Genomic DNA, 140,499 nt, shown 5'->3' with positions numbered 1-140,499 from the left:
ATTTATAATGATAAAGTAACTTACAGTTCGTTTCTCTTTCTCTGTTGCAGACTTTCATGTTAAATCAACTGACCAACAGTCAAACACATCAATAATCGGTGTTTTTCCCTCTTCTCCACCCACTGATGTTATTGTTAATAGTAATGCCATAAATACCACTACTATTAATAATAATAATTTGAGTATTATTTATGCTACTCCTCAACCTCAACGAAATCATGTAAGTGTTTTCCCTATAAATTGAATTTTTTATTTAGTATTGCCAGATGTTTTTACTTAGACAAATAAATTCATATTATCTATTCGTCTTTGAATCATCATTCACCCTATCAGAATTGAGTGAAGCTATACTGTGCCAACGACCTAGAACGATTTTTGGAATGACCTCGATAACAGGAAGTTCATAGTTATTCATTCAAGAAGATAAGTATTATGAAAGAATTATTTATAATACAGTGAACTAAACAACTAAGAAGTATTATAAAGAGACGGATTGCAGCAAGCAATAGAATCCAGAAAGCTCGTTTCATCATATTTACCTGCATCGTAGATTTGATGTTCACTCCATTTCTGCTTATAATGCTTTTGACTTGAGGCAATCCGCACAGGATGTACATATGCCAATAAGCGACTGATTATGTCTAGTCCTAAACGTCAATGGAAAGATTCAAACAACCAATATAAAAATAGATTAATTAAGAAATATATGTTTTTTCTATGTTAATAATATATTTCTCTATGATGATTTTTCTCTTCAAAATTCTAGAGTAGCTCAACTAATTTTTCAGCTTTACCTATATTTTCTTCATGTAGCTTGATATGAACTCCAAGTAGTTTTATGAAATGCTTATGGAGAAAATATTTGTAATGATATTCTCTTCTCTTAAAACACTTTCAGATTTACCGATCATTATTATATTCAGTGATATTTAGCTGAATGTACTTTTTCAATATGTCCGAAAACCTAACTAATTAATCGATCAAAATTAAGTCTTCAGTTCACTTCCTAGTTCCTTACATTGTTATCTTTCAATTGAGGACAGACCATATTTCTGATTTCATCTGTCAATTATCTAATATTCTCACTGAAATTCTTCATCATCCAAACGATAGATGTCATTGTATTTTTCAATGATTAACGCGCTGTGACTTTAAAATACTCATCTGAATGCTTATTGATTCGGTAATATAGTATAGTTTTTTTCTGCCCAAATTATGTGGTTAAACCAAATCACGTATGTATACTCTTATATATATCCCTTAAGCGATCTCAGCGTAATGTGTCTTATCCCTCTAAAATGAAAACCAGATCTTGACCAATTACGTGCACTTATCATTTGGGTATTTATGATTGGTTCAATGTATCACTTTGCTTTAGAGAAATAAAATTTCGTTTTCAAATCATAACATCTATACTATTGTACAGACTGTTTAACTTGAAGTTCTCTCAGTCATCATTGCACATAAAACATGAGTTAGACATTTTTTTGTAGATAAAAGCCGTGTAAAGTAATGTAAAATTCAGTAATATTTACTCTTAGTATTCAACGACTGTAAATAATGAAATGCAGTCTTTAAATGCCTACAGGTTTGTGTATGCGATTTATAATCACACACTTCATTTAGAAGCTGAGAATACTACCTGATCGGTTAGTCTTTAGTTGACGAATCGTTGTCGAAATGTTTTAACAACTCAGTCATCTCTTTCGATGTAAACCTCAAATTTGAAAAAATGATATTTCAAGGTAGCTTCAACCGTATCAAAGAAATATTAAACGAATGTGTAGGTGTATAGTGGTAGACCGCTTGAATAAGGATTTAATGTGTTCAAGTTCCAATTATTCCTTGAAAACTAACTGATAACTCAGTGACCCTAAACTACTAGATATCAGAAGGAAGAACAATTAGGCAGCAGAAAATGAATTATGTTATAGTAAAATGACATATTAGTTTACGAAAAAATATTATATAGACAAAATTCACAAGTTGATTCAGGTTGTAAATATAGACTACCTGGTTAGGGACGGTACGATTATCGTAATCATTGAATGACATCGCTGCGAATCGGCCATTTATCATCTCTTAGATGTTAAGTTTCTAAATTATACTAGGATTGTTTTATTGGACAAATATATATTTTCACAAATGATATTTTCTGCTATCACTATCAATACTTCTACTACTCTGGCATCTCTATACTTAGTGTGCCGACTTTAATCGATGCACATGTATGTTAGGTTCTACGTTGCGTAAAAATAACTGACGAGAAATGCAAATCATTGGGTTCTAGCTGGTAAAACCTGAAGAATCTCGTATTAGGACTAAACATCTTGTTAGTACTCTATTTTTTTCTAGGACACCCTGATTGATGTCAGTCTATAACGACTGCCGCATACAAGTCTGTTGCAATCTTATTTTAAAAGATTAATGATAATACTCATTAGTTTCCATTGTTTCAATTCAATCTCTTTTACAGCTTTCTTCCAGAATTGGTTACCATCATCGAAATTCCGGTAGTACAGGAGAAAATAGCATTTCTTCAAGTAGTTCGTCACATATACGTGCACAAACCCCCGATCCATATGTGGATAGGCGTTTAGGCTTAGATAGTCCTAATCATCAATATCATCAGCGTCACTATCAACATTCGTATCAAAATGAACCGTCCGATTTAATTAGTCGGTCAAATTTCGACCAAACAGATTATATTCATCATTCCAATAATAACAATGGCAACATTAATAATAACATGGGTTTATCTGTGATTTCGGATCGACGCCGACGAGTACATCCCGTTGATGATAGCGGTAAATAAAATATTATTACTGTAATCGTGGGTCATTTACGTTTATTCTTAAAATTAAAATTATATAAATGCATTTCAGTAACCATATTACAGGTCTATGTATTCTTATAAGTTCTACCCTATTGATCTATCCCTAACCAAATAAAGGGCCGTTTTAAAATGAAACCTGATGGTTGAAAGCCAAGTTATTTTATGAAAAACTAATCACTTCATAAATGTGAAATCATTTGTACAATGCCCGAGCCTAGATGCTGCCTTTACTTTATGATCGGGCTTGCCATTCATGATGACCTAACCAGGCTATATTGGCTGAAGCAAATGTTCTTTTAGGTCTTACTACTCCAGGCAGGTCGGTTGGAGAACCGTAGAACTAAATGCGGCAGCTTATGGTCCGTGAGCGAAGTCATAATGCTGACTGTAGAGGAGCGTGACAGCAGTATGGCGTTTCCCTCAGATAATCAACTTCTGCAACGATGCTTCCTTCTCACAACGCAAAGAGGTTAAAAAAGGTCAACCCAAAAAATATCACAACTTATCTTACCCTGCGGACTTTCTTCTTCAGTGATAAGGCGTTTTGAATCGTGGGGTTTACAAATCTGAAACCCCCGATAGAAAGGCCGTGCGTTACCGACCTCACACAGTTGTCCCTAGGGCTCTGCGGTTACTCTCCCAGGTCTCTAAGACTATCACTAACATAGCTTCTTATTCAAATCCCTCTAAAGGAAATGTCAATCCACTATGTGAGTAGCCTCATACCTCCGACAGCATGTGTGATCATCTTGTTCACGACATCTTTTTAGTGGGTTTAGGATAATAATTCATTGTGATGTAGTTGAGCGGTTTTTTCAACTAGTCGTACCAACCATGACTAGTAAGAACTATACAGAGCCTATTCCAGCCTACTCCTACACCATCCAGTGCACGAGTTGGTCATACGTTACACAAATAAATGTCGATGAAGATTCACGATCTCATCAAACGTCTAACCCCAGCATTGGTCATTCGGTCATTCCACGATACTCTGGCAACGCTTCAAAGATGCGTATGATCAAAAGCCCGCATCCTGTTTATGTTTTTTTTTGTTTCATGGACCATTTTTCACTACCATAGAGTAATACAGAATGGATCACTACTCAGTTTACTCGTCCTTTATTCGGCAAACAAAAATCTCTTTTATGCTACAGGTGAGGCAAAATGTCCAAATCAGATCAAACTTTCTGAAACCATGCCAAGATTTTGTCTGATATCAAGTCACCCAGTTAAATCAAATAGACAGCGCGCTCAACTTCCTCACTCGGTTATGGTCAGTTTACGAGTTGTGCAGAGCAGCGCTGGAGGAACATTTTGCATTTACAGGGAGAACGAGCCATCCTAAATGCGTGCGCATAATTATTTACGGTTTTCAGTGGACTATTCAGTATCTCAACATCTTCATTAAATAGCACTATGTCGTCCACGCATTCTAAGTTGGAAACTAAATCTCCCTAAAAAGTCAGAGAAAGAAAATGTTATCTTTATATGCATATTTGCGACGAAATTAGATAAAAACAAAAGCACTATCTCGCAAAATGTTTACTACTTAAATTTGAGGGTTTTTTGATTCGTCATATTTACACTTTCTTACATATATTGGTATTTTGATCATTTAAAATTGCATGGAAGATGTAGTTATTGTAAATTAAAACAAAATAGATTAACTTTATTATTGTCCCTTTTTGTTTTCAATAGTTCTCTTTACTAATATTAGTTCTTAATGAAAAGTTATCTACAAATATTATCTTCACATAGCAAAGATACATTTAGACATTTGAATTTTATTTATTAAGTAATTCAACTGTGGTGTGTGCTACTGATGTCTACAGATATAAGTGGTTTATATCACCAATCGAAAGTGAAATGCCTGGCGACAGAAGTTTGGGAGATCGAAGATAAGTGATTGGTATGAAAATGAAGGAACGATAAAGTCTGACACAATTGGTGGACATTTTTCAAATGGAATATTTACTATATGGTTCTCAGATTTTACCAAGATATTCTGTTATGATGTGTTAAATTAATTTAGTTGTCCCCACTTGTGTTCTTGTTCACTACACAACTGTTAACTGTGAGACGAAATAGAACTCTTCTAACTTCCTTTAAATATCATTTATGATAATTGAATAGTACTAGTCTATGTGTTTTGTACACATGTACACCGATTAAAACTGAAATTATGTAGTGTGAAACCGAAATGTTTCATGTATGAAACAACTTCTGAATAGTCTTGAACAAGAATTTAAACAACTATACAGACTTTCTGATTTTCAATAGAGTTCTCTTTGACTTAGTGATTTATACTAGAAGTAGCTTAATTTGTAAATAGTCATCGTTATTCACACTAATATTCGTATGTTTCTGTATTCGTGAATAGTTTCTTCAGCTATTTACCTTCGTTTACTCTAAATCAAAGTGATGACTTTTCATTTGCCATTACTTCACATGTTCTTAGACTAATTGACTGATGATATCAAAACACTGATAGCTAACTATCAATTGTTATTTAGTAATCACTAAATTATAAAATTGTTTTAAAGAAATGAAACCAGTACTTTTGTGTATACATGTATGTGTTTATTTGTTTGCTTGTTTGTATCCATCGACCGCAAGAGTATACGTGTGTGTGTGTGTGTGTGTGTAAAGTTATATCGATTAACATATTGTATTTTACAAAAAGTGGACATACATCCAGACTTAGAGAAATAGCAAGAGATGTCTATGTTTCGTTTTTGCTTCATCACATCAATATATTTGTTTATTTTAATCTGTTGTTTAGGTTACTCAATTTAGTTTGTGATTTTTCAGTAATTCACTGTATTCACTTTTTTCTGTTTGCATAAATTTCTGTGTTTGTGCGTTGTATAGTATGAAGTGTTAAGTTGTGGTTGTGTGTGTGTGTGTTTTTGGCAGTAACATATTTTCATGCAATTTTCACTGCAATAAGCAGATCAATGTAAGTGAATTTTGTTACATCCGAACGAAGAATAAATGAATGGTAACCACTAGGAATTATATATATATTGCTTTTATCATAAGTTTTCATTTAGCCTATTGGCTACTGCAATATTATCTACCATCCTGAACTTATCCCCAATCTATAAGTTACAGTATCCCAATCTCACAGCCACTTTTGGCCGATATTTGTGTTCTAGACTCAACAGATACAGCTAGGAGAAGTCGTACTATATTGAGGACCAATGAGGAATCTGAGTTGACGCAAGGTCATAGCGGTCGATATTCTGATTGGCGATTTTGTTACATGATAGTTGACAGGGCTGAAAGTTATAATAGATTTCAACATATAATTATTTGATTTTTTTTCGTTTGTTTGCTGATCTATTATCTTTAATTCTTATACATAGAAGTGATTATAACTACGAGAATAACAGTTCAAACATATTAAACTAATGAAGTGTTTATATTTCTCTGTTAAATAGCAAATATATTTTGTAACAGTTTTCATTTTACTATTCGGCAGTTAATAAGCATAATTTATGAGGATAGATTATGTTACTTAGTGCAAACCTTTGACTATTGTTTTAGACAATATCATTAGCGTATACTTTAAATAGGAAGTGGAGTTTTTATGTTCTCCATAAACTCCCAAGTTAATCTGTTCTGAATGACTATGCTGAAATGGTCGATCGGCCAAATTCTCAAAATTCAGCTGAATAAAATAATTGCTTTGAATTTAAAAACACATGATCAGTTAGGATAACCAATCACAAATAATGTTATCATAATGAGCTGATTTAGCACTCATAGGATATTTTTCTAGGTTCATTTCTACCTAAATCAGATACTGGTGTTTCCCCAGACAACAATCGATAATTCCTAATTGAAACATCCACTTCTGAGAACAAAACGGAAGTAGTGGCTTGATGGTAATTTACTCAACTTTCGGCCACTAAGTCGTAGATTTGTATCCCACTCCATCTACTTCGGTTTGGACATCTAGGTAATATCTTCGATTTCCACACTTAACGAATTAATGAAAAGCAAGTACACGAGTCGGTATCTCTGGTAACCAAGTTAAAAATAAAAATTGAGGGATCAACACGTTCAAAAAGTTATTCATCTTACCTACAGATCCTTTTCATGATCAGTATATAAGTTGAACAAATTACGTTTAAGTTTCCTCTTGTTTTCTAACCTCTTTTTCAGTTGTTGGTTTAAATAAGGATAACTTTTCACCCGAATCACCTAATTCATCAACAACTTATGGTTCATTACTTCGACCTGGACGTATGCTTCCATTGCGTCATTCACAATCATCCGTATCCAACAGACCAAACAGTAATATTGTCAGATCAGCAACAGCGGTAACGACGTCAGCAATGACATCCTCAACAGCGCCATTGTGTATGCTTCCTGGGGAGTTCCTTGTACATTTAAAGCGTCAGTCAACTGGTTTTGGATTTAACCTAGTCGGTGGAGCTGAAGAAAATACTCAGGTTTGTTTGTTATCGAAAGAAAGTTTTTTGTTTGTCCGCTTATTGTTATTATTATTATTATTATTAATATTAATATTATTATTATCATTATTGTGTATATTGTTGGTTGTTATCACTGGAACGTATTGGATTTTCATAAAATAACTTCTACACCTTTATGTGCAACCGTTCGAGCATGTGTTCGAAATGACTTACTTTGAGTACTGTTTTTTTTCTGATTCTAGTAATTAGCTAATGCTTTCATCCATCATACAATCAGAAAAAAATTTGCGATATGCATTGCCAACTTAATCGGATTTGAGATAATAACCTTTAAGTCTTCATACAAAGTTTAAGAAACCTACTGACTATGTATTACGTAGTATGTGTTATACCTAAGAGGACTCTATTATATTGGGTTTAAAAGACAACGGATTGATGGTAAAGAGTCTTTTAGTTATTTAATTAAACAAATGAACATTAGTTCGAGTGCGTACCAGAATATATATACACCACTTTAATTTTGGTTGAGGGCTGGGATACTGCCTGGTTGCCTAAACCCGAAGCAGGTGGTTCCTTCTAAGAGGTCACTCGCTGACCCTCTGATCTAGAGATCTAATCTATAAGACAATAGAGAGACGTTAGGAGCTGCGGTTCCATGATAATCGGTGACCAACAATAGGTTCATACACCCATGTACACCATTGGTTTGAAATCAGGGTTTTCCAACTCCTCCAGGTGGATCGTCCGTATCCACCACCCCGATTAAAGCGCCGGACATTCGCTTTTCGTCCTCTCAATTTCGTAAACAACAGTAATGCCGCGAGAAGGCATTGTGTAGTACTTCCCTGACAGTGGCTATAATATACGCGTGGCCATATAAGAACATTTCAAGAGAGAGAATTGACCCTCCTCATTCTCGGCCATATTATGGCATTTGGGGGATGGTAAATAGTCCATTGTGATATCATACGAGTAATACTGTTGAGTAGATGTAATATGAAGTAATTTGTTTATAAATGAACACACGAATAATGTTAAAGTTATATGGTGACTCAGCGACTCGATAAATTCATCAACCATGAACAACAATATGCACACAATTTAACTTCAAACACATCTGTTCTGTCTTCCGTGAATATTTAACACAAAACTCTCAAGATCATTTCGATCGTCATTTATTTCGATAACATACTATCGTTTTAGACCTATAATTCATGTTGATGTAACTTGCGTTTTTTTCAAAAAATTTCTTTTTAGGTATCTATCGGTGCTCTGCGTATGGGTGGTTCAGCTCAACTTAGTGAAGTTGTACGTACTGGAGACAAGTTAATATCAATCGATGGTGTACGTGTTATTGGAGCAACACATGCAGAAGTTGTAGAATTATTAGATAGAGCTGCACATACTGTTGGTCAAGTTACATTGGGTTTACAAAGAGGAAAGGTTAGTTCTTGTTTTTTTTCTTAGCTCAGTTCATTTATTTATTTGAACGCATGAACATTGGTACAAGGAGGCACCAAATAGATATACGCCACATAAATCATTCGATTTGTGTCAGGGTTAGAATACTGCCTGTGTGTCCAAACCAAAACAGGTGGTTTTCTTGGAGGCCACACCCGGAGCCTTCTACCTAAAAGTTTGATTCACAAGACAGTATAGCAACGTTAGGATATGAAGCCCCGTGGTAGCCAGTGACCAAAGATTGGTTCTTGGGGCCCATGTGCACCAATGGTTTGGAATCAGGGTTTTCAAACCTCCCCAGGTGGTCCACCAACCCTGTTAAAGCTCCAGACATTCGCACTTCGTCATCTCAATTTCGTAAACAACTCACCTGCCACGAGAAAGCAGTGAGTAGAACTTCCCTGATAGTGACTGTATACGCATGACCATGTGAGAGCATTTAGAGTGGGAGAGCGGACACACAACTCTCGACGGTATCAGGACATTTGAGGGTTATTAGCTCGATGAATTTATTTAATTAGCAACTGGTCAACAGACAAGATTATGTATGCTTTTTTGCTAGATCTGAAAGTCTTGAATTTCATCCAATGTATTGATTTGTAAATAGTATACACTACTGATTCTCATTATTTCTCTAGTTGACACATTTATCTATATTCAGTTGTCCATGATCTCTTTAAATAAAAGTGATTTTCATCATAAAATGACTTGATATTTCATTCTGATTTGGTACTCATTAGCAATAAGCATCCACAATCGCACTCTTGTGATGATGAACCTTGAAAATCAATAAAAAGTCAATGGTATATTCATTGATGAATAGCTAGTTATGAAATAGATTTATCGAAATTCTAGTAGGAAACAGTGATTTATGTACTCGGGAATTGGATAATAATTCATTTATAACTTTGGACAAAAATTCATTTATATCTCGAATTTATTAAGGTTCATCGCATTCTAGCTCTGTGAATAAATAATGTTTTTCTCTTTGTTAAATATAAAATTACAATGTTTTGTCATGTATATTGTCGACAAGTCCCTAGCACTGATGAAACAATCGTGTATTAATTTCTGTTACTGCAATTAATATCAGTTGACGACAAGTAATATCATTAAAATAATCAATCTATGGTACGTGAACACAGGGGATCATCAGGAAACCTTGGATATAGATTTTGTCGTTGTTGAGACATGTCAACGAAATGCAATCCACAATCTCGAAAAAACTAGCGTTTCCTGTTGGATACAAATCCAGTTCATCAAGCTTCACAGTGTGAGACGTTACCACTAATTTATATAGGGTGTGAATATATTATATATACATAATTTGTTGATTGATTGATGAGCAGTGGTCAATGTTAGGTTTATCTAGTCCTTTATTACTGATTGAATTGCATTGATCAAGTAGCAATTTCCCCACTAGTCTTCCTGATGTGTACCGACTGATTCAGATCCTAGTCCCAGAGTTTCCTGCCTACTGTTTTCAGTCAGTTACTATGATATACAGCATCGTTTATGGGGTTTCGAGTTACTTAGATCGATGACCACATTGTAACTTGATCGATAGAATTTGATCAGCACCACTAAAAAACTAGATAAACATTAAGTTATCCATTACTCAACGATTAATCTACAGTGTGATGCATCTATGTTCATCGCATCTAATAGTCATGAACTTTTACTCTCTATCCTATTTTTGCTACAATCATCGTAGTGTTCCTTAAAAGGTATCCTCATTCTTTCTTAAATCATCACTTGTATACCATTAGTGATGGGTGTAGGGATTTGATTGTTACCCAAACTACCTAGGTAGTTGATCAGATTTTTTTTAAAAAGAACACACGACTGTTTACTTACTTACGCCTGTTACTCCTCGTGAAGGAGCATAGGCCGCTCACTAACGACTATTTACTGCTAATATGTATTTCAGTCTATTCAATAAAATATTTATTGGTTGTTTGTGCAAATAACATGAAACGATAATGATTCACGCATATCTTGCATGAAAAGGTAGTTATTTGCATATAGAAATAAATGTATATTATTTATCACAAAAATTGTAATATCATCATATTCGGTGAAAAATAACGTATATTTCCGATAAATAATTCTGGTTGTCTCGATTTGCATATATATATATATATATATATATATATATATATATATATATATATATATATATATATATATATATCGAGAGAGTTTTGGAAAAGAAACTGTAAGCTTTTTGTCGTTACTAAATAAATCAACTTACCACTGATGACATCTTTTACTATTTATTCCCACCCCTTCACCACAGCCATCATCATCCTGCTTCAATTTATCTCTAAGTAACATAACATTTTATGACAGGTTTGTATTCAGTTTATTCCTTTTCTCCAATCTGACATATATATATACATAATCTCTCAGAGCCATTAGTTCAGTAACATGTCTGAATAAAATATATAATACGTAGACAATCTTAATAGACAGGAATCCCATTATCCATCATTGTGACGTTTATTAAGGTCCGAATGAGAAGAATGGATGTGTAAATCTGATTTAATAATATTAATAAATTGTATAATGTACAGGTAAAAAAAAAGATGTTATTATTCCATTTTATTGGATTTCTCTCTCCCTTTTGTTAAGTGGTCACACAGTCCATTATGCTATACATAAAATTGAATCTTAAGTAGATTTTAAACGGATTATCAGACAAAGAAAAATGAATTCATGTCAGTTTATTCCTTTTTATTTTTTGTTAAGTGCTTTATTTCGAAGTATATTTACCGATCACACTTCGGTGCTAATCGATGTTGTGACTTTCAACTCTATAGTTGACCTATGAGAGGAATATGCAAACAATGTTTTCAAGATATACTAAACCGAACGTTGACATCATGCATAGTCTTCTGATCGGCTTAAATGACAACACAAGAACGTTCGAAATGCGTTTCTCTCTCATCTCCTCTCTAAGTGTAAAATTTTGTTTCAGGGCTGGTCTGTGTCAGCCTCTGAAGTTGTGATAGAAAGTGAAGTAGCTAAGTGCTTTCACCGCTTAATTTCTAGACTACTGATTCGACATTCAATTGTGTTACTGTCTAGCTTCAACTAATCCATGACATTGTGCGACCATCTCAACTTCCTAGTTGGGAAACGTGACCTATAAGGATACATGGGAAACTTTTTTTCTAAAGTATTTGTACATTCATCTGATGAGCTCTGAATGAGGTGAAACGCCTGTCTTGAATTCCACTATTAAAAAAACAGTCTATGTATTCCCTACCATTCATGACTGTTCACAGTCATTTCATTTTAAAATTTAAAATTATCTCCAAGATAAATATGTAAAAATCATTTATTTTAATGTTTATTCATATGATTAGGTTGAAATTGACAATCTCAATTCACACTCTTCATCGGAACCAGTTGATGTTGTCATATCACGAAGTGAAAAATCCGATGGATTTGGTTTCTTTTTGACTAATACCAAACCAATTCACAATTCATTAAATGAACATTCAAATGCTATTGTTGTGAATCGTAATAACAGCAATAATAATAATCTTCAGAATACAGAATATATTGGTATGTGTTTTAACATGAAGAGTGAACTTTTTTCAAATCTTCAATACATTATCAATTAATCTGGTGTTTTCTGTCAGCTTACTTTGATTCTCATCAATTTTTTTTCAAAAGATGTATTGAAAATTTGTCTGATACAAAGTTTAATATTGACATTATTACGCATAAAAAGTGTCTGTATACCTGAGAGTTCAATTTTTAACCATGGATAACACAATATTTGTCAAATCAATTAAAGGTATGTGGGCAATTGTCACTTCCCAGTTGCCTACACAGGACAATGGAAGATATTATTTCTCGATGGATGTGGAAACAAAACTTGGTTGGTAGTGGCTATGTCAGCCTGAAAGTGTAACCACTGACCCAAAGGGATAACTGGTTGCGGCCGGATACACTCTATCTTACCAATCTGTTCTTGACGTGTTAACTTCTGTAACGCCTTATACCACAGGCGATAGAAATTCATGGGGCAATTTAAGATGTACTAGTTAATCCTTACCTTCGATCATGAGAATACAAAAATGCTGCTGATGACGGTTGTCCAAGGGGACCACGTTACTGCAATCACACTATTATACACTCGGCAATATGACTTCATCCTGATGGCTTAATTTGCTACATTTAATCTTATCGTTCTCTAGCTGAATTTTCATGTATGGTAGAAACAAGTGTTCTAGCCAGTACAGTTCAATAAAGTGGTCACGATAAGCAGCCCCTGTCATCATGTCATGCTAGCAACTAAGATCAGGTATTGGTTACTATGCAGTGGTCGACTGTTGTTGATATCTCAGTCCTGCAGTTGGTTAGTTACAGCGCAAACTACTCATTAATAATGTACTTGTGACATGGAACAATATCATTTTAAATCTCTCACAGGAATGTAACTGTTTTTTTATTACTACTGATTAGCACGAGATCTAGATTACATGCCATAAGGTGACGGCCTCTAATATTTGAATATCATATTTACTCAAACTATGAATATATTCAAACTGAACATGGAGTTTTATTAATTGCCTCAAGTTTATTAATATATTAGATTGTTTTTCACTACTAGGAAATTATCATATTTTATAATAAAGGAAAAAATAGCCCATTTTGAATGAATTAACTGGAGCTATGGTTTTTCTGTTTAATATGTATAGCTCAAATTGTTCCTGGCAGTCAAGCTGAACGTATGGGTCTGTTGTCTGTTGGCGATCAGATATTAGCTGTAAATGGTATTCCAACATGTGGACTACATCATGATGAAGTAGTTCGTTTGATTCGAGAAAGTGGTAATCACATAGCTTTGAAAATTTTGCCATATTCAGGCAAGTGTTTTCCTATTTTCTGTTATTGTTGTATCCTTTTCACTTCCGAATGCTTTTTCTAATCTATATTTTGCTAATATATTCGTTTGTTTTCGTATGTATGTATCCAGTATTCTCTTGAGTGAATTAGTTGAAAGCCAAATTGACGCTTTGTCCTTCAAAAGGTTCTAAAATGTGATTACTCTATACGAAAACCTGTACATCAATGAGATACGGTTCATATTTGGTTTCTGAAGATTAGTCCCATAAGATTTTCCTATCCACACTGTCAAACGCCTTCTCATAGTCAAGGGAATTGATGTATAGTGACGAATCCCATCCAATTGATTGTTGAACAGTGATCTGTGGTGTCACGATCTGGTCTGTGCACGACCAATCCTTACAGAATCCCATCTGCTGACCTTGAAGCTGGACGTATACTGAGTTTTTCATCCGGTCTTTTCTTAATTCTAATTAACATAACCATCCAACTCAAAAAAAACAAAGTTGCGCCAAAATCACTTCATCATATGGGTAGTGATCTTCTGAAGTATTTTCAAAAAAGTGTCAGCTTTCTTTTAGTTAAGTACTTACAAACTGGTCAAATTTCTCTCGTTTCAATCATACCACTACTACTACTACTACTACTACTACCTAACGTGGTAAAGCCTAAAGAAGATTAATTTTAACAAACACAATACAGGTATAAATACACATACGAAGACCTTAAAATAGGATAAATAATTAATGTTCTAAAACAGCCACTAATCAGTGGAAAAATGATTACTTTAAGTGCAATAAGAATGAAAAATTTCTGTCGTAAGGAGTTTAGACTTTGAAGCAACAGAAATTCAAATTTACAAAAATAAGAATAACCGGTATGTAGTTTTCTGGGAATTTCACCTACCCAGTACCAAGTTCCACGTTTCTATCTTTTCTTTTTTTCTGTTCAATACATTAATACATTGTAATCTTATGTAAAATTTCAAATATGGTCAAGTTACTAGACAATTGTCTCGGCTTATTAACAGACTTCTCTGATATTGACCAGTATCGACTCTATAGTTTAACGTTTAACTGTAGTTTTTGGGTAAAAGATTCTACTGAATAGGAATTCGGTATTGTTACTCTTGTATTTTCAAACTTAATAAGTCTATGATTTAGCAAAACACTTCTGTATTTCCAGAGTAGCTGCATTTTTACCATCTTTCTATTCTTCCGACTTAATAATATATATTCTTGCTGTTTCGTTTCGCAACTGATTATTTTCCAATGTTGTGTAAATTTTTATTAGTTTTATTGTCAATCAGACAATCTCTATCACTGTTAAACACTACCATCCAACCAATCTTATTTTATAGAATGAAATGTTTAGACTGTGATTCTACGGTGAATTATATGTATATGTATATGTATATGTATATGCATCCTTACAATCCAATCTTCTCACATTGTCTTCTCTATCGTATAGGCTCAGCTTCACGTGGACGTAAACATCCTTTGCCAATGAGAGATTCAGTTGAATTTCCGGTTACATTATTTCGTGGAAGTAGAGGTTTTGGTTTCTCCATTCGTGGTGGACAAGAATTTAATCGTATGCCACTAGTTGTATTACGTATTGCAGACGGTGGTGCTGCTCAAATGGATGGTCATTTGAAGGTACATTTTTTTATTGTTTGTCATAAACATCGTTTTTTAGAATTGATTTACAAAAGTCCATAACTCAAAAAGTTTAGATTTGTCCAAAGAAATTAGAATGTAACTATCTCCAATATTAACAAAAGAATTTCTGTTTTGCTTTACATTTTAAATAGCACTGCCAACATAATTTATATCTGAATAAGTAGTTTGTGTCGTTTCATTCGATAAAAATCATTTCTTTCATAGACTCGTTATGTGTCATATCAATTTAGTGTGTATTAAATACTCCAGAATGTTATCCTCCTTGGTATTATCAGTTAGTAAATGACTGGTGATAGTCAATCTCACCTATCTTTTCTTCAATTTCATGTGAAAATTTCAAAGCTTTTATTTTCAAGTTGATTTGTTTCGTAGTAATACTTGTATAACTTCACCGATTTTTGGCCACTTGCTTGAATATCTAGGCTACCTGTTGTTGCCATCTAGATATTTCAAGAAGTTATCTGTTTGTGTTTGTTTTAATACATCATAATGTCTGTCAATCGCATAGCCTATTCAGGCGCGTTTATGAGAAGCGAACAACCTTTCGCCGTACAAAGTACAATCAGAGACATCGCGATAGTTGACAATTTTGCATCGAAATGAATGAACATTTTCGAGATGTCAATTCCTGAACTGCGAACATCTAACTGGTGATCACTCTGTATTTATCTTTAAGATCGTTCAAAAACTAAGAAGAGAAAACTCGTTGAAATACTTTGTACTGAGAATTCTATATTTTACCAAAAGTGTAATATTGAATAAAGTCATTAATAATAAAATTTAAAACGCAATGTCGGTTAGTTAATGTCATATCGAGATATAAGTGAAATCTACCGACATTTATCTGTTAAGACGATTAAAATCGATAAACATTGAAATACTAAAGAATAATAGACCATGATTTATGAATTATCGACAGTAACTTAATGATTCTTGAAGTTCAGATTCAAAGAACTAGTCTCACAAATATTGGTCTTAATTCCTACAGAGTATTTCTTTCATTCAATATCCTAAATATCTACCTTCAGCTAAAATTCATAAATCAAACTCAACGTGTATCCTATTTTTGAATTTTCAAACAATGAATTATTTATACATATACCTGAATTTCGATTAGCTAGAAAAATTTAGGTTCCATTTCTTCACAATCACTATCAAACATCACTGAAAGTTATAGTGAATGGACAGTCATATAGGCGAAACCAATTATTAACTTAACAACCTGTTATATCCGAACGAAGGATAAGTGAATGGAAACTACTAGAATTTATTTACGAACTGTCATTATCTATACTCTTATTGTATAACCACTAAGTAACTATATTATACGTATATTCATATTTGTTTTATTATAAGCTTCCATTTCACCTATTGACTACTATTATACGACTTACTTTACTTAAGTTATTCCTAATTTATTAGTTACAGTCTCTCACAACCACTTTTGCCCGTTCTTGTATAATTTTCATTTTCTACTTTATGGTATGATGTAGTCTCATTTGCTTGTATATAAACTGAGTATATCTGAAATACATTATTCTTATAGTGGAGGCTGATAATTAGTGTTCTGAACTGAATTGGCTGGATTATACGAGAAGCTACTATCTCAGAGGACCAATAAGAACTCAGAGTTGACTATATGCTGCTCGTACTGGTTTATGCATCATTGGTCTGATCAATAAGTTAGTGTACTAATCAGCGATCTTAATACTTGATAATAAACAGTGCTATTAAGAACATAACACAATCACATAGTGATTTAGTAAAATGTAAAAATCATACATCATTTGCACATCTTTGAATTGTCTCTTAAAAGCTTCATTGTTCCTTCATTCCTGTTGTTATTTTGATTGCTTCCAGTTTCATTCAATCTTCTCAACCTTCTGCTCGCAGACATTGCACTTCTGTGTGGTGTTGCATACTCTTTATATCTGCAACATAAGTAACACACACCACAGTCATTAAGGTATACTTTAGCTATTCATAAATTTTGCATACTACTTCCATTACTATTTATATGTAAGTGAATATTTGCTATTTCTGCACACATAAAAAACAACTAAAAATTCCTATTTCATAACATAACTATATCTAGGTTGGTGATGAATTAGTTGAAATCAATGGTTATTCAACTATTGGTATGTCACATGGACAAGCTATTGAAATCATACAACGTGGCGGAAATGCTATGCGTTTAATTGTTCGACGTCGTTCTCCACGTGTTAAACAATCATTAGAACAACAAATGTCAAATGGTTTAACTCGTGTTATTGATAGTCGTACAAATGCAGGTAAATTGATTTTATTATAATTTTGTAACCTGATAAAATTTATTTAATACTGTTTCGGCGATTCATAAATTATACAGTTTCTGTTGTGAAATGTTTTTTTGGTTTATTTTATTCCCATGTATGGACTGTTGCGTACGAGGCATGTAAAATTTCACATTTATATCTATCCAAGACGTCGAATGATTGAAGATCCACAAGAGTGTGGTGTTTGCTACTTACATTTACAAATATAAGTAGTATATAACAACAGTCAGATATGTAATGCCTGCCAGCAGAAGATTGATAAGATTCAATTGAAGAGAACATGAAGAGAAACAGATAGAAATTGTAATAACAACATAATTGAAAGAATCATGAAGCATACAGAGGACAACTGAAGGAGGATATGCAAATACTGTTTTTAATGTACGGTTTTCATATTTTATTAAAGCACTCTATAAGTTTGCATTAAACAATAAATTGTTTCCCCCCACGTAAGCTCTCCTTTACTACTCTAGTTGTATAGAGTTTGTTCATCCTTTATATTTTATTTTAATTATTAATACCTTCAAACTAAGCATATTCAATGAATATGCTTAGTTTGAAGTATATTTCTAATGTATAGTTTATCGCTACTACTAATTGTATTATTTAGATTAGATTAGTTCGATAAAAACTTGGTCTAGTGAATGTAAACGATTCAAAATTAATGGTTTACAATGATCCGAATGCGCTCACTCGTTGTTTTCCTTTAAATCTCGAATATATATTATTTACTTACTTAGCCTTGCTACCCCTCGTGCAGGAGCTTAGTCCGCTCATCATGGTTCTCCACCGACCTCTTCAGCTAAAAGCTGTTTTCTCTCCCACTACATATATATATATGCATTCTGCCTTGTCCCATCATATTTCCAATGCTTAATTCTTCTTATCATTGCTACTTCAATTATTCCAACTTCTTTGTCCGCGATCTTGTGTTCTGGTGTAATTTCTCAAATTGGGTGTGATGTATGAGCGAGAAAGGTAATAAATTGTTGTTTGCCTTTTCACATTGATAGATAATCTGACAGGTATTAGATGTTATATATTTTCCTACCCTGACTATTATTGTTATTGTTGTCGGTTGTTGGCGTGGAAATATACTGACGTTCTAATCAGTCTAGTCACGTGTTCTTGATCCGAGTTGTGTTGAAGTCCTATAGAAAAGACACGGAGAGAGTATCTATTGTTGATATTCATCCGTGAGATAACTGTGTACAGTTTTTTTTTACGCTATACTGTGTTGTAATCAGGGTTCATTTTACAATTCGGTGGGTGTATACTTACTTTAGATTTGCATCTAGTTAAAATCTGTATTTCAACTTCCTAGATTTCATAAATGAAATCATTCGTCCACAAATGTAAGTCGGCCAAACAAAATGCAACCATTTCATGTACAAAATAATTCGGATTATAAAACTTATCATCTATCAGTAAAGAATATAATGCAATCAGTGTTATAGACTTAATGTGTTTGTTCACCATGTTGTCACCGTCCAAGATCTATTAATTCCGTTTGAAAACTATGAATATCTACCTCAATATCACGAAAATTAGACGATCATCATGTTAGATTTTTAAAACGTCATGACAAATTACCCTTAAACTTTGAGATCTGACAACTGACTTCGATGAAGCTATTTGTGTGCTTAATTGGTGAAAAAAAATGAGTATATATTCAAATTCCCCCAGGCTGGCATACTTCCCTAAAATAAATTGAAATTATCTCTAATCTTCACATTTTTGTTCATATGTCTGAGTTGTAGTTGCCTCATTTCTCCTATAGAATATACTAATATAACCAGTTTTTTATTATTTCCCAAATACCACCATATTTTTTCTTTCCTAGATTGACCATAGAATTTAATCCATTCTATTTTTTATCTATGTTCCCTTATTCTTTCAATCTCTTCATTCTCCTATGTAAGCTAACTACTGTTTTAATTGTTATATTTCATTGTAATTAATCTAAAACTGTCAAGGAAAATAGGATTTATATCAGAAGAGTTTTTGTGGATATTATAGTAATTTCAATGGTTGAGATCATGAGTCAATTGAAGCTGGACCACCATGAAAAAAACCTTTCCAATATTAATCAACATATGCTCACTAGTGACGGTCTCCAAAAGATATTTCCTGGAGTTCTAGTGAAAAGCAGTGACCAGCGGAGTTCAACCGGGTCAGTTGTGAGATAGTAGCTCACTGAAGACAATGGTGAATATGTCTTTCTGTTTCGTGAATTTGTTGAAGTTAGACATCAACACCATTAGATGCCGACTCAGTGCTTTAAAGGTTAAGCGTTCGCGCACGAGACTGATAGGCCTTGGGTTCGAATCTCGCGGAGGGAGCGGGATCGTGGACGCGCACTACTGAAGAATCCCACAATAGGACGAAACGGCCATTCAGTACTTCCAGATTTTCCATAGTTGTCTAGCTTCAATTGACGCATGATCTCAACCATTGAAAATAGGATCTATTAATATTTTTAATAAAGTTATATTTCGATAATAATAATAATTAAGTAGTTGTTATGATTTAGGAATAATTTCACGAAAAATATTCATTGCAACCTGATTTCTTATTTGGTTCCTATGTTATTCTTTGTATTGCATAACATTTTGCCAGAAATATGTTATAGCTTAATGATATTATTACTATTATTATTATTATTATTATTATTATTATTATTATATCCACTCTTTACATGGATGCTAATTAATCATTTCTGTATTTTATTTTGGCAATAACAATTTGATTTTGTTTATGCATACATAAAGTCTAACAGATTTATACAATTAAAAGTTGATTGGATTATTATTATTATTTCTTCCATTCGCAAGTATGTTTTTAATTCAATTTATCTACTAAATAATATTATACTTGCTATAAAATAAAACCTCTTAAAGGCTTGTTTTCAGTGTTATGTAAGTGTAGTAGTAGTAGTAGTAGTAGATACACACGAATCGAACAATTCATAAAGTAGAGTTAAACCTACATTGTATGTTTATTCTATAATTTTGTAGTTGAGGATATCTGCAACGTTTTCAATATTGAATAATTGTGTTGTCCTCCCAAATTCTAATCCTCTGAAGTCCTTGTTTTTTCTTCCCAAATTTATTTCACTGGATTATACTCCTTGAATAATATCTTCAAACCCTAATCTTTCCAATTACTGCTTATACTCTTAATACCTTAACCACTACGCGATTTGAATCGACAACTGCATCTCTGTACTAATGTGTTATGGCAACTCGAACTGATATACATACATACGAAGTTCTACGTTGTTACTGACTGACTGACTGTTGTTTCTGGCACTTTCGGTTATTATAACTTTCATTTGATAGGTGAGCACTGCATTCTGGTTAGTGCTTTTTAGCGAGTTGGTTTTCTACGAGATGGGGTCGCTAACCTCATGCCCAACCCTCCTCTTTTATCCGGGATTGAGACCGACAGTAGCCCCTAGAGGGACTCCAGGCGGCGGTGAGCACTGCATATTGGAGTGAAATTTTTTACTGAACATTCTATTTCTATCTATCTGAAGTTATCCATAACTATCTACTATGAACATATCAGTTTAGCTTAACTTAGTATCCAGGTTAGAAAGTGCAAGCATAGTACTACAAATTAAAACTTAAAATAAAATATAACAAAATGACACTTTAATATACAACGCTCATCTATAACATAAAAAGAAAACTAACCATTATTACTGAACACAATACAATTCTTGAATATTGAAAGTGTTCTAGATAACCTAGGTCATATTGTTTATATAAGCTTTGGAGATGTTACTCAATTGATTGTTACAAGTTGGATGCTTCACAGTTATGTAACTGACTTATTAGAAGAAAAATATATATATATCATTATCAATTGATCCAGAGGTGTTCATTACTTACTCCTTTTGTGATCATTTTGAAACTGTATTTTTATTTATACTCTTATTGATAATCTATTGAGTGTATTTTTATTTCATTACTGAAAACTTCATTGATTCTAGAACTATCATAAAGTTTATGCAGGTAATATGTTTATGTTGTTGATTGTTTGTATTCTTATATATATATATATATATATATATATATATATATATATATATATGTTCATGCATGAATATATTTGTAAATTGTCTGTTTATATATAGATGGAATGTGTTTTTGCATTGTTCCCCCAAAAAATGAATACCTGTGTTGTTGTGCATCTTTTTGATTCTTTCAATGAATACTGAAATAAAATTAATTCACATGATGGTTGAATCAGTTCATCGTTACTCATATTCTTCACTGATATATTGTCGTACGTAACACCCGGGAAAAAAAAGTCCATAACGAGAGTTAAACAGCTCTTCCTAGTGTTATCTCACTTTTAAAGTTTACACACAGATCATAAAAATCATTATTGCTTGAAATTATCTTTAAAGATTTGATATGATATTACATAGGAATTAATATAAGTAGTATAGGAACGAACTCGAAAAAAAAATAATAAACACTGGTTATCAAACACAGGAATAATAATGATATCCATTTTTGCAGAACAACTCCACAATCATTGTCAGAATGAAAATCAATTCCTATCTTAGTACATAAATAACATATTGTAACAAATCATTATATACACTAGGTATTATTTGGCTATCAGAACTCAGTAGCTAAGTGGATAACGCGATGGCGTTTGAAGCGAATGGTACTAAGTTCGAGTCCCATAGTGAACATCAACTCTGAGATGCAGGTACATCGAGCTGATGAGTCCCAAATAGGATGAAACGCATGTCCTGGATTCCACTGCTAGCTAAAATCCATCATTGCTTACAAAAAGCATTATATACACTAATTAGTCGAGAATATATTACTGATATAGTTTTGTTTTGTTTTTTTTCTTCAAATCTAATATATCTCGGTTTGTTACTATGTAATCTTCATAGTTCAATATGCTTCCCTCTTACTAAGATTAACAATGATCAGTAAATACGTTTTGTTCTCTTTCTGTTACTATGTGCGTGTGTGTGTGAATGTGATGTGCATGTGTATTTAATAAAACGTCTCTTTTTACCTTGATCCATTTACATATCTATGTATTACCTATTATATATATATATATATATTCTAGATAAACAATCACATCGACTTAGTTTTAACAAACATGATTCTTCATCAAATTGGTTTCAACGTACTATATTAGATAAAAATCATTCCTCATCTCATTTTAATCAATCTCAAAGAAGAAATGAAGTTCTCAGATGGACCATTCGTAAATAATTCATTATTTTTTAAGTTGTTTTTTCTATCCTACCAATGTTTGTTTGTTTTTTCTAAATAAATAAGCAAACAAACAAACTGAACATTGAATATATAAAGTAGCTATTTATTCTTTTATTATATTCATTCTTATTCAGTTTACTTATTCTTGTATCTTTCCCAATGTTTATATTCTATTTTATTTTATAATTGACTCATTGAATAATGATGGATATTTACTTATTTATTTATTTATTGAATATATTTTCATTAGTTTATGGAATCAAATGTTTTCTCTCTTTGTTTTTTCTGCTGACTTTTCTTTCTTTCTTTTGTTTTCTTTTTTTCGTTCTTCTTTTCTTTGGTTTCTTCTCTCATCTTCTATCTCATCGGATGGGTGTGTGAGTGTGTGTGTGTGTATAATGATGATTGTTATCATCAGAATACATTTCAATCATCTATTCATTTATCATTTATGAAATAATACCAGTGATGATACTGATTCATATTGAGTAAAATGGCGGTAAAAAAAAGAAAGCAGTTCTTGTTTTAAACAACAAAGAAATGAATGTTCAATGTTTAATTAGTTAATCAGTAATGTATTTAATGTTTGTTTGTTTGTTCTTTTTTTGTTGTTGTTGACTTTATCAATTGACTTATATATTTTACACCTCATTAATACAGAAAAATTTGTACTTTATTTTATTTACTTACTAATTTATTACAGTAAAAATAATAATAATAATGTAAATAAACATTTGTTTATTTTCTCATATATAATAACCCTGATATGATGGCGAAACTCGGGCAGATGTAGAATCCTTCACATACCTGAGAAGCATCATCGATGAACAGGGAGGTTCAGATGCAGACGTAAAGGCGAGGATTGGCAATGCAAGAGCCGCATTCATACAATTGAAGAACATATGGAACTCAAAACAACTGTCTGTCAACCAATATCAAAGTGAGAATCTTCAATACAAACGTCAAGACAGTGAGTTCTACTGTACGGAGCTGAAACTTGGAGAACTACTACAACCATCATCAAGAAGGTACCAGTATTTATAAATAGCTGTCTACGCAAAATACTCAACATGCATTGGCCGGATACAACCAGCAACAGCCTTTTGTGGGAGAGAACAAACCAGCCTCCAGCTGAAGAGAAAATTCGGAAAAGACGATGGAAATGGATAGGACATACATTAGGAAAATCATCAAACTGCATCACGAGACAAGCCCTAACTTGGAATCCTGAAGGGAAGCGGAAAAGAGGAAGGCCAAAGAACACATTACGTCGTGAAATAGAAACAGATATGAAAATGATGAATAGGAACTGGAAGGAGTTGGAAAAGATTGTCCAGGACAGTGTTGGATGGAGAATGCTGGTGGTGTGCCAGTGTTCCTTCACGATGAGTAACAGGCGTAAGTAAGGAAGGAAGGAGTATATTACAAGTAATGCTCCAAATCAAAACATGTAACAACACTAAAATCATCAGTGAACTTGAAAGTAGTTAGAATCCGGTCACTGATCAGCACTCCTTAACCTTTAAGTTATATTGACCTTTTCCAAAAGTATAGTTTCACTAAATCTTTCTGTGAAGCTAGAACTCTGTAAAATTAAACTATAGATTGCATTTCAATTAGCAGGCATGGATTTACTCTTAATGTAAGATTTTAACGACATTTATTAGTGATAGTTTTAAACAAATACAACTATGTTTTTGTTCTCGTGGGATACTTTTAAGTAAACACTTTTTTGGTCTGTTTAGCACATCAACTGGAAATGTATATAACCAGCAATAAAATAATAACACATAAGTATCAGTGTAGTAGGTAATATTTACACTAACAATGACTAAGTAACCATGCTTTACTGATCGGTAGCTCATACATGTAAATGTGAACACTAGTCATGTGTGTTTGTTCAGATTGTAATTTGACTGATTGAATTGTATTGTTATGACAATATGTAATCAGTAAGCTTGTTTATCAAGTGTATGATAATAAGATGTATTAGTATGTGATATTCTGATTAGTGAGTGATTAGTTAGTGCATTTGATTGTAATAAAAGTGACAGATGACTTGAGATTTTCGCTCATGATCAGCTACTGTTGACTGGGATGTGATATGAATAGCGAAAAAACTTAAATAAAATCGGTTAAAAATGTAAGATTGATTTTTGAAATAATCGATCATTCTACTAAGCGTCTCAGGATTCATGAACGAAATTTGAATCAATTGTTGACTTGACAATAAAGAAGTTCTTGACCAAGATAGATTAATTCCGTACTTTTAAGTCAAGGAACCATATACGCTATGATATAACTCAGGGGGAGACCAAGTTGTGTGACTATAAACGCTTTCTAAACCATTTAAGCAAAAACTAGATATCGATAACACAAGTTGTATTGTCACAATTACAAATCAGAAATGAAGGTCATGTTTAGAATGAAATTGGTCAATCATAACATAAACTGTTTGCATATAAAAAATATGAACTATTAGACTAATTGGACTATTAAAATAAGGAAACAAACATTAGTGAACCATAACACTTAAAACCCGACTAGCGAGACTCATCATAGTATTACTTTCTATGTTAAAACAGAGTACACTGTCTGTGTCTATACTCCGATCATAGATAAAAATTCTATAACGTTAACATAAGTGCCAGTATCTAAGTCAACAAGAAATTTTTTACCTGATGATAAATTCTAAACTTTTGTACATTAGCATACCTACCAAAATATAAATTATCTCATCCGCAGTGTTTATATCCATACTCGAAAGTACCTTCGACTATCTACTTCAACACGCGATATTAGCCAATCTAGAAGTAGGTTACAAAGAAATCGGGATTAGTTAAACCAAAACGTGACATCACATCATAGTATCATTGATCTCTGACCTGAACTATCTTGGTACATCCGGACTACGTGGTTAGAGTTCAGCCAACTCACCTGACCAATTCAGTTAAGACGTATGAAATAACTCAGATGGGTTTAACATTTATCGCTATAAATCTTGAATCTTAAGATTATCTTATAATTTTCATTTGAATATATTCTTTCCTTCTTAATCACATTATTTATGCCTGAGGTGATATAAATTGTCTAACAACTGACTGAAATTTTAAATAACTGTATAACGATACCGAAAACCCGTCTATGGACAAAATACGGTCACATAATACTATTTTGGACTGCGAAATTCTCATTTATTCAAATCAAATCTTATTTTTAAAAGTAACTGATAAGTCTTCTGACTGAATGCTTGAATTAGTTTTCTAAGCTCTCCAAGTAACCCCAGGCTAAATCTACACAACCTCAACGTGAGAGAAAAGGCGCGAAATATGGGAAGAATGCTTTACTCCAATATTAGTTCATGTACAGAAAGGCAATGGTATATATAGCGTTCCAGATGATTTTGGGCTTTTAAAAAGTTCTGGAACCCTACTAAACATATTAGCAGTGTAGGTGATCATCCAATCAGAAATGTAACATGTGACTCCTCAATTTCTAGGTGTTTTTTGCATACTTCTGCCCAGTGCTAATTGGATAAAGTGTCTCCCAGCGTTTATAGAGCGCTTATGAGCATCTTCCGAGAAATACTGTGGATCTCATCAACAGTAACACAATGATAACTTTTTCTTATTACTAACAAATGCCCAACTAATTAGTGTCTAAACCACGAATATTAAAAACTACTTATTATAACGAACGAGTTATTGGCCCAACGTTTGTCATTCATCGTAACCAAACTTTACTCTATTTGGTAACAACAATACAGTGGATAAATTACATTAACAAATGGCAAAATTCTCTCTTGTTAGATCCATACCTCTCTGATTTATGTACCTTAGACTTTTGTGACTATAATTAAAATTATTTTCTGTGTCGAGAAAAATAACTTGAATTAGAAATAAAAAGTATTTTTCTCTGAGAAACAAAATACAAATTGTATTAAATGGGTTATGAATGACGACGTGGTCGTTTTGATTTATTTTGACTCTTAAGTTTCATTTTTCCTCGACTAGACGATTGATGATGATCACGATTTTCTAGTCTCCTTCTTTTCGAAACTCCTTTTTCACGATATTGATGTCGTTTATGATTACTATTACTACTCTGTGAATATAAACGTTTTTGTTCCCAAAATCGTTGTCGTTTTTCTTTTGCAGTTTCTTGTAAATCATATAAATGACCAACTTCTTCAGCACTTGCGAATAAATTATTTAGATTGAATTGACTACAGAAGAGAGAGTTAAAAAAGATAGCAATTTCAGCAATCAGTTAATATAGATTTAAATCTAAAAACATTTCACCAATTATAAACAAAAGCGTTTTGAGTGAGACGATAATTTATGGATGAACCAACGAGATATAGGATAACAGATCTTGAATCTCAACGTGAAATTCATTCATCCATTTAGTTAAATAACGTATTGGCAATTTAACTGATGTTAGTTCGTGTTAAAAACACTAAATCTAGTTCCGAACCCTGACCATCAACTGTAAATCATAATTCTAATTCCTCACATTTCCGTATAAACCTCATTTAGTTCAAGTTAATAGGTGGACATCGTCAAGGTAACTTTAGGGTCGCTTAAAGGTCATCTATAAATTATAGTCTTGTTGAATTTTGGTATGTCAGTTCTGAATTAAGTTTTCTCTAGCTAGACTACTTGTGGCAATGAATGAGTAGTACTGACAGTTCCTTTAAAAAAACGAATAGAACATCTTTTGAAGACGTTAACTTAATTTCAGTAGTTAAGATCATGAATCAATTGAAGCTAGACCACCATGGAAAACCCAGAAGCACTGGACGGCCGTTTCTTCCTAGTATGGGGCTCCTCAACAGTGCACATCCACGTTCCCGCCCCCTACGGAATTTGAAACCAGGACCTACCTGTCTCGCGTATGAGCGCTTAACCATTGGATTACTTAATATTGGGCAGTTTTGGGTGAAAACTCTCGGTTTGGTAATCAAATAGTAAATAGAAATTCAAGAGTGTCGACTAACTTCCCTGTAATATATCTTAAGATAGCGATTTTGAATCCATCCAGAATTGAAAAATGAATCTGGAAATCATCATATACACATAAAAACCTATTCACATCTCAAAAAAAGTATATTAGAATTGAAATCATGAACCGATCAATCTTAGACCACCATTGAAAACTCCGATGTACTGGATTGCTGCTTCATTTACAACCCCATAATGGAAAGATTATTAATTAAGTAGGTCAAGTACTAATGACTTTATAGACATTCATCTCATATTCAAGTGTGCTTTTTTAGCTGTACATATAAGTGAATCTGTGTAAATTGAAAAGTTGAAATCAATCATATGTTGGAAAAAAAAGCATTTCTTTGATATACTGTACTGTAAACAAAGCGTCAATCACAATTTATTTATATATATCCTTTGCAGATTGATTGCACAGTAAACATACATAACAGGAAATGGAAACTTTATATATGAATCATTAGAGTGGAAAGTATTAATTAATGGAAGGGAGCATTGATCGATATAAGTTTTAGAAGTGTAACAACAATCCTTGGAAAATAGGAATTGAAGTTAATCACATAAATGATAATAAAATAAAGAAATAAATAAAATTAATTATTTAATAATACAATGAACTACTTTAATAATTTTCAATACTTACTTACGCCTGTTACTCCTCATGAAGGAGCACAGGCGAACCACCAGCATTCTCCATCCAACACTGTCCTGGACAATCCTTTCCAGCTCCTTCCAGTTCCTATTCATCATTTTCATATCTGCTTCTATTTCACGACGTAATGTGTTCTTTGGCCTTCCTCTTTTCCGCTTCCCTTCAGGATTCCAAGTTAGGGCTTGTCTCGTGATGCAGTTTGATGATTTTCCTAATGTATGTCCTATCCATTTCCATCGTCTTTTCCGAATTTTCTCTTCAGCTGGAGGCTGGTTTGTTCTCTCCCACAAAAGGCTGTTGCTGGTTGTATCCGGCCAATGCATGTTGAGTATTTTGCGTAGACAGCTATTTATAAATACTGGTACCTTCTTGATGATGGTTGTAGTAGTTCTCCAAGTTTCAGCTCCGTACAGTAGAACTCACTGTCTTGACGTTTGTATTGAAGATTCTCACTTTGATATTGGTTGACAGACAGTTGTTTTGAGTTCCATATGTTCTTCAATTGTATGAATGCGGCTCTTGCATTGCCAATCCTCGCCTTTACGTCTGCATCTGAACCTCCCTGTTCATCGATGATGCTTCCCAGGTATGTGAAGGATTCTACATCTTCCAGAGTTTCGCCATCAAGAGTGATTGGATTGCTGTTCTCTGTTTTGAATTTGAGGACCTTGGTTTTCCCCTTGTGTATGTTGAGGCCTACTGAGTTTTCAATAAACTATGTATATATATACATAGAAATATTGATTGCGCAATTAAAATCGAAGAGGTTGTATAACATTCCAACAGGTCAGAAAGCAAGTGTTGTAGCCAACAGTTTAAGTATAAAGTTGTTGTTGACCCTTTAAACTGAAGTATTTAACATTACGTTAAAAAGTGATTAGAGATGGCTGAGAGGAAATTCCGTTTGAGTCAGTTGGCACTCGTCACGTCAGCAGGACAAATCTGCCGTTTTATGAGAATTGATCTTCACTGTGAGATTTGAACCAAATTCACAATTTGACGCTGTGTAGTGTAACACATGGAAATTTGTTACTCAGTTTACTGGCTATATTTCAGTTACACCATCAACTAATAAACATTAATCTACACTAGACAACATGAGTTTTGAGAATTTTAAAAATGAAGTCAAAAATATGTCTTATTAAACAGTATCATCTTTACGAGGATGAACTTACCCTGGTTTATCAGGAATATAGTCATCATCGTCGTCTTCATCATCACTATCGTCTTCAGAATTTTCATCATCATCATCATTAACCGCTCCTTCATCGTCATCTTTAAATTTGTGATACTTGCATTTCGATTCAGTTGGTTTTTTCGTTTTCTTAGACTTTGAATTAGCTGACAAATCGATATTATCCATTTCTTAAGTCAGAAGAATAAAAAGCAACACAAAATGTATCATTTAGGATATTTGGCCAACTAGTCAAGTTTCATGTAAAATGGTTTTAACAGACAAAAACTGACCACTTTATATATTTTAACGTAACTCTCTGTCATCAAGAATCGGTTTATCTGTTCAGTTTTCGGTCAGAATTTATGTATGAAAGGACAGTGAAACTACTTAGTATATCAAACCAAAATAAATGGATTGAATTTTGATCACTTAGATCACGGAGACTAAAAGGTAAGTACTTGAAATATCAAACACTAGTACACACTTGTTAAATATATTGATCAATATCACCAGAATATAAATGCAGTTGGCGTTAACTAAAGTTTAAATAAAAACTTTGATTCGTCTAAAATTCACAAGATCCTATAAATGTTAGTAAAGATCGACATAGATCAAAGCGATAATGAAAGATATTTTTAGCTCAGAATGAGGATTTTGGAAACATTATACCCTCTAACCTAGATAGTTTAATCGCGAAAGCTAATAAGCTCGAGAGAGCTATTCCTTCCTAGTATGCGATTTCATAGCAGTTCGCATCCAAAATACATAATGTAACGCATATACAGCTTATTTTCTCAGTCAGGAACAACTTCCAACCTGGTGCCTATTTTGTAATGACTGATGATCAGAAACCAGCAAAAATCCGTCTATTCCCAGTTTAGCATTAATACTAAGATGCAAGAAAATCCAACGAACAAGTCTCAAATAAGATAAAAACGTGCCTCCTAGATTCTACTATGAATTGCAGTCTACCTATTCTCAAAACAATAGCTTATTTGTTAAGGTAGTTGGATTTTATCGAGTAGATTGTAGCTTCAAAACTCCCCCATCGGATAGTAGGAACACTAATCATAATGATTAAAGCATAACTGGAAGTCAAGCATTAAAAATCAGTCAGTCAGTAACAACGTAGAACTTCGTACGTACGTACATCAGTCCGAGTTGCCACACCACCTTAACACAGAGATGCAGTTGTCGATTCAAATCCCGTAGTGGTACATGTAGCAAGAGTATAAGCAGTAATAGGGAAGATTAGGGTTTGGAGATGTTATTTAACGAGTATAATCCAGTGAAATAAATTTGGAAAGAGGAAAAACGGCACATGAAAAATTCAGAAGATTAGAATTTGGGAGAACACAGAGAGTGGATGCACCTGCGCCATTGCAAACGATTTTGAGCCATGTCATTCAGGGTCTCTAACCATCAGTTGCCATCATCTCGTGGTCCCCAACCAGGTAGTCTACACCTACCAACATGGCTCAGTCCATTTGTCAGTGACTTCATGGATTTGTGCCATGTTTTGGTCTGGCCGCCCCTAGCTTTCTTCCAACCTACTCCTATACCACTGAACATAGCACGTCGAGGCAGTCGGTCTTTGGGCATACGTAACACGTGTCCCAGCCATCTCAACTGATGAAGTTTCACTACTTCATCAATTGACTTGCCATCTTTACCTAGTACCCGTGTCCTAACAACTGTGTTACTTACTCGATGGTCCCATGATATACGAGAAATTTTTCGAAGACACCTATGATCGAATACTAGTAGCCTACGGATATCCTCTACTCTTACCGGCCATGTTTCACTGCCATAAAGTAGGACGGGACGAACTGCTGCGCAGTAAACACGTCCTTTGGTTGATAGACGGATATCTCGCCTACGCCATAAATGACGCAAGTTGGCAAAAGCCAGTCGAGCCTTCTGTATCCGTGCTGAGATTTCGTCACACACCAGACCACAAGGGCTGATGAGACTTCCAAGATAAGTGAAGCGGTCGACACATTTAACTACTTCATTCCCTATCACTAGTTCGGGTGTCGATGTAACCCAATCCTGAAGCAACATTTTGCATTTCGAGGGGGAGAATCGCATCCCGAACATGTTTCAAGCATTAAAAATAGATTGAAAGGAATTCTTCAGTGAATCACACTATATTTCTCTCTTTAGTTTAATGTCTTAATAGGTTTTCTCATTTACCTGAAAGAAAAATTAAAAGTAATTGAATATAATAAACTCAGCCTGTAGCTCCTATAGAGTTACTGCCGGTCCCAAGCCCGGGTAAAGGAGGAGGGTTGGGCATGGGGTGAGCAACCCCATCCCGTAGAAAACTAACTCGCTAAAAAAACGCTAACCAGTAATTAAATATAATATCTTGTCTTATTATCTTTTTTAAAATTATTAAGTACCTGTAAAGTCATATTCATTTGTATCATCTTCATCTGCTGAATTATCCATGAAGTCTTGATCACTAAATTCCGGTTCAGCTGAATATATTCCAAAAAGAGAACCATTCCCAAATGAAGAAAAACAAATTTGCACATCAAATAATCAATGAGTTAAATAGTGAGTAAAGGGAAAAAGGAAACAGTTGATAATGATTAACCTCAACTTCAATAAAAACTGATGATTTGTATAGTAACTCGAATGTAAGGTTAAAACAAGTTTTTTTTTTAAAAGATACAGCAATATTATCAATATAAGTTGGAAAGATTAAATTTTAACGTATTCTCTGCATACTTGGGTATGAGCTATACTTTAAGTGTGAGGGATAATGATACTATCCAGTTTCTCAAACAGAAGTAGGCGAAGCGTAATTTGAATCTGGGTTAAAGTCAAGAGTGTTATATCCTAGTGAAGATTAAATTGCGAGTAACTCCTGAGAACTATTAATGGACTAATATTCTATATATATTCTTATTGTATGGCTGTTCAGTAATTAGACTGTATATATCTATATTCCTCTTATTATAAGCTTCCTTTTGACCTATAGATCATTATTATACGATTTACTGTTCTTAAGTTATACTCAGTTATTTGATTACCATCTCCCACGTTCACAGCCACTTTTGACTGTATTTTGTATAAAAGTTATTTCGTATTTTATGGTGCGTTGCGGTCTATTTGACTAGTACATAAATAAAGGATTCGCATAGCGGAAGCTGTTATTGGTGTTCTGGACTCAGTTGGACAGACTAGGCGAACAAAGTACCAATAAGGACGTTAAGTTGATCAGACCAGTCGAACGTCATTGATTTAGCACAGCACAGGAATGAATAAGTCGTATTTCGATTGGTGAATAAATTACGTGATAACTAGCCAGACTTAAAGTCACAACAAAAAGCATTAACCATTAAATCACTGATACATTTAGGCAGTTGCTCATTTCGAGGGAATTAATTACGAAATGAATGTTCTACTCATTCGTTTAAATCAATTGCCCGTGACATTTTGTCTTGTCGTGCAACAAGGTTGATAATTGCTCTAACACCATACATGTCAAAATAAAATATTGGCTCAAAGTGGAACACATCATAATTACCTCAGTTGATTTTAAGTCTAAAACTTCATAAATCAACTGACTCTTATCATTTTCATTGTTTAACATTTACAATATTCCCCATACATTAGTTGCTCTAACACTGTGTATTTTTCACACCCATTACATTTGACAACTACAATTTACAGCTGTTAATAGCACAAAGAATATTCGGTAGAGTTTCTATGATTATATGGTTTGTTTAACCCTTTAGTCTTGATTAATTAGAGAAGTTGAAAAGTGGCTACTAATCTAATTGACTCACTATCATGTACACTAACCGCATTAAGTTAGATAGTTGAAGGTAATAAGCAAGTCCTAGGTACTATATAATATCGGTTTTTGCCCAAATAGCTTTAACATTGGGACGAATTTCACGGATCTCACTATCTAAAACAATCATAAATCCTACATTTTTTGTATCTCAAAAGCCGTACTTTGTGAATAAAAAGGTTAAAACAATGAATTTTAAAAAATGATAGCGTGCATAACATTGTAAATTACCATCATTTTCCCATTCTTCATTCGGAGGAAACAAATCTTTTTCATGTTTTGCTGTAAAGTTTCAAAAAAAACATACATCATTAGCAAAAGTATTCTCTACCATGAAATAGTGAATAAAATAGTTCAATTATATGAGAGAAAAATAAACCCAATTAGTCTTATTTAATAACAGCCCTCAAATGCCCTAGTGTGGCCGAGAGTGGGGAGAGTGAGCTCTCCCTCTCGAAATGCTCTCACATGGTCACGTGCATACGACCACTGCCAGGGAACTACTCAGTCCCTTCTCGCGGCAATACTGTTGTTTACAAAAGTGAGAGGACGAAAAGTGAAACTCCGGCGCTTTAACCGGGTTAGTGGACACCGAGGGTCCACCTAGGGGAGTTGGAAATCTCTGACTCCAAACCAATGATGCACATGGGCTCCAGTATCCTGAAGGAACAAATGGCGTATGAACCAATCGTTGGTTACCGGCTACCATGAAACTGCATCTCCTTACAATGCTCCACTGATTCGTGGATCAGACCTTTAGGTCGAAGGCTCTGAGTGTGGCCTCTTAAGAAAACCACCTACTTAGGTCTGGGTACCTGGGTGGTATCACAGCCCTCACACAAATCAAATAAGATTTGTTTAGCGCATATGTATCTGGTGCCCCTTGTATCAATATCTATGCGTTTAGATAAATTCAATAAACATGTGAATTTTCAAATCATTTTCTAGAGAAAATTCACGATCAAATATGATATTTAATTGTTTATTTTTTTAAAACTCAAAATGTCATGGTTAGGTCTGATGAATGACATGCATATTCATAATGTGTTTACAGTCTTGATGCTATTAGGTATTTCAGGATTGTTAATTGTCATATTCTTTAGTGTATTCAGAGAACATTTTGTCATAGAAACTCTTCTTTAGAACTTTATTCATTTATTTTGATTGAATTTAGCTTATTACCTATACTAATAATTCCACTGTCGAGAGGCTTTGTAACTTTCTCGAAAAGATCTTTAGAAGGTGAGGAAGGGTTGTAAATCATTTCGTCCATTCAGCATCCGGTTAGAACTTATAGAGGAACGCATGATTATATGGAACACTTAGATTGAACAATTACCTATAATTTCTACCATATTTAGTTTACTTTCCAAAGCCTCTAAAATGTTGATCACCACTGGAACTTATAAATACTCTTGTTTTCTGTACATAAACCAACTTTGAAATGAAATCTATACTTTTCGTCTTCTCTTTACCGTTTAGAGGTATACTGGAAAGCTAGAAAGAAATTATGAAGTTTCCGTCAAGAGTTCAAGTACTTTGAGAGAAAACAAAAAGAGCATTATGTAAGAGAATTACATAGTAAATAAAGAGTTTACCTTATTGCTTTGAAAGCAAACGTAAAAATAAAGAAAATTTTGCAATTCTTAAGAATTATTTAGTAGTTTTGTACCGTAAATTAGATTACGTGTGAATACGGCTTTCTTATTATCTTCAACGAACAAGCATGGAAAAGAAATGATTTATAAACATTACACAATAAGTGACTGTTTGTATATACACTATAAAAAGTACTTTTATTAATCTTGTTAGCGTTCATATCTATAAGTTTCCCAATCCATGTATATCAAGTGGTCAGTCAATGGTTGATAGTGTTATCTCCCGATGTCGGCTCTTCCTATCATTGTGAAGCAGAATTCACCAAGCGTTGGATTGTTCACCCACTAATAGGGAACGTGAGCTGGGTTTACACCGTCATGAGACAGGTTAGTTTTACCCTACTAATGGGTACATCAGTGAAGTACAATCTGGCCGTTGCTATGGTAATCCTGTTTAGTACGAGAGGAACCGCAGGTTCAGATAATTGGTATATGTGCCTGGTCGAAAGGCCAATGGTGCGAAGCTACCATCTGCCCCCAAATGCCCTGGTACGGCCGAGAGTGGGGAGAGTCCGCTCTCCCTCTCGAAATACTCTCACATGACCACGCATACATAGCCTCTGCCAGGGAAGTCCGACTCACTGCCTTCTCGTGGCAGGGGTGTTGTTTACGAAAATGAGAGGACGAAAAGCGAATGTCCAGCGCTTTAACCGGATTCCAAACCAATGGTGCACATGGGCCCCAGTATCCTGAAGGAACAAATGGCGTATGAACCAATTGTTGGTCACCGGCTTCCATGGGACTGCATCTCCTTACGATGCTCCACTGCCTTGTGGATCAGACCTTCAGGTCGAAGGCTCGGGGAGTGGCCCCCTAGGAAAACCATGTGCTTCGGTTTGGGCACCCAGGCAGTACCACAGCCCTCACACATATCGAATGAGATTTGTGTGGCGCATATGTATTTGATGCCTCCTTGTACCATTATCTATGTGTTGAAATAAATAAATAAATCCCGATAAGAATAATGAATGGTAATTTTTGGGATCCAGTTATGGACCAATGCTATGAGTATATTTTTTGTAACTAAACTGTTCATATTCATGTCCCTCTTATTATGAAGTTTATTTTGACCTATGAACTATTATTATACAATTTACCATTCTTGAGTTATGGCCTGTCTACCAATTACTATCTCCCTTATTCACAGCCACATTTGGCCAAATATTGTACAAATGTTATTTTCTATTTTATGGTATGTTGTGGTCTGTTTGGTTTGTATATAAACACAGCATGTTTGAAATAAATGATTCATATTGCAGAGGCTGAGATTGGTGTTCTGGACTCAACTGATTGGGCTAGGCGGGAAGCAGGACCAATCAGGACTCTAGGTTGCTCGCAAGTGTTTTATGCGTCACTGATTCGATCGATAATTTCGCTGCTCTCTGACTGGCGGTATCGTTGCGTTATCCAATATACAGGGCACACAGGTTCACAAGTTATAACAGATAGAAATAGGATTTACAAAGAGAAATATAACTGCAACGAAGTAAAATAAAATTTAAAACTAACAACATTACAATTTACCTAGGTAAACATCGAATTCAGAATCAGCAACTGAATCACTGTCACTTCCATTTTCATCACTATCTTTTGGTTTCTTGTCAGTTTTTTTAATGCGACCTGGTTGGGTCTCCAGAAATTTGAAATAACTGAGAAATGGTAATATAAGGACAAGATGAAACTACTAAGACGAATCATGTTAGTTAAAACTCTGAAATTCTTAGACCTTACTATGGAAATTAAATATCCAAGATACAATCACTTAATGACTATTTTGCTGTTTTTATTTTGTAGATTTAAATTTCTATTTTTAACTCCAAAACTCCGTATGGCAGTTATCCTTTATTTTTACAGCGTCTACAGATGCTAATTTTCTTATTGGTATATGGCTCTTTTAGTGAGCCGAATTCTACCCCTTTTCTAAGGTCATTATGTATATTTTCGCAAGTGTATGTTGCTTGCTTAAATAAAATCCTCTTTAGTCTCCATATATAAATTTGGCTTTTGGGGTAAATAGGATTAGAATAGAAAAAAGAGTTGTTGTATCTAGGCCTCAAAATGGGTTTGTACTATTTAAACTTGTGTTAATTATATTTCGGTTATTTATTTACTCTGAAGAAGTGACTTACGTTAAGTCACGAAATGTCAGAAATACAATTTTCTACTCATTAGGATATATATATATATCATTGACTTTCTACCCAATGATCAGTTTATATGAAACTAACAAATCCGACCTTGGCAATGATGCCTATAAAGTAAACGTTTTGTTTACTTCCAAAATACGATATTTTCACTTTACGGTGGAACAGATAGCTTTTTTAATAGTTGAGCTTATGAGTCGATTGAAGCTAGACAACCATGGAAAACCTGGAAGCATTGGACGGCCGTTTCGTCCTAGTATGGGACTCCTCAGCAGTTTATTTATTATTATTTATTTGGACACATGAATATTGGTACAAGAGAGCGCCAATATATATGCGCCACACAAAACAATGAAAATTCGAGAGGAATACAAAGAAAGAAAAAAAAGCCAAGGAGCGCAACAAAAAAAAGAGAGAACAATAACGAAGAGATTGGTGTAAGGTAATGTGCTAGTAATCAGGGAACGCAGAGGTACAATCGGAAGAAATCTTTCAGGTAAGGGAGACAGAACCACTTTTTATGAAGAAAGTAAAAGGAGGTTACAGCAGGATCGCCACTGGCTTCTATTCTGAGCCATATCTGATAACGTCTCTAGCCGCTGTGTAGCACCATCTCTCAGACCCCAACCAGGGAGTCGTGAAGGACCAACACAAGCCAGTCCTTTGCAGCTTTCTTTCATACCACGACACCATGTCATGCACTGACCACCTCTCCGCTTCTTCCAACCAGTCCCAGAGTCGGCAAATAATGCACGACGTGGAATTCTCTGGGACGACATTCGTAGAACATGTCTAAGCCACCGAAGTCGGTGTTTCAAGATAGTGACACCAATTGAATTATCATCTCTGTGCCCGAACACACGATGCCGAGCCTCTGCATTACTGACATAGTGTTGCCACTGAATGTCAGCAATCCTTCGGAGACAGCGATGATCGAACACAGAGAGTCGTCTAACGTCCTCAACTCGGAGAGGCCAGGTTTCACAAGCATAGAGCAAAACTGCTCTCACCGACGCGTCGTAGATCCGACCTTTTACAGCCAGACTAACATCACGAAGGAGCCAAAGATGGCCCAGACTGGCATAAGCCGCTCTGGCTTTCACTATACGTGCATTGATTTCATCACTCACGCCACCACCAGCACTTATGCAGCTACCCAGATACACGAACTTCTCGACTACGTCTATCTGCTCACCATCCAGGGTGAGTACAGGATTGGAATCCTGCCAGTCTTGTAGGAGTACTTTGCACTTCGAAGGTGCAAAGCACATACCATACCTACGGACACTGATTGCCAACTGATTAAGTGCGGATTGCATGCCTCGGGCATTATCGCACAGTAAGACAATATCGTCCGCATACTCAAGGTCGAGAAGTCTTTCTCCAGGCAACAGATCCACACCACCATTACTTACATTCATCAGAGCTGTTTCCAGAATGTCATCGATGGCGAAGTTGAAGAGGAATGGTGAGATTGGGCAACCTTGCCTAACCCCACTACTCGAATGGAACAATGGAGAGAGGTGGTTGTATGCCCTCACTCTGCCTGAGGTGTTTTTATATAGGGCTTTTAGGATGTTAATAAACTTCTCAGGCACACCCTTCTTCAATAGACAATCACAGAGAACAGTCCTGTCCAACAAATCGAAGGCAGCCCAGATGTCAAGAAACACTACGATTGTTGGCCTTTGATAAGTATGGCGATGTTCTAACATTTGGCGGAGGGTGAAGATATGATCAAAACATCCTCGACCAGAACGAAACCCAGCCTGCTTCTCGCGAGTCAATCTTTCTCGGGTTTCGAACAACCTACGAAGTATGATGGAAGCCAATAGCTTGGACGCAATCGGAGGTAGACTTATCCCCCGATAGTTGTTGCAGGAACGACGTGAACCCTTTTTAAAGATAGGGACAACTATCGACTCATTCCATGACGTTGGTACACTCTCTAGTTCCCAAACCTTTGTAAACAACGTCGTCAATTCCTTAGTCAAAAAGTCACCACCATCTTTAAAAAGAGCCGGATGTAAGTCATCTGGGCCAGGTGATTTGTAACGCTTCAAGAGTTGGAGTTCCTTGCGGACTTCCTCCTCGTTTGGTGGATCAGTCGTCACCGGCCATGGAGGGCAGGACAGTCTGACCGATGTTGCCGGAGCAGCAGGCCAGTTGAACTGCCTTTCGAAAAATTCCGCCCATCGTCCAAGACGTCGATGGATGTTAGTGATTGGCATCCCATCATCCTCGCAGATTGTTTCACTCACACCAGACTTCTTGCTGCCAGTGGCTCGGATGAGCTGGAAGAGCTTCCGGTAGTTACCAGATGCAGCTGCTGCTTCCAGCTCGTTAGCGCGCTTCGACCACCAGGCTTCTCGGTCCTTACGCAAGCTTTGCCCAATTTCCTTACGTAACATCCTTCGTTTATGGTCAAACTCACGGTCACCCGGAGTAGACCGACGGGCTTCAATGAGTTGTAAGGAACCAGAAGAAACCCAGTGCTTAAAATCGGGACGTTTCGCAAACCCACAACTGGCTGTTCCCGCCATTTTCATGGCGTCATGCAATTGCAACCAATGCCCATCTATACTTTTCGGTGGAGTGGTAGCTAGCCTAGAGGCTAGCTTGGTTCGATACTTATTTGCAACAGAAGTTGCAACCAGCTTGCTAATATCAATCCTTTGCTGGCGGTCACTTCGTTGTCCACTGAAAAGTAAGGCAAGATTGGCGCAGACCAAGGCATGGTCAGAGTCCAGATAGGTACTCCAAAAGGAGCGGCAGTCTTTTACACAACCACGCCAGCGGTAGCTGATCGCGATGTGATCAATCTGAGTCCAGGCTCGAGATGCAGAGGGAGGACGCCAGGTGGCACATCGGCAATAACTGTGCCGAAAGTTAGTGCTAGCCAGAAACAGGTTGTGGTCTGTGCACAGTTGCAGTAGACGGTCCCCGTTATCTGACCTGCGACCAACGAGTCCCCATCGGCCACCTAAACGACTCTCTTCTGTGCCTAGACGCCCGACCTGAGCATTCAAGTCTCCGGCTAGTACTACAATATCTGTCGAACGCACTTTCTGGAGAAGAACAGATAACTGGTGGTAAAACTCATCCTTGATTGCATCCGGGCTGCAATCTGTCGGGGCATAGGCGGAGATGACGAAAAGACATCGTTTCCCACGCCGATTTCTTCTCACTTTGATGGAACTTTCTAATCTAACAGCACATAACCGACTGTTAATGGAGATCCAATCGATTAGTGCTGCCTCAGCTCTAGCGCTTAGTGCGACACCAACGCCAGCAAGACCAGACGAAGATGCCACAGGGTCCCCGGATAAGCGCACGTAAAACAAGCCTTTTGAAGTGACAGATGTAGAGCGAATTTGTAGTACATCACCAGAGTCTTGAATACGGGTCTCGGATAGACAGCAGACATCGATATGAAGACTTTCCAGAGACATAGCCAGCCCTATCTGTTGACCAACCTGAATAAGTGTGCGAACGTTGAAGGCAGCCAGTTTGAATGGCGCACGTGGTTTCAGAAAAACTGTTTCAGTACTCATATTCGATGGTAATATACAATTTTCAACCGGACAGTGACTCGAGAACGTTTAGATACAGTCGGATTTCCACCAAAGACGAGCCGCTGTATAAGTATAAAAAAGGGTGAATAATGTGGATGATAATAATAATAATAATAATAATAATAATAATAATAATGACAATAATAGTAATAATAATAGTATTAATAATGACAATAATAGTAATGATAATTATTTGAATCGATTGATTGTTTTTCGGAGCGAGAAAAGTAGTTGCCATAGACATAGAGTTCATCGTTTGTATGTGGGCTGTGATACTGCCCGGGTGCCCAAACCGAAGCAGGTGGTTATCTTAGGGGGCCACTCCCCGAGCCTTTGACCTAAAGGTCTAACCCACAAGGCAGTGGAGCATCGTAAGGAGATGCAACCCCATGGTAGCCGGTGACCAAAGATTGGTTCATACGCCATTTGTTCCCGCAGGATACTGGAGCCCTTGTGCACCGTTGGTTTGGAATCCGGTTAAAGCGCCGGACATTCGCTTTTTGTCCTCTCATTTTCGTAAACAACACCCCCGCCACGAGAAGGCAGTGAGTCGGACTTCCCTGGCAGAGGCTGTATACGCGCGGCCGTGTGAGAGTATTTCGAGAGGAAGAGCGGACTCACCCCACTCTCGGCCGTACCAGGGCATTCGGGGGCCTCTCGCGCGCGAGCGCCCAACCATTGGACCACTGAGTTGGCATCTAGTGATGTTAATGTCTTACTCGTAAACATTAAATAATTTATGCCGTTCAATTTGTAATAGTCTAAATTATCCTGTTTCTGATATTTTGACTGAAATCTGATTAGTGTTAGTTGGCATCTGTTGATCCTGTGTGCATTGCCTCAATTTATCCATTATGACACAAATTTACGTCAAAGAACAGATAATGGCGACCGTCTGTTGCAGCTATGCTCAGATAACCGCCTGTTCCTTGCAAATACTAACTTTAAGCATAAGGAAAAACATCTTTTAACATGGCGACCCCCTGATTCGTCCCAACGTTGGACCCAAATAGATCACATCGCTATCAGCCACCGATGGAGGGGCTCGATAGAAGACTGTCGCTCATTCTGGAGCACATGCCTAGATTTAGATCATGCTCTAGTACGAGCGCGTATTTGTCTGCGTCTTACTGGACGTAGGAAAGACGCTGCAAGGAAATCTCTTAGGGGCCTACTTAATGATAGTCAGGCTAAGAGTATATTTCAGAACAACTAGGAAAACAGTTAGGCAGCCATGTATGTGATGCCCACCCCGATGCAGCATGGAATGATATCCGAAAAGCTGTGGAAACAGCAGTGATATCTGCTAGTAAGGTAAACAACAAGGTTAGGGAGAAACACTGGATCTCAGCAGCATCTATCGCACTGATAGATGCTCGGAAACTCATTCCACCTGGCTCTGAACATAACGAAGAGCGGAGTCAGCTTAAGCGCAAGCTGACCAGAAGTCTACGCAATGATCGCGAACAGTGGTGGGTAGCGAAAGCAAGAGAGATGGAAAAGGCAGCGGCAATAAGTAATAGCAGACAATTGTTCAGACTCGTTAAGGAAACCGGAATTAGGAACCCGACCGTTAGCGAAACAATCTCAGAGAAAGATGGACATATTATTCATTCTCAATCCAGGAGATTGGATCGATGGGCAGAACACTTTAGGGATCAGTCCAACTGGCCTTCAGCCACACTTCGGTTTCCCACGATCTCTAGTCAACCTGAATGGCAAGTTAATGTAGGTCCTCCGTCCCTTTACGAAGTTGAAAAAGCCACAGGAAATCTGAAGCGAGGGAGAGCAGCAGGCCCTGACAGGTTTACTCCTGAGATTTTTAAGGATGGTGGTCCAGTATTAACAATGAGACTAACCGAGGTCTTAGGTAGAATTTGGGAACTGGACGTAATCCCATCTGACTGGTCTCAATCGCTGATTGTGTCAGTCTATAAGAAAGGACAAAAGTCCTCTTGTGACAATCACAGAGGAATCAGTTTAACTAATATAGTGTCTAAAATATTAGCTTCAATAATACTTCGACGCCTAATCAAAGCTCGTGAAGAACAGATTAGAGAAAACCAGGCCGGTTTTCGACCTGGACGTGGTTGTATAGATCAGATATTCTCACACTACGTCAGGTTCTAGAACACAGACACACATTCAGACGCCCCACAATGGTAGTATTTCTCGACCTTAAAGCAGCATTCGACTCTATTGATCGTGAGGTTCTATGGCAGTGTTTGTCACTGAAAGGAGTACCAAAGAAGTACACCATAAGATCCACCTAGGTGTCTTTCCCTATCGCTTAGTTTACCTACTTGAGCATTAAAGTCACCGGCCACTATTACTACATCAGAGCGCTTAGCTTTTCGGAGAAGGTCCGAAAGCTTTCTGTAAAACTCATCTTTTACATCATCTGAGCTGCAGTCAGTGGGAGAATAGGCAGAAACGACGAAGAGGCAACGACGAGTGTCCCTATCTTTCCGGATTCTTACTGTTCCGTTCAGTCGGACAGCGCACAAGCGGCTGTCTACTGGGATCCACTCTAAGAGAGCTAGTTCTGCTCTGGGACTCAATGCTATACCTACGCCGGCGAGGCCACGGGAGGCAGAATCAGGGCTTCCAGACACACGAAGCGTAAATCGAGTCGGTTCTTTATTTTGGCATGGTGAGGTCAAATGAATGACGCTACTCGGATCCTGTATGCGCGTTTCCGAGACGCAGCACACATCGATGGCACGGGATTCTAAAGTCCTAGCTAAGGAAGCCTGCTGTCCTATTTGGCACGGTGTTCGTACATTAAAAGCTCCTACGTGTAGTTTAGAGCGTGGTTTCAGGAGACCAGGAATAGCGTTCCACGTACTCGAATCGTTTGCCCTAGCGGTGCGAGGTGATAAAGAGACGTGAGGAGGGTTAGTCATGGAGATAAGAGAGGTATTAGGAGGTGTAGGAAGGATTTGAATGTGACCAACTTGGTCTCGTGTGCTGTTACGGGTATGAGGGCTGATGTCACTTCCCGGCTGCCCACACCGTGGAAGGGTATTTCTTGAGGAACCTGAAAAGGAAATTGGATTAGTGTTGGTCTTAACGACCTGGGAGCGTGACCACAGAGCCCAAGGGACAACTGCTTGAGGCCGGTCGCGCACGGCCTTTTTGTGGAAGGTTTTTGACGTGTTAGCTCCGTTCTTCAAAGGGCCTTACCGCCGGAGACGGAAATCCGTGAGGTAAGGTGAGGTGTGACATTTTAGGGTCGACCTTTTCTAACCCCACCCCTCCTTGTGGGAAGGCAGCATCGCTGTCATGCTGGTTGTCCGAGGGAAACACCTTACTGCTGTCACACCTCTCTACAGTCAGCAGTACGACTTCGCCCTCAGACCTTGAGTTGCTGCTTTTAGTCTAACCGTTCACCAATCGACCTGCCTGGCATGGTAGAACCTACAGGAACATATGTTCCAGCCAATATAGCTCGGTTGGGTCATCACGATAGGCAAGCCCGACCACCGCGTCAAGGTAGCAGCAGTTTCCTTGAATATGCCAAGTAAAATTGATTACATTTTAGTAGAAATATCAACAACTGGATAATTAAAACCACTATAAAGTAAATTAGAATTCATAACCCTATCACAAGTGAGTGGCCACCTGAACTCAGTAGCTAAATAGATAGTGCGTTGGCATTCGATACGAAATATGGTGGGGTTTGAATCCTGAAGCAGATATCAACTCTGGAATGCAAGTATATCAAGTCGACAAGTGTCAAATAAGACGAAACACACGTCCTGAATTACAATGCTAGCCATATTTCATCTATTCTACGTAAATTTGTGCTATATATAAAGGCATTTTATATAAATCTACTTATAAAGTGAATTTCACGAAAAAATCCTGGAGGTCACTATCATAATTCCGTTTGGTTAACCAGTATGATGTAGGTTTACGCAATTCAACTAGTAATAGATCAAATACTAAAAAGTGAAAATTATCAACTGTATTAGGCTTTTATTCAGACCCTGTGGAAAGGCGGATAGAAATATTTACAACCAGTTTGAAACGAAGTGAAGAGAGTGAAGTTTAAATCTATGACTACTAATGTACTATTATTTTAAAGGGAAAATGATCGAATTCACTGGGAACAGTATAAAAGTCTTTTTCATGATCGCTTTTAAATTGAATTGAATACTCTTTAAATTCGTTTTTGTTTAGTGAGCGATTTCCTCAGGGAGATCTTAAAAACATTTCTAAAAATACTCATACAGTTCACGTGGTATCAATCAGTCAGTTAGTTATACGCAGCGTAAAATATGATGCATAAATGCACCAATTGAACTTACCATATCATATGAGCACAGAGGAATAAAATTACAGAATAGTAGCGGTATTAAGAGTATCAGTAGTAGTAGTAGAAACGATTAGGTATGGAAAAAAATAATCCAAAATTATAATGAGGTTTCAGGATTCAGGAACTAAGGTATGGTATGAAGTGAATGCATCTGTATTATATCAAATGAACTAATGGTTACGATAATCGCGCTGCCCACCCACCCCCAAATGGTTAGCCTACATTTATTGACATGTCTTAGTCCGATTATCAATGACCTCATGGTACTACTATCGGACAGAGTTAGAATGAACTTTCTGAATTTTCTATATCCTTATTGAAAGGTGAGCGAGGTTTATTGAAGCAATAGTGTTGATGTAAGAGTAGTGTTTTATTCTCTCACATTACAACCAAGCTATTCCTATTGCTTGATATTCTCGATAAGTCCCCAAATCAGAACACAGTTGAACAGGAACGTAATTATATTCCAAATAAACAAAGATGAATGGGAGTAAGAAAAACATTAGTATATTTATAGCTTTACACGAGAAGATTCTAGAGTCTTCTTCAATTATCCGCTAGCGCTGATTGGCTAAGAAATACCCCCATTCAGCGTGCTCCAACACAATCCTACATGGAGTATGAGTTACTTCAATTTATATCCCACTAACAATTAGGCTACGATAAAACTAAGAGTAGTCAAACCAAGACATGGCATCAGTCTATGAGGTCATTCATCATTGAATTGAGTTATGTAGGTACATGTAGACTACCTGGTTGTGGTTCAAGCGATTATCATAACCAGTGGTTGAAAACGATGATTGACATGGGTGAGAATTGGTCACAATGGTACAGACGAACTTATTCATTATCTTTCCATAGATCTAAAGTCTTAATATTATCTTCTTGTTCCACAAACTAATTCTTCGATTAAAATGTCGATCTTTAAAATCTTAAGGCGTTCAACTTGTAGGCACTAAGTCCTAGGGTCAAACCTGACCCATCTGCTTTAGTTTGGCCAATCAGGTGGTATTTATTAGCCATCAAACTTGAAGCGTAACTCATGCCCAGGTACCTAATGAATGAGTTAATTAAATAATCTACATATCAATTATTGAAAATATGATTAAACGCCACGTTCTTTGAAGAAAAAAAAAGGAAAGTCACATTATCCTGAAACTCACAACTTAAAAATAATAAAAGAAAATAGGACTTACTTATGGAAAAATCGTTCATGAACAGGAACACTAGTTACTGGAAGTTGTCGGAATGCCGAACTATCAACAGCCATTGCTTGTGGACCTGACAAAGCACCTTCTTTTCGTTTTAATAACTTTCCAGGCACAGTTTCTAAAAAGAACAGAATTTGTACTAAGTGTGCAATCACTGATACAAAATTCAAATAAAACCTGAAGCGAGCCTATGACTTAACGACATTCAAACGTTGTATATTGTTATATTAATATAACAGCTCTCGTTTTTCTTAACCCTGGCAACTCAAAAAGACAATCTTATACGGGAGATTTGTTTGGTAGAGATCAAAAATATGAATGACTATATATATAAATATTGCAGATTATAAAATAAATGTTATAACTCAACATTTATTAAGATAGGAAATATTGATCGAACCACGTAAAATCATATGCGTAACATTGAAAATATTAATATGAAGCCATTGAACCAGGCACGAATTCGTAAAATTGGCTTCAAGTCAAGCTGTGGGTGTACCAGCTAATGATACTACTCAGTTGTTCAAACTGAAGTAGGTAAAGTGGTTCTCAAACCCGTATGCCAATGGCTGAAGGTTAAACGCCTCAACAACTGGACTATCGCTCGAACAACGAATATCATAGTGTATAACTTCTATGTGACTACTAGTGGAACTTTTAGTGAGTGACAAATTCGAAAAGAAGTGTGAATCATCTTTACATTTTCCAAAACATCTAACTTACTAATAGTGAAAAATATTAGTTTAGATAAGTGTTTACACTTTTGATGACACCATACTACAATTCACACTACAGGTGACTTTGAATTGAAATTTACTTACTTATTATCATTGTATCTTATTGAAGTGTTACTGTTTGATTATGTCATTAGTAATTTGTAGTACTATATCAAAACTATAGAAACTCATTTATATGGGATGTTACCAGAAACGTAAAAAGTGGAATTTAGGCTATAACATCTCGTTAAGAATAGCGATAGCAATTCAATGTACGAACATTCAGGAAATAAAAACATACTCTGAATAGGTTCTTCAGTAGTTGACTTTGTTTCTTTTAATTTATTCAACTTTGGTTTCTTATATGCGAATCGATCCAGAAAATGCATTAATCCAAAATCCGTAAATGGATCTCCAGTGTACTGTATTGGTAAATTATTTAATAATGAATTGGCAAATAAATTAATTGTAGGATGAATATGTTTTGACAGGAGACTAAATGACCAAAGTAAACATCCAGTAGCCTGTGCAAATTTTGGATCTCGTACAGTTGGATTATAACCATAATTAAATATGTTTCGGGTGTTCCGTTGCTTTTTTAAAGAACGATGATACCATGATGATGTTAATAATACATTACTCTTATCAGTTATGACTGTAGATTTTTCTGATTCGGTCGTTTTATTGGTCATTACACCATTCTGTACACTTTCATCATTATGATTATCATCATCAGAACAATGTGCATCACTGAAATGCTCATCCTCATCATCATCATCGGAGTGTTCGAATTTTGCCAAACTCGTCACTTCATTAACTGGCTAATTATTGAATGATAGATAACAATAATAATAATAATGAGCTACGGAAATATTACAAAAAAAAGGTTAATTATGCAGGATAGGAAAATATGTTAACAATAGTCAGTTGAAGATGAAAAAATAACACATTCAGAATTTGTGGAGATTGCATTATTATCACAATTGAAATCACGAGTCAATCTAAACTAGACTACCGTTGCTAGGAAAGAAGGACCATCAAGTATACAGAAAATTAGCAAACAGTTAGTGGCAACTAATCAGAAAAGAGCAGAGGTCATCCAGAAATTTAAATAAGACAAAAAGTATTCGCGGTTACCATTTCTAGTAAGTCAGTCAGTCAGTTAGCCATAGGCAACGTAGAACGTGACCTCCCAGTAAGACTTTAACATTAACAAATATTCAGTAATTCCGTAATCTCCTTAGAACAGTTGGTCATTACTAGCATAGAGCCTGATACAGATGTGCATTGGCACAAGTTGCCACACCACATTAGCAGAAAGATGTGAAATATATTATGTTTAGTAAGAAAGATCGGAATATTTGGTAACAATCATATTGTGAAAGATTAAGCATTGAGACTATGTTTTAAAAAGGCAAAGTGACAAGGTATGTGAAGGAATACTGAAACTCGAGAACCAGAGGAAGGTAAAGAGTTCATGCATCTGTGCCACTGTGAACCAGTGTAAGTTATGTTACTCACGGTTTCCAACTACTGGTGCAAGAGTGGGCTGGGAGAAAGTTAGAGGTGGCTAAACCAAGACATGACACCATTCCATGTAACCATTGACATTTGGACTTGTTTATGTTAATGGGTACAGACTACCTGATTGGGGTCCGCGTAATCATCGTAACCAATGGTTAGAGGTTTTGAGTGAAATAGCTCAAAATTGCTTGGAATGGCGTAAGTGGATCCGTTCTTTGTATTCCCCCATATTTTGAGGTTCTAAATTTCTCATAACTTATTTAGTATTTGTATTTCACTAAACCATATTTTCTCTTCGGTGCCTAATCTTTCCTATTACCACTAATACTGTTACTACCTCTACTATTCTGGGATTCGGTCTGACAACTTCATTGTTCTGTGCTAACAGGGTATAGCAACTTGAATCAATATATACATACGTACCAAGTTTTAAGTTGTGACTGACTGCTAATGACTGAATATGGTTCCATTTATTTTTGTTTAAAACGATAAACCAATATTTACATGACTTACCCGATACAACTTCGTGTACTCAGCTATGAGCGTTAATAATTCTACACGGCTCCTCAAATCAAAATAGATGGAGTGGGATTCAAACTAATAAACTCCAGGTTCGAGTCCTGAGAGAGGGTCAACAATAAGAATACATAACTAACCAAACTAGAAGGCTAATTGATACTTGAACCTGGAGCTCAGAAATCAAAAGTTCAATTCTTTATACTAATACTTCATTCTTTTACTGACAACGAATAATGTAGTTACATTTAGAGATAAATATCATTTTTAGATTTATGCAGATTAATAAGAATATTATCATGATTATTATTGTTAAACTGAAATCACTCACTAAATGTTCTTTATTTATTTGAGAAACCATTATAACATTTGGTTTGGATAATGAGACCTGTATACAAAAATGAATAGAACAGGAAATAATACAAAGACAAGATAAGATGATAGATTAAGCAAACAGTTGATTGTGAAAATGGAAGTATTATTGTGGTGTGGGTCACTTATATCTATATAAATAGTATATAACGGTGGTCAGGCATAGAATGTATTTCAGTACAAGATCGATAAGGAAAGAATGGAAATGGTATGCAATTGGTATGAAAATGCATAAACAATGAAATCTGAGACAATGGACTGATATTTGTAAAAGGAACAATGAAGTTTGAGACGATGGATTGATATTTTGCAAATCAACTATCTACTATATAGTTCTCAGATTTTATTGAGATGCTCTGTAATTTCGTGTCAATTACATTCGATTGTCCCCACTGATGTTCGTGTTCACTACATTATAACTGTCATTGTTATTAGTACTGTGATATGGGTTACTTATATCGATATAAGTAGTATATAATGCCAGTCAGGAATAGAATGCCTGGCAGTAGGAGATTGAGTAGATCAAGAAGGGAAGAACAGGAACAGAAAGTAATTAGTATAGAAATACAGGAACAATGAAGTCTGAAACAATTAATAAACATTTTACAAATGAAGTATTAGAGTATGGCTTTTCTATTTTACCAAGTAACTGTAAATGTGTGCTAAATATAATCGGTTGTCATCACCTGTGTTCTCCTTCACTACAGTACTGCCAATGGAACTGTCGATTATTATTCAATCATGCTATACATGAACGTGATTCGTCTAACTTAAAATGAATAACTGAGTGAACTATACTTATTTTGCTGCATACTTAAAGGATTTCATAACTTTTATTACCTACCTAGCTTGTAGAAAAGTCTTAGTAGGAATCCGTCACTAAACAAAAGTTTACAATCTTCTCATATAGTTTATGAAATTTCCAAGTTTCATAATAGTATTGTCAATAGAAAATACTGTCTATGTCAGTCTTTCAGGATCTGCTATAAGATCATCGAATATGTTATGAATAATTCCAGATGACTTAAATATTATTTAACGAATTGGCAAACTGGTGGGTGGGGACAACGATTTGTCTGTCCTCGAGTTTAAACAGTGTTTTCCAAAGCTACAATAGTATCTATTATCGAGTGTCATTAAAAAAATTTGATTTCACTGATAGTTAACATACAACAATAATTATTTTCAGTTTTTATGCATTCCCTGAACATTTATTTAAATGCAACAGCTCTAATATTTATGTGCACTCAGTCCCCATCTTGAATATCGATACCCATTACTGATCTCAGACACAGTTATGACTTTCATTCATGCCATCATCATCATCATCATCGTCATCATCGTATGTTGTAGTTAATCCATATGAAATTATTATAGGAAGCCTGTTAAGTTTGTTTACGTTCTCTGTCCTTGCTACCTTACCGTCGACTTTATCGTGTATTGTCTTATACTACTTTTTATTATTCAGTAAGCGGTTTCACTCTTAACAATTTCTATCAGTATGTTGTTATGCAAGTATGTTGTGTAATTTTTTAAAATATTTACAGATACTTATAACACTTATTGTATTTACGACTAGAATCACTTTCTCCCAATCCCTCTAAGTTATTCTCAGTCTCGTATAGCCGCTGAATCTTCATTTAAACACAACGGTTTCTATATTGATTTGCTTTTGATTCCCTTTTTACTTGTTGATAAACTGTTATCAAGATTAGACACAGTTATAAGCTGTTATTTGCACTACCATGTCATAATTATTCTCTATATTACTGTTGCAGGAAGCCCTTATTCTTTCAGAAGCTTTAGGCGCCACATATATATCACAAGTTGAGGTTTGTAACTACTTTACGTCTATTCCTCAATATAGAATCATTTTTTAGACAAATCGTTGTTCTATAAACTTCGGTTTGTGTGGGTTAAACGCTTCGGTAGATTTAACGAGGCCTTTTTTGATACATACAGACATCTTTATTATCACAGATACTTCAGGAGTTGAGGTTAGTAAGTAATGCATATATTTTTTGTAATCATAGAACCCATTTTTGGATAAGTCGTTGTTTTGAACCTCGAATTCACGCGTATCTCAGTCGTGGGATTGAAATCTTCAGTAAACTTGACAGACACATAAGTGAATAATAATTAACTATACCTTATTAATTAGAATCAAGCAACCAACAATAAAACCAGGATCTGTATGCGAAATACATAATTGCAAGATTCTGTGAATAAATGCAACAATTCGATCAGTATCATCATCACCAACCATACTTTGATAGATTAAACGTAGTAGAATTGGGTTTTTAGAACTTTGATGAATAGCAGGATCCAGTAATTTTCTATATAAAGCCTAAGAAAATATAGAATAAGAATGTAGAATATCCAACTACGATGCGTAACGTTAAGATACTAGTAACAACAAATAAACAACGCAATTTCGGAAATAGTGGTAATATATAGAGGCCAAAGATCGAATTTAATAATCAGGTATTAATTTCTTTAGCGAGTTAAGTTACTATTGAGTTGTTATTGATATTTTAAAGTTGACAAGTAACAAAATAAGTAACCAATGAATAGTGGAAGTTAGATTTAAAAACATTAATCATAAAACTAAGCTGCTCGTTCCATCGGATAATGTATTTAAATAAACACTACAGACAGAAAATTTGAAAAAATTTTATCAACGACTGACCTGATAATAACGATCACGTATGGCGACACAATGAGTTGAAATTTGAAAAAGTACAGACAAAGCTTGGACAGACACAGTGAAGCCAGTGGTATGAACAAGCCGAAACAGATCATCAACCTCACTTAACATAGATGTAAATGCCTCCTCTAAAAATATAATCATTCAATAATAGTTAGAAGTGAGAAAATGGATGTAAAAATAACCGCCAGATAAGGAGCAAATATGTTATAGTACGAGTCGAAAATTTTGTTATCATATTTGTACTTATTTGTAACCATTCATCCTCTATTTCTTTAGTGTTAACAACATTCAATAGTTTAACACTTGTTCACTTACTTAAATTCGAGTCATACTTTTGTATATACACTAAACATCCTACCTGACTACTCAAATCAGAATAACCGAAATGAATTTCAGGCTCGAAAATTGATTTTTTTTTAGACTATCGAGTCACCATCACACAAAAAACAATAATGAAATCTTATCAATGAATCCGAAAATTGACAATAGAATTCACAATATATCCTGTCATTAAAATAAGCTGGAAATTTTTTATTCTTTATCCCCGACTATCAAGTCTAACACATAGTATATAACTACTGGAAGTATTAATGAATAATACAAAACCTTACTTTGTACTTGTTTTGGTATAATATACTGAAGAGTTCTGCATTTTGTATTCTAATTAAACGGAATAAACAAAAAGCGGTGATTTTATAGTTTTTTTATAACTTAATACGCACCAACCCACCAGAGCTAACAGAACTAATGTGACTGAAACACTAGACACTCTTAACCACTATATCACCTCTACTCATTTGGACAGAGACTTATATGAGACTTGGAACAAACTTTTGCAAATGAATGGGAAATAATCCATTCTAAACATTCCTGCATACGTAATAATATCCACTAAACGGATTATCTCCCTACTTCACACAGATCCATGCTTCAGGGTGTGTGGGATGGTGATATTAACTGCCTATGAAGACCCAAACTGGTAGAACCCATTTCAAACCTGCGGCTAATAGTTGAGAACCGACTGCTTTCGTCGTAAAACAACTATTATAATAGTCTGTCTTAGGGTATGATATTGACTATTTGACCAACCAATTCTCGGTTATTAAAATCAATGACTAGAATGTTGATCAATAACTGACATGCAATAAAACGACGTGGTCCAGTGATGGATAATCACGAGGTATATTTGAAGTATTAAATGTGATAGATCCATTAAGTGAGTGCGGTTGTGTAGTTTTACATCAGACTGGATTATTTAATAGATTATTGGACATGAACCTACTGGTATCTAGAAATATTTATCAGAAATTTTGTAATACGAAAAGTTTAAACTAACGATGAATACAGCTAAACTCAGTTATCACGCTACACTTTCGTCAAACAAAATATGTGCCCCTTGAGAACCATCTGAAAACTATGGTTACGAATAGTGAAACATCGACTCCTGGTTGAACAAAATGCAACGACATTAACTGAAAGTCGGAGGCTAAGTGGTTAAAGGACATCGTTCCTAGTCACCGAGTTCTAAGTTGGGACCGCACAACAACTATTTTAAATTATTCACCAGCGTGTTATTAAGCACAAAAACTAAAATATGGCTCGAAGCAATGCACGTAAATACAGCTTCGGTTTGGGCGCCCGGACAGTATTCCAGCCCTCACACAAATCGAATCATTTCTGTGGAGCACATATATTTGGTGCCTCCTTGTACCGACGTTTATGTGTTTAAATAAATAAATAAAGTGAAAAATAATTACGATATCCATAAGAATAACATTTACCAGAAATAAAAGGAGCTACTCGACATAAACCGCTAAGTAATATAGTGGTAAGTCGTTCGGGGATTTCTTTGGAATTGGCTAAGGAACGGAAAAACGACATGTATATCTTGATCAATGTTGATGCCACAGACGATATATTTGCATCGGTACCGCTTCCACGGGATGAACTCTTCAGCTCCAAACAACTTAGGAGTGAAATAGCGTAGTATTTTGATCTTTCCAACAAATTAGGACGGAACAAGAAAGATCGGACTTCTTGAACAACTAAATGCAGAAAATCACTGGAAATTCCAGCTAAGACTAAGTGATTATGAGCACGGACTTACCAATTAGACGTAACTTATGTATCACTGCAGATGCAAACTCCTTACTACGATCACCGAGTTTATTAATTATTATGTTTAATATTAACTACAGAAATGTAAAAAGACAGTCACTTACCGTTTGATTCTCTTGTTTTTGAACAAGGCTACCAAGAATCCCTAATGACAACGTTATGAACCTCTTAAAAAGTAACTACCTAACGCTTTTCGTTTGAAATTATCTACACAGTCACTTAACAAAAGTTTCTACAAACTCTAAAGCTCGAAAATAGCTAACCTCCGAAGCTTTGATAAACCGCAAATACACCGCCTTCAGTTCATCTTCAAAATGCCACAAGCAAAGGACATTTTCCTTCGAAGAGGGAGTATCTAGTTTTTCTAGCACGTGTGAAGGTCGGTTTGCGACAGAAATCAAAGAACGATTTTTCGGTATCAAGCTACAAAAAAGGTGGCTTAGTATATCTGCATACTAATCAAGGAATAATGAGACAACTTACCCAGAGATTTGAAGCAATCTCGCTTTTTCGATGGCGAGACAAACGATAGTAAATTATCAAGAAATCGAATGGCGTACAGTGGATAAGAGTTCACTAAGTAGGCCATCGCACACATGTAGTCTTGCCCAGATTTTGATTTTAGTGCCATAGATAACCATTCTCGTGTAGTACGATTCAGTGAACCTAATTCACTTGGAAGTCCATTCTTCCATAGCTTCAAACCATAATTCCGCTCAAAAGCAGAACTACATTCGCCACGCAGCTTAAGTAAGTCTTCTGTTGATAAATATGGCCCCGAACACTCGGTCAACTACGAATTATAAAAAAGGAACAACCTACTTTGTTAGTAAACCAACTAGACATGGATAATTTAAATACACTCAAGGTCAAAAGCGATAACAGCCTACAAAAATAAATGGTTTTAAAAAATGCTTGAGATAGTAGAAGATAATTTCGCCAAACGGACATTCATATCTAGTGAAATTGGGTCACCGATACCATCGGGTTGGAACCTAGGCATATTTAATGATAAATGAGAAAAACATCAATAAATTATAACGAAATACTGTCCTTAGTCCGTAAGAATATGTCAAGTTCTTTCTTACGGGACTCATTGGAAGCTGCTTGCACTAGCTCAGAAGGCAGAAAATTCCAGCATCTGATTACTCTCAACGAGTAGAAGGTGTGCCTACGTCCGTTCTGTTATATTGTGTCTCCAGTTTCTTGGTGTTACCCCTGAGGTTTGTGTTGGGGCTGAGTCTAAGTAGGCATTCAAGGGGATGTTCAGAATTGTTTATGATGCTGTAAGTCACTGTGAGATCACCTCTAAGACGCACACACTCTGATGAGTAAAGATTCGGTGAATTGAGGCGCTCTTCATAAGGCTTGAATTCGAGTCTCCGAACTGATTTCGTGACTCGAGGTTCCAATGTATACTTATCATTTTGGAGTGAGAAAGGGAATACTGTACTTCCATGTTCTGAATGGGGTCAAGTAAAGCCGTTTAAGACTGAGTGAAAAGTTGGGATGGTTGGAAGAAAGTTAGGGGCGACCAAAACAAAACGTGGCACCACTGCTTGAAGTCACTAACTTCTAGTCTGAGCCATGTTGGTATATGCAGACTACCTGTCTTCCCTTAAACTAAGAGATTAAAATTGCTTCATATCTTTCTTTCTACGAAACAATTCTTTCTTCCTGTACTATATCCTTATTGCAATCTTTCGTTTATATATTACCACCTCTGAATTAACTACTTTTATGAATGCGGTGTTCATCTTGTTGTGTTAATGAGGTATGGCAACTTGGACCGATGCATATATGTGCCTGGTCCTAGGTTGTAGCTGACTGACTTCAACGTTACCAATGAAAGTTTTGCTCGAAACGCACTTTTGTTGTAGTTATCGTAAGACTTCAGATCACAGGGTACCAACACTCCTAGATCTTCTCCAGCTTGAGATATCTCTAGAGGGGAATTACTTGAGTTGTATTCGTATTCTGTAACACGTCTCAGATGAACTACTTTACACTTTGAAGTGCTGAAGGTAAGTCCGTTGTTATCGACCCAACTTTCAAGTCGAGTCAGATCCTCCAGTAGTGCCAGATTTTCATCTCGGTTGCAAACTTTTCTCCAGAGTTTCACACTGTCAGTGAAAAGTAATGAGACGACACCTGTTGAACAAGGTGTTTTATATAAATTAAGAAAAGAAGCGGTCCCCGCACTTAGCCCTGGGGGATAGTGTTTAGCCCAAAACCATTACGTGTTCATGGGAACCCTTGCCATCGACGCTGCTTTGAGGCGGTCGATGCTGATGCTATCGTTGTTTCCGTTATTATCGACTATGTAGTACTTAGGCTCGCGTTGAAGAACTTTGAAGGTCCTTCGTATGCTGATTCGTAAGGTCGTCGATGCGAGTCTCGACGTCCGAAGACGTGTTTACTATATCGTATGTCAGGTTGAACGAAAACACCGGTTGATTGAGGTCGAGTGGAAACAGGTTTAACTGAACTTGTAAGCCTGTTCGTGCAGGAGGCTAGATCCATGTTCATTGAAGAGGATGAAGGATCCACGAATTCTCCTGGGAGTCAAAGGGCCGTTCCATAAACGAGTTGAGCTGCAGTGTATTCAATGTCAGCTTTCACTGCATTGCGAATACCTAGTAAGACGAGTGAAAGAGCGTCATTCCTCCAAGAAATGTTTGCAGCTGATAGTGAAGCTTTTAGTTGCCGGTGAAAACGTTCTACCAACCCGTTTGCTTGTGGGTGGTGGGCGGTCGTTCGGAAGCGAGTGATTCCTAAAAGTGTGGTCAGACGACGGAAAAGTTCAGATTCAAACTGACGTCCGCGGTCTTTAGTGATGGTTGAAGGGCAGCCGAAGTTTGCTGCCCATCGTTCGACAAAGGCGCGAGCCACTGTCTCAACAGTGATGTCCTTGATTTTTACTGTTTCTGTCCATCGAGTGAAACGGTCTACGCAGGTTAAGAGATAAGAGTATCCATTTGAATCTGGTAAAGGTCCTACCAAATCCAGATGAACATGGTCGAAACGAGCATCGGGAGTTTTAAATGAGCCTAAGGGACATTTGTTGTGTCTGATAACCTTAGATTTTTAGCAGCTTCCGCAGGATCGTGCCCACTGCCTCACGTCTTTATTCATACCAGGCCAGCAAAACCGTTCTGCTATAAGCTTGATGGTTGCACGAACACCTGGATGAGAAAGTTTGTGCAATGTATTGAAGACATTGCGTCGATAATGTTTCGGCACGATTGGGCGATCCTTACCTGTAGATGTGTCACAAAGTAAGGTTGTAACAGCTTAGGTTGGTTGGTTAAGAGTTGACCCCAAACAACCAAGCATATGCCAAAACAGTATTGTTCAAGTATTCATTCACTTCCTTGTTTTGTATAAGCGTTATATTCCCTATTATCTTATATTGAATGTTGAGAGCCTTTGTTTGTCTGAACAGATAATCCCACGCTCCACTGTGACCGCGCTAAGATCGAAATAAAGACCTATTCACTACTTGTCTGGTTTCTTCTATCAATAGCACGAGGGTTACTTTAAGGCACGAAATTGGTGAGCCCTTTTTGAACACAAATTTAACCTCATTTCTGTTATTAACATTTTTTTTACTTAATCGTAAAAGTAGACCTGATTATCTGTAAACTAATTTGAGTATATAACTAGTTTATTCCGTATTATCTTAAGTTATTCGTGTTATAGTAACCACTTTTTGTGCTAACTTTATTGCTATATTTGTCACATACCTCATGTCAGACTCAATAGAAACCCATAATCTGGAGGATTTGTCACCAGTGGAGATAGACACTGTTATGACTACGAAATCCCGACTTCCAGAATTTGATCGTAGTGATCCTGAGTTGTGGTTTGCTCAACTAGAGCATTATTTCACGAGACACAATATCAAATCTGAAGGGATTCGCTATAGAGACTTGTGTTCTATCCTTCCTCCTTCAGTCGCCAAAGAAGTCCGTGACTTGATTTTAAGTCCACCATCACCACAACCATACACCATCTTAAGACGAGAGATAATGAACCGTTTATCATTATCAGACAGTCAAAGAATTCAAAGACTTTTTCAAGGTGAAACACTAGGTGATCGGTCGCCGTCACAGTTTTTACGTCACCTCCAAGTCTTAGTGGGTGATAACACAGTGGGTGAAGCAGTCCTAAAACAAGGAGGGATACAAGCTCTCCTATGCTACGTCCAACACTGTTTGGATGCACAGGATCCTGAAACCTCATTATCTCATTTAGCGCGTATAGCCGACAGAATAATGGAAAGAGGTCCTCCAACTGGATCAGGCACAATAAATCACACACAAAAAGTAGAATCAGCAAAAGACCCCGTCATAGAAGGACTCATTGCGAGTGTTAAGAGTCTCACTGAGGCTGTCACCAGAATGCAAATGGGTCATAGAAACAGGAGCAGGTCACCACAACGACCACGATCCAAGTCACAAAACAGGTCACAAATGTCCAGACAATCTGGGCAGTTTTGTTGGTACCACTGGAAGTTTGGTGTCAACTCAACCAAGTGCATGCAACCATGCGCCTGGCCTAAGCATAATTCTAAGACAGCGGGAAACAAGTAGCCCCTCCCCAGGTCGCGACGACTGATGAGGGGCGCCTAAACAGTCGCTTGTTTTATGTTAGAGACAGAAACTCTGGCTTGAATTTCTTGGTGGATACTGGCGCTGCTCTTAGCATCATCCCTCAAAATAAAACTAAGATTAGTCGAGAAACATCATCAATTACACTTCAAGCTGCGAATAAAACTAAAATCGCGACATTTGGGCAGAAAAATTTAACCCTAGATTTGGGGTTCAGGAGGCAATTCCCTTGGGTTTTCACGGTAGCCGACTTAGATCTGGCAATACTGGGGATGGACTTTCTAGAGAGATACGAATTTCTAGTTGACACCAAAAAACGGCGATTAACACTAAAAGAAACTTCGTATTACACAAAAGGCAAAGAAAGTCACATCAGCTCTCTTAACTTGATTCAAACTCCTCCAGTAACAACAGCGAAATTCCAAGATATACTCGCGGAATTTCCAAACTTAACTAAACCAAACCCACAGCCTTCTAAAGACAAACTAAAAGTGAGTCACACTATCAAAACCGAAGGTGCACTGGTGTTTGCAAAACCCAGGAGACTAGCACCAGATAAGCTCAAAATCGCTAGGGCCGAGTTTGATTATATGCTACAATTGGGTATTATCCGTCCCTCTGATAGTCAATGGGCATCCCCTTTGCATATGGTCCCAAAGAAGAATGAAGGTGACTGGCGACCGTGCGGGGATTACAGAGCCCTAAACCGTCAAACCGTACCAGATAGGTACCCAATAACTCATATCCAAGATTTCACAAACGGTTTACAGGGTATGAACATATTCACTAAAATTGATTTAGTCAGGGCATATCACAATATCCCGGTGGCTGATGAAGATATTCCCAAGACAGCTATTACTACACCCTTTGGCTTATTCGAGTTTGCACGCATGCCATTCGGCCTGAGAAATGCGGCACAGACATTTCAAAGATTCATAGATAACCTACTTCAAGATATGCCATTTGCGCAGGGGTATATAGACGACTTGTTAATTAGAACAACACATATAAGCGAACAATTGTTTTCAATTAGATCGTCATCAGGCTTTACTCTAATATACATGAATATTTATACGAAAATTTTTAAACCAATCAAGGCAATATGAGTCAATAATCACAATGAAATAGAATAAGTCACTACACATAATAGGTAAAAGTACAAGTTGATAGTACGAAAACAGGTGAACAGATAGTGGTAAGAATAATAAACTACAATAACAATATACTCACTTCTGCAGTTTCACACCCATCCGTTACAAGAGAAATTTGGTCAGATGTCTCACGAGCAGAGCAAAAAGGATCTGTACAGTAGACACTCTAAGTCAGGAGCTTGAATTTCTCAACAACTCACTGACCGAGATCGGCTACCCCAGCGCGTTCATTAAGAAATACATGCAGGATATAATAAAGAAGTCGGAGATTTCGACTGTTCGTAAGAAACCTTTATACATGAAAGTGCAATTCAACGGGGATGTGGCTAGTGACACTCTGAAATATAGGTTAACCAAAGTAATCACCAAGACATTCTACGCAGCCAATCTTGCGTTGACCTTCTCTTGTCGACCAGCGATGTCTACTCAAACGAAGGATAAGTTACCTGAGTTGGCCTCTTCCATGTGCATTTACAAATTCAGCTGCTCCTGTGGACATAGCTATATAGGGCGTACTACCAGGCAACTTAACCAACGAATGAGTGAACATCTACCAACTTGGTACATAAAGGGTCAGAGAAAAACTATTCGCAGTTCTATACTAGCACATCTTATTGATAGCGGTCATGCAGTAGATAAATTGAAATCATTTCGAGTTATCTATCGTATACCTCCATCATTTCCCGACGGAGTCCGTTCCCGTCTCCTATATATAGCTGAAGCCATTAGAATTCGTACATATAACCCCAATCTATGTGTACAGAAGAAATACGTGACTCCCCTATCCCTTCCATGGCCAGTTATAACTTAACTAACAATTTTTATTTTAAATTTTATTATTATCATTATTTATTTATTTTATTCTGTGTTATTGTTAACCTTATTTCCACATCCATTATTTGTTTGTCATTATCCGCCTCTTTGTATTCTTCACTATCTAATTATTTACACACATCTTATTACGTAATGATTTTTAATGTTTTGTGATTACTATTCCTAGTCTGTTTACCCATGTTTATTTGACCTTCTATTTCCAACGATTAACTATTGATAAGAGCTTTGTTATTGTAGTTTATTATTCTTACCACTATCTGTTCACCTGTTTTCGTACTATCAACTTGTACTTTTACCTATTATGTGTAGTGACTTATTCTATTTCATTGTGATTATTGACTCATATTGCCTTGATTGGTTTAAAAATTTTCGTATAAATATTCATGTATATTAGAGTAAAGCCTGATGACGATCTAATTGAAAACAATTGTTCGCTTATATGTGTTGTTCTAATTTTCACAATGGGACTTGTTAATTGCCAGCCCCGATTTGCAATCACACGAACAGCATGTACAAGCAGTGTTGAAAAGACTGGATGAACATGGAATAAACATACATCAAAGTGGGTGTGTTTTCGGTGTTCAAGCTTTAGAATTTCTCGGTCACACAATAAGCCCAGAAGGGATTAAACCTATAAAAAAAGAAGTGGATACCATCAAACAATACCCCATACCTAGTTGTCTAACACAACTGAGAAGTTTTCTAGGCCTAATTAACTTTTATCGCAGATTCATACCAGGTTGTGCACAATTAATGCAACCTTTGACAGATTCACTTAAAGGAAAACCAAAAGAATTCAAACTTTCTTCTGACGCCGTCGAAGCTATTAAACAGCTTAAAGATAAACTGGCTCAAGCAACTACGTTGATATATCCGAATTCTCTTTCCCCACTTGCTTTGATGGTGGATGCTTCAGATAAAGCAGTAGGCGGTACCCTTAACCAACTGGTTAAAAACGCCTGGAAACCAATTGCTTTCTTCTCGAAAAGACTCGCTCCAGCCGAAACAAGGTATTCTACCTTCGGGCGAGAACTTCTTGCAATCTACCTGACCATTAAACACTTCCGACACATGTTAGAAGGTAGGGAATTTATAGTCTTTACGGATCACAAACCACTGACGAATGCATTAAAAGCGAGAGCCGATAAATACTCACCTCGAGAAGTCCGACACCTTGACTATATATCACAGTTCACAAGCGATATCCGACATGTCAAAGGTCAGGACAATCAGGCGGCAGATGCTTTATCCAGACTAGAAATGAACGTGCTACAGCAGTCTACAGTAAACTTCGAGACGTTAAGACACGAACAAGAGCAGGACCTAGAATTACAAAACCTACTTAAAACAAACAATTCAAGTCTTAATTTAAAACAATTCCCATCACCTATCGATGGTATTCTAATTTATTGTGATACGACCAAGGCAATGCCGCGACCTTTCGTTCCCAAAAATATGCGAAAGTTAATATATAATAACTTTCATTCTTTGTCTCATCCTGGCGCGAAAGCTTCAACAAAACTAATCAATGCCAGATATATATGGCCGAATTTACAGAAGGATGTACACAAATGGGTTAGAGAGTGTTCAGCATGTCAACAATCAAAGATTAATCGTCACACAAATTCACCCATAGGTGTTTTCTCGCAACCAGATGCACGTTTTGCCCATGTGCATATCGACTTGGTAGGTCCTTTACCACGTTCAAACGGTTTTAATTATCTTTTTACATGCATAGATCGATTTACCAGATTCCCTATAGCCATCCCGATAGCGGACATTACAGCGGAAACAGTAGCCAAAGTCTTCATGCAGAACTGGGTAACCATTTTTGGTACACCCATAACAATAACGACGGATAGAGGAGCGCAATTCGAATCCGAACTATTTAATAACTTGGCTAAACTTCTAGGCTCCAATAGGATACGCTGCACTGCATATCATCCTCAGGCTAATGGGATGGTAGAACGTTTTCACCGTCAGCTAAAAACCGCCCTTATATCTCACTCAAACCCCAATCAGTGGACAGAATTCCTACCGTTAGTTATGTTGGGAATACGAACATCTGTCAAAACTGACGCACAGTGTTCAGCTGCGGAACTGGTTTTCGGAACAACTCTGAGACTACCAGGTGAATTTATTAACCCTAATACTAACAGTCAAAAACTTAATTTAGAAAATTATGTAGATCAACTACGGGACCACATGTCTAAAATTAAGCCGACTAATACTCGTGAACAATCGCGCGCCGTATATATACCTAAAGACCTAAGCAATTGCACGCACGTCTGGATAAGATGTGACAAAATAAAAGCACCACTCAGTCCTCCATTTGAAGGTCCTTTCAAAGACGTCTCAAGAAAATCTAAATATTTCGTGATAGAAAAACATGGAAACATCGACACAGTAAGTATTGATAGGCTAAAGCCGGCTTATCTAGATCATGAACCACCATACGGGTTGTTAGATCGTTTAACTGACAAATCTATTACGGAATCGAAATGTAAAGATAATAAATCTTTACAAATGACTAAAACGGTTCGCTGGGCACATCCAATTAGTCAGTCAAGGATGTTGACAGTTTCGGCTGCAGGATAAAATCTAACCACGCAGCTAATCACACCCTGCATCTACTTAAAAATAATTTTTTTTCCTCATTCCGCCTCACCGACAACTCCCCAGACCTTTTACCTTTGATATATACGTGTTAAATATTTTTTTAAAATACTGGACACATAAGCTAGGTATTCCGAAACGATGGCTGAGGATTTTAATCAAACTCATACAACTAACACTGGCAAATACAACGAATTCAAAAAGCAACCCAGGCGAGTTTTATAATTTCTTTTTCTGGTTAACTAACTATGTTGGCTGTACTTCTTATATATTTATATACATTTTTCACGTAGACTGGCTATACATATATACCATATGAACTACTTCTAAAAGTTTTCGGTTGAGGATATGTTTAGTAGCTTGATACGATTAATACTACTATTAATAAGTAGTTTTCTAGACAAAACATTTTGGATTAAACCATGGTCAAGTACTTATTAAAGTTCTCATCATTTTTTTTCATGTTTAGGAAACTTACGTAATGACTTAACCAGTTTCCCTGCAGCATGCTTTTTAGTGTGATCATATAACCCATCTTTATTGGCAATATTCAGATTTTTTTTAATTTCTGACATTTAAGAATCAATAACCATGAAGATATAGTACAGTGCGTTACTGTAAGGTTACTATGTCAGCCGCATTGATTCCACATACCTAATTTTAAACAACTTATAAGAGAACTTTTTAGTAATCATAACATTGAACTGACAATATGAATATCACGACTATGCTAACGTTAAACCAATTATTATTAGTGGCCCATACAAAGTCCTGGAACTTAACATTAGCGTTATAAAAAAGACATTTTATGTCAATAACTGATATATATATATATATTCGTTGGCTTAAATATAACGTAAAATGGAAATTTACTAAACTTGTAGTTTTTTTTCTATAGTAATAATATTAATGTAAACAAAGAACCTATACTTTTCCAATATGGCGCTTTGATATATCAATCTGTCCTCTTGTCATTTTTTCTCTCATATGTGAGCGACTTACGGGCAACAAACATCGTATTGAAGGTGGGTCTGGTGAACAAAAACGCAGGCCCCACACGCACTCGAACCTCTGCCCTCCTGAATGCTAGACCGCGTGCTCAGCCGTTCAACCACATCAGACCACGGAGGAAGTGACTTCAATATTTCCTTACACCAATTAATCACTCATAATACTAATGAGTAATAGGACTTACACACTTCTGAGGTGCAAACCAATTCGTTACTTGTATGAATTGACGAAATATTGCTTCAGTATATCATGCATACCTAAATCAAACCAGAAAAGGGTATTTGACACAACTGTACTTGATCCGCATACTCTACACAATTTTTTTTGCTTCTTAACCGTATATTCTTATCCGTTTTGTGGAGTATTCTGATGCACCCTTGGTTACGCGCTTAGTTGTAAAAGGCGGCCATCACAGGCTCAAGGTCACGCGTTTGATCGATTTTGTTAAAGGGTCCAACTTCTAGCAAGTTCACCCTTTTACATATATGCATTACAAAAGAGTTCTTTTTGTTTTCATGGTTTTTCGTGAACAAGATATCTACACTATGTCTATTCTCTTCCAGAATACCAATCCGTTCTGGAGACCAATCACTTACGTGAAACCGAACAATTATCAATTACATTTATGTATTTCCATTTTGTATCTTATTATTGTATGCAGACAGTGGAGCAGTTCTTCAGGTTTGCTTGATTTTCACCATTACCTTTGAAGTAGATTCTTCTTTACTTTTTACTTGAGGGCGACTCAAGAGGCAGGTGAGTAAACACCTGATAGCCGGTCTGAGCACGGAAAAATCGTACCTCACCAACATGGTGTTGGGTAGCCCGCTCGCGGCACTTCCTCGGATATTCTTATTCCACATTCTCACACTTTCTCTTGAAAGCACGCAGCAAACCGTCGGCGATAGTTGTAGAAGAAATCACATGCTACAAAATAAGATGACAAGCTAGTAAAGAAGAGACATCCATGGACCATTGTTGACAGCGTCAGTCGTCACTGATTGTAAGTCAAACAGTGAGCGAGTTGATAATTTTTCCTTGGGATGAGAAATAGAACTAAGGTGTTTTCGATAGTTAGGTTAATCGAACCGACGTTCCTACGGACGTCGATTCTAGGGGGAAGCTAATGTAACAGCTTAGGTTGGTTGGTTAAGAGTTGACCCCAAACAACCAAACATATGCCAAAACAGTATTGTTCAAGTATTCATTCACTTCCTTGTTTTGTATAAGCGTTATATTCCCTATTATCTTATATTGAATGTTGAGAGCCTTTGTTTGTCTGAACAGATAATCCCACGCTCAACTGTGACCGCGCTAAGATCGAAATAAAGACCTATTCACTACTTGTCTGGTTTCTTCTATCAATAGCACGAGGGTTACTTTAAGGCACGAAAAGGTTTCGTTACCTGTTCCCATCTGTTTGATGCGTAGTTTTAGTGTTGTGGACGATAACTCGTGCTGAAGATCAGTGTCTTCTTTTTGAAGCTGGGCGAGTTTCAGAAGGTCGATTCCTTGGAAACTGTTCAAGAAAGTTATGCGAGATAAGGCGTCTGCAACCACATTGTTTGCTCCAGAAATATGTTGAATATCTGAAGTAAACTGCGAAATGTAGTCCAGTTGTCGAGACTCACGGGGAGAGTACTTGTCAGAAGGAGAGCTTAACGAGAAAGTGAGCGGTTTATGGTCCGTGAAAAGGGTGAATTCACGACCTTCGATATAGTGTTGGAAGTGCCGTACAGCACAATACATAGCTAGGAGTTCCCTACCGAATGTGCTGTACCTAGATTCAGTGTCTAGCAACCTTCTAGAGAAAAATGCCAAGGGTTGCCAAGAGTTGTTAACCCATTGTTGTAAGACTCCTCCGATTGCCGGGCCGGATGCGTCTACTGCGATACTAATGGGTGTGTTCGGTGTCCTGACGTGCGAGCATTGTTGCTTTAGCGATCAGTTTCTTAACTGTGGAGAATGTTTTTCGTGCGGTGTCGTCCAAATTAGTGGATTTCGCATTTCCACGAAGTTGGTCGGTCAGAGGTTTCATAAGTAATGCGTATTTCGGTATGAAACGTCTATAGAAACTTACGAGGCCGTTAAACGTGCGTAATTGCTTGATGATGGTCGGTTCTGGGTAATCCAGAATGGCCGCCACTTTGGTTCTAAGGGGTCGGATACCTTGAGCATCGATAGTGTGTCCCAGAAAGTCTAATGAGTCGGTTCCAATTTGGCATTTCTGAACGTTTACAGTAATGCCATGTTTTTGTAGTCGTTCGAAAACAAGATCCAGATGCTTGAGATGTGTTTCTCTGTCCGGACTTGCGATTACGCAGTCATCAACATACACATGTACGAAGTTGAGACCTCGAAAAACGTCGTCTATGAATCGTTGGAATGTTTGAGCAGCATTTCTTAGGCCGAAAGGTATTCGCAAAAATTCATAGAGTTCAAATGGAGTAATGATAGCTGTTTTCGGTATATCGTCAGTAGCCATAGGGATTTGGTTATATGCTTTAACCAAGTCGATTTTCGAAAAGACAGTTGTACTTTTCAAGGTAGCTGTCAAATCGTGAATGTGAGGCAACGGGTACCGATCGGGAATGGTTTTTGCATTCAATCGCCGATAGTCGCCAGTTGGACGCCAATCGTTGCTGTCCTTTTTAGGGACCATGTGCAACGGAGATGCATATGGACTATTTGATGGTCGTATGATCCCTAAGTCTATCATGTGATCGAATTCGTTTTTCGCTAACCTTAGCTTTTCAGGAGCTAGTCGTCGTGCTTTAGAAAATAGAGGTGGTCCTGTAGTCGTGATGTGATGTGTAACGTTGCTGGTTACACACGGAAATTCTGGTTGCGGTTGGCATATCCCAGAATACTTATCGAGTAGTGGTTGATAGAAGGGGTCTATTGTGTGCTTAATTGTGACTGAAGATAATCTGCTACCGAAAAAAGAAGTTACGCAAACAGATAAATTAGTGTTTCCGTCTACTAGCTTCCGTTTGTGCGTATCGATGGTTAAATCGTGGTGCTGTAGTAGGTCCATACCAGTGATTGGTATGGAAACATCTGCAATAACGAAGATCCAGTGGATGGGTTTGCGTAGACCCATGTTAAGGAAAACATACCTTTTACTGTATGTGACGATAGGCTTTCCGTTTGCCGCCTGTAAGTTTAAAACTGATTCACGAAGCCGGTCGTTGGAATTTGCCGGAAAAACGCCAACTTCCGCGCCAGTATCGACGAGGTAGCAAACTCTTGTTAGCATATCCGTGAAGTATAACAGAAGGCTATGTTCTCTGGTTACAGTTGCCGTTCACGCGTGCCGGCTTGGAAGTTTCCTGATTTGTTTTTCGTGTCGGTCGATTTTGAGCTAGGAAAATTGCAGGGTTTTCTGAATTTTTGGAGGACTTTCCATACTGGTTATGATACCAGCACCAGCCGGAGTTTTCAGTTCCTCGTGGTCTATAGACAGATCGTCCACGTGAAGTGCTTCTTCGCAAAGTGTGTGACCGTTTATGGTCATGACATAACTAAGTTATGTCAATCTGGGTCGTTTGAGGCTTTTCTTTGACTGAAAAAACCTCAGCATTAGTTTTCGTGATTTTAAAGATGCGGTCGGCAGATGCAGCTAGCTCGTCTAAGGCGTTGTTTTGAAACGAGACCGGCACAGCTTGGACCTGTTGAGGAAGTTTGAATAAGAAAAGTTGTTTTAATACGCCATCATCGAAGGTTTTTTGGCCGACAACCTCCCTCATTCTTTGCAACATGCCTGTCACAGAACTGTACTGCATGTCGGTGTTATTAAGGAGTTGGTCTAACCTTTGTCGATCAGTCAGGTCTCCACGTTTAAGGATAACTCGGTTAAGTGTTTCGTAGGATTCAGGTACACCACTAGTAAATATACTAGGTGTTACGTACCTGTTGAATTCGCGCGGTAGTGCCTTGACTACTGCGAGGATTTGTGCACGTGTGTCGTCCACGCCGTACTCGTAGAAGCCGGCCTCTGCGTAGCAGAACCAGGCTTCAATGTTGTCTGGCCAGAAGGGCATCGGTTGGAACGAAGGTTGAGTCATAGGCTATAGCTTAAGTACCTTGTGTGTCTGTTCAGTCATGGTGAAATATCAAGTACAGGAATGAACGAGTGAAATGCATATATATCCAAAAACACGGAGAGAAATATCGCAGTGTATAAAAAATTAAAATAAGGCAATGATATATAGAATCCCAAAAAGCAACAGACTCACAGTTTGCAATTTGGCGTACCACATAACGTTGGGCTGACCAATAAAGACGCCACAGTTATTCGGAGTTTGACAACGCCTTAACCAGTAACACCTAATATGAATTGTACCCACCAAGTGAAATCAAAAGACAGAAGCGAGGAGGTTCGAAGATATAGGCCATCAATATATCGAGGATGGTCTGATCTAATCTGGCTAGCGATTGTAGGGGTTGTTGAGCACGGCGTTCCCACTCGTGATCTGGTGCGGATGCATGACCGGACGCCCTCAGCTAGGTGAGTCCACTAAAACTAATGTGGTCAGCATCCAATGTCGAAAACTTACAGAGCTATTTATTTTGAGGATTTATTTACCGCTACAATCTTGTTTATTAGATAACCAATCAACAGTTTTTATGATGGGTGATTTTGGCATTCTATCGAGTGTACTCGTCCACCCAACTATCATCGTGCGTTTGCTTGTTTCATGGTCATCTGGTTTGACGATAACTCTGTGCCTGTATTGTCCTATCCCTCCACATAAATTCACTCTTATTGAGTTGTGTTTTTGGTATTATATGAAATTTTCAGACCTGCAGAATGACCTGAATAACTCTTAAACACCTTCCATCAGAATTACCATACTCCATCAAAAGATTCTGGCTACTTATGGTAATAAGGATTAGTCAATTATGTATGCTAAAAGTATAGTATTCCTTCTCTCATTCCAAAATGATAAGTATACATTGGAACCTCGAGTCACGAAATCAGTTCGGAGACTCGAATTCAAGCCTTATGAAGAGCGCCTCAATTCACCGAATCTTTACTCATCAGAGTGTGTGCGTCTTAGAGGTGATCTCACAGTGACTTACAGCATCATAAACAATTCTGAACATCCCCTTGAATGCCTACTTAGACTCAGCCCCAACACAAACCTCAGGGGTAACACCAAGAAACTGGAGACACAATATAACAGAACGGACGTAGGCACACCTTCTACTCGTTGAGAGTAATCAGATGCTGGAATTTTCTGCCTTCTGAGCTAGTGCAAGCAGCTTCCAATGAGTCCCGTAAGAAAGAACTTGACATATTCTTACGGACTAAGGACAGTATTTCGTTATAATTTATTGATGTTTTTCTCATTTATCATTAAATATGCCTAGGTTCCAACCCGATGGTATCGGTGATTCACTGTTACCAGATACGGGAGCCTGTTAAGCTAGAGCTCCTTTTATTCTTTCCACAACCCCTTGAACCGTTTTATTGTTTACTCTCTGAGATTGTCGATGTCTTAAAATCACCAACGGGATCAATAATCTTAACATAAGTCATACATTTTAAAACAGCTTCTTATCTGTTAACTAACACTGAATATATTTACACTTATTTTTATTTCAACATCCCTATCTGATTAAATCGTTACCTTTTTGATATATGTACAGTACTCGTCAAGCCGAACCTCAGTTCTTTGTTTAATCTAGTTAACACGGTACATCAAGGAGACACGTAAATAAATAGACGTTTCAACTTGTAAGATGGTAAGGCACCATTCATGTTTAGTATAACATTGTCTAGCCAACCTCATCCTCTGCGTCATCAAAGTCTGCCACTGCATCACCGAGGGGATCAGCCGGAGGTGCTCGACAGAGAAAGGTTAGTTCATTAATTATGAGATGCTATGGTATTAAGTACACATTTATTATACTTCGTTGTGCTCTCATAACACAACTCAAATATATTAGGTGCCTGTAAATTCATACCTCAATGCATATAAAACGATATCTTGATTTAATACTTCTGAAATACATGATCTCTTTCAACAAAAAGCCGAAATCTTCGGTATCTCCTAGAAGAATTTTGTTAGTTCTATTTAAAACCAGCTTGTTTTGTATTACTTTCAACTTTATTTTCAAACTCTTGGGTGTGACTCATGGACAAAATACCAATATACCAAAACACACATTGTATTCAATCGACTCGGGAAGCACATTTTTCAAGTGAAAAGCTAAATCCAGTTTACTCCTATAAAGCATAACTTACATAAGTACAGCTAAATGTAATACAGATAAGATTGAAGCCGTGTAATATGTGTACATAAGTTCATTTGCGAATGTAAAATAGAAGGAATTCATAAACCTTTCACATATAAATTGGACATGACCCTTCAATGATAAATTTCTAGACGAGATATTTCACTCCTGTTAGTCGCAAAAATGCCTTACGTGGCTCTTCAATTGTTGCTTTCAGTGGTTTCCTGTTGAATGTGGTTGTAAATATTTAAGTTTTCCGGCCATTCAACCCTTATTAATTCTTAAATACCATTCTACCGACTATACGTAAAAATCCAGACGCTATTTTGACCCAAACTCAAAGTTTATATCCAAAAACATTATGCACCATGGATGGTTGTTTTCCCTTTTCAAACATGCATGAGAATCTTATTTCGGTCATTTCTGTTATCTTAGATTAATAAAGCAGTGTACAGTTCTGATTATTACCTAGTCAGCTTTTGCAGACGTCAAATCAAATAATCTGATCAATATTCGCTTGTAAACTTTTCAATCAGACGACTCAATAGAGACATTCCCCATGTTTCTATGATTACATAAAGTGCATAAAGCATTGAAACAAAGTAAATAAACCACAATTAATGATGATTGCGTTCTCGTTGTTACATTTATTGGAAACTAACAATTGTGGGATTTCTTGGTATGGGTTTTCTCTCTTAGTAAGATCATAATACTGAGGTTTTGCATAGAGTACTTAGTAAATTGACTGTTAGGTTTAAAAACCATTGACACAAATAGTTTGACAATTTGTTGAGTATATCTAACTACCGTTTACTTTAACCCACGATGCTGGCTAACAAAGCAATAAGTTAGAGGAAGACTAGGGTTGAATAAACTAAGGCAGTCTACCAAGTTATTGACTGTTAGTCTGACCGTCGTCAGTAGGTGCATATGTTCTGGTTAAATGTTATCAGCTAGTCATATCCTATGGTCGGAATACAGCAGTTAAAATGAGATTTAATTCTACATGGATATTGGAAATATTTCTGCACTCTCCAATATTGGCGAGGCTTTAAAAATAATCATTGTATTCCTTCACTGTTCTCTTAATATCACCGGCTAAGAAAATTGACTATCAATTTATGACAGACCACGGCGAAATGGAAGGTAATTTTTTGGAGTTAATATCTGTCAAATTACCTTAACTGTTTAGGTGATATAGAAATTGTCAAAGTCAGTGGTTTATGACATCAGTGATGGCTCGAATCAAGAGCTCGTACCGTTCTTGTCACTCTTCTTTTGCATTTATTCATAGGTAGTAAGATGTAATCCTACCATTATAATTGGTATCTATCTACTATACAGAACTCGGTCTTTTTGGCTCAATTGGAGATCGTGGAAGCAGATTATTTTGTTATACTTCTTTAGATAAATTCATCTCGTCTGTTCGTGAAAACTAGTCTCTTCCACTGGTTATGTCAGTGCTTAGAACGCTGCATGACTTTTTGTAGGCTTCCGAAATCTTGATGAGTGCTTCTAACTGAACTCGGCATATTCTGTGATTTATCTTTCGTTTACGCTGCAATTATTTTTGATAACTAACTGTATATGGATTAGCATAATACCTATAATATGTGTCAAATACTTCACAATATCTGCTTTATATCCAACGCTTGTAATGTCGATAAGGGATTTTTACAAACTATCTGTGCTGAGAAACTTTAGTTGACTGTCTTGCTCTGCTTCTTTAACAGCCAATAATCTAGCTCTTTGTTACTGTTTATAAACAGTTTATTATCTTGGAGGGAACTTTCCTGTTTAACTGACTTACTTTTTCTTGTAACGTACATAAGCTTACATGTGTGCTTTCAGGACATACGCTGCATGTGTTACAGTCGCGTTTACATTTAGCTCGATTCGATGAATGTTTGAAATGTGTATTCTTATTGTTTTTATGATTCCTGATAACACAAATTTTTTACAATGAATCAGTTTAATTGAATTTACGTAGCCGTATATCAGATAGTGTTGCCTAAATATTGTGTCGAATCCGAATGCTGTTTTCTTTTACCATTAGCTTACAGACACTTTATGTTGGTTTCTAATCACTAAAGCAACCATATCTCATAGACTGTGTAATTTTGTTGGTATTCATCATCAGTAGATATTAAAGCATCTCTGTTTAATTTATTTCAGGGTCAACAATACAGACCATGTGATTCATTCAATAAGACTATCGTCTTGTATAAATCTGTGTTCATCGTTACGGACCGTTTTCCAAGCTCTAATATTACTGTTAAATAAGATCATTGATCATCAATCAATCATAATCAACATATAGAGCTTTTCAACTAAACCATTTTATTTAGATAACCAAACCCATCCACCCAAGCTATAAAGCCTCTTCAGCATTTCATAGTCTAATTGTTTGGAGGAATTTAATGATTTGTAGAGGAAATGGGTACTGATATTGTACCACAAAAACGAGACAACTCATACACTTCTTGACCAAGTAATCTATCCTGAAGCATTTTTAATCGCCAAAATCGTTTTATTAATAAATTTGGTGAAACGATTGTACTTTGATGGAAGCTTTTGGTTTTCTGCCGTAATAACAGTGGATAAGCCATAGCGCTCGTGTTTCTTTACGGTTGCATTTTATGCAGATACGTTTAATAGAATTGCGAGCGATAGGTCAACAATGGTTGGGAATAATTAACTGTGTTCCATAAAATATTTGTTTGTTTTGTAAAGAAGATCAAGACTGCCCTCGAAAAACTTGAATCTTGTTAGTTAACAGAAGTAGAACATATACCAGGTTACATTATCGTTTTCCAAAATGTATTCATTTCCAGAAATCTAATTGTAATGCGTACGATGTATTCTATTTTCAGGCACCGGCTTCTTCAGCTAGACGACCAGTTGCTCCAACTGCACAGAAAAACCCTGTTTTCCTATTTTATTCAGAAGATTCTCCCGGAATCAAGGTTGGACCCGTACCAGTACTAGTTATGAGTCTGTGTTTCATAGTTTCTGTATTTCTTTTGCACTTCTGGGGTAAATATACCCGCAGTGCCTGAAATATTTACTATATTACTTATTTTGTGATAACTTGGTGAATGAGGTGAGGACCTATTTAATAAAATCGGTTGAATAACCATGTTATCAAGTACTGTTTTGAATAATTTCTTTAAAACAGCCTAGGTCTTCACGCATCTCCCAGTACGTTAATCAAAGTCCTTTTCTACCGAAAATGTCATACAATCTACTCTAGTTGTTTGGGTATCTTCTTTTTCATATTTATTTCCACTGGTTTTACCACCAGTTTACTTTTTATACTGGTACATAAGAAACAATAAACCGCTTTGTAACCCATAGTTTTATCCAAGTTGTTACATCAATAAATTCCGAACTAGTTAGATTTTGCCACTCACCGCTATTATGAAACATCAAAGCTTCTGACGACCCAAATACACTATGTAAATTCTGCGTAGCCGCAGATGTCTGAACTGCGACAGATTTAGTAAAATTTACGTGCGGTCATATTCTAAATGGCCGATTTGCCGAAAAATCAAAGGCTGTTACCTTCATTAGCGATTAAATACGGAGCACCTAACTGTAATATCTGGTTAAGCTTTGAGCTCCAAACGTTCCGTACAATACATCGTGACCTCCGTTCTTTGTGTTGCCGGTCGCTATTCTGCGACTATGGATGATGTACGTTACGGATCATTCCATCCCATATTACGACTTACCTATGGTTTATGTTTGCCCCTATTTTCAAATGTAGTCTAGTTACATTCTAATCTGACATTTCTTACAGGAAGGATTAGTATGCAGCCTAATCGTCTTCTTTTACACTACAGGAGTTCAGCATTTGGTACTAGTTTTGAAAATAGTCAGCGTTACTGGTAAATAGCTTGTTTTTAGTGGATTAGTACTTACTGTATATCATTGTGTGGATGCTACTAAATCAGAATAGTTTAATATATGCACTGGGACAACCTTGACTAACACAAATTAGCACATGATGCGTTATGTTTATCTCACCTGAAGCTTGCTATAAGTGGTTCAATATATGATACACATGTCCATCAGAATGCCTCCCATACCAAAATAGACATATCTCGGTACCCGACACCTGAGTCCCATTTTACTTTTACTGGAACCCCGTCCACTACAACATATTAAATTAAATGCGTAGTAAGTGCTGAATTGGGATTGGTCTTAATTTGAATCACTTCGTATGCGGCCCTTAGAAGTTTATTTCCGCGTACTTACAAGTGTTTTTGACTTAACAAGAAATATTAAAGATTCCCATTGTGAAAATTAGAACAACACATATAAGCGAACAATTGTTTTCAATTAGATCGTCATCAGGCTTTACTCTAATATACATGAATATTTATACGAAAATTTTTAAACCAATCAAGGCAATATGAGTCAATAATCACAATGAAATAGAATAAGTCACTACACATAATAGGTAAAAGTACAAGTTGATAGTACGAAAACAGGTGAACAGATAGTGGTAAGAATAATAAACTACAATAACAAAGCTCTTATCAATAGTTAATCGTTGGAAATAGAAGGTCAAATAAACATGGGTAAACAGACTAGGAATAGTAATCACAAAACATTAAAAATCATTACGTAATAAGATGTGTGTAAATAATTAGATAGTGAAGAATACAAAGAGGCGGATAATGACAAACAAATAATGGATGTGGAAATAAGGTTAACAATAACACAGATAGAATAAAATAAATAAATAATGATAATACTAAAATTTAAAATAAAAAATAAAATAAAAATTGCTAGTTAAGTTATAACTGGCCATGGAAGGGATAGGGGAGTCACGTATTTCTTCTGTACACATAGATTGGGGTTATATGTACGAATTCTAATGGCTTCAGCTATATATAGGAGACGGGAACGGACTCCGTCGGGAAATGATGGAGGTATACGATAGATAACTCGAAATGATTTCAATTTATCTACTGCATGACCGCTATCAATAAGATGTGCTAGTATAGAACTGCGAATAGTTTTTCTCTGACCCTTTATGTACCAAGTTGGTAGATGTTCACTCATTCGTTGGTTAAGTTGCCTGGTAGTACGCCCTATATAGCTATGTCCACAGGAGCAGCTGAATTTGTAAATGCACATGGAAGAGGCCAACTCAGGTAACTTATCCTTCGTTTGAGTAGACATCGCTGGTCGACAAGAGAAGGTCAACGCAAGATTGGCTGCGTAGAATGTCTTGGTGATTACTTTGGTTAACCTATATTTCAGAGTGTCACTAGCCACATCCCCGTTGAATTGCACTTTCATGTATAAAGGTTTCTTACGAACAGTCGAAATCTCCGACTTCTTTATTATATCCTGCATGTATTTCTTAATGAATGTTTTTTGATTACTATTCCTAGTCTATTTAACCATGTTTATTTGACCTTCTATTTCCAACGATTAACTATTGATAAGAGCTTTGTTATTGTAGTTTATTATTCTTACCACTATCTGTTCACCTGTTTTCGTACTATCAACTTGTACTTTTACCTATTATGTGTAGTGACTTATTCTATTTCATTGTGATTATTGACTCATATTGCCTTGATTAGTTTAAAAATTTTCGTATAAATATTCATGTATATTAGAGTAAAGCCTGATGACGATCTAATTGAAAACAATTGTTCGCTTAACAAGAAATGCTGTTAGTTGAAATCGCTTCAATACTAAGTATGACTTATCGAATCTACGTATCCCAGAGTGGCTTTAGCAGACGAATACCACCACATTTACTCACATACACACAGGACTATAACGTGGTCCTCGAAATCCTTGGTTAGGGACTCGTGGTCAAACTGCATTGCGATGCTAGTGCTAACTTGGTATCCTAAAGGGAAAAGGAGAGAAGAGAGACCAATGAAAACATGGTTTCGGGAACTAAAGACACATCAGAAATTAATAGCAGTTGAAAATAACTGGGAAGGACTACTCAGTACACAGTTCTATGGAGATTCTTGATGGACGGCTTATGCTACTCGACGAGTGAAAGGTGTAAGCAAGTAGTGACCGTAACCATTATTCTGCATATGCAAGGACTCACCTTATACCTTAATATGACTTCTAATAGGAACTGTTGTATATAATAGGAGTTTCACAATCGTATTCCCCATTTTCAATACAGACAATATAATCACGTCCTAGGATGACATTACACAACAGTCAGCTCCGAAATATGCACCTAGGTCGAGAGCTACAGAGATATCAAGAAATGGTTTATTTCTAATCCAATTAAAGATACTAAAGAAGGCTGAATATTGGTGTGCCATGAAACTCATTATTTACGTGAGACATAGATGTTGAAGTGATTGACGTCTCATTTCAGCATACCAAGGTTCAACACACGCTACAGTTGCACGTGAGTAACCTAAGTGCATCTCCTAATTATTTTAGGAAGTTTCTTGCCATGGTAACTGACAGTTCTGTGGTGAATAAGTTGCTTATGTTGGTCAGAAATCTCTGCATTTTGTCAGCGTCTTCACCAAATAAAACTATGTCATCGGCATATTCTAAGTCAACAAGTGAATCTCCCAGCAGAAGTTCAACACCTGGAAATTTAGATGAGGAAACTGTTATCTCTAAAAGCACGTCAATGCCAAAATTAGACAAGAATGGAGACAGTAAACAGCCTCGACGAACACCACTCGAGGTAAGCAATTCTGACGACGGTTCGCCATAAGTTCCCACTCGGCCACTCCTGTTCGAGTAGAGATCCTGTATAAGGTCAATGTACTTCTTTCAGTGACAAACACTGCCATAGAACCTTACGATCAACTGAGTCAAATGCCTCCTTAAGGTCGAGAAAGTGATTACAACTATAATCTACAAACCTAAGTATTTACTTTGTACAAGTGTATAGAACGCATATAGGCCCACATAGCTGTTTTTTATCTGGAAACTATTAGAAATCGCTCGCTATTTACGAGTTTACGAATCCAATGTCGTCAATCTTTTATTATGAACAGATACATATAGCTGACCGAATAAACCCGCAAAGAATGCCTGGTGACAATTTCCAGAATATGTACCTACTATTGCGAAATATCGAGGATCTGAACATGAATCACTGAGTTGTGATCATACACAAATATACCCCCGTGCAGAAATCGTAAACTGGTGTATTGCATGTGTAGTATTTTATGAGGACTTGACTTTGAGAAGTGCTAAAGAAGCATAGTATGAATTAGGGTGGGGAACTCACAGTTTAGAGCGAGATCTATGCGACGTCACTAGACTTTACTGGAGCAACACCGAAGTCTGGGCTATTGTAGTATCGAAGAACCAAAAGGTCTCAATTGCCGGCTCTCGGTTCTTCCAATTTATACCAGTTATGCAGGATACTATTAGGTTTCCATTTAAGCAGGTTGCACTCACTACCGTTGGTAAAATCGCTACAGAGTCCTATCACGAAATGAAGCATAAGGGGCACAACAACGGGTCGGAATAAATCATTTGACAGGAATCCGACTAGCAACTTGGTTCTTGACGGGAAGTAAACTCCATCGAAGACACGGATGTCAAACCAATACATGGGTGCAATTCCAGAACTACGCGGTTTACCACACCAAGAGTGGCTTTAAAAGCTGGACCTCTTTACTCTGTGCTATCACAGACTAAAGGGAGATCTAATTCTGATATACAGAATACCGATAAATGATTTTGGACCTAACATATTCTCTTTTTCTCCCACTGGATCGGGACATTGCAGTAGAGTAGAAAAACAAGAACGAACAAAACACCAGTGGCATACAGGTTTCCACACTGAGTCATCGATACTTGGAACCTGTTATCCGAAGCAGTGATGTCCTCAACTTCAATTGATTCATTCAAGAGAAGACTGGACACAGAATCATACTAGAATAGGAATAACATAGGCTTTCTGTCCTTACTACACAAATCCGCATCTGTACTTAGTATTGGGGCATATGCTTATATTTTACAAACTAACTGAATGTGTATTAGCGTGCACATACACCTGTCTTCGGTAACAAGTTGGTGAACCTGTGCGGATCCTGACACACTGACTTCCAGTGAATGTCCAGCTTCCCCTCGAAAATAGTCAGTGATGGGTCTCATACCACCTGTCCGGGTAAGGTCTTCCAATCATTGATTACCCGATGAGAAAAACGGGGCCCCACTATAAGTTTATTAGATCGCGGTTTATGAACCTTCTTGCTATGACCTCAAAGATTATTAGCGCTGGGGGGAGCGAAAAGATCAGATTAACACCGAAATCACAATAAACAAGACGAAATGCCAGTGTAAGGCGACCTCTCGTCCTACGATAAGACAAGAGAAGGTTTAGGCGTTTATCGTAAGGGAGTCTAGAGATACCCTTCACCAATTTTGTTTCCACACGCTGAACTGAGTTGGTATCTGTTATCAGTTCATGGGCTAGCTGTTTGGATACAGTACTCTTACATAGGTGGGATATAAAATTCGAAGCATATCATCAAAGCATTTGAATTCTCGGCGAAGTGACCATAACCCACGGAACACTTTCACAGCAGCTGCGCCGCAATGCATAGTTGTCCTCACGTTGTGACTGCTTATTACTCATAAGTCTTTATGTTCCTGAACTCAGAAAAAATGTACTGTTACAGTATACTGGTAAGTTACCGTGTCCGATGTGCATGAGCACACTACTCCTACAATTAACTTCTAAACCCCAACCTCGAGCCCATCTAACTAATTCATCTAAGTCAGCTTGGAGATCGAAATGATCAGCCTCACTTCTTATTGTCCTACAGATTTCGACATCATACGCAAGCAATAATGTCGACGACTTAAGCAATAGCAGCAATTCATTAACGTAGACAAGGAAAAGTAGAGGGCCTAAGATGGTGCCTTGGGGTACACAACTTCTGACTGGCTTCCATTTGGATATCATCCTATAGACCCTCACTCTCTGTCTGTGGTCACATAAGAAGTTTCCTATCCATTCCTGTACAGCACTTGTTATTCCGAAGCTCGAGAGTTTCTGCATAAGACCTAAGTGTGAAACATTGTCAAATGCTTTGCTAAAGTCTATGGGTGTCACGTTGAGACAGACCGTTATCTAGGGCTGCTGTCTAATCCTCTCTCGCAATAAGTTAGTCAAGCATGAACGCTTGTTACGAAACCCATGTTGCTCGGGAGTTAACAGATTGTGCGAATCTGTGACTTAGTAACTTAACCCGAATAACGAATATGCTGGTTAGACTGACAGGCCGGCAGTTAGTTACGATATGTCTCTGATCATCTTTAAACATAGGACTGATCACAGCGTCTTTCCAATCTGTAGGGAGTTGAGCGAGTGAGAGACATGTTGAGAGGAAGAGGATGATTTCCACTACCCTTCAGTTAAAAAAACAAGAAGGAAAATATTTAACACACTTAATAATTGATTGCTTTTCCATAAATTGTTAATAAAACGAATTGGAATGAGAAGTAACCCTATTCTTAATGTACAGCACTATATAATACAATGAATCACACTCATTTTTATGAACTTGTATTCAAGCATTCTTGCAATAGGCATTTCGCCTGTTTGAATTCTTCTGTGTCTTTGAATTCTTCTTCACACTCCTACAGATAATTTGAAACTATTACTTTACATACTTACTTCAGTAGCACTTTCCAGTTCCTTAATAGCTTTGGCAAGTCTGAATTGGCAGTCTGGAATCATCATTTTGGATTCGTCTAAAATTGCTCTCTTTTTCGCAAGTTATTGTACACGAAATTCATACCGCCATTTTAATATCATGCTCTTCAGCTTGTGCGGCAATCTTATTGTTATAAATCTCCGTACATTTAACAACTTCTTCTTCGTACCTAGTCTTTTCCTTCAGAATCCTGAACAAGTAAAAGTACAACGTAACGCATTTACCGTTTGACTACATTAGTGTTGATATTTAATGTTCGAAGCCGCTTATCTGTCATAACCGTCCAGGACAGAAAAAATTCAAACTGGGTCCGACCGTTGGCGCACTATTTAAAAGGACAGTGGAATTTTTCCTGAGTGAATTTCATTGTATTGATCGTTTATTATGTATCGAGACTACTGTTCATACTTTAATTGAATTTATTTTATTCAAATTATACGATAAAAATATCGTTTTTGTTTCTAATTTCGTTTATTATCGGTACTTATAAGTAGTTTGTTTTCTATTGCATTTGTTAGTATTTTATGTCCTAACAGTTTACAGTTTTTCACCTTTTTGATCATAGATCACTTTTGTCTCTGGGTACTATTGTATCTAGTTTCTTCGGACAACCTCTGTTCAATGACTCGACAGTGGAAGAAAAGCAATTACCGACGTCCGAGCAGTTGATATACGGTTGAAAGCGGCATGCAGTGTGATGAGTACAACGGCTGGTATCTCGAAGTTTGCACGAACTTGACGCCTGCGGCCATAAAACTGTTTAGTGAAAACGGTTAAATATGGCTTTGTCAGTAGTGCAGTTTGGGCTCAAACAACTTGCTAACCGAGGCCATCTCAATGATAAATGCCGCAAATAAGTGTTTTGGCAAGCGTGGTAGGGACACATCGGACAGCACTCACTCTACCGACACACAAATTGATTTGAAGCCACCTCAAGTGAGGTCGGAAATAGCTGACTCACATCGATCAAGGGAGGAAAGGCTGTCTTCAAAGCGGTATGTCTTAATTAAAAACTCAAAAAAGGAAGTTTCCTGTCCCACATCCTCTAGACGGTACCCAGCACGAAAGCCATCGCAAGGCTCGATCGGTTTCTAGCGGTAAACACGACCTGATTTCAAATCGTTGATAACCCGCCGGAATCCCACAGTATGTTTGGCACGAACATGGTTGCTACTCCAACCATAGTTGACGAATGGGTACAGGTTGTAAGCAGGAAACAACATAATGGTATAAAATAAAATCCTATCCCCTCCCCACAAAAAAGTAGTCGAAAAACGGAAAGCTTATCAGTGTCAGGTCAGTTATTTTTCATAGAATCAAGGAAAGTGAAAGCTTTGAACCTAAAACTCATTTTTGGCATAATTTTGGGTTGATAAAACAGATACTACATCAACTCATGCCTCAAAATATCTGCGGAGTCACCTTGCTAAAGGTGTACAAACTAGGTAGCCCAGAGAACTTGAAGCCTAATCAATCCAGACTGCTTAAAGTAGTATTCAAATCTTCGAATAAACGGGACTTCATTTTACAGAATGGATATAAATTAAAGGGTTAAGGAGTTTTTTCCGTAAAGACTTGATGCCAGTAGACCGTGTTAAAACGAAGGGAAGCCGAAAACAAACTACAACCTATGTTAGACGCTGGTGAGAATGATCTAAAAATAGTAGATTTTCGGGTTATGGTTCTTTGACAGAGAATGATGCCAACGCCACTCTGGGTGCATCACGAAGCCAGATAAATAGGCTTCGGATCTTTTGCACTAATGCCCGAAGCTTGCTCAATAATTGGTTGAAACTATGCGTACAGACTGACTCTACAAAGCCATATATAATCACAGTCACAGAAACTTGGCTGAGGCAGCCTATAGATAGTATGGAACTTCATTTTGAGGGTTTAAGAGCTGACAGAATCCAGAAGCGTAAAGGAGGGAGAGTAGCTCGGTTCATTTGGAATGCTATTTCATTTGCCATTATCGACAGTATTCTATGAGAGTGGGACATGTGAATTAGTTAGTTGCTGCTTGAAATGCAAGGGACAAGAGCTGCTGATTGATTTGGTCTATCGCAGTCCAAGCTGTGAGGTAAATGAGTTTCCCAATACTTGGTCAAAAAGTGGTCGATGTTTTATCCCAAGAGACTTTAATGAACCCATGGTAGACTGGGAAAATCTGCGAACTGAAATGTCAGATAGTTTATGCGAGCACGATCTGGTCGATTTATTTGTCACATGTGTCCTAGTGCAACATGTATAAGAAGCGACTGGGTACTATCCGGATTCTCAATCATTCTTACTAGGTCTTATATTGACCCATTATGAGGATGACGTTACGAACCTCCATTACATGCCACTCCTAGGTAAAAGTGATCATACAGTTCTAAACTCTGACTTCCATATAATTGTCAAAAACGAGCACGCGTCAGCTCGATCCAGACCTAACGTCTGGAAAGCAAATATACAAGATATTATACACTCAGCATCGCCAGTAGACCGAAAAATAGAGCCAGCGTCCTCCATCGAAACGTCTTGAGACTTATTTCAAAATTTATACTTAGAAGTTACTGCAGCCCGCATCCCTTGTGCTAAACCAAGGGGACCGAGAAACTATGCACCGTGGTCCAGTGGGAAGGTTCTCCGTAAGAGAAGAAAAATACGGGATAGATTTAAGTTACTGGGGACTGATGAGACAAAATCTCATTATCGAAACGCTCGAATACCTGTGCCTTAACACTCTGTAGTGGTGCATAAACCAAAGGATTAACAGAAGACAAGATATTCCATAAACACTAATAGTGTTTCATTAGTAGAGGTATATTATGGTAAAGCTCTGGTATTCTCAAGGTTCTTTAACAATGCGTATTTCTTAGAGACGCTTTCCCATTCAGTTCATGTAACCCACACGCACACACTGAGTCGTGTGACATTCGAAGAACTCGATGTCGTCGGTCTATTAAAAGAGCAAATCCATAGAGTCTGTTGAAATGCATCCTAGGCTACTAAGGACTTGACAAACTTTGTCGTGAACTCCTTATACATATGCTTTAATCTATCCGTAGCCGAGGGTCATTTACCAAAAGACTGTAGGGACGCCTTACTAACTCCTGTCTTCAAAACAGGTAAGAAACATAAACCTGTATATTACCGACCCGTTAGCCTAACTAGTGTGGTTGTTAACATTTTAGAGATTATTCGGGAGGAGCTGTTTAAGTTTCTCGATGAAAGCCGGATCCCTTCAGAAAAGCAGCATGGTTTCGGAATAGGTTATTCCTGTCTCACTAACTTATTAGTCGCTTGTGAAGGCTGGTGCCCTCTTAGGGACCAAAATTTACCTGTAGACGTAGCCTACATTGACTTCAGAGAAGCTCTTAACAAAGTTCCGCACAACCGGCTGTTATCTAAGTTAAGAAATGTCGGGGTTGGAGGCAATCTACTGATGTGGGTAAAAGACTTCCTAGTTGTGCGGCAACAGAGAGTACGGGTGAACTCCAAGTAGTCTAGCTAGGAAATTGTGCTTGGTGGAGTGCCCCAGCGTACAGTTTTGAGGCCAGTGCTATTCCTCTTGTATGTAAATGACCTTCCTCGTCTCCTATCATCATCGGTCTTGCTATATACTGACGATGTCAAGATATGGAGAACGATACTATGTAAGTGTGATAGATTAGAACTCCAGAATGACCCAGAGAAATTATCTGAATGGTCTAAAACCTGGCAGTTTCCGATAAATGCTTCTAAGTGCATTAGGACGCATATCAGTCATCATGGTACAAATACGTATATGATTAATAAAATTGAGCCATCTGTTGTTCAGATACTCAATGACTTGAAAGTCATCCCTAGCCTAGACTTAAAAACTACTGCACACTGCCGTGCAATAGCCGCCAGAGGTCTTCGAACTTTATGTTGAATACGTAAGACCTTTAGTCATGTCAGCACCAAAACGTTTTTGACTTTGTATACAGTGTTCTTGGCCACTTCTCTATGATTGATTGCAGCCGCTCGTAGAATTGATCTTTAATGTCGTCGATGCTTTCATTGCTAGGTGCATAACATTGGATAATATTCATTGTGATCCCCTCCTTCTTCGTTTTGAATGATGCTTTGATGATTCAAGATCCGTAAGATTCACATCCTAAGAGTGCATTTCGTGGTACAACATAGCAGAGTGGTCGTAGGCACACCTTCTACTCGTTGAGAGTAATCAGATGCTGGAATTTTCTGCCTTCTGAGCTAGTGCAAGCGGCTTCCAATGAGTCCTATAAGAGAGAACTTGACATGTTCTTACGGACTAAGGACAGCGTTTCGTTATAATTTACCGAAGTTTTTCTCACTTATCACTAAAAATGCCTAGGTTCCAACCCGATGGTATCGGTGATCCACTGTTACTTTATACGGATGCCTGTTAAGCGAAAGCTTCTATCCTTTTCACAACCATTTTATCGTTGACGTTTCAAAAAGGGCAGTGATTTCGTACTTGTTGTGATTATTCTTGCTTTTGTGTAATTATTGCATCAAAAGCATTCTTGGTCTAAATCAAAGTACTTTAGTTAAGGTTTGAAATCTTGGTAAAGTTTGTGTTGTAGTACCCTTTTACTCGTTGACTGACACTGTGTTCATACTGCAATCATATTGTGTTTTACACCTTAATCTGACTAGAATGGCTGGTAGTACTCACAACTGTGGACAACCAAACTGTTTGTTCCCTGTGGAGGAAGGAATGCAGTGTGATGAATGCAAAAAATGGTTCCATAAGATGTACACCCGTTTAAGTCGCACTACATACAAAAGATGTTGGAAGCCTAACTCACATTGTCTCTGCATGTTTTGCTGTGCAAATAAGACGTTACTAATACAAGAGGCTATGAGCCTATTGGCTTTGGCCTATAAGAGAAATGATGGCGCATGGGCTGATGACACGAGCACTGATAGTGACGAATGTGTCAGTGTAATACGTGCTGTTACGAGACGCCTTAAAAAACCGACTATGACTGACGGAAAGGTGAAATCTCCATTAACATTAACGACGGGGTAGTACCACCTGATACTGACATTGGTAACCATGCACCCCTTGTGGAAACTAAAGGTCTGTATAAAACCGTCACTGCTCCAAATAGTCCCAGTGTCCTGAGGGATGAAAAATGGACTACAGTATGGAGAAAACGAAATGAAAAGAAGAAAGCTTCAGGCAATACGCAGATGGTTAGCAAGTCACTAAATGCTCTGCCGAAACCTGAAGCAATGCCAAAATCTGATAGTAAGAGAGAAACCCCCTCTGGCGTGAGTGAGAAGAAGAATCTAATCGCATGGAATATTATTGTGAGCAAATTGCTGGAGTCAAACGACCGTGATCCCAAAATTAGATACGCGCATGATTTAGAGAAGCTGGTAAAATATATTCGTAGTATCTTACCAGATGACTCTAAAGAAGTTCAGGTAAAAAACTGGTTAGAATAGGCAAGAGGACTGCGGACAATGTTGAACCCTGACCATGTGGGCTCCTCAAGGTAATCCTAGGATCGGAGAAGCAACGGTATCTCCTGTTAAGCAGCACTCGCTGTCACGACAATTCCGATATACGGATTAGACCTGATATGTCTCTCGAAGATAGAATAAAAAGGAAGAAAGCATTTGCTGAGCTAGAAACCCGTCGGCAAAACGATGAGGAAAATCTCCGGCTAGTGGGTTTTCTGATACTCAGGTCTTGGAAGCGAATGCTACCAAGGCCTGTATGGATAGGCCGTTCTACTTGGGATTTTTATATGCCAATGCTCGTAGTCTAAGAAATAAGTTCTATGAACTAGAAGCACTAGTGGACAGGTTAAAGCCACTCATAGTAGCAGTGACAGAAACTTGGTTAGTCCATGACTTAGACATTACACCAGAATTATTCAGATACCATTATCTTAGGAGTGATAGACATAGATGTAGAAAAGGAGGTGGCGTCCTGTTATAGATGGACAATAATATAAATATCCGCTCCTCTACTAGCGAATCCCATGATAGCGGTACTTGTGAAACCATTAGCTGTAAATCGGCTATAATATGTAGTACATTTATGCTCAGTTTCATCTATCGCAACCCAATTGGCTTAGCTGATGACTTTATTTTAGAGCACATTCATCTTTGGAGTGCAAATACAAGATGCTATATAATAGGAGACTTTAATGCACTTGATATTAGTTGGAATGAGATAACCACGGAAGGGTCGATAAACTCCTTTGATAGTAGGTTCCTGGTAACAATAATGGAGCATGCAATAGTGCAGCATGTATCCAAACCCACACGTTTTGGTGCTAACCAAGGTACTTCTCTGTTGGACTTGGTAATCACTCATGAGACTGAAGATATTGTTGGCCTAAATATTCTTCCGCCATTAGTGAGCAGCGATCACGCTGTTTTGTCATTCATGTTTAGAACTAGGGACATGTTATACGATCAGATTACACCCCGCCCAAATGTATGGAAAGCTAACATATCAGCCATTCAGGAATGAACTGCTAAGACAGATTGGTTTGTAGATACTAGCTTATCAGTTGAAGAATCACGGTATGCACCTAAAGGTAAGTTTAGTTCAGTTACGTCCCCGTTCATACCATACCTGGTACCGTGAAGACCGAGTAGCAGTCGACCATGGATAACGAAAACAGTCAGGAAACTTCTTAGAACAAGGAAGAAGCACTGGAATATGTTTATCTCTACTGGCTTAGAACAATACAGATCCAGTTATTGTAAGATTACGAATGAGTTAATAAGTAAGACTAGATGACCATATGAAAAACAATTGGCCAGGGGTTCTAGATATAGTCCGAAACGGTTATTCTCGTATATAAAAAGGCGAACTCAGAGAAACGATGGAATTCCATCACTTTTGATAAAAGAAAATCCGTTAATATTGGCAGAAAATGATGTCTAAAAAGCTGAAGCTTTATCGGAATATTTCGGTAAAGTGTTTTCTATCGGTAATGAGGAACAACCAACGATTCACTGTGATCTCAGCGGCTCGCTGATGGACTCTGTAGTCATTGAGAAAGGTACTGTTTTAAGGCTAATTCAGCATCTCAGACCTGATAAGTCCAGTGGTCCTGATGATATTCATCTCAGGATTATGAAAGCCATATAAGATGTAATTGCTTCACCATTAGCGATACTGTTTGACATGTCTCTGAGGCAGTCTAGACTGCCCAGAAACTGGAAAGACGCTATAATAAGTCCAGTGTATAAGGCTGGGAGTAGGGATTTATTTAGTGACTATAGACCCGTTAGCTTAACTAGTGGAGTTGTAAAACTGATGGAAAAAATCATTTCGATATCTGTTATAAACTATGTTGAAGGGCATAATCTTTTCTCCAGGGAACAATAGGGTTTTCGGATAGGCCTATCATTCTTGATAAATCTTCTCATTACAAGAGATTGGGCTGCTGCAAAAGATCGAAATATTCCTGTGGATATGATCTTCATAGATCTAAGTAAGACCTTCAATAAGGTCTCCCATTCTGGTTGTAAATTCATTGATGGCATGGTTGGATAGGTGGTCACTAGAAGTAACTCCTAATAAGAGTGTGGTGATGCAAATAAATAACTATGGTGAATCGTATCACTATACAATATGTGGATTCGTGCTACCCAAAGTAAGAACCTATAAAGATTTAGGAGTCATATTGAGCAGTGATCTCGAAAACCCCTAGTCACTGTAGGGCTGCTGCTGCGAAAGGCTATAGGGTATTGTGGTTATTTCGTAGGTCTTTCCAGTATTTAGATGATGAAATGTTTAGATTATTATACCCGATTTACGTGCGACCACATCTAGAATATGGGATTCAAGCAGCAAGTCCTTGTTTCAAGTATGAAGAAGAGATGCTGGAAAGAGTTCAACGACGAGGTACTAAGATGGTACAAGGTCTATCTGACCTATCTTATGAAGACAGACTGAGACACCTCAACTTATTACCGTTATCTTACCGTAGGGTACGGAGTGATCTAATATTGGCTTATCGTATACTGAACGATGACCTTGGTAATAACATGTCTTATCTTTTACTTCCGTCCAGGACTGATCACTTGAGAGGACATTCGAAGAAAGTTCAAAAACCTAGGTGAAATCGTTTACGTCTGAAGTTTCTTTTCTCGCACCGAGTAGTGAATTACTGGAATTCTCTACCAGAACACATAATATCAGCACCTTCCGTTGATATATTCAAAACGAGATTGTACCTTCACAGTATCACAAACTGCAAGGATTAATATAGGTCGATAGACCTCCTATCCTGTTTACTGAAGACTGAAGACTGGACCATTTGATTTTGAAGCGCGGTAATCGAAGGTTCCGTAGCCTCCATACAACCAGTCGTCTATCAGCCTATTTGTGATGGCAGAGAGCTCGTCTTGGAGTTTTGATGAAGCTGATTTGTCTGCGTGTTTCGATGACACGATGAACGGCATCGGCGTAGGCGTCCGATCAATGTTTAATATGCGGTAAATTCTCTATTTTAGCATCTTTGAGAGAGTATTGTCAGAACCTGGGTAAATTAGGTTAAGAGTGCCACATATAAGTTTTACTTTCTCAACTCATCAAGAGTACTGCATCTTTATATCAGTTTACTCATGTTCTCTGCACAAAACCTGCCGAGACGTTTAAATGATTTTGCACAGAATAAAATAAGCTTTCGCTTAACAGGCATCCGTATAAAGTAACAGTGGATCACCGATACCATCGGGTTGGAACCTAGGCATTTTTAGTGATAAGTGAGAAAAACTTCGGTAAATTATAACGAAACGCTGTCCTTAGTCCGTAAGAACATGTCAAGTTCTCTCTTATAGGACTCATTGGAAGCCGCTTGCACTAGCTCAGAAGGCAGAAAATTCCAGCATCTGATTACTCTCAACGAGTAGAAGGTGTGCCTACGACCACTCTGCTATGTTGTACCACGAAATGCACTCTTAGGATGTGAATCTTACGGATCTTGAATCATCAAAGCATCATTCAAAACGAAGAAGGAGGGGATCACAATGAATATTATCCAATGTTATGCACCTAGCAATGAAAGCATCGACGACATTAAAGATCAATTCTACGAGCGGCTGCAATCAATCATAGAGAAGTGGCCAAGAAATGTCCTCACCATTCTGATGGGAGATCTAAATGCCAAAGTCAGAATAGACAACACCGGATGTCAAGATATTATGGGATGACATGGACTGGGACAGAGAAACGAAAATGGAGGAAGATTTTAAAATCTGTGTGCATTCAACAAATTGGTCATAGGATGCACAATATTTCCACACAAACGTATACACAAACCTACCTGGATCTCACCGGACCACAACACAGAGAACCAGATAGATCATATTTGCATCAATAAAAGGTTCCGAAGGACAATGGAAAGTGTAAGAACCAGGAGAGGAGCTGACATAGCTTCAGATCACCAACTAGTTGTAGCCAATTTAGAACTGAAGCTAAAGAAGAACTGGACAAACAGCAATACAAAGGTTCAATACAGCCTTCCTTCGAGATACTAACAGACTCAATGAATTCAAGATAGCTCTCAACAACAGGTTCCAAGCCTTACAAGATCTACTGAAGGAATAAGAAACTACTATGGAGGACAACTGGAAAGGTATCAAAGAAGCATTAACTTCAACGTGTCAAGAGGTTCTGGGCCTGAAGAAGCATCATCATAAGGAATGGATCTCTATAGAAACACTGGACAGGATCAAAGAAAGGAAGAACAATAAGGCAGCAATTAAAAACAACCGAACACGAGCAGAGAAAGTCCAAACACAAGTTGAGTACACAGAAGCAAACAAGGAAGTGAAAAAGCTTTAGAGCCGACAAGAAGTACGTGATAGAACTAGCAACGACGGCGGAAAAAGCTGCTAGAGAAGGAAATATGAAACAGCTTTACAATACAACGAAGAAACTATCAGGGAAATACAGTAAACCAGAGAGACCGGTCAAAGACAAAGAAGACAGGCCAATCACTGAAATTCAACAACAACGGAACAGATGGGTAGAGTACTTCGAGGAACTCCTGAATAGGCCGGCTCCAATGAGTCCACCGGACATCGAAGCAACACACACAGATCTTCCTATAGATGTCAATCCACCAATGACGGAAGAAATCAGAATGGCCATCAGACAAATCAAGAGTGGGAAAGCAGCAGGACCTGACAATATACCAGCTGAAGCACTGAAGTCAGATATCGAAGTAACTACAAACATGCTTCACTCTATTCAAAAAGATTTGGAGGAGGGACAAGTGCCGATGGACTGGAAAGAAGGACACCTCATCACGATTCCAAAGAAAAGAGATCTGAGCGAATGTGAAGACTACAGAGGCATCACACTACTGTCAGTACCAGGGAAAGCATTTAACAGAGTGTTGCTGAACCGGATGAAAGACATAGTAGACGCCCAACATCAAGATCAACAAGCTGGATTCCGTAAGGATCGGTCGTGCACAGACCAAATCGCGACAGTACGGATCATCGTTGAACAATCAATTGAGTGGAACTTGTCACTGTACATCAACTTCATTGATTATGAAAAGGCATTCGACAGTAGATAGGAAGACGTTACGGAAACTTCGACACTATGGAGTTCCTGAAAAGATTGTCAACATTATCCGGAACTCACAGGACGGAATACAGTGCAAGGTCGTGCACCGAGAAAAACCGACAGATGCATTACAAGTAAGGACCGGAGTCAGACGAGACTGCCTACTCTCTCCCTTCCTCTTTCTTCTGGTGATCGACTGGATTATGAAGACCTCGACATCTGAGAGAAAACACAGCATACAATGGACAACTCAGAACCAATTAGACGATTTTGACTTCGCAGATGACCAAGCCCTCCTATTGCATACACATGAACAAATGCATATAAAGACAGCCAGTGTAACAGTAGTCTCTGCATCAGTAGGCCTCAACATACACAAGGGGAAAACCAAGGTCCTCAAATTCAAAACGAAGAACAGCAATTCAATCACTCTTGATGGCGAAACTCTGGAAGATGTAGAATCCTTCACATACCTGGGAAACATCGATGAACAAGGAGGTTCAGATGCAGACGTAAAGGTGAGGATTGTCAAAGCAAGGGCCGCATTCCTACAATTGAAGAACATATGGAACTCAAAACAACTTTCAGCCAATATCAAAGTGAGGATCTTCAATACAAATGTCAAGACAGTTCTACTGTACGGAGCCGAAACTTGGAGAACTACTACAATCATCATCAAGAAGGTACAAGTATTTATAAGTAGTTGTTTACCCAAGATATTCAACACCCATTCGCCGGATACCATCAGCAACAGCCTTCTGTGGGAGAGAACAAACCAGCTTCTAGTTGAAGAGGAAATTAGTAAAAGACGATGGAAATCGATAGGACATATATTACGCAAATCATCAAACTTCATCACGAGGCAAGCTCTAACTTGGAATCCTGAAGGTAAGCGAAGAAGAGGAGGGTCAAAGAACACATTACGTCAGGAAGTAGAACCAGATATGAAAAGGATGAACAACAACTGGAAGTAGCTGAAAGGGATTGGCCAGGACAGGGTTGGATGGAGAATGCTGGTGAGCGGCCTATGCTCCTTCACGAGGAGTGACGGGCGTAAGTAAGTATCATTAATTATGCCTAGGTTCAAACCTGATGGTATCGGTGATCCACTGTTACTATATACGGGAGCCTGTTAGGTGAAGGCTTCCATGCTTTCCAGTGGCCTCTGGTCGATTTGAAGATCTTAGAAAAATTTAGGATGAATTTTCGGAAGCTTTAATTTCTACATATTTTTTCTCAATTACAATACTCGCTGCTTTTCAAAGCCAAATTTTACTAATGTATTGAAATATCTTTTGCGTTTTGGGTACTGCTTACCTCGATCATTACTAAGCTTCGTGGTGCTGCTAAAAGCCGAACTAATTGGTATATCAGTTTATGTCATTTAAGACTGCATCCACCTTGGTTAGTGATGACCACTATCTTTTTCTACAGTGTAACTTTTTTGGTAGTCATTTATATGTCGCTATTTTTTTGAAGAGGGGATATAAGTGTCTGGGACCGCTCTTAATGGTTATGGGTTGCTTGTAACGATGAAAAATGTATCGCGTGGTAGTTTACCTCATAGTTTTATTTATAGAACCTTTTTAGCTCTTGACATTAAATGTATCATGATAGTGTTCGTTGGCTATTAATGTGTTATTTATGAGTGCTATGTACGCTTTCTGAAATCTACGTTATCGTTCCGTAATTTATTCTAATATCTTTATGCAGAAAACTGGACGGTTTTCGTGCAAAAATCGAGTATTATACGGTGAAACAATAGTAATCACCCATACAGTCACTTCTAATATTGCACATCTTACAGTGGAAACACTACATATTGTTGTGAAAGGCTCTCACCACCATGAGGTGTCGCTAATTGATACATGGTAATATACGATAAATGAGGCTTATTTAACTACGAATCGTGTGTGATCGTTGCTGTTTCAATAATCATGAGTTCCTTAAGTCATTGGAAATCAATCGATTTTGAAGAGGTTATAATAGCTGGTGGGCGAGTACTTGAAAATTGCTTCAACGTGTCTTAAAAATTTCCTGGCATTAAGTAAACTATGTTATTAACGAAGTGGAAAACAGCTGTCAGATTTTCATTAATTGAATTCTTTTGTAGGTTCTCCATAGCTAATTGTAATACATATTTTCAAAGAAAAGTATGTGCTGTTATTATGTTTATGTAGCGCTGGTTCATTGGTTAAAGATTCGGGATTTTGATTATTAGGTATCAAGTTCATAATCCTCTCCACCTACATCTGTTCTGTCAGCTGGGTAGTACCGCTGGTTACACAAGTAAGGTAGCTTAAAGTAGGTTATAACTAAGTACCCTGCATGTGAACTTAATCATGCTTCAGTAGTTCTATTAATCCAAGATGCATAGAATACTGTTCTTTCGCTTAATTGGAAAATTAATATTTCAATCAACTAGGAGTGGGACTGACAAGATGCTATAATATTCTTTTTATTTTCATTTTTACTTGGACTATTTTATGTAGTGACGCTCTGTCAGCTTTACCACTCTGTAATGATGAAAGTAAGCTTTCTGATGGTTCAAACCATGAAGGTTTATCAAATTTCTCTATGTTGTCTAGTAATTCGGCGCAGACTGTGTAAGTTTTAGTTCTCATATTATTCGTTTTATTTCTATCATGTCATTTGGTATAATTTATTTCTAAGACATTTTCGGTATCATTTTAAGTAATAAATATGTACGTTCCTAACAAGTTTGTACATAGAATTGATAAGCTTAAGCATTCCAAAAAAGTATCTAGGTGATGATAAGTTGCAGCGAGTCTATGGTATTTAGTTAGCCTCTGATAGTGACGAAGAACTCTTTTGATTGGCATATTGGTACTTTGAAATTACAAGGGAGGGTTTTGGTATTCAGTCCTCTTATTTTAGTATTTTTTTTGGCATGTATACACTTGTTATTACAATTAAAAGTCAGCAGTCAACAAATTAAGGTGAAGCACTCATTAGCAACGGATAAAATCAATATTTCTCCATAGTTTACCAACTCAATCAAAAATTTTATCGTTCACTATTCGTATGCGAAAGAATGCAACATGACAATACGTGACCTATGTAGCTCATCACATCTACTTGATATTATCAGTTTAACATATCGAAGGTTTAAGAATTTATGAGCCAAAAAGATATCAAGTTTAAATCCAATAGTTCAGTAGTAGAATAATAAGTAAATATGACAACTTTCTATTTAAGAGTCCATCGAAGTTTACTTTAATGAAAATCCTGACTACTATTTGAAAACTGGGTCAAATAATTCAAGAGAGCCGTGGTGTGATTTTTCATAATCAAAAAGGTTGATTTCAGTTTTTTTTATTTCGTTGGATTAAATTCATATCTTCTTCAAAGTAATCAATACATATTTTATTTCATTGCCTTTTTGAATGTGTTTTGTTCTTTAAGATGGACGGTTTAATCGTGAAGCTTTCATTGTCTTTCTCGATGACATCATCAGAGTTGAGGAGAGTTCCAAAAAAAAACACTAAAAGCGTCACAATTAAACCATCCAGCTAAGAGGATGAAACACCTTCAAAATCCTCACCTTGAGCTACAAATTCTCTTCACAATTACTTCGCATACATGGTATGTATGTGTAATATAATTAGACTAAACGAAACGAAGTATAACGTAGCAGATTACTGGATTATTCTGAGTTGCCAGAATTCTTATCAACAGAGTAGAATAAAACTAGTAAAAATTTCAAACCAAGGTAGGGAAAAGTTAACCAAGTATTCTATGTTTTAAGTGAATGTTCAATATCCTCTTATGTAACTTTCTACAACTTCTGGTCTGAACCATGTTATTAGATGCAGGCTACTTGGTTGGGGTCCGCACGACTATCGTAATCAGCAGTTGAAGACTGTGAGTGACATGACTCAAAATCGATTACAATGATGTAGGTGTATACGCTCCTTGTCTTCCCTTAAACCGTGAGATTAAAATTACTTTATACCTTTCTTTGAACTAATTCTTTCTCCCTGTATTATATCTCTATATTTAATGTTTATTTATAAATATTACTACAATTGAAGTAACTGAATCTATGAATTTGATGTTCATCTCGTTATGCTAATGAGGTGTGACAACTTGGACCGATGCATACATGTGCTTGGTCCTACGTTGTAGCTGATTGACTATGAAACTCTCAATTTATTTGATATTGTGTGGCCGTCCTAAAAGTGCTCCTTTCTCTGTTTCATTTGTTCATTACTAAGTACTAACAAATCATGTTATAACCGAATGACTTTTAGACTGTTTTAGTTTTCATTTTATTCGATTTTTGACTTGGTTATGCTATCGAAATTAACCTTAATTTGCATAGCGAGTTTAGATGTGCAATTAGTTTATGAAGTTTGCCTGTTTAATAATATGTTTCTTTAATATTTCCGTTTAGTGATAATACTTTTATTTCAATGGCTGATACAAACTCTCATTTGTTTGATAACATTTTGAAAGCTCCAACATCATCGGCTACACGATTAGGTGAAGCGTCTTTAACTTACTTAAATCAAGGTAAATATTATCATTTATATTGGTCTTCGTTCTATTGTGTTGATTCAGTTTATTTCTATATTATTGAATATGTATATTATTTGCCATATATACTTGTTTCCAATCATTTCCTCTTCTGTAAAAATAATTCTTATTCCTTTCACATGGTTCCACTCTTTGAACAAGTCATATTGTTTCTATTGGGAAAGTACAGTGCGAAATAATTATAATACTGTTGTAAAAATGGAGACACTTTCTACATTGCTTCTAGCAAAATGTTAAGTAGTTTCACAATTAGCAGATAAATGTGGTCTTAGAACAGCTATAAAACACCCGTAAAATATTTTAAAAAAGTTTCCTGTTGTGTATGTTGGAAAGTTGTATGATGCTGATTGAGGAAGTAACTATGAATTTTGTATATTATATTCAAAAAATTATACAATGTAAAACATTTGTGTCAATAGCTTACGCTTATAATTGTTTGGTAAAGTTATGCTGTAATTCAATCAGTGATTAACAGTGTGAAACCTAGAAAATGTAGTTATCATTTCTAGTTGTCACAATTTGTAGCCATCACACTTAAAGTGTTACTCAAAGCCACATACATAGAAATATTTAGATGATGAATAAGTTATAATAATTTTGTATCCGAAGTAGATAAAACTTTGGGCAAATTCCGGGAACTATTTATAGATTTTATATAGTGGGGGCTGAGATTGCGTTTTCGATTCAACGGGTAGGGTTCGATGAGAAGGACCAATAAGGACTCGGAGTTGATTCTAGGCTGCTCGTGCTGGTTATCGCATCATTGGTTTGACACAGTAACAAGGTCATCTAAGTCGATATTCTGATGAGCGATCTTATCACGTGATAATTGACAGGGAAAAAGTCATAGCAAATCTCGTCAGAGAGTTTCTCACTATTGATTCAACCGATCACAGATTTTTCACCAGAACTTTCAGTAGCTTCATTTCAAAGATAATCGGTCACTGAAGAATATAGCACAACTATTATTTATGCACCTGATTCGTGGACGTCTCCATAATTTGAAGATAATTCTCATCATGAACTATCATTAGATAATAAATATTTAATAGTGATAAGTGAATAACCTTGGCTACGCTAATTGACGTGATACACGTTAAAATGCCTAATTCAAAGCATATAAATTTGTATATATATATATATATATATATATATATATATATATATATATATATATATATATAACTTATTCTTTTGATGGTGTTAAGTTCTCCGAGCTGGACAGTTTAGTTGTAGAGCTTTCATTGTCATTCTAGACATTTTAGACATCTACTTCATTTAAACCATCTAACTCTGAGAATTAAACACTACTAAAGCATCCTCTTGAACTAAAACTTTTCTTCATCACTTTATAGTCTATTCTGTCAGGCTTATCCCATACTTATATTCTTATAATTATTTACAGGACAAACGTATGAGCTTAAATTGAACTCGAAAACACCAGAGATAAAATTTATCAAGGTAATTCGTAGTAATTATATATATATATATATATATATATATATATATATATATATGCAGTGGAAATTCGTATATTTCATATCGTTTTAAAACTTCACTTCATGTTCGTTATTGGTTGCTATAGTTTATATTTTTTCTGTTGTTGACATTCTTGGACTAAATTCAATCAATTTACGTCTATACATAATCGCTTGAAGTGGAAACCTCGATGTCATCTGTCTCAACAAATTGATTAAATGTTTAGATAGTAATTGTCAGTGCGTTTCATTTCATTCACTGAGATCAAGGCTATGACATCTAGCACAATGTCACGCCTACATGGATTAGTCTTGATTTTAGATAGACCAGTCAATTTGTTCTTTTTGAGTCAGTATCCACAATTATTTTGACCTTATCAGTTGTTCACTTATAACTTTATTTGAGTGTATATGTGTGTATCGATGGTTCTATTTTTCATATTTTTTTAGCCTTTTCTACCTGACCATAAACAGCCACGCTTTGTCTAATTGAGTTAGTACGCTTACTTTTGCTTCACTAAAACAAATTCTTCCAACTTAATTATTATTTGGCTTTTTATTACCGCTGTCACCCAAACGGGGTTAGCCTATGTACAATATTCGAAATCGAACGGAGAATTTATATTCATTGTTTATCAATTAATTCGTTCATAATGGAATCATATTGCGAGCTTGGAGAGCAACTAGACATGGCATTACTACAATCCACTTATATATTTGTTGTGAATTGAAATAGGATGGTTGAGAGCGATTATTCTAATACTCAGTGGGATCTATGTTAATTGGATAGACAGGACAAATAATACACAACACGGTAAAGGTATATTATACTGACGATCTTGGGAAATTTATAAGCTAATCAGGAAAGGCTGCATAATTCTGAAACAGTTAACAATAAAAATCAATAGAATAACAGTTTCTTGACTTAGTATTCATAAATACGGTGCTTTTTCATGTGAAATTCCCATTTAATTATGAACTATTTTTACTAACTCACTGCGAAGATTTCCGTCTTTTTGTTTCCATCAATGAATTTTTGATATTTGATTGTAATTATATTGACATGGCTCATAATCGTTTGCAATGGCGCAGGTGTATCCACTCTTTGTGTTCTCCCAAATTCTAATCTCCTGAATCCTCCTTGTCTCTTTTTTCTCTTTCCAAATTTATTTCACTGGATTATACTCTTTAAATAACATCTTCAAACCCTAATCTTTCCGATTACTGCTTATACTCTTACCGCCTCTACCACTACGGGATTTGGATCGATAACTGCATCTCTGTGCTAATGTGGTATGGCAACTCGAACTGATGTACGTACGTACGAAGTTCTACATTGTTACTGACTGACTGACTGTTAGTTTTCAAGCCTTTACGACGTTGCTTATATCAGTTTATTTCTTTTACATCTATACGTCTTTATCTTCAATCTGAGCCTATTATTATTCTCATTTTTTCTTTGTAGACATGGATTCGAGTTACTTTCTATGATAAACGGATGGAATTAAATGAACACGAGCTTTGGGATAACTGGCATCAAACACACCCTGGTGAAAACCTCCTAGACGTAGGTGAGCGTAATGATATTCCAGATTTCTACTTAAAGTTGTAGAATGTTTATGTTTTATTCGCATATAGATTGCTTTTAAATCTTCTTTAAGGTGTAATTCCCATCTATCCTTATTCTAAACATGTGTTCACAAGCTATTAATCAAATAAATATAATTGTTATGCGCTAGACGATAAGTTCGATGTAAGGGATATTTATTCCGGATTATACAGCTAGTCGCCATTAAATATTTCAAGTGGTCCATACAAAAGTAGAGCTGTAATTTCATTGTTTAAACATCGCACTTTCAACTTTCGGACCATATATCAAACTGACTGTATCTACTTTGATTGATAGACAGAAACATAGTTAATGTATAGCCGAGCAAAGTTGGTTGTTGATCCAAGTCACCGTTCCTCACAATAACACAATAGAAAGAAGTTAATATGATGAAAAGCAAATGAATAAATATACCAATGGTTGTGTCTCGAGTAACAGAACGACAATGCCTGATAGCACAAGGGCGATGGCTACATTAGGTTTTAGTTGTAATCACGAATGATAGGTTATGATGTTCTAAGGACTTCATGTTTTCTAGCTTAAAACCAATTGATCGTCTAAATTACTGTCCACTATCTAAACCCCTCTTAAACATCTCTTAAAAGTTTGAACGTACACAGAATAATGTAATTAAACAGTAGTTATAGTTTTCATCATTTGATTTTGATGAACATATCTAAACTAGTCAATTTTTACGAGTCCACCAACTTGGATAAAATGGCTTTATTAAACCCATTTACATGCATTTGCTTTGTTTCATATTATCTGCACATTACTCCATCTAGCAGTGGAGCTGAAAAACCAAAACGTAGCGTCAGTCATTCAAGTCATTCACTGTTGATTTGAATCATATCAAGAGGTATAGGTTTTTTAGCTTCGGTTAGTGAGACCTCAGTACATTTATTCTTTATCACCTATGTCTAAGCTTTTTTTCATTACAATGGATACTATTATCTCGACTAGCGCAAAAAGTCCTATGTGAGTTACGCCGCCTTCTGTTGAGTTGTTAGATAACCATATATATATATACGCGACTTGGATAAATTAAAAATTAGTAAGTATAATTCCACTCATATTGTTGAGTAAATCCTTATTTTTCTTCAAAAAAACCCACCTTAAAGATTATAAAAGATCGAATGATTATGAAGAATTAGATAATGAAAATACTCCATCAGACGATATATTATGTATATGGAAATATCCGAAATGTACTATTGGTTTACGATTTAATTGTGTCAGTACTGAATTCACTGCTAAGAAACATGGTGGTGAAAAAGGAATTCCTTTTCGATTTCGGGTAAGTTGGTTTTTATTAGTTTAGGGGGTTTATGCAGATAGTTGAATTTCTTTGTTTCATGTAAAAAATTGGTCGTAGACAGTCATTAAAAGCCTGGAAGCACAAGTCTGTTATTTCATTTCTGTATAGGATTCCTCGACCCCGCCAGGAATCAAATCTAGAACCTTTTCATCTCAAAGTGGGTGTTAATTTACAGACCATTGGATTAACACCCAATGATTCATATTCCTAGCTTCAATCAATCCTTGGTATTGCGAGAGATGATTCTCGGAGATCTAGTGAGCTGTATTTTACCGGTAAAATTCAACCATATCGGAACTGAGGCAGTGGTTTGCCAATGACATTGGATGATATTTGAACAGTATTGCGAATTGATTAAAGTTGGACCATTAAATTCAGGCTAGTTAGCTTAAAGTTTGAGGGTTTTCAATGAAACCTAGTCTTAGGTTCGACCTTCAATCGAGTTGTGAATACGTACTACTAAGGAGATCCCTTACTAGGACGATAAGATTGTACAATGATTCTTGACTTTCAGTAGTTGTTTAACAAAGGTGGGTTAGTGATTTGAACTATGAAATGTTAATTTTGTTTAATTTTTGCAATTTCATTTTCTAAAAACGATGTACATTATAAAAGTTTGAGGGTTTATGTCAACCATAGACCTAGTCACTTCCTAACTTGCATTCCAGTTTGTAAAGTTATTTAGCTTCACTAGCTCTCACCTAAACTGCCTAATAGTCAGGTATATAAGTCTGTACTTAGTAAAAGTTTTATGTATCCCTTAACAATGTAATTTAGAAATAGACGACATCAACAAACAACATAAGATTGTTTGTTTTTTGTATTTATGGTATTTAATTAAATTAGTTCATTACAATATTACAATATATTACAATATTCTCGTCGGGATATAACAGTGTATACACTCTGTCTTCCCTTAAACCGTGAGATTAAAATTACTTTATGCTTTCCTTTGAACTAATTCTTTCTCCCTGTATTATATCCCTTTATTTAATGTTTATTTATAAATATTACTGCGATTGAAGTAACTGCATCTATGAATTTGGTGTTCATCTCGTTATGGTAACGAGGTGTGACAACTTGGACCGATGCATACATGTGCTTGATCCTACGTTGTAGCTGATTGACTGACTATCTAACCGTTTGTTTTAATAGTTTAATTCGGGGATTATTTTTACAAAAAATCTTTAGGTAGAACATTTTGAATATGATACTAATCAACATTTGGGATCATTCGCTTGTCAAATTAAAGTGTTCAAAATGAAGGGAGCTGATCGTAAGCATAAAACAGATCGAGAAAGAATAGAGCGTAAATCTGGTGATGGTCAGGTAAATACATTTTGAATATAATTTGTGATTTCTCGATTTTAACTTTCACCTTTTTTCCAAACGTTCATTAAATTAACGGATAGCATTAATATAGAATCATTGTAGAGATGGCAAGCTCCTTTAAAACCTTTTGTTTGGGACTCATTAATGTACTTTGTTGGCCTATACGACCTACACGCTTCGTAATGTTCATGTTACTATCAACCCAGTCGATTGTTATCTGATGAATAGTATTTTATGTTTCAATCACACAATACCCAATGTAGCGCGAACACCACGTAGTGCGACTAATAAATACTCTTGCTTGTTGAAGTTTCGAGATTATAGTCATTCGATTTTGTCGTACTATTATCAGTGACGACGTTTCCATCACCTAACCTGAAAGTTCCAAAGCGTTTATACTACTAATTGTTTTCTTTTCTCTTTTTTGTCAAAATAAACTGAAAAATCTGAAACTCGTATTATATACAACAAAGTTCATTAATTAAATGCCAGTCAATTATATTCGACGTTTAGACTAGAATAAATGTGCACCGAGTCAAATTACCGTACATCAATACTGCAAAACGAAATCTTAAGGATAAATAAAAAAGCAGTAGCAGTGGTACTAGTAATCCTATTCTAGTAATAATATGTTCACCAGTGACTAACCTCATGATGCAACCTCCCAAGTTCCAGTGAGAAGCCGTGACCAATGGAGTTCAACCATTTTGGATGTGAGACAGTTTTCCACCTCAGGCAATGGATGATGATTGCACAATATCGTGAATTGATTGAAGTTAGACATTAATACCATTAGATGCTGGGTCAGTGGTTTAGAGTTTAAGCATTTGCATGTGAGATCTAACGTCCTGGCTTCGGATCCTTGATGCGAGGTTATGAATGCCCACTGTTGGAACGAAATGGTCGTCTAGTGCTTTCTATTTTTCACTAGTGGTCTAGCTAAGTTCAGTTCGTGATTTAAAACTATGGAAATTCTACAGTGTCCACAAATTCTCCTATTTTAATAATCAGTTTCATCATTATTAATCAAAAAGTCTACATAGAGATTATGATTTAAGAGGAATGATTTAGTTCAGGGAATTATAAGCATAAAATAATTTTGAAACTCATGATCTTATAGTGAGTATAACTACTCCACTGCGACTAATTGTGAATCATCTCATTTTATTATCGTAAGTAATCAACATTATTTTATGTTATCTCCAGGCTATTTATAAACCATCAGTTCCTGTGACTAAATTATCATATTTACCTAGCAAGCAAGTTAAATTATTTCATAATCACCATCATAACCATGGTCATTATCAATCGATAACAGACAAGCAGTCGGCGATCGACGATACTTTTACAGAGCAATCGATAAAAGTGACAAATACACAAATTCTTACCACTTCCGCTACAATAGCCACGTCTGTTTGCAATAATTCATGCCAACAATTTAAAGTAGACATGAGTAGTTTGGATTTACAGAAGTAAGTTACAGTTTGACTGTTTGGTGCTAAATGGTTTCATGGAAATCCTAATTTTCTTTTATATTCGAGTCATTGAAGCATTTTATTTACTGTCATTAATATCCTCCTCGATGATAAAAAAACTGGCTTGAAATCTAGAAATTTACCGCTTCATCAGGTGTACCGGGTTTGTACACTTCACTCTGGTCTCATTGATTTCCATATGGTTTCATTCGAAGAAGTAGTTGTCTCAAATATAATCTTGACTTATTCCATCCAACTATTTGTCTATTATCCTCAATGATTATATGAGGGTGATCATAGATTGGGGTGTGGGTCAGTGGTTGAGAGGTTCGACTTTCAGCCAGCAAGTTCTCGATTCGAACCCCTATTGACCTATTTCGGTTTGGACAACCTGTTAATATTACTAGCCCTCACATTTAGAGTGTAGCTCAAATCCAAGTATGCAAAGTTGAACCTAGTAAATGAGTTAATAATAATAAATAGGGTAAAAAGAAACTATTACCAGTTTTTCCTACTTTTAATACATATTAAAGTTTAATGAGCTAGTGAGATTAACTATAGCTACGCACTTGACTTTCAGTCACAATTCCTATGTGAGGATTAGTGAAATAACTAAGTTCTAAGGATACAAATGAAATATTTCATCATCTAGTACAATCCCCATGTTGACTATTGTTAATGGTGTTTCATGTTGCATGAATTTTAGATTGAATCGAAATAACTAATTTGTCAAGTTCCAAATTCAGAAATCTCAGTTACATTCTGATAACTTGCTTCACATGTGACTTTAGCTGAATCCATATCAACGAAATAATGAGTGTACTGTGCAGCATTCCGTTCCATATTACTCTATTGCTGTGAAGTATAGTCTATTAAAGTAGAAGAGGTGTTCATGCTGCAGGTTGTCCACTGTAGGTATCTTTGAAGTATTGCTTGCTTTTCACGGAATGACCACTATGTATTTGACTGATAAGTTTTTTCGGGTGTGTATGGAGACTGGCAGTCCATCAAATTACTTAAGATTTGCATATCGTATTCCAATTATTTTTTTATTGGTTGTATTCATAGTTTGGCACGAGTGGAGAAAGCAGTGATGAAGGATAATTTTACACTAGAGGATTTAAATGATACAAGTAACAATTTTGCAATACCTAACCCCATCGAATCACCTAGTGCTTCCAATCGGTCATTTTCGGAATTTGTTATACCTACTTACCCAATTCATCGTTCGGCATATTCAGCGTTAAGAAATGTATCTCCGGGTATATCACCTTCTCCATCTTCTAATAGGCGTTTTAATTATACTATACAGCCATGTCTTCAACGACGTAGACGTCTTCGAGCAGGAGACTGTTGTGCAGGGACTTGTTCATCATGTGGACGCAGTTGTCGAAGTGCTTCCCGATGGATACGAAGTAATAAAAATAGAATGATGTGCACAAACTGGGACAATTCAACAAATCGTGCCAAACAAGCCTCAGTGATTTCAGAGAGAAGGAGAGCTGCACATAGTTATGAAAACGGTTCCCATTTGACTGAATTCCCAAAGGTAATTATCCCTTTTAGCGTGAGAATAATAAGTAATTTAGTGAAAGCAAATTATATACTACTATAAATTGACCCATAAAAATGTCAATTGTTTTAATGTTTTGTGTTTCTCACCACTAATGTCTGCCGTTTTGTACCTTTTAACAACAGCGTATTGAATGATCTCACGTGATTTGTTAGCAAAACAGATTTTCATTACTCTTGGGTTTGTTCTCCTAATTGTATCAACTTTCCTAAAGTCTCTCACAATCTTATATATTCTTTACAAAACTTCTAATTTCTATTGGGACGGCTTACGGAAAGTGTGATGAAGCCTTCAGAGGCTTTAAAGAGGCCATAGAGATCCCATTCAATTACTATCCGATAGAATCTTCTAGAATATCGACTTAAGGTGCTGCAATTAAACTTTATGGATTATGACGATATTACAGCATATACCAACAACTATAAATACAGCTGTTTTTCTGTACATTTTTGACATTTACTGTAGCAAACGCTTTTCCTGTTTTATTTTGCATTTTAATTCGCGACTTGGAGAAGGATGTACACGTTCAAGTACCGAAGTTGCATGTCATATTAGTCGTAGTCAAGTAGCAAACATAACAGTTTCATATCGAGTATTAAATTTCTCTTTGTTAACTGTCTTTTAACTTGTAATCTATTTAAAAATTTCCTTCCAGATACCGTATAGTTGAATTTTAATTGTTATTTCTTTGTATGTTTGTGTGTCTACGTATTGTTTAGTCCAAATCGATTCAAATGAATATTCCTACGCACCAGTCAAATTCCATAAATAATAACCATCATTCAAGAGTATATGAATTGAGTACATCAGGCGAATCGTCTAGTCTAGGAAATAATGATAAATTAAATAAATATACTATATTAGATAAATATGATGATCAGAAATCCAAACCATCATCTATCATCCTACCTGATTATCCTCTTAATTCAGTAGTAATAGCACAATCGGATGAGGATCCTTTATTAAGCATGTCCAGTGCAACTCCAGCAAGTCGTGATATGGGTTATTGTAGTGATCTGTTAGTATCATCACCTTCCAGACCTACTGTCGAAGACAGAGTCATAGAACAAATTGAATATTGTACAGAGAACAGTAGTAATAATAATGATGTTCACCATAATAATGATGACGACTATGCAGATTTGTTGAAATTTGAAGATTTATGTATGGATAAATTAAACTCTGTAGTTCATCAAGCTACATCATGTGATTCAATAGTTTCTTTGTCGAATAAACCGGAAATTGAAATTCCTTCTTTATCATCATCATCATTGTCGTCAACATCATCATCAACATCTGTCTGTCCATCATCTATAAATACTTCTGTTGCTACTGTTAAACCCACTACTATTACTACCTCAAATATATCATCTGTAGTACATTGTGAAATGACAGCATCACAGGTTGCAGATTGGCTTTATCAATCAAATTTTGAAAATCTTCTTGAAACGTTTAAGAATTTCACAGGTAATATTATTTAACATTATTTTTTAAATCTTTAAATGCTTGTATTGTTGTCGTTAATGTTAGGTGTTTTTTTAATGTTTCGACAACGAATGTATTTACGTTGCAGTTGTTGTGTTGCAACTACACCACTGGAACTAAATTCCAAATTGATTAAATTTAAGAGTATCTGATTAATGTATTTTAGTAGATGCATACTACTTGGTTGGGACCTACGCGATAACTGGGGTTAATTTTCGAAGAGTTTGGGTGGTATGCCTCAAAATTATTCACAACGATGCAAATACATTCGTCTTTTATTTTCCTATCGATCTTGAACCCTCGTTTTTCTACTTACACTTACCGTTCTACTCCATCGTTTTAAAAAATATTCTCACTGTTCAGTCTTTCTCAAAATCATTTTTACCACATTATTTCGATCTTTTTTGATATTCTTCTTGTTAATTCCAACTCGCGTGGTATGAAAACTCAGACCAACACACATTGGTTCCGGGCTGTACGTTGATGACTGACTCACTAGCTAAGTGTTATCACTTTAAATTGAAACAGTTTTGTTATGCATCTTTATTATAAAGAGCCTAGGTGGCATGCATGACAGTCAGCATCTTAGAATAAATCTGCTACCAGTTGTGTCTAAAATATTGGCTACCATCATACCGTTCAGATCTTCCGATATTCATAAAAAGATTGAATCTTCTCGATTCGCTCAATTTTCATGCAACAATGAATCCATTAGTCCCACGTTCACCCTTTGTCAAATGACTGAATAGGTTTACAAGTTTTTCAGACCAACAATCGGGGATAGTTCTCTGAGATTGCCTGTTGAAAAATTTCTTGGCGTCGTGCTGTTCTTGTAAAGATTTTGTGGAATACAGTTACGTCTCTTTATGATTGCAAACCAACAATAGGATTAGACCATGTTATTCATTGAGGGAATTCTTTTACTTTATGTTCTACGATATTCTGAAAACAGATCCAAATGAATGTGTTACTTGAAGATGATATTTTCAACCTTCAATATCACTAATCAAGTATTTCATAGGTCTATAGACATATTTCCTTCCTAAACGATAATACATTTATTTATGATTAGTAAACTGACTACGTGTTACAGATAAAGAATATAAAGCGATAACTTTAACGCCAACTGTTATACCGCGTACAATAGCCCTACGCGCTTCTACTCCCCATCTGCTTCAAAATACAAATCATATTAAAAGGATATATTAGATGAGGTCAAAGAAGACTAGATTTACATCCACGCTAATTCAGTTATCAACTAAATGATTATTAGTTTTAGAGTTTTATTAACTGAGTTATTGTCACTCAATACAAAATTATGGTGAAATAATCAATGCACTTAAAAACGCATCGAAGAGCAAGTAACTGAATACAATCGAGTTACATCGGAAGTTAGCCAAAATAAATCGCGACAACGGGTTGAATTTGACTTGGCAAACATCCCCCTTAAATTGGTTTGAGGATATAATATTCCCAATATTACGTCACTAATGTTGTAGTGGACGAGAACTCAGTTGGAGTAAAGTAATTTATTGTTAAATGAGAAATTACAGTGTCTTCGTAAAATATGAAGATCATATACTTGATTTGCACATCTTCTATCAATTGTCTCTTATGTCTTTCAACATAAGTAGTAGACATCACAATGTGAGCAAATTAATTACATCGAAGGCTTGTAATCGAAAAATGATAATCTAGAATTAATAATGAATTCATTTGTTTCATACACATAGTTCCGTTTATCATTTTGAAAAGAGCAAGAACAAACATTCTAACAGAATAGCATGAATTCATTTTTATTTCGTTGGTTCTCGTCAGTTGCTTACAACCTGTGATATTTAAAATCATAATTACATAATGGGTTTAAATGACTTACATGAAAGAGTTTGATTGGAAGTTATATTGAAGACATATTCGTATAGTATAGCAAGGATGTAAATAAATTGAATAGACTGAATATTGTGAATATATACCTTATGTAAAAGAACATTGTGACAACAGTTCAAATAAATACAATTGGCGGTAACATGAAAAGGATGCTTACCAACCTTTGATTGAGTTATTGAACATGTTGTTTTATACAGAATTAGAAGTTTGGCCGCCGGATAAGTTCTGGCTAGCTCAGTATTCAGTCTCCTGTTGATTGTGTTTGCAACATCATCACCTTTGAAGTTGAGATTTATAGTAATTGGTTTTTTATTGACCGTAATTACTTCAGTATTGTTTTCTTTACGCTTTTTATATTTGTCAATAAACTTTTGTGGGTAAAAGTTGTCTCGTAGGCATTTTCCACGTTCATCAATTCTTCTTCCAGTTTGTCAATGGTACATATCCTTTCTGCCCTATAAAATAGTGTTTTAACTAATGCCTTCTTGTAACTGAGTGGACAAAAAATATGATGGTCTTTTCTGGACTATGACTATCTAACTATTGAATTTCAAATCTGCAACAATTCTTATTCAGCTCTGTATTTTTGCATTGAATTTCTAAGATTTTCTCAAATGTTTCCCTTTCGTTTTTTCTTTCTTTGATTTGAGATAAACTCGATGTTTTTTTTTAATTTTGTGTTTTCTTCCCCTATGAGTTTACTTCCAGTTCCGTTGTTGTTACATATTAACTTATTTAGATTTTTCTTTTCAATTATCCCATTAGGTTGTGATATACTTCGTCTAGCTAAAGAAGATTTATTGTCTATTTGTGGATCATTAGAAGGCTTACGATTATATAACTCACTTTATAACAAGTAATTTGATTTGATATCCTTTTACATGATAAAACAGTTTTAATCAATTATTGATTGAAGAAGTTGGAAATATAACTCATAATCTAAGTCAGTAGTCTAGTAAATAATTGCTCTATGCAAGGTTACAGATTCGATCCTTAAAAGTGTCATTAATTCATACTTCGGAGTAGTATCATACTAAAACGAAACAATAGTTCAAATCTCGCTTGTACACAATTATACCTTGACTGAGGTCAATCTATGGTAAATACCATCTACACATCGATTATTGCTTCAGGGTGATTTTGTGGGTAGTAGGTTGGTTTGTAAATTGTTTTAATCTTAAGTTCAGATCACCTAAGAAGCACAGGATGTATTTGATATGTGTTTCGTCCTAGTTCTGTAGCTCGTCAATAGTTCTCATCCGACATTTTACATAGGCTACTTCATGTTATGTTTCTTCATTATCATTTATGGCCATATTCTAGTTGGAAGAAAACACAAATATGTGATCGAATTTTAATCAGCACCCTCCATGTTTTGAAGTTCTACTGTGGCCTAGATTCCCTTTCAATTTTCAGTCGTTGTTCCGTACATAAAAAATTGACCGGATTAGTATAAATATTTCAGAATGCAAATTTGGATGACGTGGGTTCGAACTCACTAGGGAATATTAGTTCCCTAGAGATTGCACGTAGTCCTTGCCAGCAGGTGCCAAACAGGGTTTCTTGGCGACCACGTCCAATCACCTAACTTCTCAACATAGTCCAGATGATGTCGAAACACAGACTAATAACCACAGTGAAACTTAACCGATAGAATTCGATTAACGGCACTAAAATACTAGATAAACATGATATTAATCATCATTCCATGATCAATCAATTATAAAAAACTTTTCAGTTGACCAATCTACCTAAATTAAGCCAATTGTTAAATGAAGAAAGCGTGACCATTCATAGTGAGTTGATGAAGATTTGTAGGTCGTTATGTGGATGTTGATTAGGTAAAGTTGAGTTCTCTGAGCTGAATAGTTTAATTGCGAAGCTTTTTTTATCGTTTTGGACAACATCATTAGCACACATTTCAATTGTTTTACAAATGCCTCGTCCAGTTTGTTCTGATAACCCTGCTTCCAACTAGTTCAAAAATCTTTTGTCCTTTATATGATTGTTCGTTGGCTGTTTTGTTCAAGTTGCAAAAATGATAGGTCAGCATTCTAGCAATTTATTTAGATCTTATTATGATATATGCAACGCTGAGCTCATGACGTGGTTACCACGTTTATGACATCAACTTTTAGTTATGTAAGTCAATATGGTGATTGGTTTAACTTGATTCCTATTGACCTTGTGCAATTGTAGCCGTCTAATAACTGAAAGTTACAGTAATGACGTTTTAATATTTTCATTTTATTGTATTTATCTTGAATCGGATACTATTTAAGTAGTATACTGAATATAGATGTTTTATTATGATGTTTCTTAACAATTATTAATCATATGTTTTTCGGGTATTATTTATTCTGTTTTCTTTTTTTTCTAAAGACCTACAGTGCCAAGATGTACACTATACGTATGCTTGAAAGGAGAAACAAGTATGTTGTAATGAGGAGTTATTTTTTTACCTATCCTTCTTTTAGGTATTAATATTTTTTTAAATTGAATATCATAATAAGCTAGTCTGATTAGAAATTTCCTGGTAACTAAAATCAATCTGTCATAAAAGTGCGCTATGTAGTTTTGTCCACTTAATCATAATATTGCTATTCCATGTACTTACTGCTTCTAATATTTTTACTACTACTACTGACCTATTAATGTACATTAGTAATTATGTAGTTGAAATATGACTTTCACTGTGATGGAATATTTGGTTTAATATTAGAAATGACATTTGAATAATCGTTATTAAGACTGTCTCTTGATTTTCGTATTTAAGACTTATCACATCTCGCTACACTCTGGGGACATTTTTGCGGTGTCTAGTCATTGAGTTTGGTGATTTGAGGAATTCCAATGTCTTAGCGAAAGTTAGTTTACTGACTTAAATGACTGATTGAACATCTCGATGCACTCTGCCTTGTCGAATTTTTCTTAAACTCCTCAATTCTAACTGCAAACAATTTACTCATATTGCGTAATTGTCTTACTCTACTTATAGTCATACTCCGGAAACCATGGTTTTAGGAATCCGTAAAGTCAGGGACTACTTTTAAGCACAACTAACTCTTTTGCTAGGATTGGAATTTTGTAAAGATTATTTAAATTGACTACCTTATACACTGGAGTGGTTCTGTCAAAATAATTATTTTATCATCATATTCATTCCTACTTCCCTGACCATAAGACATGTATTACGTATGCTTATCCCCTGACTGCCTTGATGCACGATGGTTGCTAGTGTAGGAGTAGGCTGGAAAAAGCTAGGGGCGGTCAAACCAAAACATGAAACCACTGACAATTGGACTGACCCATATTAATTGATCTAGACTACCTGGTTGGGGTCTGCGCGATTATCGCAACCAGTCGTTAGAGACTTTGGGTGACCATAGCTTAAAGTCGTTCGCAATGGCAGAGGCGCATTCACTCGTTGTCTTTTCTTAAATCCTAAGTTTCTGGATTCCTTTTAAATATTTTTTACTATTGCACTAATTCATATTTTCTCGAATAGTATCTTTGATGCCTAATTCTTTTATTACAACTGATACTGTCAAGTACCTCGATTACTCTAGTATTTCCCCTGATATTTTCATCTCATTTTGATGATGGGGTGTAGCGACGTGAATCGATGTACATATATACCAGGTTCTACGTTGCTTATATGAAAACTGACTGGTTGATTCATCCCTACTTTATTTGTTTGTGTTTTGTTTACATAATTTTAGTCTATCATGCAATTATGCTCTATGAAATGAAGGTTCATGAATTACGTAGTCGAATGTCTTTTATATTATCTTGTCGTCAAGAATGCATCAAAATTATATGCCTTGTCACAGAAAATGATATTCCTGTCCTATTAACTGATGAGGTTGGTTACTTATGTTTTTCTGTTTATGTTACTGATTTTTTTCTACTAACTACAAATGAATGTGGGATTGTAGATTGTAGCAATTGCATTAATAAGCTGAATATTAACTGAATTGAAATCGTAGTAATATCAGTGATAGATTGGATAGATATTGACGAACGGAAATAGAAAAGAACGGATTAATTCGACTGAGATATTAACTAGAATTTGTAACTTGATATAATCCCATGCAACTTGTCTAAGTCGGGAACCGTTCAAATTCATGGGAAAAGACTAGAATCCTATTGTGATAATCATAGATAAATCAGTTTGACCAATTGATGTTCGTATAGTGGAGGTAAGATGTAATTTAACAGTGAATATGAACAAACATACCCAGCCTACTGACGATTTAATATGCGATCTCCTACCAATCATTGATTTCTGAGTATAGATTGTTGGTAATTCTGTTGAATAAAGTATTGTCTAGCCTGACTCCAATCATCTATTTTTGATCGTAAATCATCTATTTGGTATAGCGTTATCCAGTCTGTGTATATAACATATCAGTTGAGTATTCAGTTTAATGGTAGTGAAATCTCAGTCCAGTTATCGATCGTATTATTTTGTCAGGACGTCACGTTCTTTTTTCTGAAATAGTCTTTTCAAAATAGCTAACATTTTATTATCTGTTCCCTTGATGAGTTGCAATAGTTGTCTTGTGTTACCTATTAGCACTTCATTTTTCATCTCTTCAAGTTTCGTTGAGTTATGGTAATAATAATCCTATTAAATCTAATATAAATATTTAGTCATTTCTTCATCATGTATGGTGTGAATAGAATGAAAATTCGTCTTGGTATTAATTGTACATTGAAGTGAAATCATCATTAGTATTTGTCTACTTGAAAATATCAGAATGATGACTGAAGTTATCTAAAAAAAATAAACGACTAATTTATATTATGTTGTAGTGAACGAGAACTCAGATGAAGAATACCAGTTTAATGTTTAATGTAAAATTACTCAGTGCTTTCGTAAAATATGGAAATCATACATTCAATACTTTATTATCACATCTTCTATCAGTTATCTCTGTCTCTCTGTTTACATTCCTGTTCTCTTCTATTTGAACTTAATCTTCTGCTGATAGGCATTCCACTTCTGTTTGGTGCTACATACTACTTGTATCCGTCAACATAAGTAGCATACACCATAGTATGACTTAGGAATTGTTCACAGTAGTATAGAAGCATCCGTTTTGTATCTTCCTTTGATATTGACCATCTAAATAATCATTCCGATCTCTTTTGTTATACATCTTGTCAATTTACATCTAGTCGTCATAACGTGGCTTATCGACTTGAACTAACGGATATTTGTATCATTCTTTACTTTGATTTATGATCAAGCAAATTGTATAGTAAATAATGTGTAACATTCTCGTCAAATTGCTATGCAATCTTATTGATTCATTCTAAAATATCTTAATTTATCATTCAAACAAAATCAATAGAGAAATTAGTCAATTAATCAATTAGTTGGTCAATTAGAAATAACACTGGGACATAACCATTGTTAATATTCATTTCAATGATCACATATATCTATCGTCACCATACAGCATTACAAAATTAAACTTTATAAGACAGAATTTGAAAGTTTAAATAATCAAATCAAATACATGATGGTTGTAGTATAGTACCTGTTTGTAAATGTTAGATTTTGTTGTATGTTGTGATTTGTTAATTAGATCGTGACACAATCGTCAGTTCGAGAATAGTAACTTATATCGGCTGGATCAATAATGCATAAATGCGCCTAAACTTGTCTGTTGAATCGAGAATACAATCTCAGCTTTCATTCTATCAATTATATATTTCAGATATATATATATATATATATATATATATATATATATATATATATATATATATACAACCAAATCAGATTGCATCGTACTATAAAATAGTAATATATATATTAAAACACGAATTTCAGCGAAGGGATCTCTTTTCAACGAATTGATTATCAAGCTGTACAATCGTATATATCTGAAATTTTTTTGTTTTTTGTTAAAGAACTAATTCCGTAAGGAAATGTAAACACAATTAACCATGAGATAATAAAAAAGGGTTATAATACTAGATTACGTAATACGAATGATACTAATAATAATAACAATAGATTTAGTGAATATAATAAGATGATTAAAATGTTTTTGTTATAATAATTAAAGGTCATAGAGGTGTAAAACGTAAATAAATAGGGTGATATGATGAGCATTTACGAATAAAACAATGAGAATATAAGACATCAGTAAAGGGGGGGAATGCAGTAATAATAATAATAGGATAATCAAAATAATTAAGGCCAAGGTAACGATAAGATGTACTTCTTTTGTACTCATAGCTCTGGTTTAAGCTCTTGGATGGTAAGAGCTTCGTCTATTTTTAAGAATTGGATATGAAGAAATCTGGGTAGATTTGAACGAATCATATAAACAACTTTAAAATCAAATTATGGATCTGTAGAATGGTTACAGTTGATTAGGTGTTCAAGTATAGAACTCCTAACTGCTTTCCTTTCACCCTTATAGAACCAAGCTGGGATATGTTCCCGTATCCGAGTTGAAAGCGAGCACTGGCTACGGCCAATGTACCTTGCTGCACAAGAGCAGGTGAACTGGTCGATGCACATAGAGGCGACCAGACGCGGAAGCTTATCTTTTATGGATACAGAAAATAAGTTCCTACTAGTGTAGGTTATTCGCAGTTTAGCCGCATTAAATGCCCTTCTAATCGTTGTTGTTAGCCGAGTTTTGATTACGTCTGATGTTCGATCACCTTTAAATTCCAGACTTATTTAAAGGTTTTTCTTTGGGGCGGAACAGCTAGATTTCTTGTCACAGCTACTTCTATTCATATTCATGTTATTAAAATCTGACAACGATATAGTAAATGTTCAATTTGCATAATGACCATCAGTTGTCTCATAATGGCCTAGACTTCATTGTTCTTGTATTTTCATACAAATTGCATTGTGTTTTTCTATTCTTTACTGTTTGATCCTCTTGTCTCTCTACTGGCAGACATTTCTGTTCACGACTAACATCATCTACTACTTATAGTCAATATAAGTAGCACACATCAGAATAACATCAGACAAAGTAAAATCCAAGAGTTATATATAACACATAATAATTTTAATCAATAAAAATTTTTTCATAAAACTTTATTTATTTACATTGAATCTATGTAAAACTTCTTTTTATTTATTTTTCTTTCTTGAAAATAGCTCATTGTTCAATTGAAAGATAAAAGTACCCATCAAATTACATTGAATAAAATTTGTTGCAATAAAATTAATTTATTTTTAAAACCTACACAATAATAAATGACGAAGAAAAACTTTTTCTTAAATTGAATTGTACAGATTTGTTTGTTTGTTTTGTCTTGAATATGTCGACCATCTTCTTCTTCTTCTTTTTTTGTTTGTTTGTTTTGTGATTTCATTTTCTTTTTGTTTAAAAGATTATGCATTTGTTATTTCATATGCATCTTTATGAATTGAATATATGATGAACTGTTCATCTTCATGGTTGTTTTTGATTTTATTTTTTAGAAATGGGAAAAATGGGAAATCTATTTTATTGATTGTTCTTTTTTTTTAATTATCAGAATGAGGATTTGTAGAGATTGTAGTCATTTCAATGGTTGAATTTGTAAGTTGGTCTGGAAGCAATGGATGGTTATTTCATCCTCGTATAAGACTATCCAACAGTCTGTATCAATGACCTTACACGCGGGATTTGAACGAGTAGCACCCGGTCTCGTGCAAGAACAATTAACCTTTAGACCACTAAACCGGCATTTATGTCTAACTTCAGTCGATTCACAGCTATTCTTCCATTGTCTGAGATAGATAACTGTTTCGATAATGTAATAAGAAGACGAAGATTATCAGGACTGTGTGATATATTTGCGCAATACATATGAATGTTTTTAATTTCAAATTCAGATCTCAACAACTAAATTTAAATCTTGTGTCATTAATAGGCATGAACTCAACGAGAACCTGGATAGTTACAAGCCCCCAAATGCCCTGGTACGGTCAAGAGTGGTGACGGTCCATTCTCCCTCTCGAAATTCTCTCACATGGCCACGCGTATGCAGCCTCTGTCAGAGAAGTCCTACTCACTGCCTTATCGCGGCATTACTATTTACAAAATTGAGAGGACGAAGAGCGAATGTTCGGCACTTTAACCGCGTTGGTGGACACGGAGGGTCCACCTAGGGGAGTTGGGAAAACCTGATTCCAAACCAATGGTGCATATGGGCTCCAGTATCCTGAAAGAACAAATGGCGTGTGAACCAATCGTTGGTCACTGGCTACCATGAGACTGCATCTCCTTACGACGGTTCACTGCTTTGTGGATCAGACCTTTAGGTCGAAGGCTCCGAGTGTGGCCCCTTAAGAAAACCTTCTACTTAGGTCTGGGCACCCGGGTAGTATCATAGCTCTCATACAAATCAAATAAGATTTGTGTGACGCATATGTATCTGGTGCCCACTCGTATCAATATTTATGTGTTCGAATAAATAGTTACACGTATCGTTAGTTAAGTGATATCGTTAACAATGACTACTGTATAAGCAAATGTCAGTTTTACAAGTAATTGATGCGTGTCATGATCTTAATTATAAACATTTTAGCCCTGCGAAGAAAGATATTCATCTCATGAGTGATGATCGAATATACTGTTAAACCTTTGCAGAAACTTCAACCAAGCTATCGTCAGCACCTACTTTCACACGTTCATCTAAATTCTTAAGTACATTATTCCACTTGCGATTGGCTCATTGAATACTTTGCGTTATACATTAAAGCCAGTTAAGTTGCTAGAAGACCCGTTTCAATCTAATTTTCTGAAACCTCATTGGTTTATGGCACTTATTTCCTTAGTGACTGTTTCCGTCTATTATTAACGGCTTTTTAATTTTTACACTTACTCAGAACACTGATTTGTAGTCTTACTCAAAATCCAAACAAATTAAGACAATAGATAGGATCACATGAATCTAAATGCCTAACCCTCAGTACTAATAAGGATTCCATGATAGTCTATCGTTTTGTATCAACGTGAAAGGAAATTTCCATATCGTAAATTGCTGCTTCAGAACGGAACATGTCCTTTATTTACCAGATAAAAGTGTTAGAGACAGCTGAATGTGTTCATTAAAACAGATCGACCTCATAGATACTTTTGTCTGGAGATGCAAATTGATATCGCATGTCAAACTCGCCAATCGGTATTCTAATTAGGACATTCCTACCCCAAGTTTACTATTACGTTTGTAGTCTAATGTTCTTAACTCGAACAATTCTACGTCCTGACGTACGATTAACCTTGGGGTATCATAATCCACGCTCCTATTGGTCTGCCTATCCCCAAGCCTTTCTTTATTCACACCCTTGAGTCCTAAGAGAAGTCCACAGCCAAGCTTGTCGTTACTACATTTCAACCACCCAGTTAAAATGGACAACTAGATAAAAAAAAACATCAGCTTACATACACGACTTATCAGAATGCACAGCACACCAAATAAGAAATCATACCTTAAACACAACCATCCCATAAACGACAGCGAAGTAAACAGCACATAAATAACTAGCAGTTATTAGGGACTGTCAAGTGTGTGACAACAGCGAGCAAGTCCACTGAAAGCACACAATAAAGAGAATACAGAAATACTAGCACGAGGTCATTTAATTATACAATAGAAATAAAAATAATTATAATTGGAAGAATAGTCCCAAAAGTCCTGGCCTCTCCATTATACGTCCCTTGATAATGCCTCATAGTCAAAAAGGATAACGTTAATTTGTCAATCAAATCTATTTGATTAAAAAGATATAATGTCTTAAGAAATTTTCTTAGTTCTTTACTCAGTGTTTTACAGTCATACCACAAAAATATTTCATAAAATCTGATTTTAGAACAAACCAGTTTGTCCTATTATTTAATGCGACAAACTCTAAATTAATTTAATTCCCAGTTACACAATTTCATAATAATAATAATCCACAATATAGAAAATATAGATGAGATCATGAGTCAATTGAACCTTAGTGGTCTAGTGGTTAAGCGCTCGCACTCGAAACTGATAGGTCTTTGATTTGAATCTCGAGAGGCGAGGTCGTGGACGCGTACTGCTGAGGAGTCCCACAAAAGGACAAAATGGCCATCCAGGTTTTCCCTACTGGTCTAGCTTCAACTGACATATGATCTTAACTATTGAAATTACTATAATACCCACAAAAACCCATTCTGATATTAATTATATTACTTAAATGACCATCGATAAATTCGCATTGTATAAGTGTTTGCATTATAATTAACTGAAATTTTCTAATGCACTAATATATACTCTCATATCAAAGTGTTTTGAACTACTAACAGTATTTAATGTGAAGTTTTTCGACAGATTATGTTTTTAGTGTTTTTTTTGGATAAAAGCCATAAAGATGATTAAATCTAATAAACTGTAAAAAAAGTTTATTGGTGGTCATATATCACGATTCAACTGATAGACTTTGATCATTGAAAAAAAAAGATTTGGAGAAATACTGCTTAAACTTTGTGCATATAAAAGTTTATAGTAATAGAACTATAGTGTTCTTTCTTTATGTGGTTAATCTGTTGGTCCTTTACGACTCCCTGGTTGAAGTTCTAGAGATAGTGCAACACAGTGGTTAGAATAGAAGCCAATGGCGATGCTGCTGTAACTTGATTTTACTTCATGAAAAAGACGTAACTTCCTTAAGTGGAAGAATTCTCTGTGGCTGTACTTATGCTATTTTAACTTACTTACGCCTATTACTCCTTGTGGAAGAGCATAGGCCAACCACTAGCATTCTCCATCCAACCCTGTCCTGGCCAGTCCTTTCCGGCTCTTTCTAGTTCCTATTCATCCTTTTCATATCTATTTCTATTTCACGATGTGATGTGTTATTTGGCCTTCATCTTCTTCGCTTACCTTCAGGATTCCAAGTTAGAGCTTGCCTCATGATGCAGTTTGATGATTTGCGTAATGTATGTCCTATCCACTTCCATCGTCCTTTACTAATTTCCTCTTCAATCAGAAGCTGGTTTGTTCTCTCCCACAGAACGCTGTTGCTGATGGTATCCGGCCAATGGGTGTTGAATATCTTGGGTAAAGAACTATTTATAAATACTTGTACCTTCTTGATGATGGTTGTAGTAGTTCTCCAAGTTTCGGCTCCGTACAGTAGAACTGCCTTGACGTTCGTATTGAAGATTCTCACTTTGATATTGAATGAGGTTGTTTTGAGTTCCATATGTTCTTCAATTGTAGGAATGCGGCCCTTGCTTTGACAATCCTCACCTTTACGTCTGCATCTGATCCTCCTTGTTCATCGATGATGCTTCCCAGGTATGTGAAGGATTCTACATCTTCCAGAGTTTCGCCATCAAGAGTGATTGGATTGCTGTTCTCCGTGTTGTATTTGAGGACCTTGCTATTTGAACTAGCCCTTTCATTATTGTTATTTCACTGTAATACACTAATGTCTGTTCGTTATTGTTCCCCTTTTTCTTATACACACTTTACATTCTCAATCTCTTCACATTCTCATTATTATTATTTGATACATACGTATCTGGTGCCCCTTTGCACCAATATTTATGTTTTCAAATAAATAATGCAATAAACCAACTCAGTCAGTCAGTAACAACGTAGAACTTCGTAAATAAATAAACCAACTGAATTAGTTAATTGAGTATACTTTAATTTCGGAAGATAATTTAAAGGTTAACCTACTTGATAATAAGTGTAATTCACCTTATTTTCTAGATTATTAATTTCGAGTAAACAGAGGTTATTTTGGCAAGGAATAGAACAATTTTCTGAAGGGAAAATAATCTTCAGAACGTTGTTGTTTTCTGTTACAATTAACTAATCACTCATGATCTAAATGAAATGTCTTTCTTGGAATCACACTATTAGTAACTATAGAATAAGAAAAACTAACAGTCTCTTTGTCTACCAGAGGACGAGTATACAGGGTAGCAGGTTGGTCATCATTAGTTGATTATAGATAGTTCCGAAGAATTACTTATGTAAGGTAAAATATTTTAGTAAATAATGCTGTAATGATATAGTGTATTGCAGGTCAAGTTTGAAATTTTGTTGATGAGGATCTATCTTTTCATCACTGAAGTATGAGTTAACTAATCACAACATATCACGATTCACAATGCTAGCTGGATTACGAGTGGGTTGGAAAACAGCTTGAGATATCGGAACCAACAGACAGTGTTAGTATATGACTACTGAACTTGATCCATGTTGGTAGCTGCAGACATCTCGTCTGGGATCCGGGCGATAATAATAATAATAACTTCTGATTGAAGAACTCAGGTGATTCGGCTAATAATTAGTCGCACCATTACACCTACTCTTAACCTTCAGTTAAACTCCTCTTTGTACATTTTATTGCATCGATTCATTCCTTTTTCCAACTAGTATTGACTGCACTTAATCCTTCTGATTATCATGATAAGAATTACTTTGACTTATTCATTTGGCTTCTCTAATTTCATCGTGTTGATTTATTATGTCAAAATTTACCAAATCACATTTGTGCAAGGTCTTAGGTCGTTTCTGTTTAACGCTTTTGGATAAAGTAAATCTGACCCATTTAAAGGTTAATAAATGTCAAAACTAAACAAGATATGCTCTGTAGATATAAATGTGAAGTATATTTAAAACTGTATATGAATTGTTCCTACTTTGCAATATAAGTAGTCATCCTTGGATGACCATGGATCCATGGCCATTTTTTAAGACAGGTCAGTTGGATGACTGATGTTAACTAGTTTCGTGCTAGTTGTTGTATCCATAGTCTTGATTGATTTAGTATCCAGAGTAATTAGGTTTTGAACTGCGTTCACATTATTATTATTACTCTTATTATTATTATCTTATCTCCTCTTACCCCATTTCCAGTCTAGTTGACCTTTTATTTTTATGTATAAATGCTCTTAACAAGTATATGTGTGATCAGATTGTTCGAAATGTATTGCGCAAATATATCACATAGTTCTGATCATCTTCGTCGGATTCTTCTTGTAGTGATGAGTTCCATTCAATTGATTGTTCAACGATGATCCGTAATATCGCGAGTTTATCTGTGCACAACCGATCCTTACAGAATTCGGTCTGTTGGTCCCAAAGCTGAACGTCCATTGAATTTTTAGACCCACTCAGCAACACTGCTAGAAACTTTTCCCGGTACCGATTGTAGTGTAATGCTTTCCCACTCTTGATTTGTCTGATGGCCTGCCATCCTGATTTCTTCGATCGTTGGTGCAGTGACATCCATAGGAAGGTTTATAGGTGCTACTTCGATGTCTGATGGATTCAGTAGAGCTGGTCAGTTCTTAAATCTCAGTGACTGTCTTACCTTCTTTGTCCTGGAATGATCTCTCTGGTTTACTATACTTTCCTGCTAGCTTCTTCGTTGTGTCATACAGTTGTCTCATATTCCCTTCTCCTGAATTTTTTTCTACTGTCGTTGCTAGCTCTTCCACGCATTTCTGCCTGTCGGAAACGGAAAAGAGGGAGGCCAAAGAATACACTGTTTCGAGAATTGGAGCAGATGTGAAAAGGATGCATAGCAACTGGAAAGTATAGCCCAGGACAGAGTTCGATGGAGAATGTTGGTGTACAGCAGTCTATGCTCCTCCTCCACGAGGGGTAACAGACGTAAGTAGCTATTTTAGTAAATATTTGGCGTTAGCTGATGAAATTACAACTTTCTACCATGAACTCATGGGTTTTAATAAAAAATAAATGATATCTGTATGAAGTGTTTTATATTTATGTACTAGTTTTGAGAACTTTCTTTCATGAAACGTTTGTCAAAGCTGATTTCCACATCGAAAAAATCATCCAACAATGGGTGGTCATGCTATTTTTGCATTTAGAACTTATATCAATCAGTTAGCTGAAACGTAAGATCAGGCACACATCAAAAGAAAGATATGGTAGTAAATAATAAATTTGTGTATTACAATATCAAAGATTTCAGCAGTAATAAAGTTTATTTAATGATTTGTCATGTATGTATGTATTTCTAATGGATGAGTAGAAGTCTAGTAATTATAAACAAATGATCATAAAGAAAAATACGTAATCAAAATAGTTCATATGATAAGAGACAGATATCAACTGTTCCATTTTTGAACGCTTTAATCATATAAAAATTAAATAAAACTATGTTGAAACAAACATCCATCTCAGTGTAGAAAGGATTTTATAACACCGGATCAAAACGTACGCCTAAACTTTCTACACCACATTCATCTGTACCACGACGTATTCGAAAGTAACCTTGTTCACCCCATTCAGCACCCCAACTATTTTTTACTTTCCAATATGGTTCACCGGATAACTTATCCACACCATAACCAACCAATAAAACAGCATGATTAGTCAATTCGAATGGATTGAAATTGTACTGGTCGTTCTAGAAGTAAAAAAAATAAAATGTACCAACAGTCAAGGATTTCATGCAATTGGTTCCCTTTATGAATTTAAATAAAGCAAGAACAAATATTGGTGCAGAATAGTATGAATTCATATTATTTCGAGGTTTCTCGTCAGCTGCTTACAAACCCTTTATTATTATTTTATTTTTATTTATTTATTTTAAAATATTTATATTCCTCCCCTATTACATAATTCTTAAACCACATTATTATTTACGCATTTCCACCACCTGATCCTCCTAAATTATCTTAACTTTTCAAATTCTATTTAATTATTATTACGTAACCTATCTTATGATTATTCAATTCCACTATTACACCACCCAACCCGAATTAATTCCTTTTGACCTCTGACCTGTTCTAGCATATATATATATATAGTTATTATTGTAACCCAGTTATTTACACTCATCTATGTCATTTGTTTTCACTCTATCTCAATATAAAAATTCTATCACATTTTTTGGTTTGTAAGCAGCTGACGAGAAACCTCGAAATAATATGAATTCATACTATTCTGCACCAATATTTGTTCTTGCTTTATTTAAAGTCAAGGATTTGATGGTAAACAAGGGGTTATCACCTCTCATCTGCCCTCACCTTAGGATAATTCTTCTTGAGGAAACTAGATAAGCAGTAGTTGCAGCAACCTGAGAGTGTGACCTCAGAGCCCGAGGAACAGCTGTTTGAGGCTGGTCACACATGGCCTTTCTGTAAGCCAGTTTTTTTTAGCTCCGAGCTTTAAAGCGATCTTATCTTCAAAGATGAAAATCTATGGGGTAAAGCGAGATGTAAAATTTCTAGGGCTAACCTTTTCTAGCCCTTTCCTTCCGTTATGAGAAGGTAGTATCGCTTCTGATCCCAATTGTCTGAGGGATACACCTTGCCCCCTAGTACAGCCAGGAGTACGAATTGGCCTTCGGACCATGAGTTTGCTGCTTTTCGTCTTGCTGTTCTCCGAGCGACCTGTCTGGTATGGTACAACTTAAAGGACTAATTGTTTCAGACAATATAGCTTGATCGGATCATTACGATAGCCAGACCCAATCACAACGTCAAGATAGCAACTACAATCATAAAGTAAGAGGAATCATTTTCTTCTAGATTTAACAGTCAAATGAACAAGTCTGTGTGCTCGGCTATGAACAGAATCTCCTCATCTGTATGAGGTCTAGTAATACCACTTACATAATAAAATTGAAGTGAATTGGAGTTCATCGAGTCACCGCCACCATAAATTATTTACTTGAATATTTAGAGAAATATTATCAATAAATTCAAAGCAATAACTTGTATTCCAAATTCGTGATTTAATCTGTAAACTACACAATTACCGGTGTTAAGCAACAATGAGAACTAAAGGAAAATTCTATTTGTGACCTAACTAATAGTTTTGAATGTAGTTGTAAAAAATTGTTCCAGACACTAAAACTACACTCCAACTTACTAAGGTCAAGATATAAAAATAATGTTGATATCCAGAAGAGATTTTATCAATAATTTAATCTTTACTGATTGGAGACAGACATTAAAATAACGAGTAGCAATCGGAAACAACTGGAAATGAGAACCCATGACAGAATTGGTTGTAGAATCTTGGTGAGCGGTCTATGCTCCTCCACAAGGAATAACAGGAGTAATTGAGAAAATTATATTATTATTCCAAATACTTTATCAACTGTATAATGTGAACTTCGAATGTTAGATGAACTGTAGAAGTGATTTACAAAACTAGGCATAACAGAACTAAAAGATGTGGAAATAAACTACTTCATTGACTTTCGACTTGAAAAATAACATGAAACTGTACTTAAGATTAGCTAAAGATGACTGATAATACGATAAGAAAATTCTTGGGATAGACAGGTTTCAGCTAACAGTGAAATTAAGTACGTGGTTTACGTTTTATTTGGGACTTCCCAGTTGAATATATTTGGGTTCATTTGTTTGTGAATACATTGAGACTTGAACCTAGTATCTTTCACTCCAAAAACCAAAGGGTTATAATCCACTGAACAGTTGAACTCAGGTAGTCAATATCCTGTTCAAGAAGACGAAACGAGCACTTTGGATCGCACTGTTAGCGAGAATCCACCAACTTGAAAAAACTTATAATCGAATAGCTACATCGTAGCAATCACATCAGAATGAATGTATGGCAACTAGGACGAACAAAAATTTAATCCTAAACATCAATAATCGGATAACTTAAATCTTTAAAAAGTCAAATAGTCGATCAGTAATACATGCAAAATAATACCAAACAATCGTCAAAATAAATGAAACAATACAAATGTTTTTATTTACATTAAATCAGTAATAAAGTGAGAGATTATTTAGAAAAGTTTCTAACAAAAGTAAAAAATAAAACAACACTAACTTGAACTGTTGTATGGTGGTAGATGCCTTCTCTATAAAATTGAAAATCATCATATACTTCAAAACCGATAGGGAATGGACCATTAGAAACAAGTTCTAACTGCATCAATTTTTCATTAGTAGCGCCATAATAACCACCGATATAACTATAATCTGTCGTATAGTAACGTGTGCAGTTTTTTGATACATTACACTTTTTAGTATCTTTACCAGTATATGGATCACAACGTTCTGAGACAAAACCAAAATCTTCTCCATATTTTCCAGCAATTAAGAAAGGAAAACCTCCATTACATCCTAAATATTAATAAAAATCAATTAATGAAACCGTTAATATAAAGAAGCATTTATCACTAGAATAATGTGTTTGAAGGATTGATTAAACATATATATATGTTGGGATTAAAAAGAAAAATTACATTCTTTAACTCATTGTGATCTTTGTACTAAATTAATATGGTCTATGATCAGCATGAAATGCAACAAGTATTCGTTATAACTATAAGAATTTGTCATTTATGTGACTTCATCCTAATTATTAATCAAAATGTAAATGAATATGAATTTTCGACTAGCGTTGTCATCATGTTTTGGGTTTAATAAATCTCCCACTTGTGCCAGTCTTTGTGTTCTTACTTTCGTGTCGTGGGAATTGCAGTGGTTCCTCGTTTTACAAATATAAGTGATAAGCGATTCCGACATGACTATTAGCGACGACCAGATATAACAACTGGCGACGCAGTCATAACAGTCGACCATCAGTCATAACAATATGAGTTAAACATCAGTTCGATTTTAGACTTAATTACGCCTGTTACTCCTTGTGGAGGAGCATAGGCCAACCACCAGCATTCTCCATCCAACCCTGTCCTGGCCAATACTTTCCAGCTCCTTCCAGTTGTTATTCATCCTTTACATATCTGATTCTATGTTCCGACGTAATGTGTTCTTTGGCCTTCATCTTCTTCGCTTACCTTCAGGATTCCAAGTTAGAGCTTGCCTCATGATGCAGTTTGATGATTTGCGTAATGTATGTCCTACCCACTTCCATCGTCTTTCCCGAGATTCCTCTTCAACTGGAAGCTGGTTTGTTCTTTCCCACAGAAGGCTGTTGCTGATGGTATCCGACCAATGGATGTTGAGTATCTTGCGTAGACAACCATTTATAAATACTTGTACCTTCTTGATGATGGTTGTAGTAGTTCTCCAAGTTTCGGCTCCGTACAGTAGAACTGTCTTGACGTTCGTACTGAAGATTCTGACTTTGATAGTAATTGACAGTTGCTTTAAGTTCGATTTTAGACTAGTTAGATGCATGTCTGCTTCATAATGAGTGATAAACGTGAATTGGACGAATATTGTTCTGATATGAAACACCAGCTACGGTAGAATTATGCTACATGTCTGATGAAATATTAGGATCGATTCGAAAAGCTCTGATAGCTTCGGAGAGCTGCATTACTTGTGATATACGTGAGATGTTTGTCTCCCAGACAAAATGCGAGTTTACTACTAAACAATCCCCTTTGTTCTACTTTATAGGTGTGAAACATGGCCATTAATTACAAAGGATACTCGCAGGTATATTTGAAGCATCGCCCGAGATGTAGGATAAATATGGTAATTCGATTAATGAGGTAGTGATTTCATCAAATGAGTTGATCGAGATATGTATTAAGTATCCCCAAACACCGCCTACGTGGACGGACGATACTGTCTGGTGTGGTCTATGATTTAAACAAAACCAGTGAGTGAAAACTATGGGTAACACCACACAGTTATTACAATAGCGAGAACTCACACATATATTTTATCTTTCTTCAAATCCTGAATATTTGACTGTTCTGCATTTGATCTGATGTCATACTCAGATTATTTCTAATATCCTTAGATTTCGCTTGATTTTCGTTTTATGTGTCCTCGTGGAGTGTGACAAACAGCGCCAATCAACTTTGAGTGAGATTGTATGTTATGTATCTCTGTTTAATTAATACGATGGGCATGAGATAAGCCTAACAGTCAAATCTTAGTTTATTGGCGAGTGAGTAGCCACCAATCGCTCATAATGCTTAATCATATTTAGTTTTATATCCAATATTTTGTATTTAGGGATATCATTTTACCGGAGAAAAATGTCTATTCCGCTGGATAGTAGTTTTGCCGCTGATCTCATCCAATTCCACAGCCTATGTTAATAATTTGTTCTTGTGGAGAGTTTTCACTTCACCACATCGTACCAAAATGTATCATTTATTAATCGACACTTTTATTCACAACATTATCGCCTACAGGTTTATGATGTGAAAAACTATTGTAACATACTGTGATAGTGAACAAAATATTCGATTCTGAAAAAAGATAGTTGAGAAAACAACTTGATTTCAGTAATCAAGCGAAAAGGAAAACGAAGTTTTCTTGTGATAACTATCAAGTACTAATACCCGGTTTTTTTGGATTAGGTTTAAACTGTATATTGTCATAGAGTGTATAGAAAAGGCAGAATAGTTTTCATGGCATCCTAGAAGTGTTGCGTGAGCGACCAATACCTTGGGCTAATAGGTGAATTTAAAAGAATTTATAGAAAGAACCACTACTCTACATCATTCAGAAAGACTAATAAGTATATGTATGAACAGTAAACAACCATAAAATTCAACATATTACGAACAAGTACATCAAATAACAGGTAATTAAAATACCTTCAGAGTAGGGGCTACAATCAACCACAGCTTGAGGAGACAAGATAGGTTGCTCCGAAAAATTACTAACCAAACGAATACGAGCTTCGAGTGCAGCAGCAGAGGCGAACGCATAACAACTTCCACATACACCTTGGTTACGAATCGGTGTAACAGGACTTCTAGAACCGTCTGGTGGACTGGTCCAGTCAAATTCCAAAGGAAGATTTTTAGTTAATGAAATTAGTTCTTTTGATGGAGTTTTCCTATTTAGCACTGAAGGTCTGAAAAAGGGAGAAAGTTTATGTGATGGTAGGATAAGGGTACTTCCCAATTAAAAATATTGAGATTTTTAAGATATCGAATGACATACAGAATAAACCAGTTTACGTTTTTTTTAGCAAGAATGGAGTTCCTTAGATTCCATACAAGTTAAAGAATTAGTGAATACATATATATGTAGATGGTACGTTGTTGACAAGTTCTGACAAACACGAAGCCCTAGTCCACTTTCCTGTAGAGCATGTAGTACAGTCAGACGAGTGAACTGATTTTTTTATTCCTGCTAAAGTATTGAAGAGAAATTTTCTAGATCTGCCCTCTGTTAAGTAACGTGAAATTGCACTCGCCTTATGGACAGCCAAATTTTACACTGTTCTGTGGAATTAATAATAACAGAAATTTTAAGTTTTGAAGGATTACAATAAACAACCACGAAATGAAGAACAACAAAACCAAATCGTCGTATCAGTTCATGAAGTCATTGGCTGTTGGTCTTAGATACGTTGGTAAACTCAGACTAAATGGTTGGGGTCAGCGTGATAACTACGACTGGTGGTTCGATACAGCCAGTCAGTAACAACGTAGAACTTCGTACGTACGTACATCAGTTCGAGTCGCCATACCACATATGCACAGAGATGCAGTTGTCGGTTCGAATCCCGTAGTGGTAGAGGTGCTAAGAGTATAAGCAGTAATCGGAAACATTAGGGTTTTAAGATGTTATTCAAAGAGTATAATACAGTGAAATAAATTTGGAGAGAGGGAAAAAGGGATATGAAGAACTCAGAAGACTATAATTTGGGAGAACACAACATTCCCAAAGTTAAGTCTCTCTATTATTGCTATTCCATAATTGCGATCTTTTTTGCCATTTTCATTCGGTCTTACTGATGTAACATAGAGAATTTGTCCAACGGAAACTTGAGCCGGGCCCCCATGTTTGTATCTGTTTGCCTATATATATTGATTCGTCAAGAGAACAGTTACTGAAACATTCGAAGTAGTTACCTTTGAGAGGTGACTTCCACCTGTTCTAATCACATCAAAAAATTAAATTACTTAGATATTATCTATGTATCATTTTAATTTGGTTAAAATTAGAAAGCTAAAACTTGATTACAATTTTTATAGAAATCAGTCTAAATCGGTGACCAAATGTCTTGAACGATATAGAACGAAAAAAGTAAGTTTAAAGCAATAAAAGTAATGAAGTCAGTCCTTTGATATTCTTAAATGAATTTTATTGTGGCGGGCAACGAACCAGCATTTTATACTCTTCAGTTGCTTATTGTATCTAATTATTTGTATATATATTATTTTATCAGACAAAAATCTTATTCTGTCGAAAAGCTATATTATCCTCTAATAAATCCATCCAGGAGTTTCGATCAGTTGTTTTATGGAAAATAATAGGAAACATTAAAATTCTCAACAACTTTCAATAAAACAAAAAGTTCCCATTAGTAAGTGAAAGAAAATTCATTATCACTGAATTTTTAGTTTCTAAACAATAATGACAGGTTTCCGAACTTCAATGCATCTGAAAATAACTCATGTTTAGTAACAATCAATTTATAAATATTGATCGTTGTAAATGATTAGCTTAAATGTACTTTTAAGCCCATTGGAAAAATTATCAACAAAGCTTTGTTACGAAACTGAACTTCATACTCTAGTTAGTGGAGTAAAAAAATAGAATAGTAGTCTTGTTTACACTATTGACGATGGAGTTATAAAATATCATCTTAGTAAAAGAACGTATCAGTTTATGGTATAAAATGTTTACATGTTGTTTCTCACAACAAAATACAAAGTCTACTGTATAAAAAATAAATAAAGTTCTACCTAGTAACCATAGACTTTACACCACCAGCTCGATTTCTAAGTTCATCTATTGTATACTTTGATAATTCTGGATAAATTTCTGCTCGCCAAGATTTTTGATGTTTATTTATTTTGTCGACAAAAGAGGGGTTAATGTGGTAGAGATTTCGACCAAAACTTTTCGAACCAAATAATTTATTAGTCTGAAACCTGAAATAGTATAGATATACATTATAATCAAAACAATAAATAAATAAAAGTATTTGAAACCAAGAGTCAGTCAGTCAAGTCCATATTTTCACAAATCTGCTTCAAAGTTTACATACTAATTACCATGAAAAACGTTTTCACAGTTTGTTGTTGTGTACGTGAAAAAAGGTATAAAAACGACAAAATGCTGTCTTTTTAGCTTTCTAGAAAATAAAAAGCTCTTTGATGCAGCAACTCTACCACCACATATAAATTCTAATTTTCTCACAAGACATTTGTAAGGAAAAAGTGGTCTTATTACAAACTGTTTCATAATTCTTATCTCTAGTTAATGGTTCTTTAGATTCTAGAGTATAAGTGAATATGTACTAGGGAATCGAACCAATACATTAGTGTGTAAGAGCCAATTTGATTACCTATCAACAGTATTAACATGACCAACATATTTAAGAAACAAAGCCATATAAACCTATTTTTGAATGTCACTGTTCGGCACTCACCACTTAGAAATCGTAAGGATATGTTCTGAATTTTTATCAGTTTTTAGAAAGCCCCTGAAACAGCTCTTCTTTTGCGGATTGTTACTATCAACGATTGAGGTTGCTAGGCTAAACAATATTCCTCTACATTTGAAGCCGTCTAACTAGGAATACACGCAAGAGTATAGTCACTGATGTGTTCGCTGAACTGGAGTACCCCAAGGTTACTTAGGTATTTTTCTCCTTGATTTACAATATGAGCTTGAGTAATTGAATTACTAACTATTAATAATTCAAACAAAGTTTCCCTTTTTTCAGTAGAACCCATTTTTTGTTGAAGCTGCAAATGTTCAGAGTATAAGTCAGAACTATAAACAAACAACGGCCCATCACACAAGGCTTTTGTGACTTTTGTTTCGAAGTTTTGGCTCGATACATCTTACATTTTAGCCTCATCATTTCATGGAGCAAAGCGTAGGGGGATGCGGTTTTAGAACTGTTCTTAACTTCCCATCCCGCCTAACTAAAGCTCGTGAAGAGCAGACTAGAGAAAATCAGGCTGGTTTTCGACCTAGACGTGGTTGTATAGACCAGATATTCACACTACGTCAGGTTTTAGAACACAGACACACGTTCAGACGCCCCACAATCGTAGTGTTTCTCGACCTTAAAGCACCATTCGACTCTGTTGATCGTGAGGTTCTATCGCAGTGTTTGTCATTGAAAGGAGTACCAAAGAAGTACATTAACCTTGTAAAGGCTCTCTACTCGAACACAACTGGTAGAGTGAGAGCTTATGGCGAACTGTCATCAGAATTGATTACCTCAAGTGGTGTTTGTCAAGGCTGTCCACTCTCTCCATTCTTGTTCAACTTTGTCATTAACGTACTTTTAGAGATAACACTTCCCTCATTTAAATTTCCAGGGGTTGAACTTCTACCAGGAGACCCACTTGTTGACTTGGAATATGCCGATGACATAGTTCTATTTGGTGAAGACGCTGACAAAATGCAGTCTTCTGACCACTCTAAGCAACAATGCAAACATGTTCGGGATGCGATTCTCCCCCTCGAAATGCAAAATGTTGCTTCAGGTTTGGGTTGCATCGACACTTGAACTAATGATAGGGAGTGAAGTAGTTGAGCGTGTCGACCGCCTCACTTATCTTGGAAGTCTCATCAGCCCTTGTGGTCTGGTGTGTGACGAAATCTTAGCACGGATACAGAAGGCTCGATTAGCTTTTGCCAACTTGCGTCATTTATGGCGTAGGCGAGATATCCGTCTACCAACCAAAGGACGGGTTTACTGCGCAGCAGTTCGTTCCGTCCTACTTCATGACAGTGAAACGTGGCCGGTAAGAGAAGAGGATATTCGTAGGTTACTAGTATTTGATCATAGGTGTCTTCGAAACATTGCTCGTATATCCTGGGACCATCGAGTAAGTAATCCAGTTGTTAGGAAACGGGTACTAGGTAAGGATGGCAAATCGATTGATGAAGTGGTGAAACTTCATCAGTTAAGATGGCTGGGACACGTGTTACGTATGCCCAACCATCGACTGCCTCGACGTGCTATGTTCAGTGGTATAGGAGTAGGTTGGAAGAAAGCTGGGGGCGGCCAAATCAAAACATGGCACAAGTCCATGAAGTCACCGACAAGTGGACTGAGTAATGTTGGTAGGTGTAGACTACCTGGTTGGGGACCGCGAGATAATAGCAACCGATGGTTAGAGACCCTGAATAACATGGCTCAAAATCGTTTGCAATGGCGCAGGTGCATCCAATCTTTGTGTTCTCCCAAATTTTAATCTCCTTATTCCTCCTTGTATCTTTTTTTTCTCTTCCAAAATTTATTTCACTGGATTATACTCGTTAAATAACATCTCCAAACCCTAATCTTCCTGACTACTGCTTATACTCTTACTACCTCTACCACTATAAGATTTGAATCGACAACTGCATCTCTGTGCATATGTGGTATGGAGACTCGAACTGATGTACGTACGTACGAAGTTCTACGTTGTTACTGACTGACTTCCCATCCCATCTTTAGGAATTTAACTGCTGGAGATAACGGTTACTCGTAGAGAAAATAGTGATTGACATGACCCAGTAGAGTTGACAGTACGACTTAAACAGGACGGTCGGAACTACACAGCTTAATTGAAAAAGTAGAAACTGAAGGGAAAAAATATTTTAGTATGTCTCAATTAGACCGTGATCGTAAGTAGATCAAACTAAAACATACAGGTATTAGCTAAACTGTTGTTAAATATGCTTTAAGTCAAAACTATTGTGCATCGTAAATGTATTTATTTATTTTATTTAAACACATAAACATCGGTACAAGGAGGCACCAAACAGATATGCGCTACATAAGTCATTCGATTTATGTGAAGGCCAGGATACTGCCCGAGTGCCCAGACAGAAGCAGGCGCTTCTCTTAGGGGGCCACACCCGAAGCCTTTGACCTAGAGGTCTTATCTAAAAGACAATGGAGCAACGTAAAGAAATGAAGCCCCATTGTAGTCGGTGATCAACGAATGGTTCGTATGCCATTGGTTTCCTTAGGACTCTGAAGCCCATGTGCACCATAGACTTGGAGCCAGGGTTTTCCAATCCCCCAGGTGGATCCTCCATACCCACCAGGCCAGTTTAGACGCCGGACACTCACTTGTCGTTCTCTCATTTTCGTAAACGCCACCACGAGAAACCAGTGAGTAGGACTTTCCTAACAGTGGCTATATAGGTGTGGCCATGTGAGAGCGTTTCGAGAGGGAGAGCGGACTGTTCCCACCCTCAGCCGTCCCAGGGCATTTGGGGGCTACATTGGTTATGACTAACTAACTACGTCATGTTGCTGATCGTTTATTTCTTGATTTTATTAAAAATACGTCTAACCATTATAATTAAGCTATCGTATGGTTATTGATAATTGTTTTTTTTTGTTAAGTCTCGATTATCTTTATTTATTTGCGTTTATTGTCAATCTTGTCAAGCTCTTCCAGTAGCGGCAGTAAATTGTTCACTGGCGTTTGTCCTTTAATAGGTTGGGGGATCAAAGCCAAATTTATGAAATCATCAAGAGATTAATTCTCTACTTAAAATTTAGCAAACGACATTTTTTGTAAACAGACCATGGTCAATACGGAAACCACCAGTACGAAAAGTAACGTTTAACTTTTAAATAAAGAAAATTATTTGGGAACAGCCTACTTATCATTCGCTCCAATCTTTTCGGCTACAAAACACTTCCACTGTCGAATTAAAGTATCATGTGTCCACATTGGCATAGATTTATGGCAATTAAATTCTCCAGTTGGTTTGTAAGCGAATATAACTAGCCATTTGCGATGATTTATTGTTACTTCAAACCCCTAAACAAAATGCACAAAATTCATTTATGAGCATACTTGATTATAGATTAGAGTCCAATGTCCTCGGTTTCCAGATGCATCAATAGCAATATCCGGGTATAAGAGACTGATAACGACAGACTGTTTCGAATTCACTAAAAGGAATTGGAAAAGCTATGAAAACGTGACTTACAGTTCTCAGGACATTTAGATTTATAATCACCGATATGAAACATCCATCGACCATGTGCATCTTCATAAGTACAGTTAGCAGGAGTATCAGCACTTGTAAACCGCAAACATGCCACTATTATTAAAGGGCAGTGGAACATCCAACTCATTTCAAAGAATCTGTTGCAGTAAGGTACACCGATTACAGTATATTTATTATGTATATAGGTAAATTTTACGAAGGGTCAATTCACATAAAAAGCAGTAATAGCAGAAACAAAACACCGCAGATACTTCATAGAACTTTGCTTTAAAACGGAACAAACACCTGTGTAATATAGTATAGACCAACAGTACGCTAGTTTATTTACTAAATGTATTGTTTAGTGAACAGATACTGTATAGCCACTTAGTGCTTACAGTTATCCAAGTTTGAGACTATAAATCTGAGGGCCCAATATTCATTTGCAAGTGCAAAAGATATGGAAGCGTCTTCTAGAAGATACATTGACGGTACCTTCAGTTGGCTAGCCCAAAAGAAGACACAACATTGACTTTAGATGTGATGGTACTGATGGAGACTGTGTTTTCCTATACCACTTTAATTAACCAATGTTTTATTATTCCAGACTCATCAAGGAAGAAAAATGAGCTAAAATTCTTTGTGATCAAGCGATATCTTTTAAAACAGAGATCCCATATAACTAACATCTTACTATCCTTGCCCAGTAAAGTTTGAATTGAGAGGGGAAGTAAAGTATAAGGACGACCGTAAACTACTTTCTAGCCAATGAAAAAAGTCCATACCAAAGAAACGATTTATGATAACAAAGCAATATAACAATAGTTGATAAAATTTTAATCCAGATAATGAATCTTACTGTATGACTTATTGACGCTTTTAGCCCGTCAAATTGAGTGCAAGAATGAACTTTGAACAATAATCTGGTTGGTGCATCCATATATGTTAGTTTTGCTAAACTGAGTATTGTATACTTACTTTAAAAAAGTTTTGTGATAATAAAATACATACCTCAACCTCGAAAAAATGTGTAGGGGGCGAACGTTATAACCACACAGGAGTGTAGTGCAACGGACTGGTTAGTAAATACTAGCTCATCAACTGAAGTCATGGTCCACATTTAAAGGTATGTTTAACTCAGGTAAGTGTCCGCCTATACTACACTTAGTATCACGTAGACCTAATAACTACCCACCATGGATAACTAAACAGGCCAAGAGATTGCTTAGACATACGTTGAATCATTTGAGTGTGTTTATATATACAGTTTCTGAACAGCATAAATCCATTTCTTGTCACCTTAAGATCCTTGTGCGACCGAACCACGGATACAGGCACTTCCACTATGCTGTGTCTATTTACCCTTGCATCTCCAAAATGTATGTAGACACATTCGGCCGCACTGATAGGCATCAGTCATCTTTTAGACCAGCTAGCCAGATAATTTAAGTTCACCTGAAGCCCACATGCATCTGTTTCTCCTGTTATTCTCTCTCCCAACAGTGATCCATAATCTTTAAACCACGGCCCATTGCCGCGAAGTCTCAGCTAAGGGTTTCAGAACCCTATGGGTTTTAAGACGGATATTTATCATGTTATATTCTAATATGTCTATTACAGTATTCACAACCTTAGTGAGGTTCTAACTTAAAATGTGTCCAGGATGCTCGTCTTTATTTAAACGGTGACTCGGATATCTTGGAAGAAGTGCAGGGGGCAACTACCCGTGCCATTACAGAACTCCGGGGTATATCATATAAAAAAATGGTTTCAGAAGCTAGACCTCTTTGCTCTGTCCTATCGCATATTAAGAGGTGATCTGATTTCAATGTATAAAATACTAATAAATGACTTCGGACTTGGTACATCTTCTCTTTTTCCTATTTTCAGATCAGGACAACTCAGGGGACATACCAGGCAGGTACAAAAACCAAGAACGAACAAAGTACTCGTGGCATACAGGTTTTTACACTGAGTGATCAATTCTTGGGACCTGTTACCCTAAGAAGTACTGTCCGCTCCTTTAATCCTCGGGTTGAAGAGAAAATTAGGTACTCAGAAGCTCACTATAAAAGAACTAACATAGGCTGTAAGCATTCTGACCTCAATACACGAATCTGATTTTGCGATAATTCACCATAGTAAGTCGGTAGATCAAACTCATAGTGATTGCCGTCACAGGAATAAAATGTGGTTGGAGTCTTCAGCCAAGGTAATCCAGTAATTAAGAACGATGAATCATGATGTGTAACAAGGTGGAATGGTTTCAAACAGTGAGAGGAAGGTTGAAGTTAGAATAAGGAATGCTCTTTATTGGAATCAAAAGTACATCATTAGAGAGTAATGTGTTCAGAAACGCTGATAGCTATATATTTTGTTGTCTGTTATTTTACCATTATCATTATTCTCATTTTTCCATGTCAGCCTATTGGGCCATAATTTACAATTCTGAGTAAGCATGTTGTGGGATATCTTGGTAGAATTGTGAATCTAAAGTAAAAATGGAAACATGAATCTCAGTAGCCAGTGTAGAACAACCTCAGTATCACTTATTGGTTGCTTCGTTCTCAATCACGAAGGCTTAAGTCGAACAAGATGTTCTTCTTCACAAATTAGGTAGGTTAAGGTTATCGCTCTTACCATCAGTGCTTGCTGTTTGCTAACTCCACCACCGTCCTTTCGTGATGTTATGCTTTTTAGAGGTTACTTTCAGATAAAATATTATATTCCACACGACGCTCTATGTTTCACATCCTCATGGAAAACACTATTTCTATAAGTGCCATTTTAGGACCTTATCAGGCGGTTATAAATTATGGACTGTGGGTAGGGCATCGATACAATGCTTTAAGTGACCATAGTACACATTTCGGGCTTTCAAGCAAACTGTAAACATTAAGAATGGCATAACGCAGGACAAGCGTTTGCCGAAGTAGATGAAGAAACGTGGGAATATGATCATTAAAGATAAAGCATTGGGTTATGGGATGAAATTAATGGTAAGTCAACAAAGTGTATACGATAGCAGTAAACCGATAAAAAATTAGCAAGGAGGAACTCGCACTAATTTGGTGTTTATGGTGTGTTGTACAATCTGAACTGTGGGTCCAGGACCACTGGTAGAAAATGTGAAATTGTCAGGTTCATTTGCAAACTGTTTGTTATAGTAGGTAGGATCCATTGTGGCCCAATATAGCTGATCAGTGTAGATAGATTAAGTTAATTATCTGTTCACTTTATGCGAAGATTAAGGAAGAACATGTAGCTACGGAGGCGTATCTAATACAACTGTAAAGAAGAAAAGAAAGGGAAACTAAACTTAGAGTTTGATATGGTTTAGACATATAGAGGGTCTGTTATATCTGATTAGGTCGCACATGTAGTCGTATGTGCTAGTAGACCAGTGTAAGAGAGGACCTGATCAAGAAGTCTTAAAATGTATACCACCCATTTGCCATGTGTATTTCGGAGGGAAGACTGATATGTATTGGTGCATATTTGATAAGGAAGAGGTCTTATTTATTTGTCATTCTATATTTTTCAAAGTTGACCATCTATAGTTTGCCTTTAAGGTCGTGTATATATGAGCCTGAGGTAAGAACTACATTACAAGTGGATTAAGAAAGATTTCTGGGGCAGCCGAGGGAAACAATCGAATTAGACTGTAATTTTCTTTTGCAAATAGATTCACGTCCAAGTATATGAAATCAAAAGTGCTAGTCAAAGAGCAAATCATTTTTAATCATTTTGTGAGTGAAGTCCCATTGCATTCCTTCACCTTCAGGATATCATACTCCCATCATTCAGTATAAAAGTCTAGAAAGGATGTATCAAATTATGAATGTCTCTCAAAATTCGACTTTCGTGGGTGAGATATAACCGATAGAGGAGATAGTAAGATGACACCAGTATTTTGCGTGTTGCATAAGAAATGGTTGAGAAATAGCTAATTTGCCTGAAAAGTTGTTATGACTTTCAACATTTACTCTATCCTGTATTTTATGTCCGACACATGAAACATGAATTTTGACCTACTGGTTGTCTTAGGAAAAATTGGTGATATTCGCCCTTAAGAAAATTAAATAATACTATTGCAAGGTGATTGAGTGCACTGCTCGTTTGATTAAATGTTGGGCAATGGTATGCAGATATTGTTAAGGGTGTACTGGATGTGTAGTCGGGTCGGTGACAGTGTTTGTAGAAGGGAAATTTGAGATAAGGTGTGTGGTTATTAAGTGAGATAGTAACTACCGATTAACCGTTTAATTTCGAGTAAGTTATAACAGGTGAAAGCTACCTGTCATTGTCAGGCGTTCATGCTTGTATAAAACCTCCATTGAGGAAAATCAACAAAAGCTGTGTGCCAACTAATAAGGGTCCTTCAAAATCTACCACTCAAAAGCAAAGTATAACCGTTATTCAGGGATAAAAAAAATCATGGAATAACTTGGGACCAAAAGTCATATCGAATCTACATACAATTGAAATAAATAGACAAAACATGAGATGTTGAAGATCGACCATAACAAGTCAAGATTGAGTGTGACAGGAAAGGCTGAAAAATTCAAATACATTGTGATGGTATTAGTTCCTAACCGCATAATTCTCTAAGTTGAACATATAGTTACTGGGAAGGTTGACATTTAACATGTAACACTTGGAGGAGGTCAAGAATGGTGAACGCAGAAAGACTCATTCGAAATGTCGTAGTTTGGCCATGTAGGCGTGGTAAATCTACGTAATTTATTGCCTTTTGCATTGAATATATTGCTCTCTATCCAGCCCAAGTGTATTCTTCAGAAGTGTTATTATATATCTGTATATTATACATATGTTCCCCTATAACAATGAGTGTTTAACATTTGCCAAGTATATATGTTGGGTACGATAAAGAGTAGTACGTCTGCGTTGTAACAGGACATATCAACTGTTCGGACTTAAATGACAGTACTTGATTTGATTTTTCTAAACAAGATAATTTTTTCATTTCTCAGTTTTCCGATTTCCTATGGTAATTTTTTATAATTTCTGCACAGAACTCGCATGTGTCAACTAGGTATGATGCTAGGTGTAATAATCTTGCCAACTGTCAAGGTACCAATCAAGCAATATATAGATCTCTTCAACCACACTATAATGACATTGATATTATGTGACCTAGGTATTATTGGCTTAATTTGTGTGAACGTACCGTGGGGAATACATTTTTCCGTAGACGAGCAGATATAACATATCTTGAACGATAGTAGTTCAGTCTGATTGAAAACAAAACGCTATAAGTTAGAATATCAGACGATTTGATTCATTTTCGTACCGGTTGTTTGAATCTTCTCATTGATACTTAGGACTGAAATTAATCCGTCTCTTATCGACATATGTACATCCTGTGTGAACTGCCTCAATGCTACCTTACGTCACAAGCACTATTAGAAGAGATTGTGGTGGCTAACAGTGAAGCCCAGGGTGCGCGTTTCGCCCTATTTTTAACTCATCAGGTGGATGTGTCTGCGTTCCGGGGTTGATGTTCACTCCAGAACTCTGAAGCTGATCGCTCGCCGTCGTATTTGTATTAACGTTGATTTTGAATACAATATTGTAAGCAACTAATGAGAACCTGACGAAATATTATGAAAACCTACTATTGTGCACCAATTCTCGTTCTTGCTCTCTTTAAGATAATAAAGGGAACTATGTAGGTAGTGTCTATCCTCTTAAGAATGTTGACTTAGATTCAATCCGAAGTAGTTGTGTTGATGACGAATGGGATAACGCAGTCCAAATCCCTGTTAGTGCAACACCCAGTTACAGTAACTGTGCAACGGATAACAGGAAAACTAATCACAACATTTATATAACTGACCACACACTTAACGTCGATATATTCAAACCTTGCAAACCATCGCTAGTATGTTTAACAGCACACGATTCTCCCCAAATTATGAAGAAGCCGAAATTAACCACAAACCTTAGAAATAAACGTCTGGAACATGTTACCCATACGTCAGGCATAAATAGTAATCTGAATTGTAAATGGCCACTTGGTCGCACACATAGACCTGATAGCCTTCTCGGTCCGGCTCCCAATATGTACACTATGCTTTTGCCAGATGTTATGTCCAATAGCAATGAGAAGACTTTTCTTGTAATTCCACCGACTTTTCTGCCGGCAACAGTAAACATATGTCAAATGATGACAATGTGGTTGAATCTATTTCCTCTCGCAACACAACTCTTGCCTTAGCAAATCCTGCGAGTATTCATGGAGCTACCAATTGCGATTTATACTCCATCCTGCTTCACCATGATAACTCTGAGTTTCTTATTCTTTCGTTCAATGCCCGCTCTCTGTCCAATAAAATTACTTCTCTTAAAACCCTTTTATTCCTTGTAAGTCCAACCATTGTACTTATTACGGAAACGTGGTGTAATTCATCTATATCCGATCATTCCTTGAATTTAGATAACTACGTTTTCTTTAAAAGCGATAGATGTTATGGAATAGGAGGCGGTAAAATTATCTATGTCCGTTCAGACATTCAAGCATGCAAATTTGAGGATAAATCCCTTGATGCTATAGACGACTCCACTTGGGTTACTGTAAACTGTGGATCCCAAAATTATTTACTTGTGGGATGCATATATAGGCCACCTCATGCGGATACTAAGTTTGATAGATTACTAACAAACATATTTTCCATTGCTTCGCACCAACCGCATACTTTTAAAATCATCGGAGGCGATTTTAACCTGCCAAAAATTAAATGGGGCTTGACTCCGGTACCAGGTCGATATAACAAGCTAGTTGAAACATTAGAAATTTGTGGATGGGTTCAACAGGTCCGAAAACCAACCAGGGGGAATAATACACTTGATTTAATGTTCACAATCAAC

The 140,499-nt window shown here is 36.3% G+C and overlaps 4 protein-coding genes across 5 annotated transcripts; 1 reads left to right on the top strand and 3 right to left on the bottom strand.

Annotated features, from left to right (window-relative positions):
* Positions 1 to 26,226: 26,226 nt before the first annotated feature.
* Positions 26,227 to 55,231, bottom strand: MS3_00005825 (uncharacterized protein). Its single transcript, XM_051213918.1, has 17 exons — positions 55,188 to 55,231; positions 54,849 to 55,158; positions 54,629 to 54,813; positions 54,549 to 54,597; positions 54,470 to 54,510; positions 54,355 to 54,439; positions 54,029 to 54,322; positions 52,227 to 52,372; positions 51,687 to 51,884; positions 49,497 to 49,553; positions 47,427 to 47,946; positions 46,395 to 46,527; positions 36,683 to 36,807; positions 33,732 to 33,782; positions 32,098 to 32,175; positions 29,691 to 29,880; positions 26,227 to 27,082 (listed from the first exon to the last, which is right to left on the bottom strand). Exons 2-17 carry the CDS (start codon positions 54,994 to 54,996, stop codon positions 26,806 to 26,808), a joined length of 2,577 nt encoding a protein of 858 aa, XP_051069937.1. The 5' UTR covers positions 54,997 to 55,158; positions 55,188 to 55,231; the 3' UTR covers positions 26,227 to 26,805.
* A 4,807-nt stretch (positions 55,232 to 60,038) lies between these two features.
* Positions 60,039 to 82,490, bottom strand: MS3_00005824 (uncharacterized protein). The gene is made up of 5 exons (XM_051213917.1): positions 80,747 to 82,490; positions 80,607 to 80,712; positions 80,483 to 80,572; positions 75,290 to 80,445; positions 60,039 to 61,220 (listed from the first exon to the last, which is right to left on the bottom strand). The coding sequence occupies exons 1-4, from the start codon at positions 80,797 to 80,799 to the stop codon at positions 80,362 to 80,364; spliced, it is 333 nt and encodes a 110-aa protein (XP_051069936.1). The 5' UTR covers positions 80,800 to 82,490; the 3' UTR covers positions 60,039 to 61,220; positions 75,290 to 80,361.
* A 6,057-nt stretch (positions 82,491 to 88,547) lies between these two features.
* On the top strand, positions 88,548 to 115,224 carry UBP1 (ubiquitin-specific protease ubp1). Its single transcript, XM_051213916.1, has 14 exons — positions 88,548 to 88,988; positions 93,564 to 93,677; positions 95,489 to 95,607; positions 97,037 to 97,092; positions 98,575 to 98,680; positions 99,840 to 100,015; positions 101,228 to 101,365; positions 102,575 to 102,840; positions 103,912 to 104,392; positions 105,136 to 105,883; positions 108,554 to 108,644; positions 110,171 to 110,220; positions 111,511 to 111,653; positions 114,930 to 115,224. The coding sequence occupies exons 1-14, from the start codon at positions 88,882 to 88,884 to the stop codon at positions 115,023 to 115,025; spliced, it is 2,691 nt and encodes an 896-aa protein (XP_051069935.1). The 5' UTR covers positions 88,548 to 88,881; the 3' UTR covers positions 115,026 to 115,224.
* Positions 115,225 to 118,655: 3,431 nt separating this feature from the next.
* MS3_00005822 (uncharacterized protein) lies at positions 118,656 to 134,531 on the bottom strand (the record flags this gene model as incomplete). 2 transcript variants are annotated; one of them, XM_012944340.3, is made up of 9 exons in its annotated part: positions 134,296 to 134,531; positions 133,609 to 133,766; positions 133,473 to 133,570; positions 133,276 to 133,436; positions 129,393 to 129,581; positions 127,287 to 127,549; positions 124,589 to 124,884; positions 121,983 to 122,186; positions 118,656 to 118,934 (listed from the first exon to the last, which is right to left on the bottom strand). In XM_012944340.3, exons 2-9 carry the CDS (start codon positions 133,754 to 133,756, stop codon positions 118,656 to 118,658), a joined length of 1,638 nt encoding a protein of 545 aa, XP_012799794.2. In that variant the 5' UTR covers positions 133,757 to 133,766; positions 134,296 to 134,531. The 2 variants fall into 2 exon arrangements, with proteins under 2 accessions (XP_012799794.2, XP_051069934.1); XM_051213915.1 differs by lacking the exon at positions 118,656 to 118,934 and having other exon boundaries at positions 120,034 to 122,186; positions 134,468 to 134,531.
* Positions 134,532 to 140,499: the final 5,968 nt, after the last annotated feature.

This window comes from Schistosoma haematobium, chromosome 3, assembly GCF_000699445.3.
Source record: "Schistosoma haematobium chromosome 3, whole genome shotgun sequence".
Classification (NCBI taxonomy): domain Eukaryota; kingdom Metazoa; phylum Platyhelminthes; class Trematoda; order Strigeidida; family Schistosomatidae; genus Schistosoma; species Schistosoma haematobium.
The sequence above is the reverse complement of the archived record's forward strand: the minus strand, read 5'-3'. Positions and strand labels throughout refer to the sequence as shown.

Coding starts and splice junctions, on each gene's coding strand:
- UBP1 (XM_051213916.1), top strand. CDS start 88,882: ATGGCAGAGAGCTCGTCTTGGAGTTTTGATGAAGCTGATTTGTCTGCG. Junction 95,608..97,036: donor TTTAACTTACTTAAATCAAG/GTAAATATTATC, acceptor AATTATTTACAG/GACAAACGTATGAGCTTAAA. Junction 105,884..108,553: donor AACGTTTAAGAATTTCACAG/GTAATATTATTT, acceptor TTATCCCATTAG/GTTGTGATATACTTCGTCTA.
- MS3_00005825 (XM_051213918.1), bottom strand. CDS start 54,996: ATGGCACTAAAATCAAAATCTGGGCAAGACTACATGTGTGCGATGGCC. Junction 54,440..54,469: donor AAAAACAAGAGAATCAAACG/GTAAGTGACTGT, acceptor ACATTTCTGTAG/TTAATATTAAACATAATAAT. Junction 36,808..46,394: donor CATGAACGATTTTTCCATAA/GTAAGTCCTATT, acceptor ACCATTTCTCAG/TTATTTCAAATTTCTGGAGA.
- MS3_00005824 (XM_051213917.1), bottom strand. CDS start 80,799: ATGACAGATAAGCGGCTTCGAACATTAAATATCAACACTAATGTAGTC. Junction 80,713..80,746: donor AACACTAATGTAGTCAAACG/GTAAATGCGTTA, acceptor TTACTTGTTCAG/GATTCTGAAGGAAAAGACTA. Junction 80,446..80,482: donor AACTGGAAAGTGCTACTGAA/GTAAGTATGTAA, acceptor AATTATCTGTAG/GAGTGTGAAGAAGAATTCAA.